Genomic DNA, 134,503 nt, shown 5'->3' with positions numbered 1-134,503 from the left:
GTTAGGAAATAATTCTGAATTTTCTTCGAATTTTTGGGAGGTTGGAACGTTAGACTCGTGTCAATTTATATCTTTTGGTAAATTTAATTTCAGCTTTTATTCTCCGAAAACTTACCAAGCAAATGTCGCAACGACTCAAACGAACAGGCGTCCATTAGTACGATACCGCGTAATATCTGCGATTCAACGTCTTCTCGCGAAGGAGAAAAGTTCCATTTCAACTTTATGACGCAATAACCCGCGATTCCGCTTCGCAGCTCTGAAATTAATTACGATCTTCGTTTTTTCGAGGACAACGATCCTCCGTAATATCCTGGAATCGTCGGACAGAGAAAAATTTAATCGAAACGAATGGATCTCGGTGGAGGAACACGTCCGTTGGCATGCAGTCGCGATATTCGAAGCGCTGAAACGGTGCTATTAATGGAGCAGACAAAACCGGGACAGCTCATCGTGATAAACATTTACGAGTACAAAGTCGCTGGCGTCTCGTATCCTCGAAATGCATTATAGTAGCATTTATTTGGCCGTTACACTTCTTTACGGCTTGTTGGACAAGCTTCCTTGGGCGTACCCATGAAATCTGGACTATTGAAGGCGTATCGTGGTCGTTGTATCCGAGAAGGGGCCACATAACACAAGGGTTCGAACGGATAGGCCGTGGCACTACCAGCAAAATGGTCATTCGTATTGTCTCAAATGCTTTTCAATGTTGACCGTAGCTGGAGGTAGGAAAAATGTTGGTACGATGTAAGAGAATTTCCAAATAAAACAAATGGTAAAATATCGCCGTGTAATATCAGGCTGTGCTGAATCTCGCCTATTACATTGTCGAGTTTCTTTTACCTTTTGGTTATTTAACATTCGTTGCAGCGTATTCGAACTATTGCCGTCGTTGTACAGGATGTTTCAAAGCAGACAGCTTAGAACGTTTCACTTGGCGATCGGAGTGCTTGGCGACACCATGAATTTTTCGCGTTTCCTTATCTTCGCGAAAGTTTCTTCGCCGGAACTAAGAGGATCTTGGAAGTAGAGATCGGCGACGATGGCGGGAGCGGTATGGTACGACGCGTACTATGCGTGAAACTTGGGGTTTATTAATACAACGTCTGTTGCAATGTCTCGGTCCATTTAATTCTATATTTATCGCGGTCGCGTTTAGTAGGTACGCGAAGATAACGACTAATCTGTGGAAAGGATCAGTCAAGGCAAGCCGGAGGGTCCATTGCGATCGCGAACCGGCTATCTTCCCACGGTGTGTTGGCCAGAGGTACGTTGGAAAGAAGCGAGTCGAGGCGGTGTGAGCGCAGCCTTGCAAGGACAAGGACGCCATTTTAGATGTAAGCGCGCAAACAATTATTATTACCCGGAGAGCCCAGGGTGTGGCGGCTTCGGTGTTTCTGTCTGAAGACAAAGCTGCCACGGCTACACGGAGGCAGAAAGGCGAGAGGGAATTAGAGGGACGGAGAGAGGGAGAGAGAGAGGGAGAGAGAGTAAATACGTTGGAGAGTGGCATGATGATGCAGAATGCGCGATTAAGCATTTTTACGGGCGTCAAGGTCAGGAACGAAGAATCGTAATAGAGTGCAACAATTATTTCATGCTTTTGTCCCTTGAGCCGTGCGCTCTGCACCGAATGCACCTGTACTCGCAACGGTTACGCTCGAACGACGCTCACATTTTCCAGCGTGTTCTAGAGGATTTGATGGACCGCGATTCCGGATTTAGGCTTTTCCGCCATGTAATCGAGTTATCGATAGTCGAGCAATTTGAGATTCAAGAAATAGGAAGATGGCACGCTTCGTTTTATCATCTATCGTTTCATCTATCACGTATCTTAGACTTCCTGCTTTTTCCATGTCTTTCTCTATATTTATCTTCTTTCTATCAAACAAAAGATACCGCTCGTTTACATTTTCTTAAACGCAAACTTTAATTACCTTCAATTTGTTTTAATACTTACCGTGTAAGTTATAACCTCGTTCGGCTAACATTATATTCCGTTTATTCGCAAATACCACTGGTTCTATCGATTTATCGCTAATTAGTCGATGGCTAGGCTGGCTGTGTTCCATTCAAACGGAAAACACGCATCGGAGCGCCATGTTTAAGGGCAACGTTATTCGGTCACCGGTGTCAACGATCCGATATCGTGCGGATCGATCTGTTCACGATTCACGCCGAGAATGGCACGGCCGCCAATTAGGACGCACGCGCTTCGCATTTTTCATTCGGCGTTTTCATATGAAATAAATGTGCTAACTAACCAATTACAGCGGGACGGGCCACAGGACCGGCTGTTCTGCTCATTAGTGTCACGGTAAAGTGGCGACCGCACCTTTGCGCACCGCACGAATACGATGACGATGACGGTCCACTGCTCTCCCGGCCATCGATAAATTCGATCCTCGTCCGCGAAGAGATTGCACGCCAGATATTCGTTCGGTCGCGTTCGCGTACAATGCTTTAGATACCAACAGGCGCAAAGTGGTTCGATCGAATAATTGATATTTATTATGCGACTCGTTTCCCACCAATACGTATGCCGTTCCCCACACTTTCGGCTCTGATTTTTCCTTTTTAACATCCGTCGAACTTGTACCACGGAGTCAGTCTTCTGCTACTTTTCTCAAACCAGCGAGAAACTGAAATTTCCAACTAAAATTAGCATCGTAAATTATCAAGCAAGAACAGGTTCGGTACTTTGACCGCTGCATCGCCATTTAACATACTAATACGAAAAAGGTAGATATCGAGCAACACTTTTACGATCGACGAGAAACGTACTGGTTTCGTTTTCAGTAGCAATTTACGCGTAGCTATGTGTACTTACAACGTTGTTAGCATATTGTACTCGATGTTGTTCACCACGTAATAATGTTTATAAGTACAGCGATTTTAAGTAATGACTAAATACGATGATCGGAAGGTTCCTACATTACGAGTTTATTTTCCGGCTACCTGTCAGAAATTATACGGTCATTTTCTCTGATTGGTCGAACGTAAGAAATGAGCGTAATCGAAGCGCAGGAATTTGTTCCTCGGGTTAACTCCGCCGTACTGGGAATTCCATCCCTGCGATGCTCATCGGCTCCATACCGAGAACTTCTTCGGTTTAATTGGACCTTGTGCCAGACCATATCGATTTTTCTTCTTGGATTTCGTTTAGAAAGAAAAAAACCGCGAACAGGCTGATGAGAAAGGAACGATCGGTCGATGAAAGAGATTCGTATTGGGGGTTTTCATAGGAAATATTGTTATCGCATCGATTTTGATTTCGTTGTGTATATTTGTTGGCAGTGAAGTAGAAATAAACGCAAAGGATTCGTCGTAGACAAAAAACAGAAGCTTTCTTCTGGATCGTTCGTAGCCATTACTACTCATGTACCTTGCTTACCTGCAGATGTAATTGCAAGGTACTTGGTATTTTTATCGTCTCCACCGCCACTTTAACCGAACCAACACTCTTCATCTTATTGTTGTCTGGTGTTCTCGCTTTTATGACGAAAAAAAGGAACGTCGGGTAGGTACGGCCACTTTTAAGAATTTCAAATGGGAATGGACAAAGGACAATATATACATATGACCGAGGTCGCGTGTTTTTCATCGTCTGCGCTGTCAATTGGTCGCAGTTGCTTGAAAACAATTTGAATTCCATCAACAGGCGTATTTACGTTTCGTAAATTAGATTGCTGCCGCGTACCGCTATCTTCAAACTAACTTTTAGATCGCTTTTTTCCGGATTCTCTGTTCGTTCTAACTTCTTTTCGTTGGTTTTAAATTCGCTTCAAATTTCCCTACTTTGAAATTGGCGCTAGTTAAATGTATCATATTTGGAAAAATATGGGCAGTGGTTCGTTTTTTGGTATTTCGGTCGCAGTTGTCCTTACGATATCTCGCTATAATTTCGATCGTAACGAAAAATATCTATAGAAATTTTGTTTTAAATTCGAGGAGACTTATTAAAAGAAAACGGTGCCGTGTACAAGTCGTGAAGCCGATAAGACGAACCGGTATGGTAGCGCGAGCGCTATCGTTCAAAGCCGCCGCATAAAGCAGGTTACGTTGGACAGGTCGTTGCGCTCATAAAAACGCTTTCGATCTGTACAACAGGACGTTTCATTGCGAAAAATTTCGTTTCTACGCGCCCACGAGGACAGGGGCGGGTCTCGCTGTACGACGTGGGTATACGCGTCCGGATGAAATTTCTCTAAATCGATGAACAAGACGACACGATATCATCGTCTCTTTGCCCGATTCCTCAAATTAGCATCCTCGAAATTTTTCTCAAGAATAAAATATTATACGCTCATAGAGAAGCGGCAAGCATACCGTAAAGTATGATGCAACGAGTTACCGCAACGTGTGCCGTAATAGATCCTAATACGACAAGCATGCAGAGGATTTAACAGTTTACAGATTGCAACGTTGTATTGACGCATATGGTTGACGCTTGAACATGTTTCATAATGAAATATATGGATAGGACTGATGAAGTTGAACGAATTTCTAACGAATGCATCGTTTTTCTTAAAATCCGACGACTTTCATAGTTATATTTAAAAAGAAGAAGAAAAGAATGATTACCATTTGCAAACGCGAAAGCGACAATGTTTCAAATGTAAAATTTCACTCCTGGGACCAGCAACTACAGCTTCTTTTGGTGTTGTTTTACGCTTCAAACTTCAGACGCCACATCAGGGAACTGGGATTAGCTGCCACGCTGTCTTATTGAGAAAGATGACGTTCGAATGCACGATGCCACGCAGTGTTTTGAATTAGCATAAAGCCATGGAAGCACACGTCGGGACATGCCAATTCAAGCACCGGAATTGCCACGTCCAAGCGATATTTTTGTTCCTCGTCTAATTAACATTCAGTCGACGTCGGCTGCCTCCTCGTGCTACTTGCAACAGATTATTTTTGCATGTCACACGATTCCAGTAGCGTGCTACCTAAGAAAGATGCTGTCGTTCAAAGGGTAGTGGAAAAACGATGCGAGAAACTTCCTTTAGAAATAGCGCACGGAAAATATTGTCAAGTTACAGAACTCTTTTAAACCTCTCAGTTTTCTTTTCTACTATTTCTCATAATTTGCTTCCATAATTTCGCACAATCGAGGGGATCGCGTTTCTAAGACGATCCGGAAGGAATAAATCGTTATAAAAAGAACGAAAAGATTTTTTCAGAAGTAGCACACGGAACTTGCAGCAGCGAGTTTTCATAAGCTGGTTGGTTATTTGTTGTACGCGCTAGACGTATACGGTCATATTTCTCTTGGCAAAAAGTAATTGATTTACATTTGCAAGCCTCTTATCAAAGATCGTACGAAAGAATTACAACGGTGTTGATCGGATTGCGAGTTATCGATTCGACGCTGACAATTTCGTAGCAGGAAGTAAATCGGTGGTTCTGCTAACAGCAAACCGAGACAGGAATATCAATCAGTCAGTGGCATCCACATTGAATGCTAGTTTCGCCGAATCAATTATAAAATTGCCATATCGTATATACATATATAGCGTTTCGATAACGGTATATTTACAGTGAATCACACAAGAATGTCTTTATTTCATAAATTATCATTAAACTTTGTCGTCACATTTTTATACCATACTGAACGGAGAAAAAAAAAGGAAATATTTTCGTCGCTAAAATTTTTCCATGGATTCGAATTAAAAAAAATTCTCTTACATACACACGTATGTACGTGAGAATTTCTTTAGATCGAAACGCAAGTCTAAATATCTTTATGGTTAGATGGTCGTTTCATTTCTTCGAATTCTTATCAAATTTTCTCTGTCGCTTCTATAATTTAGGCATATCGTAATATTACGACCGACTAAGCACACAATTTACTGAATATGCAAAGCGTTTTACGAGTGCGTGCCTATTATACAATGCCGCTACAATGTAACATTTTGTAACGAATGCTATTCTAACGTATCATAGTCTCTATGCAGGCAGTTGGTTATTGAGAAGTAACTTACACCTTTGGAAATATGTATTTTATTTCCCTCGGAACGATAAGATCTTTCTTTCGTTGTTACGACTAGATTGTGTCGTAGGGAAGGTCCCCCTTAGCTACCCGTATTCATTGATTGTATCAATCAGAACGTATAGAATATAAAATATACGTAGAAGCAACGATCCATATTACGTGTTCCTTTCTTGCCGCATGGAAAGAATAAGACGGACGATAAATTTGAATTCATAGTCGCTTTGAAAAACTTTTAGCGTGATAAATTGTAACAGCCAGTTTCTCTAAAGTCACTTTAACCAGATTTAATCTCCGCATACCCCAAATAACTACAATTTATCCTCAGCCCTATCGAGTTTTATTACTCGTAAAGGATCTCTGAGTAATCGGTTATCGTCTTCTTTATAGATTCTTTTTCATATTATATTGAAGATAATAATTATTTTCACGAGCGAAATCCCAATACGACTATAACGAAGAATTTAACGTAATTCAGAAGATGGAAAAAGAATTGCAAATAAGAAAAATAGTTATTTATTACCGCGGGGCTATTACGGCCTGAGAAATCATTTTTATGAACCGAATACGTTTTCCAGTCAATGTGTAAACACGTTACATGCGCCTCTCTACCTTGGTTCTTCATCTTGAATTATGCGTTCAATTCATCTTCACTTTTCGCGCATAAATTTCTGCGATATGGTCGGGATCCTCAGACATACTATATGCTGCTGCATCTGATTTATCGTTAGCGCCAGTATTTCGCATAATATCTGTGGAAGTGCCATGAAATATCGCGGCTAGCCCATGTAAAAACCATCCTACCTTTAAAGTACAACATTTTTCTTGATTTGACTTCATGAGTTGGTAATATAATGATCAATTTCTTGGTGAAATCATTTATTTTTCTTATACATATAAGACAGGTAAGAATTCGTGGAACAGCCGAGAGAAAATCGATCCTATAAATAAGTCGAGGAATATAGGAATATAACGTTAGAAAGAAAAAAAAAAAAAGAAAAAGAAAAGAAAAAAATGTACGAGAAGAGAAACTCGTTAGCTCTTATCTTATGCCTTTCGATTAAGCAGGTATGTCTCTTACCGACTGACCCACATTGTTAAAAGTCTGGTATCGAAACACGCGGCTGTCGTCTTAATTAGACCGCCTCGTTTTTCCCCGTCGCGTGCAAGGAATCCTTTCAAACCTAAATTGGAACACGTCGTGCGCGGCAAGTTGCGCCGTGTGTTATCCAGATAAGATCCATGTAATGAGTTTATATATTTTGGTTTTTCTCTTTGGTCTTCGATCTTCCTCTGATATGATAACGTGTCATGCGTGATTTCATAAGACTAGTCATAAAAAATCTCATCTCATGCAGCCGATGCTTTTTGTACATAGGTAAACGATCCTATTAAAGCGTTTAAAGTGATATTCTTGAAATAAGTTGGAGAAAATTATACCGACCTTTTTAGTCATGTTTCGTTAATGGCTATTAAATACCGCACTCGGGAAAATAAATGTACGATAGCAGAGTGATTATCATCTTTGTATAGTTTTGGTAATAGATCGAGATAGCCTCGGTATAGCAATTTTACGTTTACTCCGCGTATTTCTTTCCACTGATCCGCGCGTGTATCCGTAGTTATTTAACAAAAATAGAAATAAAAGAGGAAGGAAAAAAAAACAAAAGACGAGATGAAGTAAAAGGCATAGAAGAAACAATTTCCTCGCGATCGACTCGCAGAACTTTGTCGATACGAGCGCGAGCCAGAGAATACGCGCGCTTCGGTGGTGGGAGTAGCGGCGTTCGCGAGATTCGGGTAGCGTGGATCCTGCGTATGGGCGGCGATGAACTTTTCAAGGTTGCCGGTCGATGACGACGACACGAAGGACCCGAAGACGCCGCTGACTCGACGAAACTTTCCTCCCCGCTTACGTCACACACGACGCTACATGCACGTCAGGTGGCAACGACACCTCGCGATGCAGCTGCAGCCCTCGGGGATTTTGCGCCAGGCGTGGGTTAACCAGTTTTTACCAGGGTGGGGGTGGATACGAGAGGGCGGGAGGAGGGGAGGGAACGAAGTCGGCGAGGCGGCTGGGTATCCGGGCCAGCCGAAATCGACGATGAAAGTACAAACGAGAACGAAACTGGTTCCTCCGATATTTTGATACGTAAGAGCTGTTTCGACACCGCATACGCAATCGGCGAACTTGAATCTGCGGGTGTCGTCCGGTTGATGTAACGAACGCGTCGATCGACTGGACCAACTGGAAATTTCGTAGGTCAACGTTTTTACGACATGGAAACGCTTCTTCTCGCGGTAAAAAGAGCAAACTGCGGACACACGGATTTTGGTGAGACTGGCGAAGGTTGGTAATTTGGTGTGTTTGTTGGTGAAATTAGTAGGTTCGTAGGTACTCGGAACGTGTTGGAATGTAGTTGACAAATTTTTTAGTACTGTTATGAAATTATCGGAGTGCTTATAGCGCGTGCTTGTTTACTTTTCTTATAACGTTGTACGAGAAACAGCGTGTTTTAGCCACACTTTTACGGAGGTCATTATCCCTTTAGCTATTTTTGTTGTAGTTCTTTCTCCTCTAAGAACATCCTGTACACTGCTTAATTTTACATTCATTTGTTTGATTAAAGAAATTCTTGCCCATCTTTTCTTCGGATAATGCTGCAAAAAGTACATTAGCGAGTAGTCGGCGGTTTTAAGGGACAAACGTGATGTGGCAAAAGCTTTCGTTTCAAGGACAGCAGTTTTTGTTCCATTATGCTCGTAGTACGATGCGTAAGAGCGATTGGGAGGAAAGAAAAACGAGTGGAAAATGGTAATTATATTTAAATAACGTTATCTCCGGGAAGAAACATCGTTTCGGAGGCAAATAACTCGTAGCTCGACGAATACTTTCCATATATAAATTATATCTATCAATCTTATAACAAAATCGTTGCATATGGTAATTTTGAATTATCGTACAGGTACGGTACTCTTGTTATCTCGGTTATTTAATTCCTAGCCGCGAATCCGATAGAAACGCGTTTCTCCAATTAGTTCGAAGCTCGCATTATCTTCCCTTCTATAGCCAGTAGAAGTCAAACATTTCATACCACCCTGTGTATGATTCCTGTCTGCTTACGTCCATATACCCAACCTTTTGCAAATTGCTCGTATCTTACGTCGGATTGACGAGCAAGAAAAACCTCCAACCGTCCCCAAACTTACGAACGATCACAGAGCGTGTATCGAGGTTCTCCTCTGCCAATCAGCGAACCCCCAGAAAGAAAGCAATACTTTCCGGTTGCCTCGTTATCGACCTTCCCGAGACCACCTCCTGAAACTTCTTTTCTCAACGGGAAGAGGAGGGGGGAAAAACGAAAGGATAAAAAGAGTCGTATCATTTGTAGACGTGACAGTGCAAACCAGTTTCCCATAAAATTCACCGGACACGTCCGAAAGATGCATCCACCAGCCATCGAACAGGCAGATAGCTCGTGACGCTCGGGCATTGGGAATAGTCGAGATCGTAGGGTCAACCGAGAGAACGAAGATCCTCCGCTCATCAGCATCGGATTATTATTGCTCGGTCTGACCATTCGTGTACGGCGCTCGGTATACATACTGTATACGCACACTTTGCACGTGCACACACACACGCTCGCGCGCGCGCGCACACGCCCACACACACACACACACACGTATTTCGTACATAGTCCCTAGGGATACGTATTCACTTAGGTTTGGTTAGCAGGCGATTCGTTCGGCTAATGTAACTCGAGCGACACGCCGAGTAATAACTTTATTCGGATACCCTATCGACCCGAGTAATCGCACGGTAAATGTTGCTTGCCTTTTTTCCTAGTCATAAACATCGTCGTTTATGACACTGCTCGTACACGTCGGCGTACACGTGGTGCCGCGCCATACCGTGTTCTTTCATGGTCGTTCATTTGAAGTCATCGTAATTAGCGAGCACCGGCTCGTTCTTTGATATTAAGATTTATGGAGCACGGATTAACCTGTTCCACGGATTCCGTAGACCAGCGGCCTTGGTCGCGGAAGAACGTTTCTCGACCTGGTTTGCACGCGACCTTTTGCCAGGGATTAAGCAAGGGATTAAGCAAGCGTCTCGAACAACTCACAAAAGCGTGAAGTTCCTGTTTACGGTTCTCTCGATAAATTTCGATTTTCCTGGATATTCCCGCGCTCTCTACCATAGGAATATTCAGTAGAGCATAACAAACAAAGAAAAAGGAACTAGAAAAAAAGACAAACGTATAAGAAGAGACAGAAATAGAGCAAATGAAAAAAGCATAGGTGTCCGTAGAAGTGAGTAGTCCCGGGGAATTATCGCTAACGAGCTTATCGATTAATGTCGATCATCGGTTCTCCATCCGGATGCATTACCTTACAACATTAATTCCCCTTTTTTTACGGATGTCTCCTATACGATAAAGCTGCTTATTATCGCCGCATCGGTCTCAATCATAAAAGTCAGCGTTAAGATGTGCAAAAGGAACACACGGCGTGTAAGAACAGTGTGTGCATCGTCTCGCTGGAGCTCGGCCATCTTAATACAACTATAAACGTATACACGATGTAACTATCCCCGCTGTTTACATGTCGGCTATCACAAACGCACAGGAATCATTAACGAGACATGTTTCAGAATTTCCCAACAGCGGGATTTTTCGTTTGCTCGCGACCGTCTCAGCGCGAGCAACAAGACGACTTATCGTTGAATAATAAGCGACAGCCATTCTGAAACGCGGCTGCTTAAGCATCCTTTCATTATCTCGTCCTATCTAATTAAAAGAAAACGTAGCAGCGGCGAATAATTCATCGCTTATCGAGATTAGACGTACCGCGGAATTAGGAACAAATTATTGCATGCCGGATCGCATTCGTTCATCCTGTGCGCGCGGCTAATTGAGGCGCGAATGTGCCAACGAGTTTGAAAAAGTCGATAATGCGAACGAGCTTGTTAGCGGATTCGTACATGGATCGTGGACGTCGTGTTCTCGAAGAGAAGGCGAATCGAGAACGGAGCTTCATTTCGTTAATTATGAAAATATTTTAATTTCAGTACCTTATTCCAAATTGCTTTCGTAGTAGCTTGACTTTCGGACAACTATCAACGACACTTTCTTTTCACGGTCCCGCATTGTTCGCGCATATCGTCAGGATGACGCATACGAAAAATGATTTTACAAATGGAGCTTCAACATCGTTTCTGTAAAATACGAAAGCGATATCGTCTCTCGTACGGTGAACCATAGGACGCGGGAAAGATACAGCCAACGGTGAGTCCACTTTCGGCAAACAGTACTTCAAACAACATTAAAAAGCCGGCACTTACATCTTCAAAATTTTATATCCTTCAACCAACAACTACCAGCCCATTGGGTTTTTTAGCTCACGCAAATTTTAACCAACCGCACTTGGGCTAATTAGCCATGCGCGGCAAACGGCCCAACAAAAACCTCCCGGACGCCCACAAAAAGCCGGTTACTTAGGTCGTGCGTTTCTTTTTTCCTCGAAAGAACGGACAGGGACGTAATCCCCGACGAGTGGGAATTATAAGAAACAGAAAGAGAAAACGAGGATGCCGAGGAAGAGGGAACGGTTTAGCGCAACGATCTTGGAGGCGCACGGGCACGTGAGAATTAACCAGCATTTGCATTGTAATACGCGTCGGGTAATCACTATGATTGCGGTGGGCGTAGCCAATCCTTAACTTTAATAGCTTGGGTTGCCCAAAAGCCCCGTGTCGCCCCGGGTACGCGTGCATGTGCGGCGTGAAACTTTTATCGTTTCACCGAGTCGTAATTTTTGCGGGTGCACGGTTACGTACGTGGTCCTTAAGGGAGTCGAGGTATAATAAGCGCCATGCTGCCTTTTCCACGGCCTTTATTTTCGACTCATCGACACCGGCGTACACAGAGAACGGGAGGTCCCTTGGTCCAGCGTGCTCTACGATATCGTACCGCAGGTCTTTCGAACGTACACTTTCAGATTTATACGCGTAAAGTCGACAATCGCAGTGTCAGATAAAATGTCGAATCGGAATAGGCAAGCGCGCTTCTGTTCGTAACACGAAAACACTGGTTCCGATCGAACGAGTGTTTAATTGGTTTTAGCTAAAACCTCGTTGGTTAAACTCGATGGACATGCGTCGATGTCGAGTTCTATTCAATGCTCCGTCCTTCTTCTCGTTTCGTTTCTCGCGCGATCTTCGTTCAAGAAACGTGCCATTATGGAAAATCACTCTCGGTAGAAAGGACGTGGTCGGAGAAGAAACCTCGTACGTGTGTCGTGCAATCTGGCACGATGTTCCCCGAAGATGCCAGCCAACACGGTTGATCTGCTTAGCCGTACGACAGATCGTTGGAGCACGATTACAAGCGACTCGGCTTTGGCACGACTCTGAGAAAGCTGCCAGGTTCCCGTCGTCGAACGTGTGGTCCAGCGTGCCGCGTGACTCGACACACGTGTGCCACACGCTCTCTCGCGGTACACTGTTCGTCGTTGATTGAACGTCGTCGATCCCTGGCCGCTGTTACGAGCCACAGACTCGTAACGGTCTGCAAACTATGTTTTTGTGCCGTCCGCATCCTAGCGAGAGGGATCATCGTTTCTTTAGACCGCGGAACACGCTCCTCTCGGATGACGAGACGTTTTACGTTTTTCGTTGACGTGACTCATTGTCAGGTGAACGGTACAACGCTCGGATCGCCGTGTCCTGCGCGCGCGGCCGCACTACACGTCGCTTCGCACTTCGGATCCACTGCCAAGGGCTCCGCGTTTCTCCGCGGATAGTTCGTACGCTTTTACGACGCAATGCGACACGACGATCTCGCTTTTCTCGAAAAATCTGCCTATTGATCGTCACTTCGAATCGATCGATATTCCCTTTGATTTATTCATATTCGCTTAGAGTTAGCAGATAATTTGTTACACGGCGTAGGTGATAATTCGACCGACGGTGAACGAGTCAAGTTCCGTTTCTTTATACCGTGAATTCGAACAATTCAACGAGAGACGCCCACGCTCGTTCTTTTTAATAAACTCGTTCGAAATATCGCGTACATACATCAAACTCGTATCTATGCTTCGATCTCGGTAAACAAGCGCTGATAAAAAATTACGACCTCGAAATTACTGTTTTCCGAGATATCGCACGGCCTTTCTTCAATTATTTCTACTCAACGTTGGGGGGCGGCGAGAGCGCGGGCACCTTAACCTTTATGTTTAACCCCCGATACTTACGCCGATTTTGCCACATTGTATATAATTTGTGAACACTGTAATTTGTTAACGTCCGTTCGCCGTCGACGATAGAACGTCGCCTCTTTCGGTGTCCTGCGATGATACGTAACCAATTTAGACTCTATCGTGGTATTTCATCCGCGCGAATTTCCAAGTATCGACGATCGCGGAGAAAAGTTAACGCGGGAAATTACAGAACGTCGCGATACGACGAAGAGTATCGGATTTCCTATATCGTTCCTTTTTCGCAGTAAATCGACATTCTTAAGAGTTTCGTAGATGACCTGGTAGCGTTAAATTGGAATTCTCGTCGAACTGTGGCAAATTATTCCTACCGTTGCCGTCGATCTAGTTCGTTAATTTGAACAAAACTGTCCACAATTTAATATTCGCGAAGCTTCTTCCATTTGTTGTATCTGATCATCCGTTTAAACGTATCGAGACAATCGCGATGGTTCTGCCCACGCCGCATAAACATTCGACGAATGTTCGCACCTTGGTACTTCGAAGGTCTGCCATTATCTTTTCAACCTACTACTACTGCTCGTTTTCTACGCTGGAACGATCTAAACGAAATGAATACTTTTACCGACGAATTTTATACCGACCACTTAGATTACCGTTTCGACAATCCCTCAAACAATCAAGGTATGCAGCATGTCGGCGTTGCCGTGAAAAAATAACCAAAGATCCGCGATACACCGTTGAGGCAGCGAGCCGAGCGATTTCGAGGCTATAATTTTCCCTGGTCGCTAGTTCAGCCAGGTCACGGTCGATCTACCGATCGTCCGCTTCGCTGCTAAACAACGATTTAAAACAATTCAATTCATCGACAAGCGATTAAGCTCCGTCTCCTTTAAGCTTCCACGATACCAGCTTGGAATATACGTACCCATTCGCTCGTGATTTATTCCACGGGAGATCATATGTCGCTATTATCGTGGTGTTCGGAATTAACGCCGATGAATGGCAGATCGTTAGGCACGTCGAATCAAAGGAAAACCGGGATCAGGTTGCGTTGAAAATTTCCACTATTTCCGATTACCGTTTAATCCTTTCGTCCGATATACGTTTAACGAACGCACGAAACGCGTAACTCAATTTCCTTGGCTGGGAATCTGATCGATACGGACGATTCGTACAGTGGTTGGGTTAAATCCGCGTGATTCGGTGGATCGTTCACGATTGTCTCTGGTGTGTACAGACGGATAGAGAAGGTAGAGGAAGGTATCTCTTGTCGGAAGTAGACATTGATGGTCGATAGTTAGCGTCTGGAGATGCGGACCATGTCGACGAGGAGACTGCTACGGAACTGCGTGCCGCGGCCATGGAATCGTTCGAGATCGGAGATCACGCGAGCGTCGGAAAAGGACGAGAATCCAAAGGCAGAGGACCGAGAAAGAGAGAGAGAGAGAGAGAGAACGAACCGCGAACCTCGACGAGCTCCGAGCATGTCGCCACTAACTTGTATTAATGTTGCCGATCAATTTTAATGGACGTGCTCGCATCAGCGCCGCGCGTGCATTTGCATGCGTATACAGGGTGTTTCTTGCTTAATGCGCGTTTCTAGCCGCAGCTTGGCACACGTGGTATTATTATGGCCGATCGTTGATAAGTCATCGGTTTAGAAGTCGCCGTAGATTGCCTTTAATCCGAGAGATAAATGAAGTTGGGATACGGCTGAGAAGATTTGTATCGAGTTGGTTTTACGAGTATGTATATAAACTTTGGCACAGGATATATCCCACGTGTGTAACGGTATTTCCGATTGTTCAGACCGATTCGGCTGTTATTTTACCTCGCTTATTCATTTGTATTCTTCGCTCTTGCCATTTTATAACAATTACGGTTGTTTACTTCCTCTGGCGAATCTAATTCGTCAAACGAATCTTCGGTTTCGCGCGATATGTACGATATACAGCGCAGTAACGTTTCAAAAAGCTCGTGTTTGACGAACTGCAGTCAAGCACGTGTAATTACCAAGTAGATTAACCTCTTTGGCCTGCCACGGCTAAAGTGTTTTTGATAAACACACGTTTCAAACAGTATTGTCGAACGATCATAGCTTCCTCTTCATCGATCGCTCGTTTACTCTGAAAAGGAATCATCCTGATGCGTTCGAGCCATCTGAATGGTATTTGAACCCCTGCCCCCTCCCCGTCTCCGTCAGCGGATCAGCCTCAATGAAAAGTTAATAGCTAGTTGCGATTCAATTACGTTTAACTGCTTATTTATAGTTCAATTACGTCTAATTGGCTATTTACTATCGAAGAAAGTGTCTGAAACGACTGCTTTTAGCTCCGAGTAAAAATTCGGATATGCTTTCTCATGGGTCGGCGGGATGATCGAGAGCCTGTGGCTGCTTCCACCTTTTTTTTTCAACCGCAACCTTTGGCTTTGCACGGTGCCGGGGCATTCTGATGTTAATAGCGAACGTTTCGTATTAGTAAATGAGTTTTAAATGATGCTGCGAGTGATAATCGAGCGGATATAGGCCTCGGGTGAGTCGCGTAGACCAAGAAATTCACTTACAGAGTCTCGAGCGTTTTAGACGAACGCTCGCTACGATTAGTTCTGCAAACGTTGCAGTGCTATTAAGATACAGTTTAGTTTAAGCGTCCGAGTGAATTATTCGAACAACGTATGGCTATACGACGATATGTTATGTTCGACGATATAAATAATTTTTAAACAATTAAGCCATCGAACGGAACAGTTTCTCGTTTTATTGCTTCCTCGAATAAAGATTTCCCACGCTTGATCAACGCGAAATATCACGGAGACGACTACATGACAATAATTAACGCTAGGAAATCGCGTTGCGTTCGCCGTGTCGGCCATGATAGCTCATCAAAGGCGTAACCGGGAACTTCTGTTCCGGAATTAGTTGCCTAGTTTGTCACGGGATAAAAGGAGGATAAGCGGGAAGGAGTCGCCGGGATAGTCATGCTAGTTCTTCGAAGCGAGCTTTTCTTCCTCGAATTAATCGTCTGTTGAATCGAGACCGAGAAAAACAGGTGTAACGCATCTAGTCAATTTTCCAGCGTGAGAAACCGGTTGATAAAAATGGCGAACGTGAACTGGATTCACGATATGGATGCTTTGCTATTTATTAGACCGATCGTCGTTCGCTCGGTTTTTCTTCGCGTTTCAATTTATTCACTTAAGCGGAGGAAGGCAGTGATTAGGAAATTATATGTGCATGATTTTCCTTTCTAGCTTGAATAATCAATAGTCGTTTAATACGATAATCACGAACATTGGATCGTAGGTATCAAATGCGAATGAATGTCTTGTCTATTAATTTTGAATGATACATACGTACGTAAGAGGATTAGGATTACCAGATTGAAGCAGGCTCTCGTACCATAGGAAACGAACGTTTCTTTATTGAATCGTTACCCGTTTTACGATTCGTACGATAACGAAGGCGCATCGACTCATCGGAATACTCGCGTATAGAAGCGAGCTTTGCCTCGACAAATTCGTATAAATTCTTTTTTACAATTTTTCTCTGTATTCGGCGTTTGTCCCATTACTCGACCAAAGTCAGCCAAAGCTACCGAAGCTTCATCCAACAGCAGAAGAAGCGATATCTCGGTACTTGTCGAGGTGGTAATTGTACCGACCAATTGCACGTTCTTCCCTCGCGCCAATTTGTCAACGAGTGCCTTACGCATGGCTTACGCACGGCTCACGCACTCACCAACACGAACCCGGTTCTGTCGCGTTTTGTAACGAGATTGATCGAGCCCATCTCATTAAGGACAAAAAGCCGGTTCGTAGGAAACGGACCAAGGCCTGGATTGACCGATCATAAATGTCCGCGGGCCGGTCGTTTTGGCGGACGAGCATGGTAAGAAACGGTGGCTAACGCGCAAGAACGTAAGAGAATAATGACAGGCAACATCGTTGGCGAGGCGAGTTGCTACCGTGATCGTAATTGACGTGCGCACACTGTTTCGCGAGAGTTGCGCTGCGCCGCTTTGGCTTTGGCAGCGCGGCCAAAGAAACGACCCCCGCCATCCCTGCTGCTCGCTCCTTTTCTTTCTCTGCTCTTGCACAGAGAGTAGTCGTAAAAAAGGCTGTATACTTTCGCAGAGTCCACGAGGCGATATATAAATTACACGTCTGGACCCGGGAGCCCCCCGAGGAACTAACGGTACCGTGAACAGGGGCTCCGATCTTAGCCTGCTTCTCTCTACTCTTCTCTTCTCTTCTGCTCTCTTCTCTTTTCCTCCCTTCTCTGTTCTTCTTTTCCGCTCTTCATCGCGCTTTGCTCTCTTTTCGTTTCTCGCGACAGCGAAAAGGGAAGAAAATCTGTTTACTCGGGTAACCCCTTCCGTGGCATGGCAGCGAGTCTGGCGAGTGCAGAGTCGTCCGGTTGATCGGCAGCGAAGATTACACGGAGTTACGTCAGCATCCTATTGGTACGCGCATAGGTACACGAAGCGGTCGATCAAAGGCACCCGTGCGCGGATTCGTTTAATGGCCAATCTCGCTTTCAGCCTTAACTCGTCGCGTTTTCGAATGTGCCTTTTAGCTGCGCCCGTGCGACCAACGATCGGCCCGTCGCGTCACGTTCGCCAGAAATGGTACTTGCGCCGGCCGTTTTTTGCTCCTGGCCCGCGGCACGGGATGCATATTGCATCGATGCGCGCTCGGGAAACCACGTGTTCGGGGAACCTCGTTACCATTCTATTTACGTAATTCCATATTTTGAAAGAATCAAGCACGCGTGTCCGAATGCTTCTCTGATTCGTTACGATGTCTCTTAAAGTTAGCTTGTAAATTTTCATCCGTCCATTCATCCGTTCATCGAAGGATTAAATCAGCGGGGAACATTGCCTCGCCACACGATCTTTCAACGTACGTACGAATACATTAATTTGCAATTGGAAAAATGCCAGTCTCGTAGAGATTCCGATGCGACGTTAACAGGCACGACAAAGGAAAGAACTGTTTTCTATAGATACGTTGGGGCATGAGCCGAGCGACTGTTTCGATTAAAAGCACCGTTCGACGCCCGACCATCTTTATTGATTCCCATAAAATTTAACGACGTTGACCAATGCTCCTCTCGAAGTGATTGACTCAATTATCCGCGACGAGGACGCTGTCACGAAATCCATTCGAATTCGTCGCGTGCAGACCGCTATCCGCGAACATGTGTACGTGACCAGAGGGTTTTAAACCCTCGAGCAAACGGCCCGAAGACTCTGCACCGGCGTTGACCTTCGTTAATCAGAGTTCTATGCTTCCTGGTGATAAATAACGTCGCCTGCCAAGTGGGCACGGAAGACGCGACGCTTATTTGTATACAGGCTGTAGCCCCTCGTTATACGTTGCTCGCGCAGCCATCGGGTATATGTAACACCGGCTAAAGGTACGAGGCGTACAGAAGAACGTAGACGGCGCCAGCAGACCAAGAGAAAGAAGATCTACCCGATATCTACGATTTCTTGAAAATTTACAATTTCCCAACTGAAGAATTTAATTCCACGTTACACCGTTCAACTCTTTCACGGTCTTTGCTTCTTTTTTCTTCGTCTGATCGCGTTCGAACTTCTTTTCTTTTCTTTTGTAACTAAAAACCGTGTACGACGAATTACGGCGATTATATAACAGCTACGTATAGACGATACAGTGGAAGTCAGGATTGGCCACTAACAACGCTTCTTCGGCTATGATTCACGGTTGTCTACGTACAAAACATCCTTTCGATAAAGTTTAATCGTTATTCATCTCTCCGCGACTTTGCCATCCATAACCGCTTCGAGTCGCAAGACCGGAAATGAGTAATCCTGGAAGTTAGCGAGATCACGCGAATCCATCGTAGACGATCCGAAATTTCCCAATAGGATTTATTCGATCTTTTCGCGCTCGTCGAAGACAAATGTGTCCTGGCAACTGTTGGAAACGCGCGCAGCGCGAATCCTGCGTGAGATAGGTTACACCCACGACGTTGGGGCAGCTTTCACATTTCTCATGGAGCTAGGCACCAGTCACTTTTGTTTCGTCAGCTGACTCCTTTCATCGGGCTGATGACTCGTGCGAATCGACCAACCATTTACGCAACTTTCGAGGGAACCACGTCGTAGAAGAAACCGGCTGTCGTTATCATTGCTCCGATTGCCAGCCATTGTTTCGGCAGACAACGGTGTTGCGTCGTTCTCCGCGCTAATTATGCTCCGGTTTATTAACATTACTCCGTTGAGTAATAACGGCGAGCTGTTTACTGTTAAAGGAGCGTAAGCGTGTCGGTGAAATTGATCTATCGACGAAATGGAAATACGCTGGAATACCATTTACAGAATATCGAGGCTGCATCTTGCGATGTAAACAACTCGGCAGAAACCTGGCGTTAGGCGAAGCGAACCGGCCGTTACAGAAAAAAAAAAAAAAAAAGAAAACAGACATCGGTTCGCTCGCTCGGGTTGTTCTTAACAGATTTATAGCACAGGATATGGAATTCTTTTCTTTTAAGAATTTCATTTTCTCCTGTACCGATTGATTAAGCATAAAAAATAGACGACACGGTTGCTGTCGCGTGTCGTGAAACTTTCCTGATTCATCCGGCGAGACTCTTCGCATCTTCTTTCGACGTGATAATTTCTGTCGTGACTCAACTTACTCGTTCGTATTTTTAACCAGCTCTTATTGAATATTGCTGCTTGTAAAGTCGAAAACGTTTGAACATCGCTTAATATCTATTTTACTCCGTCTACTGTTGAAAAACACGATACTTCCTCGAAAAACACGGAAATTACATCTCGGAGCAAACCGGTCGCATAATTTTCCGTGTCATTACCAACTAGCTCCGCGTCAATCCTCTACTCCATCCGCTACACTCTGTTCCCGTTCCCCGGATCAACGAGCCGCCGCCGTTAATTCCGAATCGAACATAAAATCGGGAAAGTGGCGACTGACAGAAGCGGTAGCGCGCAAAACCTTGTACTTGGTTCGTCATCACGCCCGTTATCTCGATCGACGCGGTGTCGTTCGTAACGCAACGACAGTTCGTAACGCGTTTTCGCCGCTTAAATTTGCTGACATTACCGATTTACCGCCGTGCAACGGAACGCTGCTTTACGACGCACAGGTAAAGAGTCTCGACAGACTCGTTCGTTTGCGCTTTTACGCTTTACGTTTTTCGTTCGTCACGTTCGAGATATTGCGCACGCTTTTTCCGCACAGCACTTTGTTAGCCGTCGTCGACAAGATTTTGTATTATTTCTTTCGTTCGTCATCGCGGCTTGTCCATAGTTGTGTCTTCTAAGATAGTTTACTGCTGCACAGCATTTCGTTTCCTCGTTTCTACTTGCCCCCCTCGTTCCTTCGTACTCAAACGCTCGTCAGAAGAGCCACAAGTGGCCGATGAATCAACCGGGCGAAGGATCCCGCTTTCCGTATCGTGGTTTCCCATTGCTTGGGGACGGTCGTATAGGAAAACGCAGCTGTGTCAACTGCGTAACGTAGCGGTAACGATACTGCGAAGGGAACGCGAACAATGAGACGATTCGCGGTAACAGGTCGATAATAAACGCACCTCCATTTTTGTTGGCGATTTAGTCGACCGTCTGATCGCGACAAATTTTATTTCACGTGCGTCGTATTCCGTGATATGGACGTCGTTGAAACTTTGGAAGAGCGCGAGAGGCGATTCGCGAAATTCCATCTGTCTAACACGGAATTCGTTCGCGTCAAATGTTTGATGAATTTGTTTAAGGAGTTGAAGATAGAGTGTCCATACGTAGCATTGGCAGGACCATAGTCGAGCGTCGTCGAACGATGTCTGCTCGACTTTCCTAGCATCGTACGCCCGACTAACGTCGTATTATCGCTATTAGCGTAATACGTATCCCACGCCCAGGAAAACCGCCGGCGCATTCTGCACCGTGTCGCGTATCTCGACCACGAACTCGCTCGAAACACTCGATTTACCGTTCGCTCGGAGCCGTGTTTCGCCGGCGTAGATCCAGGATAGCCACGGTTTTCCCGTGCTAATTCCACCGTATAATCTCTCGTCGCAATCTGGTATCCGATAACTATCTGATAAGCCACCCCATCCCTGCCATTCCCTCCATCCCCCTCTACCAGCCATTATCTCGCGTGGATCTTATCATTATGCCGATGAACGCAAATTTATTATAATAGGTCGTCTGGTGATCGTAACTTTGTGGATCCTTAGGCTCCTCCACCACCGTCAAATCGATCGTTTATTCATCGGCCAGATCGATCGTGCAACGCGGTTCAAACGACGTTCCTGTGTATCAATCGTATCGTCCAGGCGTCGATTGTTACGAGATAATGGCCTGGTACGTGACCGATCTCTGACGCGTAATAAACGACGAGGAAGCGACGAGTTAATCCTACGAAGCGATATCCGAAGGGCTGCGAACGGTTGTTTTCGTGGCGTGTCCGAGATATTCAGGTTTCGATCGATGTGGAGCAAGGTCTTTGCTTCCGTCGATAAAGCGCGTTAAATCGCTGTGCATCGGTTTTATCGTTGCTCGTAAATATACGTAGTTCCGTTATAAATGTCGAGGACGAGAAGGAAATTGACTTGGAAGCAAACGCGTCAAACTAATTTTAATTTCAAACGTATGGAGCGCAGTGGAAGCAGCGCGGAAGAACGGGCAAGGTAAAAAGATAGAGAAACCGGTGACGACAGACTCGCGGAGTTTTCCCTTCCGCTGGCAATTCCGCAAAGAAGAAAGTAACAGTACCCGCTCCGCGGCGTTCGCCGGGGACCGCATAAATCTCCAGGTTGCAAATTGTCCGGTCCAGAGATAGAACGCGTCGCGTAGAAGGAGCTACGCGCTGCGCGCGCAAGAATAACAGCTAACAGGAAACGTTGTACGTGGTCTGTTGTATCTGTTGTGTGTACGCGTTTGTAGTCGGCTATGGTAGTCCCGTTTGTGTTGCCGGATACTTGCGCCACCGCCAAGAGATTCTACGTTCTACGGACGGAACTCCGAGCTGCGAGACTTAATCTCTCTTTCTCTAGCTGCTGGTATCTATGCGAGATGAACTCCACGGATGAACGTATATGGCGCACGGTAATTGTCTCCGTAGGTGCTGCAGGTATTAGTCGAGAGTCGAGGGAACTGCTCGATGTAGAAGTTGCAGAGTCGGGTTTTAAGGCTTCCCTGTTCGTTCTCTTGCTCGATATTGACGCCGCGACGAATCGATATTGCACGTTTAAAATTAATTGGTTGTTCCAGATCAGTTTTCCGACTGTGCTCCACGTTACGTACTTCTTTGCTTGTATTTCAGTTCGATGCACCCTAATGTATATGTATATGTACTGTGTAAAATTCCAGAGGTTACGATCATTTTTCTAACAATTGTCAATGCATTCCCTAATAACTTGAAATTACACAGGCTAATCTTAAATCTGTTATTGTCGGTGTTCATTGTTCGTACAGCGCTACCATAATTATACGAATAATATACTCGATAACCGAGAATTATACGTTCTACGTGCGAGAATAAACATTGCTTCGAGTGTACGTTTAAACGAAGCTATTAAAACTAGAAAGAAAGAAAGAAAGCTCGCCTTCGGAGTGACAATATCGCGGCAGCTCCTTATATCGAGCTTGATATTTTCTTATTTTTATCTTTAGATCCGATGATGCGATAAACGGTGTAAATGATAGTGCACGTCGCAAGAAGTATGCACGGGGGTAGTTTAAACCGGATACTGCTTATTGCTGGTGGACATCGGTACAGTCGTGATATTCGATCTTGGTATTTAGTGTTATTATTCGATGATATATTTGATGGGAACAATAGTTGGGTAGGAACTCGCAAAGAGAGCCATTCCGACGGTGATACCGATGACATAAACTTGCTTAAAGCTTCGCAATACGTTCTCGCCAGAAGATAAACTTCTTTCGCTTTTATATACACGCAAATTAGTAACAAAGTATCTCACGAATCTCGATTTAACAGGATGGCTACGTTTTTGAAAGCTACCTGCGAGTTTGCGCAAAGCCAAGCAACAGAATTCTGCGTGGTAAAGCGCGTGACCTCCGAAACGAAGAAATTGCTACGTAATTTCCATTACGTTTGGCGTGCCTCTAAACACGGAAGTCTCTTACGGTTTAATCTACTTTTACGAGTGCTCGCGATTAAAATTAGTTATAATCATCGTCGTTATAATCTCTCGATTCGCGCTACTCTTAGCAACTCGTAATTCTAAGCCGTTACACGCGGCTGAAAAAGCCACGAAACGAATCGAGATAGTTGGTGGCGGATGAACCTCGACGCTCGTCGACTTATTCTTTAATTAGTTCGCTTTGATGTGTTCGAAAGACAGCTCGAATCTTACGCTTATCGTCGTGATTACCTATAAAGCAACGATACCAGTGGAGAGTTCATTTTGAAAAAAGAAAGCAATACTTGACGATCGCGTCGTAAATTTCGTTAGCATCGACGATTATCCACGCTACGCCTGTTCCATCCTGAGAAAGTACAAAGAACGAAAGACAGATCATTAGGTGGAATATTACGCCTCGTCGCTCTCTCCGCTCAGTTTCAATTCCTTTCTCTCGCGGTACCCGTACCGTATCGATATCACCAATAACTTAGCAACACCTTATCCCTGACCATTACCAGCACCTCTACAAATATTTGCAACGCTCAATAACCCACCCACTTCCCCCAACTCTCTGTTAACCAACTAAGAAGCTCGGTGTTCGATCGCGGGATGAAGTGTTGCTTTCGTGAATGAAGCAGTTTACGCCGGACACGATATCGCTTACAGCGACAATTTAGCGCCGCTAGTTAGAATTATGCGCGAAACCGAATACTCGCGCTCATATTACGCGATCGCGCGATTTATAGTCTGGCGGTGGAGGATCCGCGATCGTCCTCCTACTACCCCTCTATCCGTGGCTTGTCGCGTCCATCCATCGGCCGCGAATTAAGTTTCCCGGCAATACGAGACGTGTGCAACACTCAAGGTCGTAATTTCATCGTACCTTTCCACTCTATTACGGGGATTCTCATGAACTCTAACTGGACTTTCCGTTGGCTCGTTCATCGATCATCTCGCGTACGATCGCCACGATATCCGTTTCTTGTTCGTTCCAGCGTCGTTCCTTTATTCCGTTGCTCGTAGGATCAGAAACCGCTGGAAAACGCGGCATTTCGAGTCGAGTTACCGATTACGCGCGAAACGTGGGCGAATCACTTTCCCCACGCGCGATTCAGCGCGATCAGCCGCTTTGACTCGCATCGACGGACCAGCCATAAGTCGGCAATTAAATACGAGATAGTCTGGATGCGTGAAAGATCTCCTTCCGAGACCCGTGTGTCGGTTAATTTTATTGAGTCGTTGGTTCGACGTTCTGCGAGAAAGAGTGGCGTGTTTAGTGGCGTGTACACGCGAGCGCAACCGAGTTTCAGGGTTGCAGGACTATTCCGTGTTAACGAACGTGCGAGGGATATCTTCTGCGAATTAATTAATCAGATGCGTCGATTGATCGATGACCGCCACGCCGCGTGTCAGTTACGCGCGCTCAAGATTTCCTCTCTAGAAGTGGATCTCTGGTAAAAATAACCGCGCACTTGCGTGCAGCTTGACGAGATTATAAGGTTGTTGAGATTATTCAGGTTCCCGACGTGCGTAGAAGCGAAGATACGAATTTATCGAGATAAGTAGGAAGTTTCTTGTCACGGCGATATCCACGCGAAGGGAATCGGCTGTACGAAAGAAATTAATACGCCAGTATACCTATTCTTGCAAAGAAAAAGACCCCTTATTTCGATAAATTATTAGAACGTGTAAATTTATTCGACTTTGCTCTTTGTACGAGAAATCGTTTCTCGTTGGTCGATCCAAGGTTTCTGCGTAGAAATTATCGTAACCCGAGTGAATCTTTCTTCGTTCGTGAACTGAATTTTCACTACGTTCGATTTCGATGTTTCTATTTAAATCAACCGGTGCGTAGGTACGTGATTTTTCGTACGCCCGCGCCTTTTTCTAAGCAAATTCAACGATAGTCACGCGTGCACATTTTTTGATCAGTGAACCGCTTTTTTCGCGCATGTTATTCCATTCGACTACAAATTGGCTGATACGCGTCTTTCTCCTGTAAAACGAGAGAAAGTAAGGTTACCGTGTCACGTTTACGACACGACGGCGTTATCGTTGAATATTAAATTTCCGCGTACTTTCTTAAGAGCGCCAATGGAATTTTCGCTACTATTGTTTTATATTACCGGACTCGAGTAAATAAATAGCGAGTGTCGTAAAATAATTTGATGCTCTAAAATTCTAATTTCGATACTTGGCCAATTATATTTTTTACGAGTATACTTGACAGACCCAGGTCACATGCACGCCGAATACACGTTCGTCTACGTTGTCCAACTTGGTGGACGTCGTGTCAGTACTGCCAAAGCAACAGTTGGCCCAATTTTTCGCGACAGGTAATCGTGCAACGAGTCACAGAATGGGAGAATGGCACGGCTGCTTCCGTGTCTTCTCGTTTATCATTCTCTGGAATACAGTTAGAATAATAACGACGTCGAAAAACGACAAGCGAAAGAGAAAGGTTGACAAATTACGGTAAACCTACGTAACTAAAGTATAACGATCAGTACGTGTACAGGAGGCTATTAAAAGAGTAACTTGGAATTCTTAGAATAACTTAGAATAAAACGTTATCGGACATCGGCTAAAAGGCACACGGTTAAAGCAAACGGAATTTCTATATCGCGTCGTTCGCCATTCGTTAGAAGCGACGCATCGAATCCTTCGAATTAACGCGGTTTCGAACATTTCTCGTCTTCGATGCTCTTGTGCCTCGTTGAGCAACGTGCCACTTCTCCTTATAATTGAACCACCAAGACTTAACCGAGGACCAACGACACCTTAAACGAGTATAACGTTTACACTAAACTAAACATTGTAGAACCTGTGTTATCGTCAATCGAAACGCCTCTCGGCAAGCAACATCGTGCGAGACGAGTTCATACCGACTCAAGTTGCAACATAATCGCAATGGCAAAAACGCCCCGGCCAGCCTACCTGTCCAAGCAACTCCACTTGCGCGAGCACGAACGTATACCCGTACACTACCTATCAAAAGTATCAAGACGCTTGATCATTTTTGACACAGTGTAATTTAATTGCGAAATTACAGATGGAACGAGTTGCGACGATTTTTCGTCTATATTATCGTTATAACCATGGATATTATGCCAGCCTGTAGAATATTATCGTACGATAATATTTATCCTCAACGGTTAATACGTAATATCGAAAATCGTGTCGCGTAGGCGTTAAAATTTATGAAGTTGTTTTATTATTTGAAAGGTTCTTTATCGACACGTTACGAGTTACAAGGGAAACGAAAAAAATTCCCAACCGATAGAACCGACTGCTGCGATTAATTCGAGTAGCGATATTTAAAAGCAGCAGGTGGGAATAATATTAATGCGATTAAAGCGTAATCGCTGCAACACGATTTACACGGCTGCCCGGTGACTTCACGATTATTGTTTATCCGTTTTTCACTCGCGCTGTATCTTTGTAACTAAGTACCATCTCGCGCGCCAACATATTTCTTTACTCACATTCCTTCAAACCCAATTTGGTAATCTCGCAACATGGAACATATTGGCGAAGTTGGCGCGAAAAACTGCGGAGTACCTTGTAAAGGCTTAACCAAAAGAAACGAACGTTTCATACGTTACGACCTGATACAAATGAAGCAAAGCGTGCGGATACTTGCGGGCAATATCGCAAGCGCGTAGAAACCACCGTACCCATGGTTTATCCCGCGGAAGAAACTTTTCCAACTCTTCCACGAGAAAGTTAGAATCCTCTCCCGTATTCTTGGCATTCTCGAGGATATGTCATTGTCACCAAGCATTAACGAACGCGTGCTATCTTGGCGTGTAATGCTCGCGACTCTGCAGTCACTTTTATTTCTATTAAGATCGTTATAAATCAGCTTTGCTCCGCGATACGCGCCTAACCGCACGTACACGAGACATTCTTGACGGTATGTCACTGTCGTGCAACATTATGATCCCAATGCGTCCTGGCTAGAACGCGTCATGCGCTCTGCGCTTTTGCAACCTAAGCAGCGGCTGCGTTGTACCTGCGCACGCAATGCGCTTCCAGTTCTACGTGTCTTCTTTTATTCTCGCGTTCTGGATAGCCGAAGGAAATCGAATCGCGCGATTGAAGCCGGGAAACGCTTCTGGTTGCACCGTGTCCTTAATTTGGACTCGCGTGCCATTTCAAAGGATCAGTCTCTCAGTTACAATTTCTCTCTAATTTGCCGATAAAAATGATTCGATTCTTACGTGATAAACGCTATTCAACAACGAATCCGCTCGTGACGTATCGCTCGTAAGAAGAAGAATCTCGCGTTGCTAGTCGAACAGCGAACAATTCACCATCGAAGCCCACGTTTCCACCCATTCGCGTTCCACACGGCGACTCATCATCCTTCGAATTATACCACGAGTATACAGAAAGGTTCACGGTATGTTGTCGCGTTCGATGGCGGATAGTCGCCGGAAGAAAGACGAGTATCTGATATGGGAATCGGCGTCGTGTGAACGCGGACAGGTCGCGTACGTGTACTTACGCGCGACAAAGCCGCATACGAAACGAGCCACATGCGGCGCATTGTAGTCCGATGCAAATCGCGCAACAACAGGGACCAGGCAGCGTCCCTCGCGCGGGCAAATAGGAAATGGAACTTTCTTGTTCTCAAGCGTGCCTCGCTCGTTTTCCGTGATTGCACCGAGATAGGACGAATAAACGCCAAACGAAGAAACGAACCAGCCGGTAGAGCCCGGTTTGTCCGTGGTCGCGCTCGATGCTCGCCATCGAAATATGGATTTCCGCGTAAATAGGAAAAAACGTCGTAAGCGAAAATTCCTTACGTAAGACGAGGTTGACACGTGTCCGAAGGTGTTGAATAGCGTAGATGGTATCTGGTGGCTGATTAGGCATGCCGTTGCTGGGAACCATGTGCCACGCGAGAGTTTCACTTTTCTTTAACAACGACTACCGATTGTCGCGTGAACAAACGTCGGTTTCTTTTCTTAGGAAAATGTGGTAAGCACGTTTTTGCGAATGTATTGAAAGATCCGCGGATACGTGCGTAGGTATGCAGAGAATCGTCGCGTTTCATTGTTGCATCGTTTCGCATTCAAAGAGTGGAGCGCAGGTCGTGTTGAAATAGGAAGGTGGACGGAGTCTGCTTGCATGTACGAATCGACACGATTAGAATTTGATACGCGAAAAGCTGGAAGGTGGCTTAACCATACGCCTCTCGGACGATCTGCTTTTCACGTCTACTATGCCGTACGAAGATTTAGAATCGTCTCGCGTGAAATAATTCTCACCTGAAGGTATAATCTAACCGTTTCGCGTTACGAAATCCAAATAATTATGAATCGAGTGTTTAGCAGCGAGCAAATGATCCAATTGGTCTAATAATCGCGACGTTTGCTCTTTCTCATAACGTTGATTCGTGCGATCGAGTTTAATCCTAGATCAGGGCGCAATAAATATACTTTTTATCCTGCGTGCAATGTTTGCCTTGTTTGATGTTCGAACGAAAACGAACGTGAGAATCGTAACTAATTGTACATTGTGCAAACGCGACGGAAGAAGGCCGTGCATGAAAAGTTAACGGCCTTGTAACGAAAGATTAACTTACCGGAACATTTTGCAAAATACAATTACAAGACTTCTAGCATGTAGAATTGCTATCTTTTTCCTTTTTCGCTTTCGATCTTGCGCAAGCTGCGATTACGAAATTTAGTCGTAGAATGTTTTCCTTCGTGACCTTGCATGGCATCGAGTGGAAAATCAACGGCTATTAATTCGATTTTCCCTTTTGTTTTTTTATCACGTATCGAATATAACCGCGAAATTTATAATAATCGCTGATCAACGTCTCTTTCGTTCTATTTATATAACTTCGTGCCGCTCTTGAGAGACTATTTTGTATTGTATTTTCAAGCTGTATTTAATAAAGATACAACGACCTATCCGTACGTTTCTCTATTCTTATGTAATTATATTCACGATCTTTCACGCTGATTTCTAAACATCCCATTAATCAACGTCCCTGTCAAAACACAAAGGGAAACTTAACAAATACACGACGCGTATTGACCTGTAACCGCGAGCGAGGCAAAAGTCGCCCTCCGCTTAACAAGCCATAAATGGAATCGATTCCGCTGAAACCGCAATTGGAACGATCGTAAATGAAGCGTCGCTGTTTTCTCTTTAGCTATTACCATATTATTCAGCTTTGCGAAAGCGTTTACCAAAGAAAAGGGGCATCGTAGGAAATTATCGCATTTGAAATTGCTACCCTTAAAGTCTCCGCCAGTATTTTGCAAAGGATTCGCGTAAGAGAAGAAATTACCGTTGTTACGATATAAATAAGTTAGAAACGTTCGCCGACATACCGGTTCTGACATTGTCTTGTAACTCATACGGTTGGCGATACATCGATCGGGAACAGTATCGTACGGTATTTTTAAACATCGTCCCAACCAACGCTCTCTTCTCGTGCGCACAACGAAATCATGCTCCGCCAGTTCTTTAGTCTCGTTAACCGTTAATGTCAAAGAAGAATAATGGTCGATGATTTCGCCATTTCATCAGATTCATCCTCGCTTATCAGCCTCCAGTGGTTCCATCGCATACGTAACTACGTGTACAATAACTTTTCCCTTGCATCTAGCAACCCACATCGGTCCACCGTTCATTTTTCCTATCACACATCGTGGGAACGTCTAATCCTGGCAAAGATTTCCGTAAACAAAATCGATGATCCTTTCACCGGTCCACAATTTCCAAGTAACGATGATTGCCGAGCCGTCGCGTTCTATCGGAAGGGAGGACTCGGTTGTTGCACGCGGACTCTCACTTTCCTCGATGGTAGCCAGCCTTGGTCCTCGCACAGCGAGAGGGCTGGTTCGGCTCTCGAGCAGATTTACGAAGCTTTCTCTCGGTGGCGATCGAATAACGATCGGCGAGGCTCTCGTTTGCTTTTATTCCTGCGTCGATATGATAGCCTCTCCTGTCTCGCTGACGCGGACGCCGCGCCGCGGCCGGAGAGGAAGGTCCGCAAGGACGGGTCCTCTCCTCGGTATCGCGAGGTAGCATCCTCTCTCGAGTAAACGCGACCGAGCCGCTATCAGCGTGTACTGTGACGTGATACATGACGCGGGCCGCGATAATAATCGTCGAAAGGCATTCGAAGCCCTCGCGCGATGTTCCGTGCGACTGGCCACGGGGGAAAAATGCCACGCCGGACCAACGACTCGTTGTCGACGCTGTTCATCCGCATAATCTGGCCCCTCGATAACCTATGACCGTGTAATTTATCGACAGTTGCTAGCCGGCGTCGCCGCGCCAACCTGTGTACGCTTGTGTACGCGTCTACCTCTTTTTGTCAGCCGCAGCCAATTTTTCTTTCCTTCTTTTTTCTTCTTTCGAAAGTTTCGCGCGTTTACACGTGTATCCTGCTCGCCGGGCATTTATTTCCAACGTCTCACTTAGGCTGCCTATTCGCTATCGACCGGTGACAATTGCTCGTTGGTCAGCTGTTCGTTCGGATACCCGACGATTTAGACGTAAGCTGGTATGCGGTCACAGATGAATTCGAAATCGCTTAATAAATTCACCTAGGATCGTAGAAAATATAAAGACCGTTTACGGTCCGCTGAATCCGCCGCTGGTCACTGATACGCCATTGATACGATTATTGTCGGCGAATTTCTCATTTCGCGCCAACCGTGACTTATCTGCTGCGTAACCTCGGCTTTCTGCATCGAGATCCATTGTAGAACGTATATTGACTAATTCTACGACTCGATACGCTTTATTTATCGATAGAATTTCAGATTTGTTTAAAAGTTTAGAGTCTAAAGGATTGGCTGACGTTCCTGAACTTATTCCTTGCGTTTCAATTTGATGTACGAGCATCGATAGGTCTCGAATTGGACTCGATACGACTCGGTTGCCAGATAGAGCCGGAGCTCGATCGATTATTTCCTTGTTATGGATATACGCGTATAGTTTGATAGTCTTTTTTATTGGGCGACTCACTCTGTAGATACATACGCAACACGTAACGCGAACATCGAAAGTATTAAATTATTCGCAGAAAAATCCTACTTGTAACGCATACGGTAGAGACAGCTTTAACTCATTTTAATTATCACCCAACTGATCATATATGTATAATTGTATGCAGTGTGCATCTTCATTTGTTTTTATCACCTTCTCGGTTCTCAAACATCGTAGTTTAATTGTATCTAATTAACACCATATTCTACGACTTGATTACGAGGAGCCTTCCTCCTCTATTAACCAACATTTTCGCAATCACCTTCCATCCAACGAAAAAGTTAATTAGTAAATTTTCAATTTACGGCCACATATCGAAAATCGTGCGAGCTTCGAATCAAATCGAACTAAATCGTCACCTTCGTCCGATGTAATACCAGAAAGAAATTCCGCCGGAGATGAAACGAACGAAACCTAACGATTCACCGTGTTGATGTACTTACTCGAAAAAGTCTATATTCCCAAGTTACTCTTTTATTCGCGGATTTACATAAAAACACCGTTCGAATCGACGCCTTTGTTCAGCGAACAGAAAAAAGATGGTTAATACGCTCTTTCCCATCGAAGCTAACAAACTGTAATTTTTTTTCTTTCCTACCCAGAACACGAGCACGGCCTTTCTCATTCATAATCGTCCAGCAGGTCGTTATCGTTCGGTCAGCCAGTCCGTCTGGCGTTTCTTTTTTTGCTCGGATTCGTCGCGGCCCGATGTATTCAGATGAGTTTTGCTCGACCTTGAAACCGTAAGGTCATCGAACTACTGGATATGAGCACACGGGTCCAGCAGGGATACTTTGAAGTCTGAACAGCGTCGTGTCTCACCTCGCCTCGCCTCATCTCGCATCACCTAACCTGAACTTGCCTCGGTGGTCCCATGCCAGTTAGTTGGTGGCTGCACATATACGCTCCATGGTACTGCTATGAGTTTCTCGACCCTTCGATGCTTTCATTGGACATTGAACCGAAATGGACTCTTGCCCCTTCGATTATCGCTGTTGAGTCCGTAGCTTCCACTCACCGCCCTATCGCTAACCTGCCTTTCTTTCGCTAAATATATAATATCATTAATTAGTTCTAAGTGATATCTCGGCCGTAGTCTCGGTTACTTAATATAATTTATTGTAACTTTAATATTTAGGAGTTTCGAATCGACTGGAAAAGTATTCGGCACGTAGAAGCAAGCAGTCGATAGCTGTTGTATATTTCTTCTCGCGAAATAATCCCGATTAATCGCGATATTGCTTTTTTTTTGCACTCGAAGAACGATATTCCTAATTAGCTTTCAGAATAGCGACAGTTTAAAAAGCTAATTTCGAATCTCATCGGTTAATTTGGTTCCCCTTAAATTGAGGGCGAGATATGGAGGGAACGTCATTTGGTATCCGAAGCCAAAATACCTTTCGCGTTTCGGTATTCCATTGCACAATACGGCTTAACAAGCTTTCAAAAGATCATCAAACACGAATACGACACCGAGAAACACAATTCGACTGCCAGTCATCGAAACGATCGCTTTCGCCTTCGTCAAGGCTGCGGATGAGTTGCAACACCGTTGCCGGCTTAACGATTCTGTAAGGCTACCGCTATTTGTCGAATTAAATCACGTTAATCTATTCGTGATTCTGAGATCGAATTGCGGCACGGTAGTCGGGGATCCAGCAGCAGATCCTTAGATCCGTTGGAACACTCGTTAAGAACATTCCGCGAGTGGCCTAGGCTGTTCTGCCCCTTCGACCAGCCAGCCGGGATACGATCTGGTAGTTAGACGGTAGTTCGAGCGCGATCTCGCACAATGCAGCCGTGATTTGTCGACTTTGGATGAGATCGATGTGCTCGTACTTAGGTGCAGTCAACCGGTTACGTTCTCTACGTGTAAAACGATTTAAAAAATCCGCGCCCGCTAATTAAAGGCAAAGAGAAAGAAGAAGAGGAAGAAGAGGAAGAAGAGGGAGAGAGAGAGAGAGAGAGAAAGGGTAGTACAACGCCTGCGGTATGAGCTATTTCCAGACGAGGAATAAGACAACTTTTCTGAGCGCTGTTTGTTCTCGTTGGTGGTTTTTTGTTTGTACTAGCCGTGCGCGTTTGCTCGTTAAAGTCGGATCGCTCTTTGATTAGTTTCATTCGCACGAATTAACGTTTTTCGATTTCTCTAAGCGACAACAATGTCACACCGTGAATTATTTTCCAACTGTTGGAAGTTGGGTGAACATTGTCTGTTTCAGTCCTTTTTCAATCTTTTTAGGCTCCTACGCAGATTAGAAACCAGTCCTTTCAATGTGGGCGCTCCGGAAACAGTTTATACGGTAACAGAAACCAACTACCACTCGTTAGCTCCCTATTAAACGCCAATAAAGAAGCAAATAAAATACATGTAAATTCTTGGGACGGCGCTGTGAACAAGCGAAACAACAGCCTCTTTGTAACGGAGAAATTTTGCAAATATTTTACGCGACAAGAAAAACTAACTGTTATTCGACGCTCATCTATTAAATGGCGATAAAGAAGCAAATAAAAATGCCGTATAATCTCTTCGACACCTACTTCGAACGATACCTACGTCCCGGCGAGTAAATCAGCCTTTTGCTACGTAGAAGCTTCAGAAATGTGTTAACGACGATAAAAACTGTCCACGAGCGATCGTTTCTCTCAAGATCGTTCTATTAAACGTCGACTGAGAAACGGCGGGAAAAACGTTGAATTCCATTAACACCCACTTTGAGCTGCAACGAGTAACAGTGCAGCGCGGAGCTACTAAAATAGTCGCGACGAAAGAAAAATTTTTCGCAAACCGTCCACACGGTAACAGGCAGTCCAGATCTTATCTGCCAAAGTTACAGCCGAACGCCCAAGTGCTTCGTTCCACGCGATCAAAGGAAAACCCACGGAACAGTAGTTTGACAAGGATATCACAATGGCCGCGCGATTTGTCGGCTTACTATCGGCCCGACACGCCTAAGAGCGTCCGGCAGAAACTCGTGAAAAGGCACGAGTTCTCGTCGTGCCAGCGGCCAGCAGCTGACTCGCGTCGCCGTGGACACAATTGCCGACCGATAACATGGTTCGCCGTAGGTTCGAGGGAATCGAACGATACCTACGCGTTTCCTCGCAAATAAGTTAGCGAGTATTTTCACCGATCTCTGTCGCGCGTGTGCGAGAATGCTTGGTTAGTTCCATTACGGTCATAAATAGGAAGCTTGTTCTATGAAAAGCAAAAATCGTCAGGATCCTACTTGTTTCAAAGCTCCTTCGCATACGGAATCAAAGTATCGTACACTCGGTGTCTCGCCGGTATTGTTCGTCACGAACGAAGCAACGCAGGGGAAATCGCATTTAGCCAGAGGCTAATAAAATATTTGGGAATACGTATTTATTGGGATATAATTCGGGCAGCCAGTCAATCCGATAAATAATTGGAAGGTGGTCGGGCATTGCTCGTAGCTCGATCGGCAGAGCCGGATGGCTTCGCAGATCGCGTAGCTGACTGTGAAGTTGGAGCCGGTTTCGCGCATTGCTACCGTACTAAAATATTGTTCGCCGTGGGTGGCTTTATGGGCTTTGCTGATGTAAGGCCCTTTCCGATTCCTTCTCTTGTCAGATACAAACTTATTGATAGTTGCATGGTTGTAGTCTACCGGTCGGTATCTGGCTGGTATGGCACGCTATCGCCAGCCCCGGCTACGACCGTGATACAACATCGGTCGACGGGGAGGAAGGGTGTCGTGGCGAGATAGAACGGGGCTGTGCGGCCTCTGCACGCCACCACCATGCCAAACTGAATTTATACCCTCGATGCTGGCACCTACTCGTCCTTCGAACATCCTGACGCAGCTTTCCTCTCCAGTCACAGCTAGAAGCGCTAGCCGTGCACTCTTCGCTAGTATTTCGTTCGTATATCGACTAAGTAAGTTGTTAGCCTCGCTCGTTGCAACAACGCTAATGGAAATTTATGTTTCTAAATTTTGCGTAAAGTATTCTTAAATTATATAGTAAATTTAACTTGTTCTTTGCTATTTAATTTAAAGGTTGCCTGTATAGTCTGTACATTGTCCCTGTAGGGGGCCTGCTAGGCTTTGCAACCCCGGGGCTTCGAGCAAGTACAGTCGACGCTGTTAAAAAACCTCAATTCTGAAGTGCAATCTAAAATAGCACAGGCACGATGTATTGCAAACGATGGCTATTGAAGCGTATAATCTTATATCCACGTCTGTAGGGAAGGAAAGACAATTATTTCTCTATTCTACAGAGTTAGCGTTAACGAGTTAAGAAACTTGTGTAGAAAGTGAACATGTAAGCCGTAAATGTTCTTAATTAATAGGATTGCTATCGTCTGCAGATGCAGGAAGGATTGTTAGTAGATAGCGTTTAGAGTATCTTTACGTGGAAGGAACTTTAATTTCGTTCGAAAGTATATAAAATATCTCTCAAGATCCCCTTAAACCGTTTGCTCTATATTAACAACTTCAATAAGTAACGCGTACGAGGTCTTCGTTCGGCATGAAAATTGTCGATTATCTTGTTTCGAATCTTAACTAGCATCTCTCGGGGAATTCCTCTACAAATCGTACCTACCCCCCCTTCTAAATCTCACCGATCGCTGTTATAAAATTTCTAGCCCAGATGAGAATTGCGAAATTACGTTTATTCGCTACTCGAATGTGCTTTCGCGGCATTTCTTATCCGAAAGGACAAAAAGAAAAAAGGCATTAGACCGCTAATGAACATTCCTATTAATCCCAAGATAAAACGGAATGTAAACGAGTGCTCGGCGAATGAACGACATTAATTTTGCCGAACAAATGACGCTAATTTCACCAGCATTTGCAGTTTCAACCGGTAGCCCCACATAAACGTACGAACCTCGTTTCGCCACTATTCATCATAAGAGACAAATTACCCCGTCCCGCCCTCGGTTAAATGCCCTGTCCACGAAGAAAAAGAGACTGAGGTTCACTGAAAAGGTCCGCTGCCTCTGAATAAATTCGCCGCAAACTCGATTACAGTAATCATCCGCGTCCACGTAGTTAGAACTCCTAAAATAGCTGCGCTGCCGCCGTTTCGCTACAAACAGGGAATTCACCTGGCTGACCGCTTGCGCGTCCTGTTTACGAACGAGCTTGACGAACGTCGCTAAATTTACATAGCTTCGTTAAATCCGCTGATTCAAGGTACATACACGCATCGCCGTGAACACGAGGTAGCTAGCGAAGCGCATAAAAGCGATATTCTGATCGACGAGCAACGATGTAGAACCTTGGTTCGCACGATTTAAGCTTTTACGTTTTTCAACATTTTCAGGTAGTTCTTTATCGGGTAAATTATAGGTCGAAAACGATTAACAGCGATGGATAACCATTACGCGATAGATGATCGCGGTATGCAAGTTTGTTTCGACTTAAAAAGAAAAACACGCGAAAGCCACTGACAGGGCGAAAGTTTGCCTCGACGTGAAAATGAAAATACATAAAAGCCAATGACAAGTATTTCCCCTAATGAAAGCTAATGCAAATCGCTAAAGCTCTCGTCTGACAAACAAGTCTTTAGGTATGTAGAGCTATAACTTACCACTGATAATGCTACTATTCAAGCTCGTGTACTCACATCCATCGTAAACCCGATCACAACAAACGCAACAAATCGGAGTCCAGGAAGGACCGCAAGGGACTGCAGTAACGATAAGGGAACCGTTCGTCTCTGTAGATCGATCGAAATTAATTAGAGTAAACGATTGATTCGTGTATCCTGGATGCGCATCGACGCGTCGGACCGACTGGTACAGACGAGCGAACGCAACGAAGCAACGGACAGTTCCGTGATGAGCGAATCACGCGGCTGAGGGAACGTGACAAGCGATATTTGTTTTATACAGCGCGCCACATGATAAACGAGCGCGCGCGATTAGGCAAAAGGAATAGATCCCGGGTGCGCGCGCATGCGTCCTTTTTTACGACTACGCCCGTATTTTCGCCGCGCGTTATTTATGATCGGCCATTACGCGATGCCGCGATAGAGTTTCTTAAATAATTTATACTCCGCACCATCGTTCTATTCGTTTACCGCGGCGTCTCGGGCTCGTGCTGGATGCGCCGCTTCTAGGAAATTTCATTTTTTCGATCGTGTCGGATTAATCGACTCGCTGACCTAACCTTATCCGCGTACGATGTGGAACGAGGTGAAATTCCTACGGTGACTCGTTACGAGTAGCCTCATAGACCCGGTCAACAAGGGCAGGCAGCAATTTTATGCGTGCTATCTATCCCCCTTGCCTGCAATTACACGATATCGATCGGCCGATTGAAAAAATTATGCTGCAGCTAACGAGGATGATAGGACTACGGACAATTAAGATTGACAAGGTTTGAGGTAAACGTGTATATTAAAATCTTCCCAGGTTGTACTCTATTTCGGATACGTTATCGAATTATCGACGGAGTAACCGCCTACGAATAACTTGTTTCGGATTGTTAGATCTGGAACATCGTATCGACCAAAATACTTAGTTTAGCTTTGGTTAAATCTCGTTTCAGGGTCGGCGTATCTTAATTTATAAAGCGCTCCAGGCTATTTGAGCATCGTACAACGTAAAACATGAAAACCAATCAACCATTCGTAGCATCGTCTTGTTTGCTTCTTTAAATTTTTCCATACACCTATAATGAACAATTAACCGTTTTTACCCAATACGCCTCGTTGATATCTTTTTTTGACTATAAGAAAGGCAAACGTCTTGAAGTTAGGAACGGATGTGCAACTCGACCATTGAGAAAACATTATTAAGTATCGCCTGTGGTCGAAGTTTAAATCCCTCCTTGGCGAACTGGCAATTAACTTTTTCTATTATACACAACCTGGCGTTCTTGCTGGGCGTGCAACCTGGTCATAGAACGAAGCTTTGTCCACGTGTACATACACAGGCAAAGAATACCTGGCAGACTCGCTAAAAATTCTTACCCAGATATCGTTCTTAGGTTATTCGAGCTTTCGGATCGTTGTTATAATCGGTAAAAAATCCTGCCAAGCTAATTTTTAATTCCACAGATCAAACAGTTTCCTAACTCCTTTGATTCGATTTAGTTGGAATTTATTATTACGGTTCGCGGCTGAAGAATATTAAACGTTAAAGGGTCGTTTGATCGTAAAGTGACTTGCCACTTTAACACGAACAGGCTAGACGTTTCATCGCACGTACAAAAGATCATTAATTACGTAGGAGATCGTAATCCTAGATAAAGTACCCCTTTTTCGGCGTCTTAATTTGGCCAATCCGACGCGTAGCGAACAATTCTATTATCGAACGAATCATCCTTCGGTAGAGGTGCAACGAGGCAAGGAAGAGACAGGTACATACATACGGAGATGATTCGCTACAACTTTAGGCCAAAGAACTAATTACAAATTAGTTACGGTTTTTTACCATGGCAACCTTTGACTTAATTTAATAGTAATAGCTATAGCGTAACTTGGTTTCACTTCCGTGCGTTGCGAGGTTGTACCCAATGCCGCTGAACAATCGACGATGTCTCTTCATTTATTCCTTTGACTATAATTTCAATCAACGCTCAACGTTTCTGTAATGTTTTATTCAGAATGTTGCATCTAAGATCCAGAGGCTCTGAATTCCGCATATGTTAGAAACCGCCGCTTCTTCCTTGTGAATCTATCGCGAAGGCCCGTTGTTTCGATGTACAGTTTGCTCGTCCCTGCTGTTTCGTACGCCACACTGGCAAGTCCGTTGCTTACGATCAATTACATATGTCGAGCGTCGTTGCTCTATCGATGAACCTGATTCCGTTCCCCTAACCGTTGTTCTGACTGATTCGGTTTTGTGTAATTGATAATGTAATGACCAAAACCTCTGTCAGTTCACAAGCCTTCTGGAATATAGAAACTAAACCGAGATTCACTAAGATTCGTTTTTCGCTGAAAAATAGCTTCTGTCTGATTAATAATCTTACTTATTAATTGGTTTACCATAAAACCTTCTCGCTGAAATAGCGAGAGAAGCCAATCCCGAACTTTTTTTACTTTTCGTTTCAATTTGATTATTTTGGCTACTACGCCGATGAGATTACCATGACGAGACTAATCTCGCAGGCGGAGAGCTCGTCAATCATGGCCTGGCATTCCAGAAATCGCTTGAGCGGCTGCATGGTTTATTCGATATTAATCGTAGGAAACGCGGTGGGCCGATAATCCCGAACCGTTCTCCACCACGGCACCGGACCCCACGTACAAACGAGTCAATTAACCTTAATTGCCGCATAATCATTTTAACCGTGCCCCGGCACGACTCATCTCTTTATGTACTAGCGTACGCGTGCACGCTAATTACTTCGCGACGCAGCGGCGAGTAACGATAATTTCAGTAGGCGCGACGTCGCGGTTCATCCACGAGAACACGAGGCCGAGGGTAGTCTATCGGGGGCCGCGTTTACGACCTCTATGCACGGTTTACAATTTACAGGTACGCTTCGCCGCTTTAAAGCCGCCTATATACGGAGATAGTCATATCCGTAAATTATCGGCAAAGATCAGAACGTCGAATAATCGATTAAAAATATTTCTATAGCTTCGAGAACATGTGTCTACCGTTTCTACGTTATTTTACATCGATTAAACGATAATGGATTAAAACGAAACTCTATTTCGATTTTTAATATCAGTTCACGAGTCACCGAAAGCAAACGCATCGATCGTCGATCGACGAATGGTAGGACGAAGGCACGCAGCTTGCGAATCTCGTTCAGGAGTTGATCGAAAATCGACATAGTTTGGCATTTCACGAGATCTCGTCTCATACTAGTTCACATAGTACCCTTCTGCTACTTCCATCGCAGCCGTCCCGAATTTCCACAGCGCAGCGGTCCGAATTCCTCAGACGACTAGAATTCTCGACAGAGTAGTCGGCCTTTCCTTTTTCAAATGACCGTGCTTCCACGAAAGTGGAAATGTTGCCAGCCGGTGGCTCACCGTTCCACTTTCTAACGATTTATCGAGCCGAGCAACGATTCTCGTAATAAGCCTGGCTCTTGGCTCGCCTTTAGCGGATCGATCGCGTAATTTCGCATTGTCGTTTCGTAGCCGTCGTCCTCCATTGGATTTTCACATCGATCTTGGGAAATGCGTATTTTCTTCTGCGTATGGACGCTACGTCGCAGAATCTGGTATCGATAGAGGCGTAATCTATAGCCGCATCCTATCGAAATTCATCAAGCCGCTACAGTCGGATCGTCCTAAAATAAATCAATGTACAGGCGTAAGTTTTTACTTCGAAATTGATTACGCTTCTTGCTGCGTAAAAGTCTTGCAGCGTCTAGGAAACCAACGTTTCGCCAAGATTGTCGGTAAATCTTGCGAGCAGCGCGAGGAATTTTTCCTTGCCGTTTCATGCGCACCGACTAGCGCACACCTTCTCGCCCAGAGTATTAGTTACTGTCGCAGAAATTAACGACGAATATATATGTACATCGTATATCAAACACGGCGTCGCGAGACGAAGAGGACACGCAGCTATAACCGGGAATCTTTTGCTTTAATTATGATTAACTCGGTGTTAGATTAACAAGTAGCCTATCCATTCGATTCGCGGTACGGTCGTGAAACGTACATTATCTGTTCCACCCTGAATTAAGATTTCTTATCAGCGACTAGACACGTGCAAATATCGTGCATGTTCGGCGTACTCGATTAGATACGGCGCTTAGGTGTCTGTTGCAACTTCTCAGTTGGTACGCACGTACGATACGCTTTAGTTAGAAGCGTCTACGGAAACGCAACAAATTTCCGGCAAGAGAACATTTAGCTAGCTATCGACGATTTTATCGAATAACTTTCCCGTTATTCTTTTCTTGTTACACGGTAATGTCCAAATAATGGAAGTCACTGACCCACCGTTTGCCAGGCGGCGGCGGGTTCGTGGATTAAAGCGACTGGACAGTTACTTGGCCAAGTTCAATTATACTTCATTACGTTCGATCGACGCTGCGGTCTTCATCAACGGGGCTTTATCGGGTCGTTAGCGACGTTGCGCTCGATGTCCCACACCGATTGAACGCGCGTCCCGTGGATCCCTTTAACGGTGCAACGTCGTTTTTACGGTACCCACGGGGCAAGAACGTTTATCCAGTATGGGTCAATTGACGGATCCGAGACCAATCGCCTAAGTGCGTCCTTCCGCGGTTCTGATCTGGTAGTAATCGTCGATGGTTCAACCGGACAGTTAAACGTTGCTACAAGGAAGCTTCCTTCGATTAGTAATAATCGCGTGTATCGCTTGTTAACCGAGACGGTATTACGAACTCTGGCTCGATGAACATTCTTAGGTAATAACCACGTGCAAATGACGGCGAATCTTTTGATCCGAGCAATTTTGATAATTACGAACCTCTAACAGACTTTAAATTTATTTCTTTTTATATATCTTTCGGATTTCATATATCTTTTAGTTCGCAAGCGCATAAAGTTACGTATATATTATTGGTATTTAGAATATCGTAATTTTTATGAATTGCTCGATCAATAATGTCTATTTGTATCCCTGTCGATTCCGTGGGTTTCCTAACGCCGATCTTTTTGTCGTTTAACGCGCCGTGTCATAAACTCGCGATATACATACGCAGCTGGAGCCAACGGTTCGGAGGAATGGCAATTCCCGAGTCTAATATTCCGCGCATTAGGATCTATTCTACTGGATCATTCGCGACCCAGTGGGTGGACGTAACGCAGAACTGAATTCGCTAAAAAGCTGAATAACGTAGAATACTGTCGTCGGTGATTTGTGACAATTATTTCTAGAGAATTTCGCGATCACATCTGGAACGCGCAACTTGTCACGCGTTACGTAACGTAAAATGTGGCTGAACCATTCGAACTTAGATTTTTCAAAGCAACTCGAGCGTTGGAAAATATCGAAAAGCTAATCGGACCAGCATCTGATTCGAATGTGTATTAATTGGCAATTACTCGAAGCGAGTAAACTTCGACAATACCGTAATAAAAATCGGTGGATTCGAGGTTCAGTTAAAAGTTATACATCGTCGTGAGAACGAGATTGCAATATAAATATCTCACGGCAAGTTGCTTATTTCCAAACGCTGTTCCATGTTAAGTAGTTTTTCAATTTTATCAAATGTTTCTTCGCATGGGCGATAACGATCGCGACGATGCTGCAACGCGAAATGAATCCTGGGAACGTTTAACACTAGGAAAGTGATCTATTTAGTTAACAATCGGCAGTATAATTCACTGAGAATGTTTCTTGTACGATTTGGTAGAAACGCACCACTGATCGGTATACGAATCTCTGAGAAAGAAGATCGTTATTGGAAAAAAAAAGTCGCATATCTAATAAACTCGATCGTCTCTTCCAATCAGATTAGATCGACATCAAAAAGTTACAACAGAATTCCTCTCGTAAATTCCAATCGACGTATCGCTCGCAAATCCCCAACGACACCTCTATTAACTCTACTTGCCGTATAATCGTACTTGACAACATCGCGGGTCGTTCATCTCGTCCTCGATCTTCTCCAACAAATACAAATAGATGCAGGTAGACTCAAATTCGCACCATACTCACGAACCTCGCTGTGATTCGCCTGCAAAGAAATCGCAGCGAAGTAAGCTGCACCTCTAAACTTGAGAAAAGTATGCTTCCTCACAAAAGCGACTATCGAGATTCGAAGATATGGAAGCGCAACACGGACTTGGATGGATCTACTAAAAAATTTCAAACGTGAATCCTCTCCCGACAAGTACACGCACGAGCGCATACGAATACGCTGCAACACTCTCGAATACGCGCGCTACGGAATACAATCGGAGCTTGCAGCACAAGGAACAAATCCGATAACCCGTTCATCTTGCGTGCCGCAAAGCTCTTCTACATCGTGTCACGTTCGATCGAAGGAAACGTTCTGCAGTTATCTGCGGGCGATGGAGGGGGCGCGAGCCAGCACGAATAAGGTTGCAGGTGTCGGCAGTATCAGACGGCAGACCACATAGTTACGGAGCTCCATTAAAAGTCTAGGAAGATATTACGTCATCGAGCGGTAGGTCATCCTCCTATTATAGTGGAATTTCGCTGGCGAGATTGGTGGCAAGCTGAGATCCTAACCAGTCCTCCGTGACCGTTCACCGTGTTTATTAACCTCGGGCACTTTGTCACGGTCTCCACGTTGACGACCAATCTCGTCGTTCGTTTCTGCCTTCGTTTTTGCATCTAGAGCCGTACGACTGTGTTGCACTCTATTGTGCGAGCGTACCTCAACACATACACCGAGTAGCCGAGGTTGAGCAAGATCAACGCGCCTCGTACGTTGTGTATATGTATAGGTAGAGCGTATGTACGTATTCGAGCATCGAGTCGCTTTTGCCACTCGTGAAATCGATATTTTACGTATCGGAAGTTGAATTTGCATCCGAGTGAGATGTCTGATTTTCAAGAAGACGGACGATTCTGGTTTTGAATTTCGTAGAGCATCGCGTTAACGCGAGTGAAAGTTTCTCGGTGAAAATTCACTGTTCCCATTTTTCTCGTTGAAGCGTGACGATTTGAATTTTACCGCGTTGCGGAATTCCCGACGAAATGTCCCGGAAAGAGTTGGCGTTCCGTGTAAATCATGGTGGTCGGTTGCGTTTGCGAGTCATTGAAGGAGAAACCGAGGCAATAAACGCGGTTCTGTCGATGCCGTTCCGCCGAGCACGGGTGAATGGTAGCCTTTTCCTTCCTGATGTTCCTGATATTTCTCGATAGGAAAATAGATATTATGGTATAAAAGCGAAAATTATATACAAGATACGCGTTCTAATTACGCTCTGTTACGTTTCTCGTATCAATTATCGTCTTGGAGCAGAGTATGCGAGTAATTAGAGATGCGATCTATGAGATGATGTAATAAGGGATAGCTGATAAAGGAAATCAATTAGAAATGCCAAATAAATTTTATTCCGCGAAGTAATTGATTTCAGGTACCGGAATGAAATTCAATTCGGAGAATAGAAAGCTAATGATCTATAATCGATAATGTCGTTTTATCGGTGGATACGTTGAACGCAATCGGCGATTAGAACGAGGAAATTTATCGATCAAAAAGAAAAGAGAAACAAAAGAAAAACAGTTGTAGACGCAAGTAGAGAGTGCCGTGAAACTGTTACTCGCATCATTGATCGTTGCAATCTGTTAATAGGTAGTCGAGCGAGGTAGTCGAACCATCCTGCCGCTTCGACTCCGAATCCCTGAATGTCGTGTTGCATCCCCGGCGTCCTTGAATCCTTTTTACTTCCAGGTTTCGGGCGTTCGCCCGGTCGTTCGCATTTCGCCGTCTCCACGTTCCTTCCGATCAGATAAAAATGTTATGCATTCAACGCATGCCTATCTGTCGGCCATGCCGGCGATGCTCTCGAGCACGGCGCGCCGCGACGCGACGTCGAGAGAGCGTTCCCGTAGGAATCCTCGATCGGTCCGCCGCGCCGCCGTTGTCGGAGCAAAAGAGTCTGACGGAAAAGGGTGGGAGGGAGGGAGGAAGGAAGGAAGGAAGGAAGGGTGAGAGAGCGCGATCGGCGCGTGTGTAACCGCGTATTCGCCCGTTGGAGGCAGCATCGGCGAGAGAGGCGACTTCTCGAGGTCGTCGATGGACCTCTCAGTCCTTCGGCGGACGATTTATCAGAGCCGAAAGATCAGGCCAGGTGAGCAACACACGCGCGATCATAGACACGAACACGTATCGCGTGGATAACGCTGTACTTCGTACACGATGGCTTAACAACGCAATTTATCAACGGCCGCTTTCATCCGGCCGATTCTACGTAGCAATTAACGTGTCCACTGCGGGAACATCGTATTTTAAAGGTTTACGGCCCTGACACGCCCATACAAAATTCACTAGCCTCACGCACCTTCTCCTCTGCACGCCATGATTTTTCTGCTTTCGGCGAGATTTACGAGTGGACTACGCGCGATGACAGCGATCGCCCGGTGTCCGATGCGCGATCGGCTCGATTCTACGCCCGATTCCGATTTCCAAACGATCGGGACGTCGGTGCTGGATACACGCGCGCACATTTTCGCCTTCTCCTACGAAACGTCATCGTTCGGCTGGGATTAGATAACGTCGTCGTACGTAATCGGGTCGTGGTAGCGTTCCAAGCGATTCGCAGATTGGATAGGGTGCGCGTTCGTCGATGATACGCGAGAATGTTATTCGAGGGGCGTTCCATTCTCCCTGGCTACGCAAGTGTACGTGATTTCGAAGTTCGAGTTTCATGCTGCATGAGTTATCGTCGACGAAGGAACGTTGTTCGGTCGATTCGCTAAAAATTTCGAGGTATTAAGCGTACCGTGTTCATTTTCTTCTTAACGCTCTGTGCAAATGGGAAATTGTTTAATCGATTCGAGCGGTATTTTTGTCCGTTCGAATTTAACAAATAAATCTCGTAATCGTACGCTGTGCGAGGTACGAAGCGAAAGATCTTCGTTTTGTTTCATATAAAATACGGTCACTTTTCTTACAGAATAATTTGACCGTGACTCAGCTTGTTTATTTATCGGAACGGATATAGCTGTATCGAATATCGCGCGATAATCGATTACCTTGATTAAAACCACAACCCTGTCGATGAAAATGGAAATTGAATCGCAAATTATAAACGTTAGATAGCCTTGAGATCGGGCGCGTTATTCCGCGCAAAATTTACCTTTCGCGTATTCGCCTGATTACCTAAGGATAGAACTCGAAGAGAATTTTGTCGCGGCGCAGGAAAAACGTGCTTTCACCCGGTATCTCCTCGTGCAAACCACCGACGACAGTTTCGCTGTCTATTGGCATCAGCAGATCAAAGCGGCACTTAAGGTTAATCGTGGAACGCTTTTTCGTGGCAATGGTGCCGGACGATGTTCGCCGATAACTCCGATGCCATTGAATCGAGCAAGGTCTGGTCCGGAGAGCTTGGATACTTGGCTTCGTGCCGGACTCCAAGCTCGATCCTTTCTTCCAGTTTAGGAACGCCGGCCATTAAGCGGTACGTGCGAGAGGAAACATACTTTAGACATTAACATCGTGGTCGTTGGACTACGCGCACTATTCTCCTAATGGCATGCTCGGTTTAAGAGACAATGTGCACGCCTCATCCGAGCGAAACTTTATCAATGGCGTTCCTGTGAATAGGAAACTTCTTTCCGCAATCTCTCAACGCGTTCGTCATTCGCTTAATCGTTAAATTACAAGATTTATTTGCTGGATGTCCTCGCGAAATCTAGGTTTCGCGAACGCTCAAGATTTAGTTCAGCAGCGGCTGCTCTTTGCGTTTAGGGGTGTACGTTTGTGTGTACAGCTTCTCGGGAGTCCCAAAGTCCTCGTTGTTTCAGTTCTACGTGCGTATTTATAGAGTTTCTTATCGCGATCGAAAGCTAGATTCGTTTAAGTAAAATTATCTAACGCGGCGTGTGATTAATCTTCTCTCATAGGTGTTTACTGTATTTTCGCGTCGTTTGCGATACTCGAAATGCATATAAAGCAGGTTATTTTAAGAGCTAAGGTAAGCTTCGAGCAGCGAACCAGTCAAATTTAAATAACTTTATAATTAATTTCTCGATGTATGGTTGATACCGGTTGTTTGTTTCGTCTCTTCGTATCTTCTACTTCGTTAAGATCCGATATCTCGAACATCCTACGATCAAGGGACCTCTTGCTCCGGTGAGACACTCCGCTAATCTTCTCCGGTAGTTCAACAAATTTGAAATCTCCGAAAATTATAATTAAACATGGTCGTCATTTACGATCGACAACTTCGGAAGCAGGAAAGATAAGAAACCTGTTTCGTCAAACCGAAACGATCTCCGGTGCCAGTTCCCGTTCGATTCTCGCATCGCGCGCCGTTCCGTTGATCTGGTCTGACGAAGGCGAAGGGAGCGATTCGGCAAGAATGTTAACGAATCGCGGAATCCCGGAGGCAGATGTATAACGGGGTGGTGTCGGTCGTTCGGAGAGTCACAGATGGGCGCTGCCCTGGCCATCGGTGCGGCGCGGCGCGGCGCGGCGTGGTGTTCGAACGTAGACGGGGCGCGCGGTCCGTGGTCTGCGAAGTCGAAGGGTCATCGAACTCGTGTTCGAATGTTCGGCGAGAGAGCACCGGCTGCACAGGAGTACCGGGAACCGAGAACAAAGTACCAAGTATCCATTCACCGTACGAACCATCGAGCGTCGTCCGGGGGCCCCCTTACCCGATAAGGGCGATCAGCCCCCACCTTCGCCGAGGCCACGTTGCAGCCCGTGAGCGTCTCGTCCCACAAACGAGCAGACGGAAATCGCCAACTGGACGTTCTGGCTAATGATGCTGGCCGCTCTCTGCTTACGAGCCGTGGCTACGTAGTACGTATACGCCACTGGCCACGTTCTTCCCTATCCCTGCTTATCCCTTACTTTGTTTGTCGATCCCTTGCGTTCTGTTCGAGTCAACGACCCGAGTATCGGCTACTTTTCGTCGTAGCGATGCACGTTGGCACTGACGAGCCTCTCCAGCGGTCTCGTTGACGTTGCATCGCAACTTGCCGTACGTTTGACCCTTTAGCTCTTAACCCCCTTCTAGCTGGACGCTAGCGTACGCGCTTATTAGGAATGCACAGGTATCCGTATGCGTTTCGTTAGAAATCGTAAAGTATCAGAGTGTAACGAAAGAACTCCGTGCGTTAACTAGCTTCGCGCTTAAAATAGAAGTAAAATAGTTATTCGTTCGTTAAACGGAACCAGCGCGATGCATCCGCTACACAGGAATGTTACTCTGGAAAAGAAATTCTAATTCAAAGCATCTAATTACCGTTCGCGTCAAAGGACACGTTGACACCGTCGTGTAGAGAGAAATCGGCGTCGACTGCGTGGGATGAGCGAAAGTGTATGCATTTGGCAAAAAGGTCAATCGAATCGAAACCTTGCAACCGCGAACAAGCTACAACGAAGCCGAGGCTTGGTAAAAATCGAACATGCTGCTTGTTCTCAACCCTCTTTTCATAACTGGCGCGCAAATGTCGCGAAGGGAAATCGCAAACAAGCGGCGTATCTAGCCGAACAGTGAGCAGTACGAGCAAAGCGTATCGCGTGTTAACATACAAAACGTCGAGGCTCGTCTCGGATAGCAGGAGGGAAGCGGTTTTCGCTTGGAAAGGGAGCAAAGGGGAGCGAAGGAAGGAAATCAGAAGCTGGACGTCGCGGCTAATGATGCTGCACGGCCGTCCAAGTAGTACAGTAGTAGACTCTATTCTTTATTCGTACTTTATTTGCTTGTGCTCTCCCACGTGCAGCCGCGATTCACTCGCGTGTCGTGGACGTCGCCCGTTAGCTCTTCCGTCGTGTAGCTTTTTGCCGGCCGGCCGCGCGGCTAATTTATGTACTTATGAGAGAACGAAGGGAGAGAAAGAGACGAAATACCGTCCGGCTGGGTTCTCGTGGTTGGCTAGCCGCTCGTTCGAATAACGACGGCCCGTTCGTCGCGTAATTTACGCGTTTTTGCCCGACCGGAATGCGGTCCCGCCACACCGATAGACTGAATTTGTGGCTGTTTAAACGCAGCTCGCCTCCTCCCGTGACATAGTTCTTTCCACGGTCGAGAATCGACAGAGAAACTCGAATTCCCACGCAGCCACCGTGTTTCCAGTACTCGAGAATCGTATCGGCGGTCCCGACACCACCACCTGTGGAAAATAAAGTTATTATTTATGGGACACACGGCCGTTTAACGAGCCACGCGAATGTGTCCCAGTAATAGCGGTGCACGATATACATAATTAGCATAACCAGACGCCGGGAAACTTGGTTAGTTCGAAGGACGCGTAGCGAGCGTACCTGCGTGTCCTCCTCCGCGATAAAGCCTCGTCCGGAGGATCGCGCGCCGCGTCCTGGCGCGATATGGATCATTATACCAGATCCTGTGATAGCGCTCGCTCGTACTTCCAGCTACTTAACGGTGGACGAGTTTACGCGGAAAATCTGGCCTCTGTCTGCTAGGTCGCCTTACGCACGCGCCATCTTTTTCGTTAGATCTCTTGCTTGACGTAACTGCCGGGACGAGCATCGCGCATCGCGTAACAGAAGTTTCGGACCTCCGCAAGGTCGGCGAGTCGCCAGATTCGATCGCGCTGTAATTTTAAACGATCGAGCGATCAAATCTCAAGGCAATTAAACTTCGTAAGCAACGGTAAATTCTTCGTTACTAACTACGAATTATTTCTATTCGTTCGATCGTATCCCAAAAGTAAGAAAAGTAAGAAAATTTTCGCGTTCTAATCGGGAAAAGGTTATCCTAAATCGTTTGATCGAAGCTCCGACTCTCAGACGTCCATCTATCATTAACGAAACGCGTCTGTGGGTAAAGTCGAGCACCGCCTATCGTAGTTTTTCATCGTAGAATATCATCTTGGATGCCTTTCATTCGTCAAAGGCTCGGTAAATAACCGTGGCCGGTAATTGCCAGTGGTCGGGACGTTTGCTCGTGTTATCGTCTGTTATCGATTGATAACACGTCGCCCGCCAGTAAGTAACTGTAACTTGATGGATTGTGCTTCATGGATCACGCGGTTTGCAACGCGATCGACCCCGGGCGATCTTGGACAGGATGTTCCCATGCCGGCTGTCGTTTCACCTGTTCCTTTTCGCTCGTTCGCGAAGAAATCAGCGTTAAGTTACGTGCATGCTTGAATACGCGACCTACGGACGCCGTGAACTGGGATACGTGTCTGCTTTGTAAAATATTAATCACGCGTGAAAATGGGTTTCACGGAAAATGTATAATTCCTTCGTGTTCCTGCATCTTGATCGTACCTGGTACGTCTTTTCAGGCTAACGGTTAACGGGTATTTGTTTGCGATTAAGTTATGCGAATCACGGCTAATATAACTTTATAGGATGCAGGTAATGCTTGGCGCAGAAATTATAAAACGAATTAACAAAAACTTATATTACTAACGGCAAATTTACGAGCACGCACGCGTTTAATTTCCCACCGACCACGACCAAAGTATCGCGTCTCACTTTGCAACAGTATTCCATCAATCACACGCGCGAACGTACACCGTCTACGAGCCTTGTCCCGTTCCGCTGACGTCGAGTCTCAAAAATAGGTTTACAATGGTTTGATCGATTGCGACTTTTAGGCAGACACGTTATCTTATGGCATCTACTCGATCGGCTCGAGTGGATCGTTTTATGCAACAGAAATAGACGGTCGAGAAGGCCTATTATATCGTGACACGTTATGTATCATTCCAAGCGCTGCCCTGCCGTCAGAGGTCTGTTCAGGTCTCGTGGTAAAGAACGATGGGAAAACGTGTATGCTTGATACATGATCTTCCGATCGTGAATCCTCGATCCGTCGACAGGTTACTGGTCAGTAGTACGTCGTGCAGGATATCGACTGTGTCGAAGCTTGTCCGAGTAGTGTGATAAAAAAGCTTGTTACCTTGCTCGTCCTTGTGGCTCAAATTGATTATACTTAGACGCGAACGCGTTTCGATACGCGTGTACTTTTAAGACAGAAACCAGACGTCGAATACTTTAAATTTTTCTCATCGGTTTCTCGTCTGTGATACGCTGTATATTTCTATCGTTACTTCCCGAGTTCCGAACAATTCTCGTATTACGCCAATATCTTTAGAAGCTATCAAGAAATATAAATTTCACATCCTCGAACAAATCCACCTACCTCGTACAACTGCATTATTCGCTGAAAAGACAATACCCAGAGTGGAGAGCCTTCCACGAAAGTATTCGAGTATCCGTGTGGACGACTAAATTCTCTTCTGGACAAGAGTTTCTGTATAAGAAAAGCGCAGCAGGCGGTCCGATTACAATAGCAGTTCCTGCTGGTGTCAAGTTGATTAGCCCCAGCCGTGAGTTTAAAGGCACGTGTCCTCTCCGATGGTGACCGTTATGTGGACGTGACCTATGTCGTCGTCTATAGTGGAGCCTAGGATCAATGAGTGGTCGTTTCTTAGAAGTTAAGATTATGCCCATGGCTATGCACAATGTTCCACTCCTAACGGTCCGCCTGCGCACCAGTGACCTGAACACGAACCGCGCAAACTTCGCCCTGCCGCATTGTTCTTCGCCCAAGCCGACGAGACTGGCTACCTGTTTCCTTCTTTTAATTGTTCCCTAATAGACGTAATTTATCGACCGTTCTCTCGATAATGATAGATCGCAGCTCGTTCCCAGCAAATTACCCGAAGACTAGGATATTCCAACTTTCTTTTCGACGATGATTTATCAAGTTCCAACGTTGCGTAAATTTTTTGACGTCTCGATGGCTTCGTAATTGAAAGAACTTGCACGCCGTATAGTTCGATCCTCAGCAAAGAACGTCGTCCGTCTAGTAACGGAAAGAGAAGAAGCGAGAATGGAATTGGAAATGCTCGATATTTATGTCCACGTCGCGTCGTTCATCTTCCAAAGAGACCATAGTTTAAATCGAAGACGACATCTCGGACAAGCCGTTTTAATTCCAACGTGTCGCGGGATTAGAAAAGTCCCGAGACAACTTGATCCCCGCATTCCCTCGTGCAGGGATGTTTTCGTCGTTTCTCTTTCGTCTCCCATCCGTTCGATCTGACACGAGCAGGACGACGAGAATCGCGACGTCTTCGTCGCACGAATTCCTTGCTTGTCGCTCGTTCGTTTAATTTGGCCCGCTTGGTAGACGAACTCGGGCTGATCCGGCTTTCTTCCATGCCAAAGTGCTAGTTTCTGGCTTCTTAGATTCGCCGATTGAGATAAAACGATAAGTCGAAACGAAGTCTCGCGAGGCCTTCTTCGTCCACGAAGGGCGGGCTATTCGGGGCGAATAATCGTATTTGGCGTGGCCAAATCGTCGTGACCGACCGACAGTCTGTTAACAAGTTCCAGTTAATCCTCTCGTTCGAACGAAAATGCGAGGAATAAAATATCGTCCGGGTATGTGAGTTTGGCTGACGGAACTCGTGGCGATAATGCAGCAAAGACGCTCCATTGATAGAGAAACGTTGTAAAATAGTCACAGATAGACAAAGTCGTGGACATCTATTGCCATGGTTATCGCGAGGAAAGGAATTTCTCGAGACGCGTCTGTAAAATTCTGCTGTTCTCGTTGCATCTTGCAGGACCTACAGCGTCATCCGCAGACAGAAGAACTCAATCTCGCCGCGTCCAACGGCGCTCGAATGATACACGAAGTTTTCCATCGAAGTAATTCCGTTCATTACATCCACGGCGCTCATCACGCGCTGATGATGATACCCTATCCGGTCGGCGCGAGGAGCACGAGAGATAGTTAGCCGCTTGTAACGACGACGGGGTGATAAATTTTCGCGTGTCGGCTAACAAGACCGCTCCGGAACAGGCCTCGAAAATTGCATAGCCTTTCTTAGAAATTCACCGCGGGTCCTTGCCGCGGTTTAGCCTATAGCCGGCCTGTACAGATCCAGACGAAACCCACGTAGGCGTCTAGGGACAACGTCCTGGCTTTCAGGGTGCGTTCACCCGCTCGGCCGCTCGGCCGCTCGCCAACCTTTCATCCGAAATCCTTGAAAGGGGGGCTGGAGGAGCAGCCGGTGACAAGGGTACAGGATCTCTCTGTGTGTAGATCGCGGGGATCATTGCGAGAAGAGGGCATCGCGCCCACGTTCGACAAACCGGACCTGTCCGATGCTCTTCTTTTCTACACGCGTCTGCCCATGATGGCCGCGTTTCTCATTCGACGCTCTGGCTACCTGCTCCTTTTCACCGGCCCCTCGGCCCGATTAATAGCGAAACCAGCCGTTGCCCACTTTTCATCTCGATAAACGATCGTTAGCTTGCCACGTATTGTATCCTCTGTGGCGATGTCGGATCTCTCCGCTTGGTCGAGGTCGAAGATCTTAATGGCAGAGACTCATCGGACAGCCAGGCTAATCCTGTCGCCGGTACCAAGCTTTTGCCAAGCTTTTGGTCCAAGAGAAATTCCTTTTCGTGGGAGCGCGTGCATGCACGCCTCAGTACTCGTAGGTGAGCGAGGCGACTGGTCGCGTATATGGACATACAGGGCAAGGCGAGCGCGATGCGGCACGCGTTGGCATTCTGAATCGCGCCGCTGTTTTCCGGTCTGCGCCTCCGCCGGTTCCGTTAGCCACGTTGTGCGATTGTGCTAATGGGTCAAATTGCGTCTGTCATCTAACGAGCCGCGAGCACGTGGGTGGCGTGCCAGGCATCTGGATCGAGACGCTAGTTCGTCGTGCATGACGATCTCGTCTAGATTTTTTCCAGTCGAATCTCGAATTAAGGAAAATTGTGAATCGCTTGGGTAGCTGAAGATTTTACACGATAACGATGATTTTGAGAACGTTCAACGATCAAAGAGAAGAGAATTGTACGGGATGCTCATCTTCTTATTACCTACGAGTAAAATTGTACTCCAATTATTGGATCTTATTCTACAGTCGATGAGATTCCATCGGTCCAAGGTTGTCTCTCGAGTAAACCATCCCCTAGATATAGCCGCAACGACTATAGCGACTGAAACTTACTCAATTGCGGCAAATTTTTTGCGATTGTAGAACGGATCTGCGATTCTACGGTTCTGCTGACTCGAAAGGGAGAGAGACTGGGCTTCGTGCATCAAGATCGGATCGATTCTCAAGAACGAGAAAGTAATGGCCCATGAAAATTCACGAGCCACGCTGCACGGAGCGATAGGCTGCGTGGTAAGTGGCTAATCGTGATCATGAATAAACATTATCGTGGAAATTGTGACATCTACGCGATGATACTTGCAGTTACCTCATCCTCGTTCGCCTGTCTTTCCGTCCTTCTTTGCCATTCTTTCGAAACGCGTCGAGCTAGGTTAATTAATTCCAGCCGGAGTGTTAATAATTAAGCCACCGATGTAAAACCGAGAGCAGTGCGAAATAATAGCACCTTTCCTCCTTCGAGAGAAGATAATGCGACATCTGTATACAATTTATACACCTGGAACAACGTTTTGAAGATTTGAATCTTTTTAAAGTTCGTGCAACGTACAGCGCTGTTTTAATATCCGATACGCGTTGAAAGCGTCGATCAGGAAGCTCGTTAGCGATCGTAAAAATGAACGTTTCATATCGTAGTTGCTTATAAAAAATTGACAAAGGAATTTAGATACAACGCTGGATACGACTTCTTCTCTCGAATATTATCAACGTACCTACTGTTTGTAATAAAAAAAAAAAAGAAAAAAAAACGAAGAAAAGAAAGAGAAGGAAAAAGTGAGGAGGGTAGTCGTGGACGAAACCGAAAGAAACGCAGAGGTCAGAGAGAAGCCGCGTAGCTATCCGCGTTCTTTATCCGGCCAGGTGAAATTCGACGGCGAAAAAGAGTGGTAACGCAGACGTGGAAGGTGCAGTCGCAGTGAAACGACCGGTAGGTAGGCTGTAAAAGGTAAACCCGTCGTACCGGCACCGTTCGTGGTCCGCGGGCATTCCAGGCGACGCCAACGTGCCCTCCTCCTCCTCCTCCTCCTCCTCCGCCTCCTCCACCTTGTCTTTCTTCTCCTTCTTCTTTTCTCTCTGGCTTGGCCACCTTCTTCGCTGCCCCTCCACGCCACCCCAACGAACCTCTCCCATCTTTGCCTCGCAATAATGCAACTGCATGCAGTTGCGTTATCGACAAACCATAGCTGGACTACTGTGCCGCAGGAGAGAGTAATACCACCGATACTGTTACGTAAAACTCTGCAGAAATTTTAATTTTCACCGTCCGATGCGGACTTTTGCCCCTTTCACGATGGCCAGTGATCGTCGAGGGTTTCATCCGTGTTCAGCCGAATCCGAAGACGATAGGACAAAGCGAGCTTCGACGTATCGCCGACGATTCTCTTGCACCGATCGATATTTCAGGCGATACCGTACAAATTTGCGATTAAGCACAAGGTATATTCGAAGAAAGGTACGGATAGGAAAGGTTTCGTGCCACATCTTCGACTGTACAACTGTTTCCCGTAAAGACGTCTCGTAAATCATTCGTAAGAACTCGTGATGAATTGGAAAATGTATGCAAATTTTAATAGCCTATAGTCACTGCTATGGAGTTAAACGAAAATTTATGTGAGTTGTTAATTAACCGTATGAATAAATGCAATTCGTTTGCGAATGTTGAAACGCAATCAGAATATTCTACACGTACAAATTGTAAATCCAGTAAATTACCAATTATCCGCCTTACTAGGTAAATGATTCATTGTTAGTCCAATTAACCGACGATGTAATGGTAGATAGCGTGTATAGCGAGGTAAACGTGTGCTCGTGTCATTAGTCGGACATTCAAAGCTCGTATCGTATAACGAATAAGTTAACATCAAGCTTCGTGTACATATTTTTCAATTAAAACCTTTCGCAGCTTTCGTGCCTTTTCAAAAAGTGAATCTTCGTCGCTTTTAACAACTTGCCGGTTAACATCGACGTAACAAATTTCTCGGATTTCTTCTACCCGTGTACTACAATCAGAAACTTTGACAACAGTTCTAAGATGGGATTTAAACGCTTAACAACGATAAAACCTACATATATCACGGAATAAACATGAGATTTCATACTCGGAATTTCCAGCGCCGTTTGTCGAGACTACAAAGAGTTTGTCACGACGATGAATTACAAAAGGCTCGATCACGGACGTACCGATGCTTTCGTGACCCACTGTATACAGGGTGGATTAGCAGCGTAACGCTGCTAGGACAGCAGAGATAAGTAGATTCGTTCAATTGCTTCGTAGACAGAACGTACCGAGTTACCGGCAACTGATTTTCTAGCACTACTTGCTATGCATTGAACGACCTCGTATACGACAGGGTGTCGTCCGATCGAGCTTCTGCCGCTGTTGCACATCCACCGTTCTTCCATCCGTTGGAATTTAATTACATACGTGGTGCACGAGCAGAAGGGAAGCGCAACGAATTAAGTTTTGCGCGCAAACGAATTAATATAGCGATATCGCCCGGCTGAAACAGACTGTAGCCTGTTAACCGTAATTAACACTTTTCCTACGAGGCTTTCCGCGAATCCGTCAGTCCATCGCTGAAACCTTTTTCTTACACGGTGTTCGAAGAAAGATGCAAGACTTTGTGGTTCTATAGCATTTGAATTTTATCGAAGATACATCCGTAAGGATGTTTCACGCGTACGATTTACCCGTCCACGAGAAGTAACATGGCTGAATTGGGATAACAAGCGATAAGATTCCAAATAAAGATTTCCGAAGAGAGACGACGAAGGAAAATTATACGCGTCAAAGTGGAAATCGCTGGTGAGATTTGCCCGATGATACCGTTCTCGCTCTCTCGGTTCGGACGCGATCGCTCGACGACGCGTTATTTGTCACCGGTGGAAATCGCGGCGGCTCTCTCGCCGGCGGCGCGCGATCCTCGCAATAGCCGACTCGGAGAAAAGAGTTTCGCGTATATCGTGACAGATTGTACGGGTAGGACGCGACTAATTGAGTCGTCTCGTCACCCCCTTCAACCCATTCCCTCCTTTTTCCCTCGCGTTCCTTCCACCAGCTTCGCCTTTCACGCTATTGATGACTGTTCGTTTAATCTCGTTCCATTCTGCGTCCCCGCATAAAGACCGCTCGTCCATCATAGCGAGATTATGATAGGAGGCTGCTTCAATGAAGACATTACGCGTACGATGGCTCGGGGATTCATCTTGGCTTATATACGAGCGAGCGCGATTGTGCCGACCAGAGTCGCCTTGAGACGCAATCTGCGAATCGGCCAGCGATTTTTTTCGCCAACGATGAATCGAACCGGCAGCCTGCGGCCTTTCGAATCGCCTCTGAAGAAAGATAAAGCGTTCTCAGGGGTGGAATTGCACGCGGTTTTCATCTTAAGGCCTCTAGATCGTTTCGAGTTTTGTTCGAGTTGCAGTTTTCTTTCGTGCGCTGTAACCTTTTCAACGACCTTCTTCTGTCCGTGATATCTCGCTATCCTAAGAGAGTAACTTGCAACTTGATGCTTTTCAAGGAGATGGAAGCTTGAAACTATGGACGCGCAGTAACGTGCACCTATACGTTGCGCCAGACTATTAATAATTTGATTGAGCCGATAGTACACTAGTACATTAGTACATTAGTACACGTATAATTTCTTTTAATTTGCCGCGTGCATACATACCTGTATCGTATTACATCCTTCGTTTCTTCTAAACACTTGTAAACGTCCGTTCCTTGATATCCCGTACCTCCTGTATAATGTTCGATATTTCCATATTCCGTATGTCTCCCACGTTTTACAGAAGCATCCTTCAGGGATTTAACACTTTATAACGTTGCATGTAAATTCATGAATTGAAATTCTAATCCTTACGACAGATCTCTACAGTGGACGTTTCTTCGGACAACGCCTCGACATATTGTACCTTCATCTCTATATGTAAATTAGCTACCTGCCCGTGGCGATAAATTTTCGATCTTCGTGTTCCGTAATTCCGACACTGTTTATAACAATTTAATACCTTTTAGTAGAAAAGGAAGTAAGAAATTTTGGACTGAAAAGGGTGGTACGTGACACACTTTCGCCCCGGACGATTTTATTAAATGCTACGCGTCCAAATCCACGCACGTTCCATCCTTCGTTGTTATTCGTCTCGAGTAGAGGCTAGCGCGAAACAACGATGGAAATTTTCTCGAGATATCTTACGTCGATATCGATCGTTTTAGAAAATATCTATAGTTATAGTTCGTTCACCTATGTACTGTGTATTCTAAATCCCACGTAACTCTTACCTACGTCATCGATGGAAACATCTCCTTGGTAAAATCTGAGATCATCCGGAACGGCATACAAAAGAGAATTCCCCTTCGCGTACTATTTCAAAAACCTTTTCAATCTTTTCAGCTCTTTCAAATCGCTCTCACGAATCAGATAACGCTACGTCGAACGTTTCACCCCTTATAGTTCGTGGAATGGCACCCGAACAATGTTGTTCCTTGCCTCCTTACGATTCTTTGTTTGTTTAAGCAACGACGAGAGAGGTATCAGGATGTCTTTTGACAGCTATTCGTTCAGTTCAAGGCTGCCTATTGCGTCGTTTCACGCGCGATCGTATCTACGAAAGAAATTCGAAAGAAAGTGTTCCACTTGTCGATAATAATATCGATGAACGTTCCATCACCGTGTCTAGGTTGCATGGTAAATATAACCTGAATACGCAGGACAGGAGAAAGCCATAATAATATTGTCTTTCGTCGGTTGGCTATGCAACGAGGTGTCTTTAACTCGATCAATGACTGTCGATGAGCGTTGAAAGTAACCAAAGGGAACTTTACTACCGTCCCGGCATTTTACGGATCGGTTGAGAAGGAGATGAAGCGAAGGAGTGAATTTTATGGGCCTGGCGGGATCAACGTTTTGAATTGCTAAATTGCCGCGTATTCGCGCGGTCTTCCTTGCCGGTTTTTTCCCCCACCGGACCTCGTAACGAAGAGATCCGAACGAATTATACGAATGGGCGAGTGGTAACGATCGTTCGAATACGGACAAGAGATACGAAATCCCAGTTGCAGAATATATTTTGGCAATTTTGTTTCTCCAGACAGCGTACTCGAGGTTCACCGTGTTTTCACGAACAATGTAACGCGTTGTTTTCCAATGTTTCTGGTATTGCCACCTGCTCGTGATAAATAAGCAAAAGGGGAGTAGAGTCCCTTCCTGCGTTGGAAAGCTGCATTTGTCATAAAGAAATATAAAGTCTAATTAACGCTGCACTTGCCTTCAATTATTACACCATTCAGTGGTATTTTACATGAATTTAGACTTTGAAATATCGAGCGTACGAATGAATAATGCTTTGGAAAATAACTACTATGGTTAATACTTTAGGGACCTATGTAGGCTGATCGTGTAACAAAATATAGGGTTCTAACGAGACTTTAACGATGAGACTTCTGTTTACGAGCAGCCTAATGCTTTCTCTGCGTATCTTAATTACATAGATTTGGTAAGGAGCGCTAATAGTGGATTTTATTAGTAACGGTGTTAATGGATCGTAATTATAGACAACGATCATCTTGAATCCATCTTACGGTTAAATCTTATATTATTTACTGGGAACAATCAATTTGTAAATTAAAAAATCGTCTACTAAAACTATTACTTTCTGGACACACATTTATCTAGACTGCTTCATTTCTCTCCATCACGTGCTACCAACTCTAATTTCTATGCCATTATTCTTCGCTGCTGCTATTAATTTACTTACCCCGTTGAAGACCCGCGGTAATATACGCGATCCTGACAATTAATCGTAAATACAGCGTCAAGTACGTATCTAATCGCTCGATGTAATCTCGAAATATCATCCTCGTCGAACGATAAGTATAAAATGCAACTTTCGATATTATATTCTCTCCTCGTAAGGCTCTAAAGCGAAACATAAAGGTTTCGTATTTTTCCTGTTTTTTCTTTTCTTTCTTTCTCTCTCTCTCTCTCTTTTTACATCAATAACAGCTTCGCGCTAAACTGTAAAATTTATTTCAGAGCGATTTTCGCTTCGTTGGTGCTGGTTGTTCCCTGGCAAAGGTAAAATTTGGAAGAATCCGAAGAATCGTTGGCGCGCGGAGACGCGAAAAAGAAAGAAGGAGGATCCACGGAATGGATGGCCGAAAACTATTCTACCGTGAGGGATGACAACTAGCCGAGCTTAGACGAAGGCTCAACAAGGGTGAAACGCCGAGAGGACGCTGCAGGGCGAAAGGGTAGGCGGATTATTTGCATTTTAATTTGCATATTAAAACACGGCTCGTCGATCAGGCGAGCAGGGCTACGAAATATGATAGGTTGCTCTCCGTGGTCGTCGCATTAACGTTGTAAAGGTGAGTTACACGACCGCAAGGCAACCCGACGGCCATGAGATCGTTCACGCATGCCGATCTTGAAATATGCACCCGTGGACCAAGATTACCGGACCCTGATAGCTCCGTTGTCTCGATCGATCCACCAGCCTATCGCGTCCTTGCGATTCACTGTTTGCACAGAACCGAGGCAACGAGGAGGAAGGAGCATCGTGAATACCGAGGATAGTCGAGTTTACGTTTACTCGTTACTCGCCATTTCGTCGATTTTTCCTCGAGATCGGCTACTATCGATCGAAGAAATCCAGAATAGGCAGGAAAATCAGCTGGGGTGTTAAAGTATTTGTGTCGTGGTAACCGGAATACAAAATTCGACAGATCCCTGGAAAGTTCCTCAACTCGAAGATCCATAGGTTAGTCGAGAGATTCAAGTTAATCGTATCGATTCTTTGGAGCAAATTTTTTCTTATTTTTTCGATTGTTTTAGGAACGAGCGATAAAGAAAAGAGCCGGCTAAAAGTAGAAATAAAATACAGGAAATTTGTAGATCTCACGGTAGGATGGACAATGGGAATAGTTTTGCGCGTGTTGATTAACTCTCGATCAGATGCTACTTTAGATCTCCGTCATTATGTTTTTCGCTAAACAACAAATCGACGATAGTATCCAGCTGTTGGAGGACGAACGGTAGCCAGTTTGTCCGAGTTTCACGTTCGCCGGCTGATATGTGCAGCGAATGGTAATTATAGAAATCCGTGTACTCATGTCCGGTACCTGTTGTCTCGCTTCTTTGATTAACTATTCTGAAATGTGGACGCACGTGTAACGCGCCAATTGAATTGTTCGTTCCGCTTTTATTCATCCTGCTTGGTCGTTGAACGATTGATTGCCCTCGTAAGTAATTAGAAATATGTTTCGCAATGGGAAACGGATGAAGCGAGTGCACGGACTGCGCGGATTAGAAGTGATAGATCGATCTGACGTGAAATTGAGTATTGATTACGGAGCGATAGCGGCTAAAGATGAAAATGAAATAAAGATTTTAAAGTCACGGTTGAAGACTGGAAAATTGACGTAACAATTAGTATTTCCTGTAGTATTAACGTTCGAATAGCGTAATGCGAAGACTGCTACGTCTCGTTCTTAAACGACAAGGACATCTTAATTTCGAAAGTATCGAAAACTAAGAAACCGTAACGTCAGTACTTGAACGGTCACGGCACTGGAACTTCGAAACGAGGCATATCGTTTATAAATTCGATTCGTTTTATTAAAAGAATGTAAGCTATCGTCGGATTATCGGTATAAAATTGAACGAGCTTTCAAAATATGCTACGACAAAGTGCGAAAAATCGATGGAAAGTGTATCGCGATCATCTCGAAGACCTCTCTTCACCGTACTACGCGACGTAAAACGAATCTCGTTCGGTAGCAGGAAAATAATTTACGGTGATCGCGTTACGCGGATCATGCCGCGTAATGAATTCTCAAAGGAAAAGTTTCACGATACATCGCATAAATGTTTATACGAAGACTATAGGTGACCGTTGTCCATTTAATGATTTATCCAAAATTCAGTAACACGATACTCGTATCGGTTACCAATCATTGGCAGTGTTCGATTGATGGAACGAAAGGCTGGACAACAACGCGTATCTCATTGGACGCAGACTCAGAGACCACCGTAGAGTTCAGTCGGCATGGTCAAGGAAAACACCTCGGGATCCCTATAGTTGTTCGCTATTATCGTTGTTTCGAGCCGTTAATATTAATGGACATAAACGCGTATCGCTGCGCTGGTCGGTGGAAACGATCTGAAAGAGAAAGAGAAAGAGGGAGAAAGAGAACGATCGACAGAGAGAGAAAGAGAGAGAGAGAGAGATGAGCATTCGTGGCTCTCCCTGTTAGTTGTAATTGAACGGACGCAGCTGTGCGCTCTACGTGCTCGTAAAACATTAATGACCTATAGCCGCTGACGATCGTTTCACGTTATATTATTCCTCAAAGTCAGAGCCAGCCGGCGTGTTTATCTCTGCATTTTCAATTTTCTTGATCGTGGGTGAACCGGCTGCTGCGCGGACGGGATGAAAGCGTATGTAATGACGACAGTTGTATCCGAGAGATTGTGCTCTCGAGAAACGGGACTCTTGTTAAAACGCGTTGTATAGAACGAAGAGAGGAGCTCCCCTGCGGGAATTGCGCGTCTGAAACGCTTTTGGTTTCCAGTTTTAACTGAGCACGATGGATCAAAGGAGATCTGCACTAGCTGGATAAATAACACGCGTAAGAGATTTTCACGACTTTGTATTATCGGGTATAATAATTAGTTCGGAAGCGAAACTAACGAGCAATTGAATTTGCAGGTCCTTCTTTTATCCATCTAATCTAAATTCAACCGAAACCATTTATATTATTACTCGTTTAAACGTCAAAGAACACGTCTATCGAACGACGATCATCGTTATACGACGCGTCGTTTAATTAAGAGCCAACAGCACTGACAAAACGTGCTCTTCTTTCATTTATTCGGGCATTCCGTGTTACGCGAAACGCCACGAAGAATCCGCGTTCGTAGACACAGAAACCATCAGGAAGGGAGAAGATTATGCCTGTTAGGGATTTTCGAGCGTGACAGGATCCTGTTCCTCGTGGACTTTTTCGTTCGTATTCCTGGCATACGTGGCTTCCTACTTTCCTCGAAGCGTTTTTTACATTCGCCTAACCACACGTTTAAAGGCAACGGTCGGTCGTGCGAACCCACGAAACTCCCCCTCGTCGTTCTTCCACGAACAGGCAACCAGTCACTCTGTATAATGGGGTTAGTAGACGAATCCTCGCCCATCGTCTACTCCGACCGATTTCGACGACCTAGACCTTCCTAAGACGTTGCTAATTTTCTTTTCCCGGAACGTTCAGGCTCCTTCACGATCCGCCGAAGAACTGTTCGTCAGCGGAATTTATTCTTCGACGATTTCGTTGCTCGATACGATCGTCGCGAAGAAAATTGTTGGAAGCAAGAAGCAGGCTGGTCTGGACTTGGATTTTCTGCCCGTTTTCGAGCTAATGCTCTCTACTGGGAATTTCGACGATATGGAGCATCCGATGCGGGTCAGGATCCGTAGGATTTTTCTCGAATGAACAACTCACGAAGATCTTATCCGGCGATTATTGGACGCAATTGATGACGCGGCGCGTCGTGATTGCTACGTGCGACGAGAATAGATTTTCAGAGATATTAGTCGGAATAGAATTTTCAATTTCTTTTCTACGAGCAGATCTCGAATTATATTACATTAAATCGTGCGGATGAAACGTTATTGCCAAGCGTAACAAATGGTTTTGCTTCTGTCGCAAAAGAGTCGCGCGCAAATGATATATCCTGGTTGGATGTACCATAAATCAACAGACATGCTCTATTATGATAGGAACGAAAGGCTAATGACACGTAATTGAAACCGGATATAGTAAAAAATTACTCTCTTCATCAGTAACGCTATTATTACGTATTTTTCACGGTTTTTCTAGTCCACGTACCTTTACAACATTATCTATTCAAAATTATCCCTAATTAACGTGCAACTTTCAAAGCTAATCAGATACGACTGTTCTCCACATGATTTATTTCTTTCAACGGAAAACTTTATTTTCAAAGGAAAATTGCGGTAATAACGATTAATCGATAGATTTCGCCGTGTACCGCGGATGTTAAAGCATTCGATCAGTTTACTCGTACGTGTAGCGAGAAGTCGGAACGTTTCGGATGCCGTTGTAATCGGTGACAGGTATTATCTCACTCTCTACGACTAAAAATAGAAGATCACACGTGTTAACTGGAAATCAGTGTATTTTAAAATAATAACTATACAGTAAGAAAATTACAAATCGTTTCTCGTGAGCGCTCGCAATTAGTACGCGAAGTATGAACAAATGTACAAAACGCTGGTCGTCGTCGCAACCATCGTCATACGCCGAAACGTTACCAACAGCTGTACAAAAATGTTCGCAACGCCTCTCATCCTTTTTCTCTTCTTCAAGCGTCAAAACGATTCGTTTCTAAAATATAAACGTCGCAAGATAAGTCGTCCGCACGCATCCATGTAAGAAGGAACTATTTCTTCCGTAACTTTGTTATCTTTCGCTCCGTCCACCGCAGTCCTTTTCGAATCGAAACATAGATCACAACCGACGAAATCATCGAACCTCACCGGTGACGCGCACGCGAAACACCGTGTCGATCGTGGAATACGGGTCATCGGTCGCTTCTAATAATATCGATCGGTCACAGCACAGATTCCTCGGTGTACCGGAAGTGGCACGGCGTCCCGACCAGACCCGCTACATCCGCTGCGCACACGTGGGACCGCAATTACGCGATCATTTTCCCCGGTCAACAGCCTTGTAAATCTTCCGTCCGGTTCCCCGTGGAGGACGCCGCCGCTCTCTGGCCGCGGAAAAAGGGGAGAAAAAGACGCCGGGAGGATAATTTCTTGGGCAAATGGCGTTGTAAATTCCGCCGGTGCGCCGCAGCGGCGTTTCTGCCCCAACGGTTCTCCGGTCCGACCCAGGAAGTGGCACGTTATCCCCGTCAATGGACTACCAACGACTGCGCTCGATGCGTGTCCATGGTTAATGTCCGCCGTGTGTTAATGAATGTGTCGACGAGTCCTGGCGATCGAGAATCCGCGCGACCATCCTAACGATTCGTCGCGAATCGCGATCCAACCTGCTCGATACAATTAGAACGTCGCTCGCTCGGCTCGTTGGAGATCGATCGATTTAGGCATCGGTCGCGGTAGAAATTGAAATTTTATGCGTTCCGTTGTGATTGGAAATCTCGTGATGTGCCTGCCGGCTGTTGTTAGTCGTTTAGCGACTATCGTCGATCGATTTTTACCAGGTGCATCGGAGACTCTGATCCTGTTTACATGTCGAGCTTTTCGATAGATCGTTCCGTTCAAGAACAGGTTGTTTATCTCGCAGGAGGGAAATTATAATTAGCAGGATGTTCCTCTGCACTATTCCTCTTTTAGTTTCGTTTTTTACGCAATGAAAACTCGACAGTGACTTTCGATTTAGTAGTTTTAAGATCGATCCAGAGATTACAGATAGATCGATGAACCGATACACGCGTTCGTTATATCCTAGAATGCGGCCAGAATCAAACAAGTATTTTATTATTTCTCGATATTTGTACCTACCTCGTTTCTCTTTAGCGCTTCTCGATATCAAAATTCTACGCTAAGCAATTCCTTTCTCGATTCGGTACGAGCGAACGCTCGATTATTTCGAGCAGCGTGAACCATCGACACCAGAAATTGCATTCCCATCACGTCGAACCGTAAATGTCTCTTAGTCACTGGTCGTACACGATTTCTTTTTCTCGATCGCGCGATATCTCGTTCGAATCGTTGACGATCAGCAGACGGTGTTGTAAATTCCTTCCTCCTCGTCACCGGCGTTCAAATCGGACACTTCGGATTGAGGCAACGCCAGCTTTACGTAACCTCTGTCTTTCTCTCTGGTCCCGTTCTTCCCTCCTGGAGGCGGAGGAGGAGGAGGTTTCTCTTCCGGAGAACTAACGTTCGTAGGCTCGCAAATCTCCGCATAGATCTCCTCTGTCTTCGATGGCGGCGTTGATGGTAATGGAGTTAAACTGTCCCTGACCTTGGAATACGGAGGATCGAGGTCCTGTTGAGTCTGAACCTCCAACACACTGGTAGAAACCGATCGTTGAACTTGCTGTCTCGAGGATGGGGATGCTTGCAGTAGATTCGTTTCTGACTCGAGGCTGGCGTATCTCTCGGACCTCATGCCGATTTCCGGCCGAACAGCGAACGTGAACGAGGCCGATTTCTTGGCTGGATTCCTGCTTCTGCCACCCTGAGCTATCCTCGAGATCCGGTCGAGGAAGCTGTGGTTGTTGCTACTCGCTCGACTGTTGCTACGATCCCTGATGGTCGTTCGTTTAATGTGCTCCAGCCCCTCCTTTAGACTCTGAAGAATCGGTTTCGCTTCTGGCTTGGATTTGATCTCCTTCAGATGCAGTTCTTTTAATTGGCCGCCGCTGCAGGGCGGCTTCGGGGGCGCCACGCGTGGTTCCGTTGCTCTCTGGTCGAGCGCTCTTCTGCAATTTCGAACGAAAATTCACCATGATATGAATCGTCGAAGATATTTGCGACAGAGACGAGAGAAAGAACGATACAAAGCAAAGAGACGATCCTTGTTGGATCCTTGTCAGGTGGATTTTTACCTGCAAGCCGAAAGTAACCGTTGCATCTTTGGCGACGCCAGTAACCGTGCTTCGGAAGGGCAGCCTAATCGCGCCCTTTTCACTCGGGGCGCCGTTGGCCCTGTGGCAACGAGTTCGAGTAGCTCGGGGACCGTGGAATTTGGTACAGGCCTCTCGGGCATTAGAGGTACCGCGCATCCTAACACTATGGGACCCCTCGTTGCACCTTCCAGCTGCATCAGTCCGCTGTAATCTCGTGGCAGTGGTATCGGCAAGGGTCCGGCAACCAGCCGTACCTATCGATGGAAATTTCCGAACTCGATCGTTATTAGGCGTCGCAAGCTTTGCGATTCTTGCGACGATCGAACGAAACTCGCTATCCACTTTTTCCAAGAAAATATTTTGCTTGAGCTTACCCTAAGGGGAAGATCCCTTCTGGCAAGCTGATGAACCCTGTAGAGCACGGCGTCGCTTCCGGTGTCGAGGCTTCCGCTTTGACAAGTCGCGTAGAATTCTCCTCTGGCGGAAAGCGGCGCGAACAACTCGTGGCCGTGAGAATCCAGGCACTGCGCGTACTGATCTCGTTCCGACGACCTTGAACTCTTGCCCTCCGGGACACCACTAACGACACCGGAAATACCACTGGAAACCGGTGCCCTCCGCGTGTCTTGGAAAACCGCGGCCAGTCGCAGAACTTCCCCGGCGCGTACCGTCGTTTTTGTATAGTGAGCCCTCAGGTTACCGTTCTCTGAAACGGAAATTATCATTCTGCTCTGAATCGTTATTACGTCCCAAGCCTGTGATAATGATGATCTATTTAGAGTTTAGCCTACGACTCGAGTTTAACCCGTTATTAGAGTTCAGCTTACCACGGTTTCCTTAGAGCCTAGACGATCTGTTCCTCTGACAAAGGAAACATTTTTAACGAAATATCGTTTCTTTTCGCGCTTATAAATTCCGCGAGAGATCAGTGGAACAACGAAAGATATATTTACAGGGTTAATTAATTTCCAGTAACTGTAACGATAGATCTCTATGGCCCGGTACTTTCGCGTACCGCTATCTTATCACGAACATCGTGTTCTCTAATAACCGCGAAAGTCGTCGTGTTAGAAATTCTAACACGTAGCTTTACTCGCGGTTTACAACAAAGTAGCTTCCACTTCGTTATTCCAATTACTTAACTTGCCTCTACCCACGCTATCATTAACAAACCAGCTTCCACCTTGCTTCTTACTCTTCTATCCATCCAGTCTATTCCAGTACTCTGTCTAATGAATCTCTTCCTAGGCTAACCAACCGAGCTAATAATAGTATTAACGCCAGAACCCCGGCGACGTACGATTTTCTCCATTTTGTGCACCTCTTTTTCAACAAATATTACTATCATCGTATTTGTCGTTTTTTCGTCCACTAACATCCAGCAATTTTCCTCGCTAATTTTATAACCGATTAACCATTCTCTGCTAAAACGTCCAGTATACCATAGAGATGTACCTTACGCGTTATCTTCAAGACCAGACTTGCTCGTCGTTCCGTATACGTTCGTGTCCCAGGACGAACAACGCCGATTTAACGCGTCGTATACCAGCTACCTTTCACAGACGATTCATAATCCGATGAAAAATCGGACCGCGACCTCCGCGCGACGAAATCACTTGCTCCCTTGCTTCGTAAAGGAAGTAGGGGTGCGGATTGATTTGGGTTAAAAGAGGCTGGCAGTTTCGCGGGATTTCACTCGGTTTGAACGTGGAATATCGCGAGAGTCGACGAGCAGGAGAGAACTGGCGATAGAATATGGCGCGACCATAATCGTTATGGTGCATAATGGCACGAGGGCCGTGCGTATCGTAAGAACCCCAGCGGCTTTCACCGGGCCGCGTGCCTATTACGTTACGTGCTCCTCGCCTATGTTTAAACGCACGAACAACCGCGCCGGCCACTCGCATTAACAGACACATTGACATTCGTGTCACGGCCAGTCGCTGCACCCAAGGGAATAATCCTTCGCGCGGACCGTGCGTGAGTGCACGCGCCGTGTTTGTGTGCACGCACCGGACCCCGATGCATTGTCACGTCCTAGACGAGAGACTCGATAGGGACAATCCTGACTTCGACACGGTTTCACGCTCGTAGCCCGTGAAGGAAGACCGTGGGCTTCTCACACGGATCCGTCCGTGATCGTGTTCCGTGTTGCCGATGGTATCGGTGTTGGAGGATGGTCGTAGCGTTATGATGAATGTATTAAGTCCTTAGGGTTACCGCGAAGGTTTTGTGCAAAGAGGGTTTTTCGAATTCTTCTACGGAACTGTATTTCTTACGCTAGAATCTTGATTGCTCGAACGTTGCTTGTGGGGGAACGCCGATTACCCGACCGCTGGATATGCGAGGGAGAGATTATAGGAACGCGGAACGAATCACGCGTTTATTTATTATTATATGTATTTTATAGCACTGTCAATGCTACGACATTAGATCGTTCCATGGTAAATGTTACCTTTTTATATATAAGTTTTCGTACGAAAAGACGGTGGATCGGTAGTTGGAAAACAGCGTTTACAGGATACTACGTGTTAAGTATTTTTCGATTTTCTATTAATTCGCGCGTAAAAACTTAATCGAAAACGGTATAAGCTTGTCTATGGAACAACCTTTATTGGTTTGCCTGCTAAGTTCCATACGTTAGGGACGTTATTCACCATTAAAATAATCATCCGACAGCGAAACCTTTCCAGTATACACTACCATTAATTCTCTACGACGCGGACTTTTCGTTTTCCTTTTAGCAAACGAAAGTACGGACGATAATGACTTCATAAACGAGTGGTTTCCTCATAAATTTCTCGGCTACTTTTCTTCCCTAGATACCGCTACATCGCGTTAAGGTCATCTATTTGGATTCGAAGAAAAAGGCTTTGGTGTTTTACCGCGCCGATACGACCAACGGAAGTCGTAATTAACGAAACAGCTGATTCATTGGAAACGGCGTAACACGTGAATATACCATATGCGATCGGTGGCTGCCGGCTAACGCGTTCGTTTTCGCCGGCAACTTGGCGAAATTGTACGCGCGATCATCGCATTTGAAAACTTCTATAATATCATAAACGAGCAACTATTACAAACGCGCATTATCATTATGTTATATTATCATGCATTCGCGTTGTAGCACTCCTCGTACATAGTTTTACTTCAACTACGTTACGATCGTAACGAGCGAACGAACGAAACGTTTCCTGCTCAGCCGTGCAATTACGTGTCATTTACAAAGTAACTGTACAAGTGGATTAAACATTATTAAAACTTACCCATTTTCGAGTGTGTCAGCGTGTAAGCTCTCAGAGGTTTGGCAAGCAGAAACGCCGGAACACCGGCTCGAACTAATGCTCCCACTCTTCGGTACACCCTGGCACTTCCGGTACCACTGTTGTTCGACACAACGGAGAACCAGCCTGCAACCAACACAGATCTTCTCGTAAACTCCATCCGATTTTTCTTTCTTACGATAATTTTCTTTTTAGGCGATTTTTTCGCCTAACTTTATCAACGTGTGCGGAATCTTCGCGTAACGTGCGTCTAACATTTAGTTCATGGAGCGCAAATGCGTGGCTAAAGGCACGATGCAGATGCGTATTTCTTAAGCCAACGTCTATTTCAAACTGCTCGAAGGATATTTTCTACGATCCTGGGGGCAGATACGATATCGTAATAAAGCTCGAGATGGCTAGAACGATCAAAAGGCCTAGCCTGCCACAAATGCGTGGAAAATGTATCGAGTAATATCCAAGGATCGAGAGCTATAAATTTTCGATCGTTCGTAATCGATGGTAATTTGCATTAGGTCGAGTAATTTTATAACTCTGCGTGTACGATATATCTATTACGCTTATTACTACGAGAAACTCAGTCGTCGCACTCGCTTGGCATAGTAATTTTCGCTTTCTCGTGCAAGGCAGGACACGCAAGCGATGGCATCTGTGTCAGAGGCCCCGGTGCACCGTCGTTCCACAGTGCTCGTTTCGTCGAACAGCGGTTCGTTAACGCGTTCGCGCGGTTCATTCTGAAACGGACGTGACAAACGTTACCGTTGCACCGTGGAAATGGCCGTTCCACTTGCCGATGAAAAACTAGCCTTTCGTAAAGTCGCGTCTGTGCCGTCGAAAGAGTTATCTTCGATCGACGCCCGATAACTTTTCGCGAAATCGCAACGTAAACTTGACCCGTTTTATTCAGCGATGTCATTCGTCTTACCCAGTCAAACGATAGGTTTCTTCGCCCACTGAGATCGATCGTTCGGCCATCTCGAGCAAAGAGTTAAACGATACAACCGCACGACCCAGCAACGTTGGAAAAATCGGCGATAGATCATGCCGCGCGAGGTTCCAGGCTTAAATTAATAATTTATCGACGATTTGCAGAATATACGCGCGATTCTTCCGATAATTTATAGTCGAATGTAAAAACATCCGCCGGTTGTCCCGGCTTCACGTACAATGGAGGCGTATAAATCGCTGAATCGATTTGCAAGCGGTTTACATCGTATTTCCGCCATCTTGAATTGATTTACAGCTGGTACTAATGCGCGAGTTCCAATGATTGTTTCGTCCTTTCCGCGAAACGTCCTTTCCACGAATGTATTAACGTGGGTGTTTTATCGTCGATACAGCACGTTCGGTTTTATGAGCAACTCGGAATTTATCGTCGATAGGCCACGACTGTCAGGTTAGATTAAATTACAATCTCGTTTCCCAAAGACAAAGAGGCTGCTCCACGCTTAACGCCGCGTAATAAATTCAACCCCAGGAACTTCTAATTACTTTCTTACGTTCTTCCATTCCGACCAATTTTCACGTTGTTCCTCGTTCATCGGTTTTCCAACCTTCGTCGCGATAAACGATCTTACCATCGTAGATCCGTTTCACGTTTACGAAAATAAGGAAACAATCGCTAACAACTACGTGGAGTAAATCTTCGAAGGATTCTCGTCAAATTTTGGTCAAGTTGCTTCGATGGATTTATAGTTGGGATAGTAGTGGCAACTAGGCGATATTTCAAGCCGCGATCCGTTACTCAAACACGATACATCCAGATAAGTAAAGAGCCACCGTACGATGATATACATTTTAATGCATCGCCGTTGCAGTTCGTTCTATTACAGCTAGCTGGTACTGTTCCGTCATTAATATTCGATTAACCTGTGTCCCGCGAACAATGCAGTCGAGTCGTGGCTCTTTCACGATGTTTCGGCTCGTGGACCAACAGCTAGGCTGTCTCGCGAGTCTTCTTTTTTCTTTCTGTTTTTAACTTCCCTCGGATCCGACTGCGATGCCGAGGAAAGTACGGTTGTATGGAAATTGGGTCTGGGACTGTGGAAACGGTAACAGCGCTGATCGTTAAAGTCTGTTAGCGGGATGAAATAAAAAAACGGATAACGATAGTCGAAAAAAGAAAAAGGAAATTTAGCGACTGTACGCCGAGCTGTGAACTCCTAAAATCGATGCTCTAGCAGATATATTTCGTTTACTAAGCAACCGTGCAATTGCGTAAATTAACCTATTTAAATGTTACAACAAGAACGTACGAAAGCTACCCAATTTCTAATCAACGTATTACCTCACACGGATTGCACGCAAAATTGCGTCAAAAGTAATGGCCGAAATATGTATCGGGTGGCCCCTGAAGCTACCATACCGGTTGGATCAAAGGTACCGGTCAATTACGGTCTGACAAAAAAATTGACGTAGCTTTCTTTTTACCGCGGAGTTTTATACAGCGAAGACAGACAACGTACTCACACGCGCGTAACGTCACCTCCAGATAGTATCGTTTAATCTTTCGCACGTACTTACCCACGCACACGCGGCACTCGTATGTAAAGTACGTACACAAGCAATTACATCGGCAAAAATTACGCAAGGAGGAACGGAGCCGTATGCTAATCGTTCGTTGCGAGAAATGAAAAAGAAATCAGGCTATACGGATACTCATTAGGCCCGTGAACATTGCCAAATACATACCGATCCAGATTATTCAGATTCAGATCACTCTCATTATCTCGGAGGTCAGGGCAAGCTGGAAGTAAGAATGAATTCCAGTCGACGACTTTCACGTTGCGTAACGAGTCTTCTCTCCTTTTCTCTCGTTGGCGCGTTCTCTCGCTCCCGTGCACGTGGACACGCGTGAACGCACTGGCCCGGTGTGTGCATCAGCACGTAATTGATGCTGCTTTACGAGCAAATGAATTTAGCTACCAAATGAGGCGATGCTATTTGCCAGTCTTTTTTCTTTTAGCGTCGAGTAATACCCGCCCGGTAAAAAGCGAAACTGAAAGAGATAAGACAGCTGTGGATGGACGATGGAATAGGTGTTACGCACTTTTTTCCAGCAAATTGCGCGAACAAGAAGGCGAGCAAGTTTTTATCCGGCGAATGCAAGCGCCCATCGCGACTAAAAATTCTACGATATTTCAATTGCAAAGGGTTAAACCAATTAACTACGATCTACCTTCTCGAATTCTCTTTCAACAGATCAAAACGCGTATCAAAGCTACGTTATCTAGGATTCTCGAGCCGTCAACCCCGCTGTACGTACAGTACCGAATTTCAATCTTCCTTTCAAATTACTTCCAGCCACGTCGTTCGCAATCCGACTTGTCCAAATCGTCCAACAAAATCCCTGCACTTGCACCGCAGCCCGTCCGACTTTATTTTCAAATTACCCGACGCAAGATTTCACTCTCGACGCGTCAGCCATATTCCATGGTCCATATTCCATCCACGCTGACGCGTTCAATTTGTCTTGGGGCCCGTTTCCCCCTGTGCCGCCTGCTAAATTTCCACGGACGTGATGAGATATAAATGGTAGGTGTCAACGTGCCACGGTGTATGACCGATCCCTGACCATCGCATCGTCTCAACGCGTTGTTGCGCAAGCCGGCCTTCGCCCGCCGGTACGGTCGCTCGTCTTTTCGTCGATTTTCCATGCAAATATCCTCCTACTTCTTCTCCTGTTCCTCAGAAGTCCCTATCCAAGGGATCGACGATAAATAACGATCACCGTGGGCAAATTGCTGCCTCTTCATGATCGTCGTACTTTTTCCCCGGTGTTACGCGACTGTTCGTGCTGCTCGTTACATGCACGCGTGATCATTCGGGATTAATGGGTTTTTGCAAATGGATCGTACTGGACCATGCAATTTCTCAGCGGTTAGCGTCGGCAGGCCGTTTCAAGGAATTGCGCGTTCCTTCCCCCTCCCCCTATTTTTCCCTGCTTTATTTCTTTATCTCTTTGGATAAACGAGATAAATCGTTGTGACGCAACGATCGCTAAATGTTGAGAAATTTTCCATATTTGTATTCGGAGTGTGTTGCAATCGTCCCTCGAATAGAGCGCAGACGATTAAGACTGAATTGTTTCTCGCTTATTCAGCTTGCCAGGCCAAGTTTCTTCTTGCGGATTTTGTTCAAAAAATATGTTCGCTCGCCGTCCTGTGTCAAAAGACGCGCGTCTTGTTGTCGTACGCGTAACTGGATTTATTGAAAAGGTCTAAACTTTCGAGAGAGTTCGTTCCTGTGGGTAACGTACGTTGTGCCGGACGTGATTAATACATGGACATTTGTTATCTCGTACCTTTACGATTAGCTAGAAAGTCGAAGCTTTAGAAAAGCTATATTTAGGCGCAGTGAAAAATGTTCGCAAATATATTACTACTATTTTTATCGTCTGTATTGTATTTATCGATATATTTGTTACAATCACGAACGACCGAAAGACTGGAACTTCGTTTCCGCAATTAGTTGCCATTAATATAGAATCTACGTTATTTCCATTTCTATTGTCTTAATCAATTACCACTGATATATCGATATTTCTTATCCTGCATAACGATTACTAATCGAAACGTCGGGACGCGAAAGAAGTTCTTGCCAACGATTTTATTTCTCTGTTAGATTTCTACGAGCTAACAGAGCCGAGTCAATAGTACGTGCACACGTACTTAAACTTAGACGATAAGGATACTTCGGCGTAACCAGAACTTTCCAGGTCGCGCCTTTTCGTTAAGAAACACTTTCTTGGTAGCCGATGTTCCCAGGGTCCACATAATCAGCGCGATATTACCGCGAATCTGATAAACGCATTACGTTATACACGAAGGAAGCTTCCGTGACTGCACTTTCCAGCCGAGCTCTATTCCAACGAACGGAGGAATTCAAACGGTATTGTAAGGACGCTCGTTCCCTCGTTCCCAAACCCGCTGACTCGGATGAGACTCGTCGCACGTAACATCGCCGCGTGAAAGGCAATTTTTCAGCATATCGCTCCGCGAGAGACTAGGAAGTCGAGGGATCCGCGTGTTCCAGGAAGATGCGCTATTAACGCGCTCCACTCTGTATACGTACGTTATTCGCGCAGCTATCGAGATCGACGATTCGTTGACAGCCTCGTGCCGTAACAATCCTGTTATTTGCTTCGGCGGAATGAATCCATTAGCGAGGATGGACAAAATTGTTAATCGGATCGAACATCGATAGATGCGTGTACCGATTAGAATAATATCGGAGCAGCTGTCGTTAACGGTAGATGCCACGGTATAAAACGATAGAAATTTCCTTGGAAAATGGTAGCGCGTAATTGAACGTGGTCGACCAAATATAGAAATATAGAAAACACTCAAAGTGCGGCGTCCCACTTTCCAAAATAGAAACTTCCATTGCTTTTTGTTATCCATTAATCGGCGGACGTGTAAAGACCGAATCTTAGATTTCACGGTAATAGGATCGCGCTGTTTGCGCTACTATGTGGGTACAGGCGAGTTTTCAACCGTGTTAATGGCAAACAAAAATGCCGATTTAATTCGCATTCCGTAAACAATTGTTGACATTTACGTTGGCTTTAAGGTGCGCTTTCTAACGCGGCTTTTTCGCAACCCGTGAACTCGCGCTCGTTTTAGAAAATTATTACGTGGTTTTGCAGTTATGTAAACAATGCGCAGAACGCCTGTTCGTTGGGAAAAGTAGCGATGAAAATTCTGCTCGTAAAACGGTGAAAAGCGTAGCTCGTCGAATATTTGACACGCGAGAGATTCGTTGAACGCGTTCGTGGATAGCGCGAAAGAAACCTGGACGCTGTTTTATCGCAACGTGTTAACTTAAAATTTAGAGTAACCTTATCCGCGTAATGAAATAACATCGTTACGTTCGGCAACATGATATTTGACGTGTAATAGTCTTTTATTTCGCGCATAACCTGAAACGGAAGCAATCACGTTGTATGACTGTCTGAAATTGACTTTCGTACGTTCAAATTTTCTCGAAGTACTTAGTTGCCGATTAAGATCATCCTTCTATTCTCTTTCCTTGATAAAAGATCAGCGGAATAATTGGCCAATACGGATATATCTGGGTGCCCCGTCAGGCATTCTAATTGATTCGAAGAGTACTCGTGAATACCGTAACCGTCCATCTCAAACTAGTTGTCAACAGTACTCTGAATAATTTTAACGTTGCTCTGCAACTTTTTATACGTCATACTGCAGATAAATACAGATATCACGTAACGTCGCTTGTACTTATTTCGCTTTTAGAAGAAACGCAGTTGTACGTTCCACTTTTCCAGCGAGCTGCTCGATTACCCGTTCTGCAATTATCGTCAGCGTATATCATCGAGCTTTTCATCATGCAAACAACGGTTCGCTGGTATCCAACGTTCCGCACACTCTGTAATAGCGCGCGTGCAATATCCGTTGACGAGCTCCGTGTTGCTCCGTTACAACGATTTACAATTAAAAGCGAATTAATCAATCCGAAGGCGAGCCGGTCCGGCCCCGGCATACGTTTACGCGCAATCTCAACCGCATTCAGCGATTCCTCTCACTCGTATATCTTTGCCATGGTTTCCGTCATTTTAAACTCCCGCCTGAATAGTTCCACACCGTAATAATCACCGGCTGAAATAGTTGGCTCGTTTTTCAAGCGTAACACACCGGGCCGCGACAGTTATGCACACGGAAGACACCGTTCAAGGTGGAACGAGTTCCTGTTAGCGATGGGAACGACACCCTCGCGATAGTTTCGCGGAAAACGTTCCACCGCTTTTTCAACGTGGCTGATTATTCGTTCCATTCGCGTACGTCGCGCCGTCGTGCGTGTCCGATAGCCGACACCTCGGCCAACGTATCCGTATCGAGCCTCCTTATACACTGGCTGCAGCAAGCCGTCCATTCTACGATTCTACGGTCGCTTCGATTCGCCGGTCGATGTTTTTCCGTCAGCTGGTTCTTGGAATTTCGTTTAGTGTTCCTTTTCAGCTAGCTACTGGCAGGCTGCTATGGTTTAATTGTAATTTATTTGCGGGTTGTCTCGAACGTTGCGAGCGTGGTATGCGCGTAAGGATACGGTACAGGTTTTTGGTTCTTCGAGTTTCGTTCAGCGTGCGTTTCTTCAGGGTGGTTGCTTTGGTATGCTACGAACGTAATTTACTTTTCGGTTATTTCGAACGTCGGAACGAGATACGCGCGCCGATTCAGCGAATCTTTTGGCTCCTTCGAGTTCCATTTATTTTATTTCCTCGAACAAGCAAAGAGACACGCTAACGTTTTGGCGTATGGCTGTCGTCAAGTATTTGCTTCTCGACCGTTGTTAGAATTAGTTCCATCGCTAGTTCCTGTTAATCGCTGTAACATATCCCTGAACAAAATGGGTGACACACGATCGCCACGTGTATCCTTGTTAATCCGGCATACGATCTGTACCACGGTCGTTCACACCTGGTTATTTAACGCTATAATTCACCACGCTCTGCGTAACAATTTGCAACTGAATCGATACGATCGTTTTTCATCTTCTCGTCAGCTCGACCGTGATCAATGGCGACTTTTGTTCAATGAAAAGAAATCGTCGTGACGTATTATTTCTAGCATTGGCAACGAAGCGTTTCGATACCTTCGATCCTCTAAGGAAGGACCTTTGTTCAATTTCAAATTGCCATCTTGATTCGTATCGCATAACGTACGCGTGACGCGATTAATCTATCAAATCGTTCGGCCGCGATTTAAATTTTATTCAAAATAAACAAATGTTCATTACGATCGGTCGGTTTCTCGCGGTAACGCGCTTCCATTGTCTTCGGTGCGTTACGACTATTACAAGTAACAGGTTACAAGTACCATCGGAAGTTCCATCAACCTCTCCTATTCAAACGTCCTATTATCTTAACAGTATACATTTTCTTGCATTACTCCGGTATGAGATTGCCATTAAACGGATTAACATTTCACGCGTAACAACGTCAAAGAGGAAATTTGTGATGGTAACAGTTAGCATATAAAACGTCGAGAGACGTTGTGTAAGTCGGACAATCGCAAGAGTACCGCGAGAGACCGTGAAACGAGTGACAGTTCGAAAGCATATTCGTATTCTAAAACGTTCATAGCATTGGGAAAGAACTGTTAAATACCTTGATTACAATCGCAAGGATTAATTTACAAATTAAGACGTCGAATGTAATAGATTTGTAATCGCGGTACAACGCGAAACAGAGTCTGTACAACCATTTACAAGTCTGCATCGCCTTTCCTCGCTACTCGTATGAAAAAAAAAAAAAAAAAAAAAAAAAGAAAAAGAGAAGAAGAAAAAGGAGAAACGGTATCTTGGACACCACCTTATCGTATTGCAAAGCAGCACAGGCGACAAATTTTGCAATCTGACGCGCGTAAGTAACATTGACGCGGGCCACGGTCGCTGGCCGATCATTAATCAAACTCACGATCAGTCTGTTCTAACAAATATCGAATTATATATCGCGTACGTAGGTAGTATCTCGACTTTCTATCTTGGGGGATCGTTGCACAGCGTCCCCGGACCGATACGTTCACGATCCTCGTAAATTCACTCGTAAACCGTACGTTGTAGGCTGAGACGAAAAATTAAATCGATCCCTCGCCCATAGCCTCGGGTTAGGATCGTTGCTTATGCAACCGTGCCGCGTCGATACTTTCGAGAATACGGGGGCCCGGTGAAGCACACCGATTCAGTTAAATGCTTTCTCTCCTTTCCAACCTCCTTGGGATTACGACCTTGTCCCGGCTCTCTTGTCCAGCCACTCTCGATTTCTTCCGGGCTGGCCAGCCACCAGCCCCTACCGCCGACTAATCTGCTGCGTTTTTCGCTTCTTTTTTCTCTTCTGTTCACGCCCGTTTCGAAACCGATTACCGATTTATCCGAACGGATCCGCTCGGTGATATTTCGTGCTTTGTTGCGCAACTATTCCTCGCGTTCCGATCGATTTGCCAAGCACCAAAGTAGAATGGACTCGTGCTGTTTATTCCGCGCTCTGACATTTTCGAATTGCGCTTCGTTTTGCGCGTAATTGCGGATGCGGCAATAGCAAATAGCCACGGGATTGGGTTCCATTCTCCTATACACGACTCCTGCGTGATTTTTCAGTAATTTCAACGACATTTAAATCGAGGCATCAAATTTTTCGGTTACTTTTTTGCCATATGGATAGCGTGCTTAGGATCGTTATCGCGTTGCAAGATAAACGGCTTTCCAATTGGTCGTTGCCGAGACGGCGTTGCATTCTGCTGCAGAATTTGCAAGTATCATCCAGTTGTTAATTTTCCATAAATACGAACCAAATCTCCCATACCCAGAAACCATTACAGATAATGATAAAATAATCACTGAGACCATTACCGACTCTCCAGCGTCTCTTGCCTGTGGCTTCAAATGTGTTTTCTCGTATCTCTCTTCTTTGCATCCTCGTGCATACCGGCGTGTGTTATTACCAAAAATTTCGAGTTTCGATTCATCCGTCTATGCAACATCTGTTTTCAATCTACCGCCTGCGTTAATGACGATTCTCAGCAGATACGAGCTTTTTCTGTTCCCCTCATCTTCCCATGGTAATGGTTTCCTGATAGCGATGCTTTTTTTCCACAGCTCAAATTGTAGGCGCTCTAACAGCATGCCGAACATCTCGTTTGACGAAGATCTTGTTTCGATCAACGATCTCGTCTCTCTCTCTCTCTTTTTTTTGTTCTTTCTTTCTTTCTTCAATAGAACCGAAAGATGAATCGCCGGAGATTGAAAATATTCGCAAAGACAGATAGAATGTTAAACGAGCGTCCGAGACGCAGATGGAGACGCGGACGCGATTTGACTTTTTCGAGGAATGCGAGCGCGCGCGAGAACGTTTCCCTCGAGTTGCAACATTCTCTAGCCTTGAAATCGTAACTCCAACGATTCTCAGAGTCGCTCCGTTGCCCGGTGATCGCAAGGTTGTGCCAGTAATCAGGATATACCACGATCCTTTCGAGCAAACCGGTCACGAGGACCCGCGAGGTGCATCGTCGTGTTGCAACGTCAGAAGGGTGCACGCGGCTGCACATTCTTTCGAAAGGGAACAAAGTGCGCCGGTTAGGCGCTAACAATACCCACGGACATGCCAGACGTTCTATTAGCCGCGTTGGCAATCGGTAACGATTGTCAGCGAAAGCACCGTCCTCGTCGGTTCTTTCCGAACGCTGTTTCGCTCGCTGCGTACGCCTACTCGATGTACGAGAAAAAGTCGAGAAGCAGAGGAATTAGTCGGGACCTTGGGCAGACGAAATTTCCGAAAAGTGCTAATCCGCGTGTTCGATGTATTTTTCTATTGAAAAAAAAAAAAAAAAAAATCATCGCCTTTTCGCTCGTATCATCGCTGCTTCGATATTACGCGCTGTATAATAACAGTAAACAACATTCATCTATTCTACTATTTCGTTTTACGCGACACGCCCATCAGCCTAAACGCCACCATAAATCAAACACCGCTACAACTTGTTCTTGCACGAACTGCGGAATCCTTTATTACACGAAAAGTAAGATTCGAACAGCCGCTAACCGCGTATCTTTAATTACAGGCTGTCCCTTAAACAGTCGCTAGGAGGAAGAAACATACGGTATCACTCGACGCGTTGTCGATTTCACGATGGAACGCCTCGCTGACCGGCAGGTAGCTAGTAATCTCGAGTTCGAGCGTTTCTCTCCGTCTTTGTCCGTTCCTTTCTCCGTCGTGCTCGGTGTAGTATCTCTTGAAAAAAAAAAGTCGATCAACCCGTGAGGCAGGGATCGCGAGGGAATCAAAAAGCCACGTAACGAACAACGCAACCTGTAATTAACGCGCACAGGGCTTGCAAGGCTCGGCATTATCGTTCAGCCACTAGCTGGACCGCTATTACTTCCTCTACCATCGGCTCTGTTTCCTTTACCGTAGGTCAAGGTCTTTCAGTGCACGCTACTATCGATGCAACGAGTTTAAAGACCCGCGGAGATCCAGGAAGCTGGTCGATGACGCGATACTGCAAGTCACAGTCGCGTGAAAAAGGTTGATACGACGCGTCGCTCGCTCTCGTACTGTTACGCTCGCGAGACCGCGCATTCGTCGACTTTCATCGTCGAACGCGTTTCGGTTACGCCCCATCGACGACGTTTCTTCGAGTTTCTCCTTGACAACCGGCAGAACGATCGAAATTCGAACAAACAGCTGGTTCGATATTTCTACTAAAAGAAACATCGTACAATATTCGTACGATTGGACGAGCACGCTTAAAAATCACCTGCAACGAAACGACTAGATTCTGTTCGAGCAATGCAAATAACGCTTATAACGAGATACGTAAGCGATTTAGTTGGCAAAATTGCATTTACGCGCTTACTCGCTGGAAAGTACAACATAACTTTGAATACGCAACTGGAATGGATTACACACTTTCGTCCCCTCGGACGTAAATAAATCAATGGAATAATGCAGGAAGCAATAACGTTTTCAGCAGCGCGCATTAGCCCCGGTACCACGGCGACGTCAGTGAATATGCGAACACCACGATAACCAATAGAGAATGAGCAACCGTCGAAGGTCCGCGGCTAAGCTCTTCGATGCTGAACCGAGAACGAGAACCAAGAGAGCCAGGACCGTCGCCGCTTCATTTCCATCTGGGCGAAACGGCTCTCACGAACCCCTGGTGCTGAACACGAGCACCAAGAGTGGCAACGATTTCCTATCCGGTCGTTCGGGCTCGGCCGATTCACGAACAGAATCCCATTATCGCCGCAAATTATATTATTAATTGACCAAGCAGATAGCGCGCCATTCGAAGGATCCGGGCACGGTGGCCGTAACCGCAGCGATTGCGACTCCTCGGGAACGAGTCGTTCCATCAGACATCGTCATAGGATATTTCCCTCGGTGCAGTCGAGCGAACCACCGAAAGCACCCTGCGCGCAGCCACGTGCATCCCCCTGTTGGCCGCGGCCCCCCATGAGCCAAGGGTTAAACGACTCGTTTAACCTCGGCTTCGTGGCTGTTGGCGGTGGATCACGTGGTCCACTCTCTTTTCATTCCCTCGGCTCGTCGGTTCGCCCATCTCTGTTTAGTGGACCGTGCTCGTGCAGCAGCCGTATCATCAGCGCCTCGAACATGGCCTGGCATTAGCTCGCGTGGCTATAATACTGGAAGCGAGTCCGCGAAACCGGAAGCGATTAGTCAGATTACGTGATCGGAGCCGCGCTAAGCGTGCCTCTCCCTGTCTGTCTCTCGGTGTGTACATGTGCTACCGGTAGTCACGTATACACGCTGGTCCCCCCTGGATCGTCGGCTCGTCCTGGAAGTCGCGTCCGGGGACTCGTTTCATTGGATTAAGTCAACTCGCTGGACCGGTAGCTACGAGTTTGTTCACATGGCACGATGCTGGAACGGTGATGCGTCTCGCGGCTCCTTTTGCTTCTAGCTTGGACGGAAGAGCAACGCGACGGCCTTAAACTTGGCCAGGTCTTACGTGTGCCAACGTGTCGTAGAGCTAGGCGAGGTTGAAAGTTCTCGCAAAACGGTGCGAGTAGACACGGCGTAACACGCCTGACGTTTTTACAGCGTGGCTCCGCTCTAACACGATTAGCAGAATGAGGGGAAGCTAAGCGAACATCTGGATAAAATTGAGAATCGCTCGGTCTTGGACGGGTTTTTGCGTTACGCTGTTAACAATTAGGCGTAAAAAGTTTAATAGTAGAAAATTTGCCAACAAAAAGACGCCAGTAAGTACGATTACGTTGGGATGGTGGCGCGACTAGATGATTCAGTACATAACTGTAGTTCTGAACGAACTCTGATTGTGAATGATCGAGCAACCGTGCCTGAACAAGGTGGAAATTGGCGCTGAGCAATTGGGTAGCTAAGAACGACCGATGATCGGTTTGGTACTATAGATTCGACTGGCAGAAGAATTACATAAAAACCAGTGATTAGCGACTCTTCAGCTTGTCCAAAAAAGTAGATTCGCCGTTATTCTTTGGTAACGTTCTTAGGACTAATGGACTCGGGATGGAAAGAACCTCGCCGTTCGGGCTTTGGAGAAATGTACGAACTAAGAGATTTACTTGAGAGATTTACAGCGTCGTAAAGGAATTATTAGGAGTTAAGCGATGACGTATCGACGCATTTTTACGTTTAGCAGATACGACGTCTTCGGTAGTTCGAAAGAAATTCTCTGGCAACGAAATTATTTGCTCGAACGATCGAGTTTCACGACGAGAAATTATGTCGGAAATTAATTATAATTGCTGTTTAGTCAAGGATATAGTCCAATCGAAGAAACGAGTTTTCTAATAGTTGGAGTAAATTTGCGTGTCTACTCTCTTGACACAATGGCAACTACTTGTCGAAAGGATCTGTCGTGGATAAAGTTTCGTTTAAATTTTCTACGTAAAGCTGCTTTCGTCCAATAGAGTCGAATTTAACAGTTGCTCTGGACAAGTACAAGTAAGAGTAGTAGGTGGATGAACTGTAGCTGTCGCACAGACAGTAAAGAAAGTCATCTAGTCGTATTAAATGACCTAATTAGTCGGCCGCAGTTATACCAATGCAATTGAATCAACCAGCGCAGGATGTAATGCGTTTACTGTTTAACAGCTTTTATTATCAGCGGACTAGTTCTAAAGTTCCCATACATCGATGAAAAACGTCCGATACACGCGAAACGCGATAGCAGTGAATCGTCGTAAGCCGAGTTTCTTTTATTCATATTTCGTTTGTGTATTAATTTCCTGTAATTGCGTTCAGTTCGTTGCACGTCTCTGTTCGCGTAAACTTGAAGATTGAAAGCGTTCTACTAGGTTCGAAAGTTAGTCGGACTTTATTCTTCGTACAGTTCTATTTGCGAGCGTTTTCGTGTCGCTTCCAGTAAAAGCAAATTCTTCGTTGAATTAACGCAACACCAAGCGTAATCTTTAAAGCGCGTTAAAGTTCAAGTTTTGCGGTATCCCTGATCCGTTTCTCTCATCCGTCACTGTTCAACCGCGGTCCATGCAGCTTCCTTTTCCTTGTGTGGCCTAAGTGGCCACTTTGACGGAGGCAGACCGACGGTGGCGTTCTAGAAAAGCAATCAGAGACGACTAGGAAATTACAGGATGCCAAGCGCAACGGGAGCGCAGTTGGGCTGATACGTTGCTGACCCGTTTCCCTCGATTGCCATCCAAAGAGAATTTTTCGGTTAGCGAAACTCCGCTTCTGCTTCGTTCCGGCTTTACCCACGGCTAGCGTAACATTGTTACGTGTCATTTTCTAAGGGAATGCGCGTTTCGCCGCCCGACCGACTCCACCGTGCCGTGGAAGCGCCACCTTTTTTTCTCCTTTTGTTTTTGAAGAAACGTCTGATGATTGTTTTACGGCTGCCGAGCTGTGGTTCTCTTGGGAAACTGTTCATTACCGACGCGTGAAAATTACCGGTTTCGTGTACGCTGGTCTTTATTTTTCCCTTCAAAGAAGCAGCGAATGGTGTCCTTTCTTTACTCGTTTCGTAATTTTCACTCGATATTTGCCTTGTATCCCCGTAAATCTGCAGAGAAATGCCAGGACCACTGGGAGAAACTTTGCTACTCGATTACAAGCAAGGAAACTGGTGGGCGGCCGTTATCAACACCGCAACCTTTCAATTGCAGAATATTTCGAGAAAACGTACTCTTCGGACTGAGAATCGAATGGATCGTTTAGAATTTTGTTGACAAGTGCAATTGTACGTCAATTTATTCCGGGATATAACAGATATGCTGTTGCGTTGCGAATTAAATTTCTCGCGTCAAACTGTACGTATCTATAACTGGCTGTCTATCAAATATGCTGAAAGTTCAAAATTTATCACAGTTGATATATGTGTGATCTACGGCGGCAACAGTCTATAACAAGCTTCAACGGTAGATAACAGCTAATAGCTTTACAAATCATGTAGCAACAGCTAACAATCTTATTACTCCTTTAATGCTCGCAAAGTTCGAGTCATTTCAAACTCAAATAATTCATCGTAGAAGTGTTTCGTGCCTGTGCAAATCGACCAGTCCTTACCAGCTATCTGCAACACCATTATAGGAGTAAAAACACCTGTACTATCCTACAAGCCTTAATCCTCCGAGCGCGAGCACCTTGATCCATAAATCATGAAATAACATAGATATGTAACAATTCCGAAGAATAATTTCAAACGCGTTGAAATGTGCTATGCAAATCAACGAGACCAGTTTTTAGTGAAATTGTACAGTCACGCGGTTAAATCTTACGTACGTATGTCTCGCGCATAAACTCACACCTCGAAACATCTTAGGGACTATAATCGGTGCAGGCATTCAGTCGATAAAAAGATGTACGAGTATAATCAAAATAGCTGGCAATAGATTGCATTCTAACTGCCTTCCACGAAGAAATACGTCGACGACGTACAACCAAGCTTTCGCATATTCATTTCCCAGAGAAACAATTTCGATGCGCGTAAGAAAATTAGCGTGACAGCGGTCTCATTAAACGGGCGCAGTCTTGGTAGTAGCTGGATTCGAATTTCGACCAACGAAGCCCAGAGACAGCTTGCTACCTCCGCGGGAAGCACGCGGAAATTCTCACGCCGGAGTATGAATTATTTATAAATATTGGTCGGTGAATTATTACGACTGCGCGGCGTGCAGCGTGGCTATTATAATAGAAATCCAGCCACGAGGGTGGTTATTTACGATCGAGACGTTGCGAGCGCCCGTAGGGGACTCGCTCGAAAGCACGTCATTCTTCGAGAACTGAACACCGAGAAACTCGTTCAAGACGGTGCGGGACGTGCACGTGACTCGGCGTGACGCTCGCTACGCGCGAACGCCAAACGTAACTAGAGAAGAGGAATCTCTGATAAGTCGTGGCATCTTTATGTTAATCCGCGCTTCATTGTATTTTACGATCGAAACTACTTGTTCAACGAAGCTTCGCGACTTTCTAAGCGGCTAGAGACGGTCCGCTGCTTAGGCTCGAATCGTTCGTTAAAGAAAGTTTAACAGAAGCATTTTTTTATAGATATTAGATCTTGCTTCGAAGCGAATTGGTGGTTAAGTCTGGCTCCTTTCGAATATTGTCGGATCAGACGAGTTTAGATAAGAGAGAAGCAGACAAAATCGTCGTTCGAAGTTGTTAGAGCTTAAAATTCGTAAAGTGTTATAAAATTTGTGACTATCGAAGAAGACATTTTCTGGTGAATTTTTCTGATTCAGACGATGCGAATATTAGACGAACGGAAAACCTTAGCGATTGATGCTGATACTGAACGTGAAAATGACAGTCGCGGTGCTGAAGAATGCTCCTTCGTTTTCGCAGGCCAGTGGATTGGAAACAACGTTTCGCAAAAGGTTAGAAGACTTTACGTATAACTATGGTAATTAACAACCCACAGAGCGTCGATGAAGTAACAGAATCAATTATTGGTAACTTTTTTGACTCGACAGTTTTCCAAACAAACGCGTATTCTGCCAACGCAATGAAAAATCTTATAAAACTTGCAAGACTTTGAAATGGACCGATACAACCAACAGTGAAATAGAAAAGTTTGTTGGATTGATAATTTTGACGGCACGCAAACGGGTGTTGCAATATCGTCGTGCAAGAAAGGTAGTGGACCACAGGCGTTTCTGAGTAAGCCTCGATCAATTACGCGTTAAATATATTCCCGAGAGATTGCAGCAAGCGAAACGATAAAATCGCGAAACTGCCTCCATCTGGGTCGTCTATACCATCAGGTATATAAATCGGACGATCGAATATTTCGATGAGTGGAGTACAAAGAGAAAGGGAAAGTGTTAGGATTTATCAAACAGATGACTCGAGGAAGTGACTTTCTTCGCGGATGTTTGGCAACCGTGTTGATTGATTAGTTTTGAAATAATGGAAAGTATTGCAGGAAGGAAGTAACATAGCGAAGTTTCCTACTGGCGGAAACAATCTGTTGAAACTTTCCAACGCGGCATAGAGTTCGCCGGTATCATCCATGAGAGTTTCACGAATAACAAATCGTCTCTTCCCCAATGTACTTGTAAAGTAGTACGATACGTTACGAGCAACGGAGACGCATTAAAAATTTGCCACGAAATTCACCTTGATGTCGAGAGTCAAGGTAAAACGTTTCTTTTCGCGATAGGGTTGCAACCTGATAATAGAGTCGATCTCGAACGACGAAAAGACATGTTTGCAAGAAATATTGTAATATCGCGCGTCTGTACGGAGCACGACGCTTGGAATCTCGCCAAGTCGCCCCATTTTCGTCTTGCCTTGCTATTATACAAGCCACGTAATAGACTTCGCACATAATAGTAAACATTCAGAAATAGTGGAAAACGCTATCACAGCGTATCGACGCGTCCTGTACGTGTATGCGTACTCGCTTTAAATCCTCTCCACCCTAGCAACATCGTAAAACACGCTACGCGCAACGACTTTGCGCGCTTTGAACGAGATCGCCTTTTCGACGAGACGGAAACAGCTTCTCACCAAAGAACTTATCGTCTGCCTTCAAAATGTTGCTACGTTATGAATCCGCCGATACTCGTCCGCGCCCGACTAAAACGTAGAAACGCGTTTCATTTCCATACGGACGTTCCGAATAATTTCGAAACGTCTCGACGTTTATGTTTGCCCTGACGAATCCCTTCGACTCTATGGGGAAGAAAGTCGAACGAGCCGAAGCTTTTCCATTTTGAAATTGAACACGTTCGCTGGCAACGTTTCTTGGAATGATAACACACCTACGTGGCTAAGGAACAAAGAGAGGAAGAACGCAGGGTGTCGTTTCTCACGGCGTCACCGTTCGACGATATCTTTAGAGCCGTCGCAATACCGTCCGCCTTGCCCAGACCAGAGCCTTTTGTTTTATAGCATTGCATCAGGAATCCTGAAAATTATGACTGCTGAAACGAGGCGCTTCGGAGTTCCTTACGGCCACTCAACGTCGCCGCGTTGACGAGCCTACTCCCTAGGTTCAACAACCCCTCTGTCACCATGTACAGGGTGGCTCGATCGGATAGACGGACTCGAATCCTGCGCGGTATGCAGAGAAATGCGTCGTAAATTACTCGAACCTGGAACACGCGTGTTTACTTACAGATGGTTAAGAGTTACGATTTTCGACGTAAACCTCTATAGATTTGATAGGAATAACGAGAAAACAGAAATACCAGATGCCTTAATATGAAGTTATCAGCCCTTCGCCGGCTCTTAATATTCTCGACGAGCGGCTTTTTATTTTTGATAGAGAGATCTAGATCTTTGACGCTGATCATCAATCGTGCGGTATAGTCACACCTTGAGGCACGGCGATCTATCGGCGATCTACCATTCAATGTATTCCTTCGAACGTCAGGTTCGTATCATTTCTTTATTGCGGGCCTTCACCCGCTTATCGTTCACCGAGTAATGCCAAGCTGACTCTGCTCCAATGCACGCTACGATTCTCTGCTGTGTTATTTCCCGTTGTTCCTTTTGGCAGAGACGAGAGGAAACGCGATTTCAACGCGTTAAGTTATGTTTCACAAAGCTGTGGCATGCGATATGAAGAGATGACTTGCGATATTTCCCACTAAATTGAATTTCTGCGATATTTAAAGAATTCTTCCCTTTAAATTTCAATCCAGCCTCTTGGCAAATTTAAATCGACGTTGTTGTTCGACTGAGCGATACTTTTAGTAGACCATCGTGCTACAGATTACTTTGCGATATTTTCACTACGACGTAGAAAAGAAACGAGTAGTATAATTAGTGGGCATTCATCAAGTATTTAACGCTAAAATCGTAGACGATCTTTACTTGCTGCACTCCACGAGTCTATGAAGGAAGTCTATATCGAGGAAGAGCATGGAACAACTAGTAAAATGGTTACGTACAAAGCAGCTTGCAGCAAATGCTTTTAAATGCTTGTAAATGTTTCTTTTTCTTTTTTTTCTTTTTTTTTTAGAAATGTCCGTAGAGTTTGCCTCAATCGAGCGAAAGAGAGAAAGAACGTGTAGGCGCGAGGATAAATGCCGTGGAGGATGCTTGCACGAGTCAGTTTGTAATTAGTCTTTAGTTACTCTTGTCAGGACTGAAAGAGCAGAAGAGTGAATGAGAGTTGGTTATGTCGCGTCCATACATGTCACGAATACGTATAAATACATACCAATGCATATATGTATAAATACACGTTAATATCTTTAAACGCGAATTACCAAACGTACGTTTGATAAAAAGCGGCAAAAGCTAGGATAGACACTTATCGCAGCTGATTCTAACGGATATTCGTGAAACGCAGAAACGATTTCTGAAAACACGTGTACGATCACGTGCACCGTATACCAAGAGTGTCGCAAAGTACGAATACAGATCCCAGTATTAGCATAACCACTCCCTTTTCTGGGACAAGGAAGGCGTGACCGAGGGTACAGCGAATATCGAACAAGTCAATTCTTCGATTAATCGAGCTTCTCCAACGTGATCGATGCCTAACGTGATGCGGTTCGCGCTGTCGATACGGTGTTCCGCGAATATAGAGTTCTACGGGTACACGTATAAGGTTTCTTAGGATGTATAGTACTCCGACCTACGACACTATTCTACGTTTTGTATTCTACGAGTTGTGCTTGGAAAAATAAGAAAATAATTCATCGGGAGAAAGCTGTATTTAATTATTTCGCCTGGTGAATGTTTCCTTATAAATCTCAACGTTATGCGTCGCGAGATTGAATTAACATGTACGTATCTCTGTTCGTAATACGATAAATATAAAACGAAAGAAGAGAAGTACGAAGCCTCGTGCGACTTTCGAAACATCGTCCTGGTGGTCCGAAAGATATTCCATACACGATGGTACTAGGAAGGAGCGCGTCTTATTATATTTGCAAACGAGACAATACGTCAGGGAGTTGTCAGGAAGCTATTATGGTTACAGATGGATTGGAAGTACGTGTGAAAATACAATGCTTCCTGCGCGTTTCATTCCCTCTGATTGACTCGCTAAGCAAAACTGTCCCTTAATTCTGAATAGGAAAGACAAGCTTTTTACTCTTCCTGTTGCTCGCCAGCCTCTTACAAGCAGAAAATTGTCGCAGCCACTGTGCATCTCGGAACTATAGCGTAACTTCGCAAAGATAGTTTCGTATATTCGTCCCTCGGAAAGTTACGAAGGAGCAACAGAAAAAAAAGAATACCACTAACGTACGTAATAATAATAATAATAATGATAAAGACAATCACGGTAATAGCCGTATTCTGCACGTTCGAGTTTCACGAAACGGTCGGCTAGCCGAGGCTCAAAGTTGTTGCAATTTGTTATTACTACGTAACAGCGTTATTTATAAAACGACACGTTGCCGCGGTGGACCGTCAAGACACAATTTTCCGCATTTTCTACGCGTTCCATGGGCCAGGACGACATTAAACGTTCCGCCGGAAGCAAGGTACCGTAATAGCACGTTGCGCACCGTGTGTTTGGCGCATTGATGACTTCACGGAGTATCGATAAAGCGCGGCTCTTAGGAAGCCTGGCTTTCATACCGAGCTTTCTCGAATTAAAGAATTCTGTTAACGGTAATGGATTCTGCCTGTGTTTGGTTTCACGGAATATCGCTAGACAATGGCATTGTCTTCGGCGTAAATTGAAATGCATCGTACCATACGATACATGGACGTAGGGATATTTGCAATTTTAATTCATTTATCATCGAATACATACATATCTGGTTCAACGCAAAACCATCTGTTACGATTTTTATTACTATCTTCGCGCGTTCATTATTCCTGATAATTTATCTTTAAAAGCAGCAGAGGCATTTAAGTATACTTTATAGATATATAGCTCGGTAAATTGCCAACAGTACGTAGTTAGATCTTCGTTTTCAGATTAATACATATAGTATATCACTTTGAACGAGTTATGTATAATTAGCAACTTGCAATTTTTATCGATACCTGGAGAGCGAGTCTTTTTTCGATTCACATTCTAATTTCAGTTTAATCGACAACCTTTCATCGATCGACGATCTACATTTTTTCCCCCCATCGGTAACCGGGTAATCGATACTCGTTACACGATCCCTTGAAACACGTTCGGCTTCAGAATGGATTTTCGCGTTCATTATTTCACTGGATATCAATTAAGGTACTTTTTGCTGCGCGAATTACCTGAAAATAATAGCTCACCGTAATTGACAGCGGCTAATATTTATCGTACACCTTCTGGAGCCGCGCGTTTTCAACTTTGAAGCGATTACCGAAACGCTTACGTTTAATCGCGCTACATTTATCGATCCCAATATGATAGCAACGAGAATTTTTAGCAGCGTGGAACCGGTTCACTGTCGAAGATTGAATTTTCGTACAAATTACGATACTTTTCTACGTGTAGTTTATCGTGTAATTGCACCCATGAATTTTCTCATTCTTGGGAATTGGATTTTGAAAACGTTGCACGGATTGCGTCGAATATTCCGCTGCTCTATAATTATATCTATACGAGCGTATATGCTGAAAGGATATGGGACTGACGTATTAAGAAATTTTATGAACGCCAATACCGTAAATTCTAGTTATCTTTCCAACAAATGAAGATAGTGAAACGTTTCAAATAAAGTATGGAAACGTAAAAATATATACGAAGCGGAACATTTTAGAAGATTGTGATACCCGAATGCAATTCCGCTTGCGCGATTAGTTTACAGAACATAGTTTCTTCCAATTAAGGAATCCTAGAGATAAATGCGAATTGAACGAAAGTAAATAGAATTACTAATTCGTCCAATTAACTTAATTGTACGTATAATTGTCCATATTACATACCATAAATTCGTTATTTTCATTTTAGATGCAAACTCATCTGCCTAGAAATCCATATAAAAATCTAACTTTCATTTACGTGGCTTTAGCGTGCGAAATATCAACACGATATAGATCGTCGACTGCGTTCAAAGTTTAAGTGAAAAAAAAAAAAAAAAAATAAATTATCGGAGTAAAAGGACCGAGACATAAGTCGACTCGAATCGGGCTAAATTTTCTAGCCGTGGTCGCAGCGAAAACGCAAAACCACAAATTTCGTAAGAAAGGAAACAAACCGCGTTATCTATACGAAAGAAGGAGTAAACTTAGCGGATAGACCAGGTGGAAACAAAATCAGAAGAGATTACGAAAGTGCGGTTATCTGGCCAGAACGGAGGGAAGTCGTAAAAAACGACGCGATAGGAGCAGAGAGTGGTGCAAGGTACGAATCGGGGACGAATTACGATAACGACAGGTGCAGGGCCAAGCACAGAGAGCAGAACCGTATAAAACCGTGGAGAACACGATCAGATCCGTAAAAGATTCGAACTCGAACGCAGGACGCGCGTAAAGTCGAGCCTCGAGGTGAAACTAACGAGTGATAAACAACGATAAATTCCTCCCACGTAGCCGAGCATCTTCGCGTCGCTGCCTCTCCGGGGGTAATTTCAATGATCTCCGGCTGCACCGGCTCGGCGTAAACGTGCCCACGAAGCTGATGCATAAATACCTATAAATATGACACGCCGGGGCCCGCGGTAACGTTGCATATTAAATTACATTCTTAAGCAGCAGCCGGCGCGCACCAGAGGGCTGCATCAAGTCAGCGAGTCTGATTAAACGCAACCGAGAGCCGTGCGTGCCGTGATGTCATGGCGAGAATCCTGCTACGACGATGAGAACGACAGGGACGACAACAGACGTCGAGGGTAGAACGAAAAGCGAAAGGAAAGGGAGAGACGCGTCGCGGCGCTGCGCTGCGCTGCGTTCACCTCTTTGACGACGACGTTCCTCGTCCGCTGCACGTTGCTTCGCGCAGTTTCCGTTCGCCTTGGGAGAGTCGTTGTTCGCGTCGTTGCAGAGGCCGCGGATATACCCACCACCGGAGGCTGGCGATGCTAATTATTCTGGTTCATGCGAGCAATTTGTCGAACACCGGCGAGCGTATGTATTTAATAGCCACGGGGCTCTTCGGGCCCCACGGGTATTTACATCTGTAGCGAATACCGCGGCCGTAATATGGGACGTCGGAAATTATCCCGGGATTACGGATCGAGTCCTGTTTGCTTGTGCTTCGCGTACGATCCCGTTGACATTCGCATCGAGCCACCACGTTCTCGTTAGAATTTCGAGAGAAAGCAAGATCGGTTTCTATTCGAATTCGTGGCGAAATTCTTTCATCCGCGTGCTCGAAAAATATGCTCGATTATGGTCTATTCTATAGTCTGTTCCGAAGGATGGACGCGATTATTCGGAGATAAATATCTGGAAAATATTAATATCGGAGAAAATCTTTGAAAGGAGTACGGCTCGACGAATGAACAATAGCATAGTGTGGTTCATCCTTTGCATCGCGTTCAAGGCTACGTTCACGGGAAGAAAAATCACCTTTATTAATTTACCCGAGACTCGAGCATCGTAGCTCGTAACGCGTGCTCTTTTTATATTGCTTGTCGATGCCATTTTTCCCTTTATTGCATACGCGATAAGTTTGAATATTATGGAGATGAAAAACACGTTTTACTGTTTCATCGTCTGGCAAACAGACACAAAGGAAGCGCGCGTATCGCCTGAAGAAAAACGTCGACAATTAAAAGCGGCGAGGAGGCTCACGTCGAAGGAAATGATCCTAAATTAAACGATATCATCATTGCATTCGACGTGTTCCACCGGATGGACGTTCGTTCCCAAAAAGAATACACATGCGTTCCCATTTAAATGCTAACCTTTAAAGTTTAAAATTCATACTTATGCAAATCAGATTTCTCGATGGATTCCTTCTACATGCAAAGCATCGATCACGTGTTAATTACAGGATACCGTCAAAGACACACGATCCGCAGATTCCATAAAACCAGCCTGTTTTATTTTTACCCCATAAAGCAACCGCGATCTCGCATTAAACTTTCAATTTAAATATTTCTCCTTTGGATTTTATTTTAATTGCCGCCGTTTCGTACATCGCGTACAAAGCTTCGTTCGTTCTGTCGGAGAGATTTATTAAAATACCATGGAATATTACCATGCGATACTCGGTGAAAAATTGCTCGGTATAACGAAGTTTTTCGTTGCCAGCCGGACGAACCGACGACGAAATCATCGCGACCCTTTTTGTTCCTAGTTTTCTGATTAAATTACATCCTGTTTGGCAGAAGCAGACGTCGGATGCTCTCAAGCGGTAGGCTGCATTTACAAATATTTGTCGATCCACGAAGCCAGTCGTGGCGACACCTTCGAAATTTATTCTTTCCGAGCGTAGATGATTGAAATTCACGCTTATGCAAAGTAGATTTCTCAATGGTTCCTTTCTGCACGGCGGACATCGAGCACGAGTACTAATTACAGGACACCGTCCAATAGAACGCGAAGAACCATCAACAGCTCGTTGTTCTTTTACCGCTTTAACCTTGGACGCCGTCACAAAAGCTTCTTTCAATTCGGAAAGTCACCATTTTTCACCGCGATTCTCGCGTTTATTGTTTGCGAGACCGTGAATGGTCCACGGATTCTTGCGGATTGTTCGATAGTCGAATAAACAGATGCTGGAATGTTGGTCGAATCTTTAGTCGTGTCGTTCGTGTCCGTTCTACTACGTGAGCGATCGTTTCGTTAATAATCTTTTGCTGGAAATTACTTCGCTAACTGGATACGATTTCTTCGAATAGCAGAGTTTATGGAACTATGAATTTCTAAACAGAGAGTTTGTCATCGAATAGAAGAAGTTGAAATAAATTTCACGCGACTGGCGTGACATCGGGTCACTGCTTGAATGGATTGAAAGTGTTGTGAAAACCGGAAACGATTCCGCCCCTGGAAAGCACTTCTCAATGAAAGTGCTCCTACTTTCCTCAAAATGGATCTCCCCAGTTCTCTTCGCGTGACATTCTACGGCCTTCGTACGACAATGAGTTTCTCTTTCTAGGAAAACCGCTTTCAAGGGAAACACGCGGTCGATTTACAGCGTAAAACGCTGATTTCTTTCGATTCGAATGGACTATTGAGAAATTATCGACAAACGAAACGGTGTACTTGGAAGAACGACTATGACGAAGTAACAATGGTCTACCCTTTTCTTGGTTAAATATCTTTTCCTTCGATCTCACAGCGTTCCTACGAAGAAAGAAAAATCGTCTATCTTACGCTCGCGTATTGTAACTCGAATATTTTATCCGAGAAGAAAATTCGTTTGTACCTATGAAACCGCATCTGCCTGTTCGCTGTACGAATAGCATCGACTAAAATGCCAAGTTTCCGTGATTACACGCAACACCTAACGTTTCCATGAAACGCGTTTCGTATTTACCTCGGCTCCCTTTCGAGTACGATATGCCCAACGCAATAATTTATTAGTATTCTTTGCGTATCCGGAAGAATTTATTAAAAACGCCAAGGATGGTTCTCGCCTTGGCTCGTTTAAACGTATTTCCCTGGAACGATGATAACAGAATAGTGATAACAGATATTCCGTGGCAGTAATAAATCTACATGCTCGTTGCCGGAATGAATTCACGAGCTTTCCTCGAGCGATTAAGCGTTAGCTGGCAGGGATGAGCCGCTCGTTCGCGATTTAATATCACGTATTCCCCGGCTGAAATTGGAACGATCTTCTTGCCGAGCGGAACCAGGAATCTCTGCCAGGCTCCTGTTAACCTCCAGATTGCTACTCTCTGGTAAATCTCTGCCTGGGGAACGTCTGATTTAGAAAACTCGAAATGTATGTGCACGGTGGACTGTAATCGCGGACAACTCTCGATCTCTCGCAGCGTATTCCGGTTGTAGATCACTTAGCCGTGTTAAAAAATCGCCGTTCACGATGTTTTCCTTCTTTCTCGCCTCGCAGCTCGGCTCGAGGATTGCTACGAGCGGTAGCCGTAGCAAACTACCGTGATCTCTGCGTACTACGTCGATGATTGAATTAAACCGAGGTGAAAAAGTTTCGATCGCGATAATTGCATTAAGGCGAATAGAACGCGCTTCTTGCAAGAGATCGCGATCTGTTTCCAATTTTCATTGGTTACGAGTATTTTTCACGTATCTTTCAACAGCAAAGGAAATAAAGTAACGGGAAAGTATGGAGGTTCGAGACACGTAGTACCTAAAAGGTCCATAATGCCACGCGATTGTAGCTTCTTGCTTTCGTTTCCTCTCTCTTGCGCGCAAGTGCAAGCAACGCGGCTATCGAGAGGCAACTAATGCAAAACGCGAATAAATGTTAATCAACGTTCGGAAATTTTCCGTCGAAAATGGAAACGATACAACGATATCTTAAGGAACGATATCCTTCCTAATTGCACGAGCATTAAAAATGTCGACATTTGGCTTTTAAGAAGATTCAGAGCCACGATTTCGACCGTTTAACGCCGGCCGCGTCGTTACTTTAATCTGACTCGGAAAGAAGTTAACGGAGCTATTCGATGATCGAGAAACCGATTAAAAGCGGTAAATTTGCATACCGTGATCGGGCGAGATTAAAAGATATTTCGTTGGTAAATTCTATACCTAATTTAAAACAGAATGCGTTTTAGTAAAACCGATTTAATTATCGATAAGATACATCATGGCCAGATACATATCGTATAAAGCGTTGTTCACGACTATCGTTATAGATACCATTCGTATCATATTACTAGTTCTGTGTTGTTACTTATCTAGTCGATATAGATCTACACGAAGTAATTTTAGCGTTCGAATTGGAAGCTATCCTACTTTCTGATTTTAGTTTCTTTTCTATTAATTGTAACAGCGTAAATACGTTGAAAATTAGGCATTCATCTACGATACCAATATTAAACTCGCGAATGCTGCACGCCTCTATCGAAGGAATTATTCGATCGACATAAAAATTGAACGACGAAGCTTAGAAAACGATGGAATTTCATAAGCAGCCCCGATAGCTAATCTGGCCGACGGTTCAACACCCTCTCCGCTTCCTATAAGATTCCAATGGCAGACCAGTGTTCACCTGGAAGAATCCGGCTCTTCCTCCGGAGAGCATCCCCCGGAGGGCAGAATTCGATTCCGCGGAGTCAACCAGGTGTAGACCGGCCGATGCGGGAATAAACATATTTTCTAGGCGATCGTCGGTCGAGCATCGGGCCATAAATAAAACAAGAAATTCCTCGACTTGGTCCGCCATAAATCGCGCGTCCACGGCGTTCGATGGCTCGAAGGAACCACGGAACCTCCTTCGACTAGCCTCCATCGTAAACGCTATGGTTGCGCGCGCGCGCCCGCGCCAACTCGCCGCGAATACCCTTAATAGCTTCACCGCCTGGCCGACGCTCAACTTTCGATTTCGCGGCTCCCTCGCGTTTCCGAGATTTATGCAAATCCAGGGGCGCGCGAGACTCTAACACCCGTGCTAGAAGCCGCTTGGAAATCCGCGTGCACGACGCGTTTCTGGTTGTAAATCAACGGGTTATGCCGAGGGAATCGAGCTGGCACCCACTTCCGCCCGACAACGCGCCATTTACCTCTTCTGGTATCAGCTTTCAGCTTTGATGCCCGACAAGTTATCGAAATTCCATGTTGAATGGATTTTTTGCGTTTCGTGGGAATGTTCTGTGCACGCGATGCTTGGCGGGTAATCTCGAGTTCACTGCAAGAATTTTGAAGCTAATCTCGCGAGATGTATTAAGGAATCAACGGTGGGGACGACGTTCCAGCAAAGTACAATGCGTTAAGCGAGACGAAGGATATTCGCGACGACTTGGAGCTAAAATAATGCAAGTGGATCTCGATAAACGAAGTTCTATGGCACAGAGAGTACTTTCGCTTTGGAAAAAGCAAGGAAACGGCTCGTGTAATTATACTTTTCGAAATGTTTACGAACCTGTAGATGCACGACGACTGATAAACATTATGCATCGGCATGTTTTTAAAAAAAGGCGGTCATTTCCTCTAGTCCACGCCCACGCGTAGACGACTCGCGTTCCTCGAACTTGCGCAGAAGAAGGTACGACACCGGTTTTTCTAGTAAGGGGCGCGCGCGAAATTACGCGCATAATATAAACGTTTAAGACATCGAGTCGTTCGCTCGGAGGAATCTCGACTGAAAAGCGATTCCCTCGATCGGTGCGGCACTCCCACGGTGTTTCGCGGAGTCACGAGCGCGCTTTCACGCGATATCTGCACAACCGCCCCTATAAAGATAGGCCCCTTTTCTCCCTCTCTCTCTCTCTCTCTCTCTCTCTCTCTCTCTCTCTCTTACTCTCTGCCTCCTTTAGAGTGCAACGTGGTTGAATTTCTAGGCACATAAACTTCGTCTTGGCCGCACCTGATAGACACGCCGATCTCGCTCGACTCCTTGATAACGTTTCACGCGGAACAAAGAACACGGCGCGACCAGTTTTTTTCTCTCGAGCGAAAAAGCGTGGGTACCGTGTGGAAATTCATGAACTGGAATCTTCGTGATGTAAGATCGTTTCGTGGTATTTTTCCACGCAGATATTATACTACAGCGTCCGCTGGATCGATACTTTCTTAAATATTATATTAGAGGGTAGCAAGTGCGATGCGACGTTGGATTTTTCCAACGTTCGAATTCCTCTTTCTTTCTCCGCGATTCATCGTCCCTAGCTGTTTGGTATGCGCGTAGCGAACGTGTAATTAAATCCTCAAAGTCTATCGATCTCGTTGACGCGAATCGAGAGAGCGTGCTCGTTGCTGGAACAAATACGCGAGCGAGCACGCGATGTGGCTGAAACGGGGCGGCGGCGATTCTAACGCGCTGCTCCCCGCGCCGAGATTAGACCAGTCGAGACTTCGTTAGCGACCCATTGTGAACAGATGCGATCATTATGCGTCTCGTTTGCATAAGTTCCTGCTGCGTGGGAGGGGACCGTCGGGCGAGGACGAGAAAATGGATAAGGGTAGCAGGAAACGAACGGTGCGCCAAGGTACAAGGAGGAAAGAGTTGCTGGAGCGTACACGAGTTAACGTTGGTTTCAAGCGCGATAGTTGACTTACTGCAGGAACCGCACGCGATTTACAAATTTGGAACGGTCGCGATGCGTAATTCTATAAAAGAAGCGTTTTTGCGCCGAGGGAAAACGACGACTCTCTCCGATCAAAGTTTCATTTCTCTTGATAAAACGAAGAAACGCGAAATACACCAGAAAAGGAATCAGACCGTACGAAACGAAAAGTAGGAGCAAAGAAGGTGCAAAAGAACGCGGCGAAAGAAAAGAGACAGAGACAGGAAGAGCGTTTGCAACGAAACTGTTGCACCGTTTCAACAGAATCACGGTATCGGCGTAATTTCGACCCACGCTGTACCCAGCCGCGCATATGTAATTCGCGCGTTTTCATTGAAAAAGTATCGTCAGCCGTTATGCTAATACGAGAGGCCGGGCCGTTACACGCGGCCATATGTCACTGACCACCTCCGCCGCGGCCGACCGCGGTTCCACCGTTGAATAATAGACGCCCTGTTGGTCGTTCCACGGCGACCAGGGACTACGTATTCGGGAACGAGGTTGCCACAGAGATTCGTACGTTCACCACCATTGCCGTAGACGCTAGCGGATGTACGACTCGGGACGATATTAAATTATAATTCACGGCACGCTCTGCCGCGTTACCTCATACTTTCATTCGCTATTTATAGGTTGACGCTCGGCCGTTTCTAGTTGCGATCGAGTAACGACTACGAACGATCCGCGAAACTGCATAAGCTGGTATAAGCTGTTCGGACGGGATTTGACGCAGTTGGGATAGTCGTGTACATAGTCAAAGTAGTTTCGATTTTGTCGGAGCTCGAGTCGTCTTTGCCGGCAATTTTGCCAAACAAAAAATAAGAAAAGAAAGGACGACCGATAATACGCACCATCGCGCTCGATGATTATCATTTTTTCATAATCCGTTGGAACGTGTCATGCCATCGTCCCAATCAGTATCGTAATCTCTGCTCTTTCATCGTATCTTGCGATACAGCGCAAGGCGTAAGAGATTTTTTTCATAATTCACGATTTACGATGAAACGTCGCTTGTCACGGCTGAAACTCGCCGTTCGATTGGCAAAGACGTACGGTAATTGGACTGACGCGTAACGAAACGCTTGGTCAGGATCGAGCACGGTTCAAGTCGAACGCTCCCCCAGCGTGCAACGCTCGGTTTCATTGTTAAACCGCCACTGCCACCTACTACCATCTGTTACTTTCTTTCTGTGGGCCTCGGTTAAATCACCACCGTGCCTACTACAACCTGATTACATATGTACACACTCGGCTGCGGGTAAATAAGCAAACAAATGCGCCTTCCTCTTATGTATCGCGGCGCACAGGAAATCTCGAGAATGTTGCAAGCGACGCTCGGACCGGCTTGTGTGGGGGGCTTTTTAACCCTCGAGATGGCATGACTTGATGCGTTGCGTGTCGTGGGTTCTTAATCTCGGAATTACCACAGTAGTGCCTACGAAATTGCGATACTCGGTTTCGCGTCACGATAGCTACGTTACTCCTTGCGAGCTATGGTGGGTGGCTGTATGAGTACTTACGTTAATAGGTTCCGACTTTAATTGTAAGACCTCGCGTTCGTTCGCGTTTCTCGTCACGCGATGTTACGCGCTGCGATTTGACGTATGACAATTTCGATTTGCAACAAAAATCGCTGTACCTTAACCTACGGTCGCGCCCACGGAGAAACCCAATCTACTACACGACGTTGTATCCAATCAGAACCGCATTCCTTCAGCTGGTCATCTTCTCGTGTCCGAGCGGGGTACACTCGGCGTCGCGATTATCCTTGCTTCTCAAATACTGTTCAAATAAGCGAAGACGTATACAAGAGCGGTATTGGGTACCGTTGGCACGAAAGCTCGATCGGTAAATCAAACAGCAATCTCGTGCTTCGGGGTGTACAGGCGATTCTCGAGGTCGCCCCAGTCGTTTTGCAGAAAGCTCATAAAACTCGTTAAAAAGAAACGAGATGGGAATGTAAACGTTTCCATCGATCAAAGAGGCCGTTTATTAATCGGCCACTTTCCTGGTCGCGATCTTGCGCAAGCAGCCGCCAGTGCCTTTAATCCGAGATCGAATTCCCGATAGGATTCGCGCGCACGATCGATCATCGCCGGCGACGTGATCGATATATCGACACTACGGTTGGGCTCGGTCAATTCTATGCAGTTGCGGATATCTCGCGGTCCATTAAGTGCCACCAGCACACCGGCACACCGGACTTTAATGAATTTCTGGCCGGCCACGGATATTGGCTCTCGCTTTTTCCATGCCTCGCGTTTCGACGGTTCTCCTTGACTTGATTTATCGGCCGAGGGGGGGAAAGTTCCAGCTGTCTCGAATGCCAACCGACGGCTTCGAAAATGGTACAAGACTCATTCAACTCCGTCTCCTGTTGTACCTATTATTTGCAGATTGCTCGGATAACGAAACGTTTTGTAGTGGTGGAATCTGGTTCCGAGGGAGTTACACGTCGATCGTATTATCGATAGCGCGACAGATACGATACCCGGATAATTGAACGGAATAGAAGTTAGTCGGGTGTCGAATTAACGAGCAGCGATCCAAGGCAGTTTCGCTCTCGAACATTTGGAAATTAGCGCGGAAACGTAGAATCTATGGACATCGTCGGTGAAGAAGCTGAACGATTAGCGCTTTTTAGTTTTCGCGCGTAGATCGTTCGACGTTCGAACGGCGGATCGATTAATTTGAATCCGCTGTGGCCGCTATGATCCACCGGTGGAGAAAAGGAAGAAAATTTAAGAAGCCAATCGACTCACCAGGATATCCCTCTGGAATCACGATCTCAGGCCCAACCTTCACGTCATGGCGGTAACGATGCATCAACAGGGTAGCCGTGACTCTCAGCGATCGTTGCTGCTGTTTGTACAATAATATCGGCCTTCCTCCGGCACCTTCCACCCTTACCACCCTCGGTAACGAGAATCTGTCGAGAAACTCGCGCAACGGCATGAATCCAGCTCCGGAACTCGCAGCTTCCGCGGTAGCCTCCCGGGAACTGGGCAACGAATCGTCGCCAGTTCCGGTAGCCTCGCCACTGGACAAAGTCGAAAATTCACCACTCGACGACATCGTTACGCACGGCTCGGTTTCCACGATTTCATACGCACTAGACTCGCGAGCGATTACTTCGTGTCACGGCGGATCGGCAGTTTCACCACGATAACGTGTCCGTTCTGAAAACAAAAATACGCAGGACATTAGTGTTTTTCGCTTAGAATCGGTTCTTTACGAACAACTATCGCTTGGGAAGAACGATGTTGTTTTGACAGCATTCGTCGACGAAATTATATCGATCGGTCAACGTTTAGATAACAGGCATTTCGAAAAGCCTGCCGGAGATATCCGCGGTTCAGATCTAGTTGTAACTGTATATGAAACGTATATTAACGAGCATAACCCGCATAGCAGATGTCATAATCATCTCTAATAATGAGATAACTAATCAAATAGATAATCAGCCGAGTTCGTGCAAACATGCTCTATATCTGATGTTTTAGATTTACGGTTATTTTTATTTCCTCCCGTACTTCCTGACAAACGAATTAATATACTTGATTCTGTTATCTGGCCAAGTCCGTTAAGATATCGAACAAGATTGCAAACGCGTATTCAAAGCATCTGTGAATCATTAGGAGGATGCATGTATCATAAATATCTGAACGGGACCGTAAGGCAGGGAATTACTTGTTGCGAATCTGACGAACCTTGAAAACACGACGCAAAACGTATGTACCTTCTTTTTTTTTTTTTACGGAGAACAAAGAAAAACCTTATGCCGTGATCCAGACGATATCAGAGAGACGAAGAAAAGCATGGAAGAGTCGGTTGTTCCGAAGGAATTCGTTATTCCACGAAGCGTGGCAGCCTTGACAGTGATTCGCCGGCGGCGAAGTGTGCCTCGGCTAACGAGTGATTATGCTCCTCAGGCTGGCTTGACGATGATGGTGATGATGATGAATTTATGACGATGATTATCTCTGGTGGCGTACCGCTGTGTCGCCACCGGTGTTTGTCTTTCAGACGACGAGACAGTGGCGTGAAAAAACGGCCAAGGAATGATGGAATGAGTCTGGTTCGCGGTCGTTTAAAGATTGTTCTTGCGACTGGCGTTGACACGCGACGAACAACGCTGACAAATTAGTCCTAATTGATTGGGATGGAGCTGGATTGATCGTCGGAGTTTCGAAACCACGTCTAAATCATTATACTCTGATATCTTCGAATCGCACGATCCCATACGTGCGTAAGGTATTTCTGGATGTATCGCATACCGTTTTATCCGTTTCTCGTCCTTCGAAAATTCTTCGTCCATCGGCGTTTTATCGCATCTACGTAATAACGAGTGAACCATTTCGATGGGACGAAGTTTTCGTTTTATCGAGAGGCGAAAGCTGTGGAATTATTTATAATTCGAGATAAATACGAGCGCTGAAAATTCGAAGTGATCGTTGTTTTTAAAGTAAGTAGAGCAGGTATCTCTATTTTCGCAATCCGAGGTGATTGATGGGATCCTAGAAAGATGTAGGTTGATTTTTGATCCAGTTAATGACACGATAATTTGATTACAAAATTGGATCGAGAACAAGTTAATAACGATCCACTTTCTTCCCGTTGAATGGGACACATGCGACTGTGTAAAATTTATAACTCGAATCACTGTCGGTGATTAGCGGGACGCCAATTTACATGGGCGTTCGGGGCGCTGTCGTTGGCTTCTTGCTCCATATGGTACTTCATCGACGCGTTTATGGAACTGGAATAATATCGAAATAACGACGACTACTACTTTCATCGTACGGTGGATGATTGATTACACGAACTTTGCAACTCAAGATGATCAAATTACGCAGCGAACGAAATGCTGCTTTCAATGGGAACTCAAACTATAACGCCGTTTTTATTACACACGGCTACTCACAGATGCGTCTGCGATGTTGCAGCAATGAGAGATTGGAGATTATTATCGTTGTTGTGGAAAGTACGCGAAGAATATATTCGCCAGTCATTTTACAAGAAAATAGTATTTGTGGGAGAAAGAGGTCGCCGATTAATAGCGAAAGTTTTGGATATCATAGAAGAGCGATATCAAACGCTCCACCGACGTCTACCGACATAATTATAAAGTTACGTTAACAAAAACCTGACGACAATTGCAATTTCTTTGGACCAGAAAAACCATACAAATTACCCCGCCTAGTTAGCAGTCGCTTATGACAAATGAGATTTTTGTATTCGATGACTCGATAATTTACCGTGTCAGTTTAAATCATCCCGTTATAAATCAACCCCCGAGTTTCTTGTTACTTGTTATTTGATGCTCGTCGCGCGATATTTTATCGCGGGCTTGACGCGAACACAACTCGTGGAAAGATGCGTTTTTAATCGGCAACGGATCAACGACGGGACGATATTTTCAAAATTGCTTGTATTATATTTTTTTTTTTTTTGCGTTAAATTATGATACCTGTATGACAATTATGACACATCGTAGTATAATAAATGCTAGTAATTCATTCTGCCAACCAGTTTCCCAAACTTTTCGGCGGCAACGTTATTAATCTTGCGACTTATTTTATATTTTCCATTGAAAATCTTGCACGTACATTATTCTGATAAAAGTTATAGTACGTTAATTCGTTGTCGACGCGTCGTAAAATATCTCGCATAATAATGACGCAAAAGGACGTCGAAAAATTCCACGAAATCAAGTTCCACGAACATTGATCTATTATTATTGGACTCATTTCGGACGTCTCGTGTTTTCTTAAAGCAGGTGAAAAACTACAGCATACGGTGCAATCCACCGGAGAATCGAGATCCACCAACAGAGAAATCAACTTCTTTCCCCCAGCTCATCAAATTTTATCATCCGTTAATTGATCCAAATTAGGTTGAAATAATTACTTCGATCGAGCCAATTTAAATTCCAGGGCAGCATCTTCCCTTCGATCATGTCTCGGGATACGCAAAAACGCAGTTTCTCTTAGGTGACTTGCACCTGTACCATTCTTCAGCCTTGCGCGCGCGTTCACGGCAACATTGCACTCACATCGCATACGAATGACAAGAATTAATATTCCAGCTGTGTAAGATATGATGTGCAGAGACCCCGGGCATTATCCATGGTTCCGGTCATGAATACGCATGAGCAAGCACTTTTTTCTCTTCCTTTTTCCCTGAAACCCACGAGACAATCCGCCACCGTCTTTGATCCTTTCGATTATTTGCTTCCAAGTTACTGTAACCGCCGCGTAATGGACGTTTAATTGCTCGTGACGAAAGAAATTACGATAAGCTCGAGCGCTGTGGAAACTTCACGATGTTTTAAAATGTCGACGGCGAAAGTGACGATTATCGAGATTGCTATATTATCCCGTTGATAACCTCTGCTGTTATTTAAAGAGTGTAAAAGCTAGGTGGCTCTTTGTAGAATTTGAGTTTGACATTTTCATTGTAAATATCGAGAGACGTAGTTGACTCGGACCTTTATTTAAATTTTATCGTGTCGTAATGACAAGGATATGAAGACTTATGGTTAAAAGTGCGTGCTTTATTCCGCGCGTTTCGTGATTCGGTATGCCTGCCGTGTTCGGTCAAACGTTTTGTATTCCGCCACGAGAAATGGCTTCTGCCCCCGCATACGCGATCCTTTGTTTTAAAATGTTTGATTAAATTTATTTTTTCCTTCATGAATTTTATCATCTTTCATCATACTTGCAAATCTTCGTTTCTAGTATAACACGGTGCACTTTTTATCGTCGAGGAAACTTCCATCCCTCGAATCTACACCGTCCACGAACGTAAAGTCACGAACGTGGTGTTCTTGTACGCAAATATTTCTTGGACTTTACCGTCCGACAAATTGCAAGAAGATCGAAGTTGCCATTTTCAACGTCCCTCGGCTGAATTCCAAAGTTACCATTCCTTAAGGTACGAGAGATGGCCCAAAGGTCAAAGTGGCAGTGTGCTCTCGATGTCCGTTCGGAGAAACAGGGGCTGCCGGTCGTCCTCGACGAGCAAAACTTTCGAAACGCTTTCTTTCGTTTCGCGAAGCCGTTCGGGCCGCGCGCCATTTCACTTTCGAACGCGTTCCTTTTTTGGTATCGGCCGGGACCGGTGTAATCAAGCGGCGTTTGTCATCTGTAACACGCGTAATCGCCGGTACGCGTCGCTTCATTGGGTAAAATTGCCGTGAAGCGCGAACCAGATTAATTACAAGAGGAGGTTCGTTACGCCGATAATTAAAACTCTCGCGATCGATGCGCCGTGGCGATAGCGTTTTTCGTTTTGCGTCACGGTTCTCGCGTCATCTGCTCTCACAGCTTAAAGTTTGTAGATTTAGTCCATGTTACTCATTTCTCTTGTCATACAGTCAAGAACATCGGATTGCTCGTACAAAAACCGAGTAGTCTCTAAGAAAAATTCTTTTCAAATTTTTGTCTGTTTCTAGAAGAGTAAAAATCGTACTCTTCTACAAAAATATGTACGTGAAATATAAAACTGCAATTACATTTACGGGTATCACGATACAGGTCCGTAGCCTTGTCAACGTGCGCGCGTCATGCTATTGTACTTTTGTAGGTCTCCCTCCTTATTCTACCCTTTGTCAGGCAACGCTTCATGCAATATTATTAACCTTTTTTCCACCTCGAACAATCTTCCTAGAAAGAAGGTCTACGTAGGCTACTTAGGTAACTCGAGCGGAGCGCTAACGTAGTTTCAGTGCAGCGTTTTATACACACGTTTGTCTTACTGTCTCACAGTGACTGTATCACGCCAACACCTATTTTCCTCCTACCTTGCTAATTATATTTAATTTGTTAATAAGTAAAAAAATAGCCCACGAAAAGAATCCAACGACAAAGCACGAACGGAACACGCGACGAAGGAGGACGTGGATGGAAAAGAGGCTTTCCGTAGCGAGCGCATAATGGATCGAGGCAAGTGAAAGTCCCAGATTTAGCAATTTGCCCATTAGCGGTGCACGCCGACCTGGAAACGCTCGATGCTTTCCGCGTGACGGTATTCCGCCGCGTCCCTGACGTAATTCGACTCGGTGCACGCCGCACGCGTCCGCGAGCGGTTCTACGCGCGAAACGCTCCAACGAATTTAATTAAGAGCATACAGGAAAGTCGGCAGCGTGCATCGTGCAGCGTCTTACTTTCTTACGAGTCGCAGTTGTAATTAACGAGCTTGCTCGCGCTCAGACAGCGAGAGAAGAGAAGGAAAAAAAAAATACTGTACGGTTATTTTTAGAGGCGGACCATCTGAATTTATGATCGCGATGCGTTTGGCATTGTGCAACGGAGTTCCGTGAGAACGAAACCACCGCCGCGATTGCGGCCTTTTAGCGCGTTTACCCGTCCTTTCCATCGCAATTCACCGCCAGTTTGCTCGATATCTCGACTAGTTTTTCCAATGTCTTTCGTTTCCATCAGGATTTCTTACGTTGACATTGAAATTAAAATATCGCGTCATTTTATCACTTCGAATCTTCGTGCTTTTCTCGTTCCTCTTTTTCTGTACGCGAGAGCGCGATCGTATCGATTAATTTATTAATTCAAATCATTTTAAATTATAAACTATTTAATCATGGACGAGATTGTCCCGTAACTATGGAAATTCTCTTCTCTGTGAAATCGATATTGGAACTGCCGTCAGAGTATTTCGGCAATCGGTGAAACCTTTGTGCTATCTGAGATTTTAAGAATCGGAGGAAGCGAAAGAAACGGAGTTCGAACTCGGTTATGCTTAAATTGGAACTGATGGCGGTGAATTTCTTCCGTGTAAGAATTCGGGTTATTAGAATGTAATTAGCATAGATAGCGATCGGCATTATGAAGTAGCCAGCGTGTGTAAAGTAAGTAGCCACTTTACTGATTTAAAAGCGCTAGTTTTCTCGATGGAAATCTTTCTTCGACTCGAAGGAAGAATATATACGACTAACGAAGGGGAGATCATGAAAATGTTTGATTATACCTGTTCTAATATGCCCTCTTCTAATAGCGTTGCATATATGCTGATCTTTACGCACGCATCTTTCTATAAGAAGTTGAAAAAAGATTATCGTAAAAAATTATCAAACGTTTAAATTAATCGCACACATCCACGACCAAGTTGCTTCGCGTTTTCGCTTCAGTTCGTCGAAACTCGTTCATCTTGCGTTTTTCCTCCATTTCTGTTTCCTTTAACTTTCCTTACAAGACTACGATCGAACGTAGATATTAACAAACATGACATACTTCCCTCAATTTCTTACTCAATTTCATATAACAGGCGACACACGACTACAAGAGGCAAACTATAAAACTAACAAATCGGTTAAAAAAATCATTTATATGTCGGAAACTATTAATAAAAAAATTCGTTGAACACCGAGATGGAGTGATTTATACAAATAGAATTCTTGGTGAGTTCATTGATCAACGTTTAAGCAGTAAACAATCTGTCATTCGCACAATGTTGCTAAAAAAGAATACCACGTCCATCGGTTCGGTAGAATTTTTATCACTGGAAAGATCGTGTTCTTTCTCGAACTACCCGAGACTCGCCTCGCAGCACTAGAAAATTCCAAATAAACTCGTCAACAGGCTTTGATTAAGTGTTATCCTTATAAAAGTGCAAACTTCGCTGCGCAAGCGTTTCTCATAGAAGACGAGTTAACTCGTTCTGGTTGGTTGAGAAGTTAAAAGCCGTCGTGCAACATTTTTGCCGTCGTATAAATATACACATAGCGCAGCTTGTTTACTTTTCTTTGGCAAACCACAGTAGCTAATTCTTTTTTTACCAAGTATCCCCCGTCATAATGCGAATACCTTCGATAATTTTTCTCATTTACACTGATTAATATTGCATCTTTATGTTTTCCTCCTCGAAGTTCAAGTCCTTCCATATCATATTTCAATCGTTTTTATCAATATCGAATGACAGATTGGAAATCGCGGCGGTAAAAAGCAAACACCGTTCGAATTGATATTATCGGTGAAATTTTATAAATCGCGAGTTCCCACATTATAGAAGATTGCAAATCGCACCATTTCTGTATCGTACTGTCACCAATTTTCTTCATAAACGACACTAATCTTTTGCGGCCATAAATTCCCCCGTGACTCGGTGACCATGAGCTCGTAATCTTTTCTCACCTAGTTACACCACACGATCCTTCTAGCCCCGATTTTCATACGCCAGCCATGAGAATAATAAAAAAAAAAAAAAGAAACGCTCTCACGACCGCAAGAGCAACACTAAGTTGCTCTCGGCCAATGCTTTATGTACCTCGATTCATGTCTATTATGTATTCTATCGTGAAGCGATATCAATTCGTCCGTAGATTGGTTGCACGGCGAAACAACACGAGTTGTGAAACAACACAGCGGTCGATCGATTCCGTAGCTTACCGAGGCGGATACCAAATACCATCTTTCCCATCTAGTTCCCATTGGAATCGACAGACTCGTTTGGATATTGGTACACCGCGGTAATAAAACGATCTCTGTGCATCACGTCGAAAAAAGGAGCGAACAAGGAAACCAAAGAGAAAGAAAAAAGAAAAAAGAAAGATAAGGAGAGAAGAGGAACGAAAAAAAAAAAAATTACTGGCACCTGCGTTGGGTAGCGCGGCGTACGCACCTTTCTCACTCGAGTCTCAGCCGATTCGAAAACGATATCTGCAGGTCCTTGAGATCCGGTAAACGCGTGGTATCTCTCAGGAGCCACGAGATCGAACATAGGCCCGGATCGTAGCACGCACGCGGTTCACCTGCACCGTGGAACTCGCGACGAGAACGAGCATGGCCACGAACGAAAACGATCGAGCTTTCGATCGAAAATTTTCACCTGGACAGGTATCACCGACGATCCTGCTTCGCCTCTGTCCTTCGAATCGACGAGACCGGCCAACGATCGATACCGATCGATCAACGATCGACGATCGACGACAAACTGAACGGACGATCGGTCGACTTCTCGAAGGATCGGGCGGCAGGAAGAGGGACGCGGCGGCGCGATCGATCCATCGATCGATCGAGGCTTGGAGGCGCGACGTGGAGCGGCCCGACGCTCCGGACGAGATCGTGCGACTAAAGCTCGCGCGCGTTCCGCGAGGACGCGCCGCGGACCGACCGACCGACCGAGCCACCGTACCCCCACCTTCCAACTTTGCTTTAAATAAACTGTATCGCGCAGACTCGGGGGCACACCGGCCGACTCCCGAGGATCTCCGCCGCTGCCGCCGCCGCCGCCGCCGCCTTTTCTCCACACACTCCCTTTCTATTCGACTGGCTTTCGGTCCTGCCTTCATTTTTCCGCGGCTTCAACTAGCCCGCTTCCGGTTCCGTACCAGATTTCCCGCTGCGCGACCCTTCTCTCCATGCTCTTCCAACCGATTTTCCTCTCGCTCCGACACGGTCCTAAGCATGCGTGCTTTTCTATCGCGCCACGCGATTAATGTGAAATTCTAATAGGCGGGCAATCGCTCCGCGGTGTACCGCGTTGCGTAACACGTTGATTCCGACCGCTTTTAAGGCATCTTCGTGTATTCCCATGAAGCTAAGGAGAAACGTGGTTTACGGTATACATAGACGAGAAGGATATTATTCAAAGATATTAATTTAGGAATTAATATAATCTTCGATTCTCGTATTACGAAAGGCACAGTTTGAACAATTCCCACTCATATTTCGCGTTTGATTAGGCTTAGGGTTAGGGTCAAGTTAATTAAAATACCATTAAAAGCCGATTCCTTGGAAGCTTGGAACGCGCTTCGAAGCTATCGATGCTCACCAATACTTTAATATCTATTCCTCGATCATCCACAAGGATAAGTATTCAACGTTAGCTTGATTATCGCCGAATCGATGTCGACTACCACGGTTTAATTGCAGCGTTCGCGGTCTAATAAACAACCGCGTATTATATAATCTATCCGTGTAATTAACACAGATTACTGCATCGTATTAATTTAGGATTTCGCGATGTAACCGAGAAAACTGTAACGCGTTTGTATAGCTCGCATAAATTCCTCCAGTTTAAAGAATCATTTAAATATGTTTCACTGGATGGCGCGGTATAAATTATCGATTCCATCAATACTCATCGCGTACGTTTTCTAGTTTCGAAAAAATTGGACGAGCGAACAAGTGGCAATCTTCATTGAGCGATGAAGGCCATCGGATTATTTTGTCCTTCGACGATGACGCGTTCTCAAACACTTCGAATCGCGTTGGATATGTATCGAGCGTGCTGTAAAACGATTGACTTATTAATAATAATTCGATCTGGCTAGTCGCCAGTATTTTCCGTCCCGTTGGAAAATCTATTTATGGACTTCTGCCAAGATCGTTAAATCCAATTAGGGCCTAATTGACTGCAGTTTCATTAAAAAGGGATTTTTTTCCATGTGTAATTACAGTATTATAATTCCATGCGTTACTTCTGTAATTAAATCCGAGGAAAAGTCGCGGAAGAAATATTTTCTTAGGCGGTTTTGGTATGTCGTTCTTCGTGTGAACCAGCTCGTTACTTTCCAGGTTCTCCATCTTTCCTGCATATATACTTAAACGTAGAATCTGTTTTTTATTCCTTTTATGAATTTAAAGGAGATTAAAAATTTTGTTTCCAAATTTAGCTTCAGACGTAAAGTTGCTTGTTCGCTGTTACGATTACCGCGTGACTTATGTTTGATAATTTGAATGATCGAGTTACGTGGATCCATCTTTTGCGGTATTTGTTCACGATTGTGCAACAGCTTCTCAGAGGTCGTCGTTACGTTTCGTTTTGAAAAATTTGAAAAGAACGAGGAAGTAATAATTCCATGAAACTGATTATACAATCATGCAAAGAGAAATAGGTACATACTAAACCGAGTAAGAAACGTTTTGCCAGTAAAAACAGGTATTCCGTGAGAAAGACCTTGCACGCGTTCTTACATTTCTGTTCGTTCATAACCAGATTTGCAAAAAAATCACGCAAAGGACATGCGGGTTTTTTTGCTATTTTACTGTAATTTTTCTTTAGAACACTCTTGTTCTTGACTTCTACGTTAGTCATAGTAACAGTAGAGTCGTTACTTGAAACCATTCGAAGGCAACCAGCAGATTCATCGAGTATACAACCTGCTAAGTTTTGTGATCTTTCAAATATTTTCAGTGCTCTTTTTCAATAATTTCTTTGACGCCGATATTATCCGTTTCATAGAAGAGCCGTGTTCTTTCCTCGATATCCGCTTTTCCTTCCGCGTTTCTTTCATTATGTTTGCTCTAGATTCAAATTATTTGATTCAAATTATTCAACTTTTTACTCCACTATACTTCTACCATAGTTACTTTTCTGTAATTTCATTTTGATTTAATCGCGTTGCTACATATATGATTTCACGTGTACTTCTAAACTATTGATAAATCCTGTTCGCCAGATGCTGTTCGAACATATGGTGTGCTACTTTTCTGAATTCCCGAGGAACCGCTATGCAACGCGATTCTCTGCGACATTGACCTCCGTACCCCGTTCATAAGATCGCAATATCCGTTTACGTTTCCAAGATCGTCTTGAACCCTCGCTATGTCTATGCGAACAATTAACATGAATTTACCGACGATTACTCCTTAACCTCCAACGCATCACAGGATGTCGTCGATCTTCGGACGAATCGCTGCGTTCTACGCTACTCTATACTTAACGGAGAAAGTATTGGTTTTGTGCGTGAAATTTTTAGCTGACGATTTTTTGGCCAGTTTGTTCGTAACTTACAGTTATCTACATCGTTTCGGCTTTATTTACCGTGATAGTTAATTCCGATTACGTAACGTTCAAATTTAACAGAGACTGAATTTGTCAACTAGATCTTCAACCGCTTTATGTAAATATGAATTTCTTGCCAAAATATCTTCCACCTTTGATATTTGAATAACGTTAGACACGCGTTGCGCAATCTTAAACACGTTATGCAACGTAAATTCAATCGCGAAACTTTGTTAACTACGATCTTTCATAGGAAAATAATACGTTCGTTGTTACAATACGCATGATTCTTCGATAGATTGTTGCCAAACTGATACAGCATATTGATTGGATGAAAAAATCTAGCGAATGAAAAAAGTACAAACGAACACAAGTCTAAAAATGATTTATTGAAGACGTACAAGGAGCAAAGGAGAACCATCCGTTAAGTACTGTTGTAAATGCTTCTCCATTTCATAGCTACATTATAGTTACTGATTGATGAGTAAATAACTACATATCATCGCTGTCAATTATTGGCTTGCTTGACCTTACCAAGCCTTAATAATTTATTCTTATAAGGTAAAAGATTCTATTTTTATCTTAGAAAATAGAATTGATTCTCTGTGTGTATTTGATAGCCGATAGAATAAACGTATAACGATTCTTACACATTGAATCGCGTGGCTATTTAATTTCGAAAGATCATCTCCGAATAAGTAATGATAATAAAAGATAAATTAGAAGATTGAAATGTTTCGTAATAATCAGTGTTCGGTAAAATAATTAATCATATGCCGGCCTGAAGTATTTTAAATATTCATTAGCTATCAAAATTTGTCTTCGAGCTCGTCCGATCAAGATTTAGATGAACAATAATGTCTGAGCATAGCCCGGTCGTGGTAGCAAAAACAGGTACCGTTAGCGGATTATTAATATTCATGATGTCAGCGATACGCTCGGGCATTGCGATACAAGGTTTCCTTGTACCCTATTCATCGAACGTGCCTGTTTCTCGGAAAAACGAGCAACTGCGTATCGGTATGCAAGCAATAATGCAACACGATTGATCGTTGTGCAACGTTGCACCGCTACCGATACTGTTTCCATGGTGTATTAACGTTGGTCGATGCGAAACTCGGCTCGTTCACTCGGCTTGGTCACCAATGGCCGGGATTCTGAAATTTATTTTTACCTGTCGTTACATTGAAAAACTAAATTATAGGAGACACTGTACGTAGCAATGATAGCGTAGATTCAGCGACGAAGAAAAATCGTGGTTATCGTGGCATATTCAGAAAAATGATTCGAGCAACGATAAAAGTCTGACTGTACAAAAAGCACCGTGAAATCTATAGATTCCATCGTTCAACTATCGTTAACTATATTATCCTCTAACTTAATTAGAACTAACAGCATAGTTTAACATCTTCTACTTCCTCTGCGTCTCTTCCTTTCATCCAACCTGCCAATAACTCAGCCAACTAGAATGCGTTTTTTCATCTACTTTTCTTGCCTCGCCTTCTGAAAGGAAAGGAAAGAAAAAATTCGAAAGAAATCACACGGTATACTGCCTTTCGTCGCTTCCTCCTTCAAATTCCCCCTTGATTATTTGCCCCCTTGTACAAACACACTCGCGTATACGCACATATCGTCCATTACGGTGTCGAAAACGCTTTCACGTCCCGACACCTGCTAATTACTCCGGAACGCGGAGAATATTGATGGCAGTGTTTAGACGAGAAATTGTTACTTGGCCGTCATTGTCCCCGTAATTACCGGTCGCGGAATGATTATTGACTTGCCACAACGCTGATTACAACGACGAGCAGCGGCTCTGTTCATTGTAGGGCTGGGGACGCGCCGCGCCGGCCTATTAATACGTTTCTCTTCTCTTCGAAGCGTGTTGACCGAGGTCATGGATGGAACAGAGAGAACATCAGCGCCCCTATAACGTGCATCTTCGTTTTGAATTATGCCTCATTGTGCCTCGTCTGGAATCGCGACTGGCATTGTGCTAAGGATACGTGGACGTGATTGTTTGCCTTTGACTCGAGTCACACCCTGCTAAGCATTTTTTTGCATTTTCTCTCTGTTTCTTCGCTTCTTTCCTTTTTTCCTGTTTCTCGGCTGTCTTTCAACGGAGAAACGCATTTGCCAGATACTTTATCGCTGGCGTTATCCCCCGTGATAGATTCGATCAACGCCCCATCGTTATACGCATTGTCCGGTTATGTTGTTTCGTCACGTTGTTGTTTTAGAGTGGTTGATCGACGAAGAGAGTGGATAGTAGTAGTCGATGCCAAGTATACTTGCCTTGATTTTTGTTCCGATCGTTGTCGGTGTAGGATCGTCTAGCTGTGGTTCGTTCGTTGCCGTAGCAGGTTTGTTTAGAGATTTCAAAGCGAATCGTTCGAATAAAGACGAGATTGACTTGCACGAATCGATGATAATCCGATATTTTTCCACGTTATTTTAAATCATCTCTCTTCTTCCTTCGCATTATCGTCGAAAACGCTCGGAATACTCGGAGAAGCTTTTAACTTGGACTAAGCCTCACGGCCTCGTCGCCAGTGATCTCCAGCTCACTCACGTCGATCGCCTGCAGAATCACATCGCATTAATTACCATACGCATGCCGTGTTGCGTGGTCGTTTTACCTGGTCGTTCGAGTGAAAGTTTCCGCGAATCTCTAATCTTGCGCGGCGCGGATCGTCGAGAAACGGCGTTAATCATCGACGATTCACGTCCGGTTGAACGTGCTAATGCGGACGTTATCAAAGCGTGTTAACTTGCGTGACATCCTGAGCGACGGAGCTGCCTGTCGGTTTTTCCGCGCCGCTCAAAGGAACGAGTGTCATCAAACATGCCGTACGTATTCCCCGGGTTTGTACACCGCTCACGAGTCTAGTAAGTACGCGAGTACATGCGTGTACTCTCGCACTCGCTCTCGCATACACGCGTGAACTGGCCTTAACCCAGTGGTTCTCCATCGTTGCTTCGATAAGAATTCTTCGTATCGGATCGTTCCGTCATCGAAGAAAAATCTGTACGTATTATCGACATCGTTTTCCATGAAATGAAATTGATCCGAGGAAAAATGAAGAAGGATATTCTGCGTGGAAACAGACTTAGGTATATGGAAAAGAAATTATCATCTTTCAATTTGTTATCGAAACGATCAAACTATTGTTAAATTATTGCGAAGATTTAATCAAGACAGGAAGATTAGTTTTATCGAATAGCAATAGAATATTCGCTTAATAGAGGAAGTTTAGACATCACGACGGATAGGGAAAAGATTGAGAACCGTCGCGTCAGTTCCCTGCTTAATCATTTTCTCCAAAGAAACATTCAATGTCAGTTTAATCGCGCGTTCTTGACAAACTTCCATTAGATAAAAAGTAAGAATGAAATAAAAGGAGTAATTATTATTCAGCGGTCGGAATCGTACAGCGCATCTATACGTTGGAAGCTCGATACGTAATCATCCTCTGGTAAAATTTCATATATCTTCGAACCATATCTTGCTTCGTCCGCGAATAAACAACGTTATCGATAAACCATTGATTTATAAATTTAGCGAAACGCATCTTCTCGAAATAATTTCACAACTTAATCGCTTCTATCAACTAACCAGCCGTCAAACAGCCAGGAATAATGATTTTATTCAACCGTGGGTCAATATATTTCTCGAGGAGAGCGTAGCGTAGCCATTGCTGGCACACGGAAGCATATCGTCTATCGCTGCAAGACGGATGACCTTCCGAAGGTCAGCGCCTTTGCTCTTCAACGTCGCTGGAGTTGCACGCAAAACTATTCCGTCGATAATCCTGTACGTGTAACAAATTGAATGCATTTAATTAAGTTTCGGATGGAATGGCAGCTTCGGTAGAATAATATAAGGTACGAACGCAGTAATGCAAATAATTAACAACTGTTGAGGATACAGGCCTTTATTAATGCGCCTCGAGTTCGTGCGAGCGTAGAGCGAAACACCATCGAAGCGTTTTCCTTCTTTTTCCTTAACGAACAGAACGAGCCCGAGGGAAGTTGTAAAAAGGAAGTTACATCTTTAAGATCGAAAGCCAGCTGTAAAATTGGATTTTTCTCCTATGGATGCATATCGCTGTAAAAATAGGATTATGGATCTTCGTGCCAATTCGCGTACTATCCGCATCGCTAACTCCGGTTGCAGTTATCAAAAATCACCGAAACGATCGATCGAAATCTACCTGTCAATCGACGATTTGAAAAGTTTCACTTAGTCCGAAGGATGACCAGTCATAATTCTTGGCGAACGGGATATCGATCCTGCCAGCTAACGACGTGTCATTCAGCGACAAGATCCCACGATCCTGATGCTTACGTAAATAATTGCCGTTCCAGTTCGCGTTTGTTTGTACGTCGCATTTGCACGCTTAAGCTTGATTGCATCGTGGTTGACGCGACGTTGCGGCACGCAGTCCTCCTCCATGTTAAGAGGCAATCCCGTCCAGAAGTGGTACCGCCGACCTTGTTTTGCAACAATGTTATGGATGTACCACACGTTGCACGAGGAATGCGCGATGTTAAACAGACGATGGTAATAATTTCTATGGCGCTTTATAATTTACAAACGCGAACTGAGACGCGCGAAACTTTTATTTCCTCGGATCGCAATTTGTTTCACCAGGCACAGAATTTAGCGAGCGTGTACGTTAGAGCGTACTCCTTTTCGGATTATACGAAATAGTTTGAACACTTTGAAAAATACAGCCTCGATGACACCACTTTTCCAAACTTCGGAACAGTTTCCAACCGACGTGCGAAACAAGATTGTCAGATTTACGAAAGAAATATTTTAGATATAATTTTATCGCGTTCAACGCGCGATACAGCTTTGACGCTTTAATAGCAACATCACCAGTCGACACTCGCATTCCACGTCAACCGAACCGCCATGCTATCTGTCGGTGAAACACGCGTTGACTCTTAATCAGCGGTCCCCGGTGGAAAAAAGATCGATTGGGACGCGCCACGCAGGTCATTAATCGGCCTATAAATAATCATGAATCTCTGCAAAGGGAAGCGGCTTAATGAAAATGTCAATGATGCCGCAAAAACAGAACTTGCGTTCTGCCACGGAACAACGTCATTCAGCGGTCGCACGCGGTCGCGATCGATCGGGACACGGGCGCGGTTTCTTGCCCGATTGCACGCTCTTTTTCACGGCGTTGATTTGCGCGCTGGGCATTATTCGTCATCGCGGACACCTCGCTTGACCGCACCACGGCCAAAAAAGCGAGCCATACCGCGTTTCGCCACCGGGGACGCATCGAATCGCGGTTTCGACGCTTATTTCCGCTTTGTCTCCGAGTCCAAACTTTTTCCGCCGCGATATTACCTCGCTCTTGTCCCGTTTTATCTTTGCTTTTTCCCTCCCGTCCTTGTTTCTCCCCCTTTTTTTCCCCACTTTCCTTTGCTCTTTCTTTTTGGGCATCGTTTTACTGCCTGTTTGACCTGTATAAATGAATTGAAAGCGTGGGTCTCGTTGCCTTACCTTCTTTGGTCCGTTGTGGTTTACGATGTTTTTCACATTACCATCGAATATATATTGACAGTTTGATTCGTCTGATTTTTTTAAGCTGGAACGTTAGGTATCTCGCGGAAAGGCGAAACGATTGTTCCCGGTTACTTTGGATTTCGTTTACTTTAGAAAATGCTACGCAACGTTGCCGGCCGACGCGATCAAGTTGTTCTTATTATTTTAATAGCAATAATATTGCGAAACGGAGAATATTGCGATTTATCGATTAAGAATTTTCCACACAGTTGCGTATATTTTATTCGATACAGTGTATAATTAGAGGTATTTGTATAAACACTTGCCAATTTACTCGTAACAACGACGAGACAAGCGGGAAGCGAGTTATACTCGTAGCGGTACTTCTAGTTCCCGCCACCATGGGGTTTCTAGCGTGACAACGGAACCTCAGTTTCTTACAAGTCCCATATCCAATCATAGATCCATCAGAGTAAATCATTTCCTTATAACCTTTCCTAAACATACGCATTGCCTCTTAAAACGTATCGCGATGCGTCTATAAAATAAAATTACCTTTCAAATATAGAACGAGACGTAATTTTCTCGTTTAACTTTTAATAGCTGCAAAATATTCGAATTAAGCAAATTATCGTTCTATCGTTGGTATGTTAAATCGGTTTCCATTTCCTCCGATTCTCGATTCGATCAAGAAATGGCCATCGAACGTACTAAAGAACGAATTTTACATAGACATCCCTGGTTTTCAGCCCATCATTTCCTGTAGGTACCTTACTCACGATGACCGACGATTCCTTCGCAAACAACGTCATTCCAGATCCAACTTTCTCATCGAATGCCAGAATATCGATTAACATAGTTGGAGAGCTCTGGCGAAAAAGGCGAGCTTTAGTGAGAAACAATCTCGCGTTCGAGATCTGGCTCGCGAAACGTAGAGACCGTCGCAAGAAGTAGAAGCCTCCCGGTGGTCTCCGTTTTTACGGTCTCGTACTGGTTCACCAGCTCCAACTTCGTTAGTCCAAGGCTGTAGGCGATGCGATGTATTTATTCCTAGCTCGTAAATTGCGCAACCCTTGCTGCAGCGTCGCGCCCCAGGTCCGATTATTAGTAATATTTAACAATGCAAATAGCGCTAGGTGGAAACCGCTGCCGCCACCTGATCGCCATTTAAGGGCGTACCGTCGTCGCAACGAGCCGCGGTAACCCGCAGAAATTAACGCTTTGCAACGAATAAACGTCGAAAGACAAATTTACATTGGCCTTCGTGCGCGCGCGCGCGTTCGCGCTATTACACGCTTGCACTGGCCGCTACTTTTACAAATATCGTCCACGGAGAAAGAAAAAGAGAGAGAGAGAGAGAGCGAAGCGAACATACACGCGGCCAACGAATACCAAATACGTGAGTCATCTCACAGTGTGGCTACTTTGTTTTCTGTCCTAACGCGCCCCGTAGCCTCGCAAAAAGCCTCCATCACGCTGATAAGTTACTCCAAAGTCACCTCTTTCGAGCCTCGTTTCTTTCGTTTTCTCGACACGAGGATGGAAACGAGGCGAGGTTCTCGCCTACGTCGAACAACGACGATTTCTACTATTGTCGCTGGCTTTTAACGCGACAGGTCGAGTTTCACGTAGGGGATGGTTTCGCGTTGCACGTTGCAAGTGGTCGAGTTGACGAACTTACGACCTTTCGTTTAAAATACCTTTGCAACGCGTAGTTGAATTTTTGATAGATTACGAAATGGTTTTCTCGGCTAATGATTCTCGGCAAATATCTCGTGCCGCAGCTGTCGGTAAGTTCAGAAATACGATTAATTGAGTTACGCTATGAAAAAGGAAGAGGTATGCAACAGTTCTCGTTAATCTGTTTATTTAAAATCTCTTGGAAAAAAAGTTTTACGCAATTTATCTATCTCGTCGATTTTTATAGCGAAGAAAAATACGCAGGAATAATTCGCGATACGATTCAACGTAGAACGTTTTAACATACGTCATTCTTCATGCAGAAATCCTGGTGAGCGATGTTCGATAAATACGCACGCTGAAATTTCTTTTTGACATATTAGCGAGCATAAAACGATGCAATTAATTCTTTTCGCTTACGGCCTGCCTAGCTGGACCAAGATAAATGTTCCAGAAAAGACATTGCACAACGGGTCTCGCGTGTGTATGTACCGAATATTTCTTCGCGAATAAACTTAAACTTTATTTTTCTATTTCGTTGTGACACTCGCTTGTTGGAGAAAATATTTGGAACGGCTACACCGTCTTAAGATATAGATGATATCAGCCTAAAGTCAGGAATACTTTTTTGCCTCCCTATCGTCGAAGAACAAATTTTCTTCGATTGGAAAATTGCCATTGCCGTGCAATTTTTGAAACTCTCTAAGTAAAATTATGGTTTCGAAACACGTAGCTGACAGAGGAATACAAACGGCTTCGTACTGCCGTAGTTCCATCGTATCGAAAAACACTCTGTATAATAAAAAGGCAATACAAAGTCGCCTTGCTCCTCTTAACCATTCATAAATATTAAACTCTCAATTTCTCTTATAGTCATGTTCGCGCCATCTTGGGCTTGGAGAGCCGCGGTAAATTGTGCAACACGGCGATGATGCATCGGGCGTGCATCTGGCCGTGCATGTGCATGCACGCGGCCAATCTTTGATCATTTGCCATTCTAAATTTTAAACTGTATCACACGGTGATCGAAGCTCTGCGAGTTTTCCCGAACGTTAGAAAGCCACTTCCTTCGATCGTTATTTCCACAGGCCGCGTATAAATCCTCAACGCGCTAAACTTAATGAGTTAAACTCAAGTAAAGTCGAAGATTTTCGTGCGGAGAAAGTAATAGTAATTAAGAGATAAATATAAAGGTGTGTCGGTACATGTATATCGGCCTATGCCATAAACAGTAATTACGAAAAGCGGAATCTAATAGAGTTTTAATATAGGCACCGTAAGATGAAGAAAAAGAAGGCCAATATTATTACGGTACATAGGGATAATCACACAAATTTAATCAAAGTAATAATATGTTTACTGGAAGAAATACGATAAAACAAAGACGAAGAAAATGTTGAAAGCAAGAAGGTTTCTATTAAATAAATCGGGAAAAACTTTTTCTGATTATACGTCGAAAGCAGTGGGGAAACGTGGTCTTCGTGTAAGAGTAGATCTTTAACTGAAGAAGTAATGATGATCTACATCAGTCTGTACGTGAAACTGGTAGTTACTAAGAGTTTGCTATAGATTGGCTAGATGCTAGATATTTGTAGATATTAGTATCTTGTACAGGACCATTAATATTGATTAAAACTATAATTGGATAACTAGCTAGATTAGGTTATTAGCTTCGGCAGATTATAGCTGAAGTACTTTCAACAGATAGATTAACGATAGCTCATCTTTCATAACCTAGCATCTTGCAATTTAACATTTTACTATCTCTAATACCACTTCGTATCTTTCCTTAATCACCCTAATTTTTCCATAGATTCTACCCGGTAATAACATTTAACAAACACCTACTGTGTACTCTGGTGTACCCTACGTTCGCTCGTTTTTTCCCCTCCCTTGCTCTTTAGTTAATTATATGCAAGCATATTTCACACCTCATCTATCTTCATTTGTTTCGGAAATCTTGCCCTAATGCGCCTTACAGTTAGAATTAACTTCATTTAAGGGGCTCCTAGCGTTGCACAATCCAAGCAATTAATCAAAGTCTCGTAACATCGAAATCGGTGATCTCCATTTATTCGGACGACACACGGGCCACGATCAATTGACTCGCGTCGATTAAATCCACGTATCGAAACGCGAGCCGTTGTTACTCGAACGAGAAATCGCAAGCACCGGGAAGAATTAATGGACTCTTATTAAACATATAAATTCCAATTATACGAACTATTTGTTAATCGACCAGTTCAGATAAATGGACTTCCACCGTGTTGCTTATTCATACGATAATACGGAGCGGATAATTGTTTTTCGGTTGGTTCCGTAATTGGTATCTCGCGGCAAGAATTTTAATTACCCTTTCTTCGAAAGATCGCGCGCGGCAAACGTTCCATTAACGAGCACTTGGTTCGTGGATTTTTCATAGGGGACGCGAACTTGCGACCGCAAAGCAACTCGGCTCTGTACAGTTATTCTGTCATTTCCGTGCGTTCGACGGATGCTCGAGGACGAGCGAACGTACCTCGGCCGATTACGCTTTACGAGCGAGTAACGAGCCTCCAGGCTCCTCCGTTGAACCTGAACTGGGTCACTTGGATTGTTCAGGCTGAAGGGAGACGCTGGATAACGAAGAGACCGTATTGAGAGACCACGGGCGAAGAAACAGCACGACGATTAAAATGAAATCGTTCGAACGAACGTTACCGTGCGTAAGATCAACCGCATCCAGTGAGACATTGGAAAATATAGCGTGTTAGATAACGAAAGGAGGAGAGGAAATAGCGGAAAAAGAACGCAACGCGGTCTAATAAAATACAGAAAGCTGGCAACCTTCAAATAAAAACCAGGTATCGAGGAAAGAAGAAAAGGACAGATCCGCTCCGCTCGGGAAGGTTTCTCGAACGATAAAAGCAGCGCGTGCTCGCGCTAGCGTGCGCGCGCGACCGGTGTCGATCCCGGTTAATATTACTACGGCATTGTTCGATGATTTTTTTTTCCGTCGAACGGAGATAATTCGAGGCATACCGGGTTTATGAGTGTATCGCGGGACAGCCAAGGAATGCCTCTAAATACCGGTTACAGGCCGGGCAATGCTTCCACGCGGCAAACTATTATTTCTGCTAGTGCACCGGTGGATGTAGGATTTGCGGCGCGCCGCGCCAGTCGCTCGTTCATTTGTATCTGTTGCAACGATTGCGCGCGCGTTCGCCACGTACATACGCGGCCACGAGGTGGCAGGATACGAGCAGATTTTTCACGATCGAAGCGTTTCCAGCATCGCATCGGCCGCGATCGCACGCGAGCCGCGTATTACACGCGTTCTTGCGAATCGTTCGATTTAACACGCGTGGCCAACGTGGATCGCGTGGCTCAACCCTTTAGCCACGTAATTGCTTCAACAACGAAACACCAACGTTCCACCGGAATTCAGCGTCGCGTCGGGCAAACCATCGGAACTCTTCGTTCGTCGGATCACGCTCGGATACGTACTTGCGTGTTCTTTTCTTGTTCCAGACACGTTCTTCGTTGGCTGGTGAATTCGATGGAGTTGCGCGATGTCGTGACAGGTAAAGCCTACTTACAGATCCATAGACGTTATCTATCGATATGTACGCGTAAGCGAAATGCAGAAGATAGGAAATAGTTTGAGTTCTTTTTTTTTTCTTTTTTGCAGGAAGAACAAGGAAAAGGAATTAAAGTGAATTGTAAAGAGAAAGGAAAGTGGAGGAGATAGGACCAGGTTTACTGGTAAAAGTGTGAAATTGTCGGAGGATTTTAGCGATGTAATTTATGGTGAAATAGCGTAATAGGTTTATCCGCTGACGATTTGATTATGTCTACTACGTTGATGATGGCTATTTGATGTTTATTTTCTGGTAATAACACGTTAGAATATCATCATCTGGTGCCATGAAATTTTTAATGTATGAGAAGTACATAGTCGTTGACGTACGCCGCGTATCTTTTACGACTCATATTTTACAAAGAAGCCCCCGTATGAGTATCATCAGACACTATAGTTAATATAACTGGGAAGAATGGCTTGTCGGAAGATTCAACAAACAAATTTTAACGTAATCTAAGTTACGTTGCTGAGTTACGCGAAGGCGGCAAGTCCGAGATGTGTCGTAACTCTGGTATTAGTGGACTATTAATTAGAGGCTAATCGTCCAGGATCGAGAGGAGCAACAAAAAACTAGACAGTCCAAATAATTACGTTAGCCGCGATAAATTGACTTCTATCTGGTACTCGGGCTCATCTATTTCCCGCGGAATAAACAAACGGAGAAAAAAGGCCGACAATTGCCTGACGTAAAGCGAGCAAGCTTTTTCCATGCGTCCATAAATTTCACTACTGTTAGAAACGAACGACTAGACGGACTGGTTTTCTAAATTGCTCGCTCGACTTTCCTATGAATACACTCTCGACCAAGGAGAAAGCCAATGAACTAATGAATCGTTAAATCGATTTTCTCCTTTAACCAGCCTTGCTCATCCTTGATCCGGTGTATCCTTGCTCAACCTCTTATCCGTTTCACTTGGATACGTATACGGAACCTGTACCGCTGCATCCTATTCCGCGAGTACCACCCCGACGATCGACCTTCGACCTCCGTTCGAACGAATCCATCGATCCTTACGGTCGATCGATATCTCGTGGGTAGCAAGGATAAAACGGGTACGAGTACGAGCACGAGCACGATGCACGAGCGTATAGTATTTGTCACAGCGGCGATCACACGGGCATCGACACTTTCGCAATGTGTTCCGCGTGCTCGGCGTATCTTGTGGCCAGAATACCGTGCAATCGCCGTTGATCGACGAAATATATGTACACGACCGGCGTAGCGTACCCTGCCTCGGCTTTGTTACACCTTGGGCGAAGTCGCGAGCGAGCCCGCTAAGTTACGCGTATCCGTGTCAAACGCGTCATTAAAGATTATAAGCACATCGGGTTACCGTAGAACGTGGAAAAACAGATGCAATGATAGGGGAACCTGGTATCTGGTTCTTCGGCCGGTATAATACGTATTCTCATGTTGTAACAAAATTCCACTGTTCCTACGTTATATTTCAATTTATTGGAGTTCGCTGTTTCTGCCATAAAAGCATCGGTACGCTATTGTATACAAACGTTTCACGTATACTTAGAATATCGCCGTTTCTAAGAAACCTTTCAACGTGCTCCCTGAAAAACCCGTTCATTCCGCGTGATTCGTGGGCGTGCGGACTCTCAGCCCCTATCACGCGATGTATCCACCAATCACGCGATAAACCCGTGAGAAAACATCCATCTCCTCTTTACTGTACGACCGTGCTCCATCCTCGTTCGGATCTAACCCAGCGTATATCGGCCCGTGAAAACCGATGGAGTCTAACCACAGTAATACGTATCGTTCGCCGATAAAAAAAAATTACCATAGCAAATGACGGTACGCCGACGGTAGCTTCCAGCCGGATAAGCCTTTCCAGGATGATGCGCGCGTTTTGATTCGCGGCTAGCCTTCTGCACGGACGTTAACACCTCTTATCGTGCCGCATGGCTATGATAAATGGCTTACATAACAGTCGTAATGTAGCCTCTTTATTCTGTTAGCGAGAATCGTAATAAACGGCGGGGCCGAGGCTTTGATCAACAATTACGGTCTCCCGGGGGAACGTTTCCCCGAATGCGGCTCCGCTGGTAATACGTGCATTTGCGCAGCAACCAATTACCGTTCCGGGAGTCATCCGAGAAATTGAATCTTTATCGACCCCTCGCAGTTTGCGTCGTTTCGTTCCGTCTTCGAGCCGCGACGCGATGGAATTATTGCCGAGCACGCTAGTCGAAACGCCAGGTTCGGACCGTTTTACGACACGCTCGAACCGAGTTCGAACTTGACAGCAGCTGTTTGCTGCTTCGTGCATCCAATGGGTTTACGATTATTTTTCCAAATTCAATGCTCCGTACGAAAATGCAAGGATACTGGTTGCGATCGGTAAGCGAACAGCGATGTCTCTGTCTCGTTTCAACGCTAAGTAAAAGTGGTAGCGAAGAAAAACTGGAGAAGGAGTAGCGAGTAAAGAAGTTGGTTTTGAACCGTCGCAAATATTTTTCTACGATCATTTACCTGTATTGGTAGGACGATGGGTAGATTTGCGGTCTGCGCGGGAATTTTCAACGCGACAGGTGAAATCGTTATCCGAAGAAAAGAAGGAAGGAGCAGCAGAGTCTCGTTATTCGGTAACCCGATTCTAAGGCAAGAATAACGCGCGCGAGTCATCGATTTAGCGGTCAGCCCCGTGAACAATTTCGTGCACAGTTAACGCCCGTGGCTAGGGATTCAGCCTTCGGGGTTCGTGTATCGGCGTTCGGAGGCTCGCTGGTACGAGCTGCGCGTTCAGAGCATTTGTCGCAGTTATTCGAGCCGATGCGATGGTGCAATAACGGGGCGCACGATAGTAAATCCTGATTACTATTACTGATACGAGCGCAAAAAGCTGCCCGCTGGTAATGCATACACGTTCGCCACCGCGTAAGCGAGTTACACCTACACGCAAAGAACGTTGAATACATTTGAGACGCGTGTGTTTCACCACGGGCAGATAGAGAAGCCTTTTAACGAATGTTGGAAAGTTCATTGAACCCATTATCGCTTGCCTCTACCGAGCTAAGAATCCGAACAATCGTGGCTGACAGTCGGCTGGCTGGACAACAACGGTGTTACACTTAAGAGCTGCCATCGGATAAATAACTGCGGAGATGTTCGAGTTGGTAATGGCTGTTGAGTGTATAGTGTGCATAGTGTTTTTCAGATCTTCTAATGTGCAGTAGTTTAGTTTCTTTTCTTCTTCGCCTTTTGTTTATGCTTTGCTCGGGTTAACTCTTTACGGTGACTTCTGAGCTTCGAAAAGAAACGAAGGAACTGTACGACGAGTATTGGGTCGTTTCGAGCCTCGATATTACTCGAACGAAACGTTTACACGAGTTCAATTGAATACAGTTCAAACCTACAACGAAATAAACGCATATAACGATGATTTACTTAATAATCGAATCGATCGTAGTAAAAATTAATACCGTTTCGATATCGTTTCGCAGATTCAAAGATATTTTCAGTTACCAGTAATTTTTCGGCAGCAATATGTTGGCACTCTTGCCAGCGAAATTCCATTCGAGAGTATAGAGTTCCATCCAAAATGAGCGCAATTGCAACTGCATAGGTGCACGAAATGCATAATAGTGGCATATGCAGAATCCATTGTGAAACCATCTAATTTTGCCTCATAAAATTATTTTCCTTTTGTAATCGTTTCAAAATTATAGCTTAGCTTGCTTGAAGGAGTTATCTCTAGTTGTGTGTTGAGCAATTCTTCTGGAAGATGGATAACGAGGAATTTAAGTTAATCTGGATCCTAAATGGTGTAAAATTTCTACATCTATTTTTACACGAATGCAGATTTCCTGGTTTTCACGAGAATTACACGTTTCCGTTTCAAATGAAAATAAATAGACAAAATTTAACTAGCAAAATTTATGTTATCTTTAGTCGCGTATCTTGATTTCCACTTATTTCGTTTAAAAAATAGGAAGGAATTACTTCATCGCTAAAGCATTCGTGCGATAGTATTCAGAATGTAGAGGAGTTTTAACTGGATATTAACCAGTTTATGTGGCTATCGTTCCATCTAAAGTTCGATGAAATTCAAACTCTTGCAAATTTTTGCAACTTCAAACGGAAAGAATAAAAAGGAATGGAACGGAAATAGAAAATCTTACGTTTTTCCAAATATTAATCGATCTCGTCCCGTTCCGCAGTTCGATGTTATCTGTGAAGTTTCATCGCGTGACAGAAAAGTTTAGATAATTTCTAGGAATCCCTCAAATTCAGTCTCGATATCATGCCATAGAATTTCATTTCACGCTAGGAAGCAAGAACAAAAAGGATCCAAAAGCCACACGCAATTACATACGCAATCTTCCATTCCCATCTGTTGCCGACAAAAATCTTCGGCTCGAACGAGCACGCGCAGCAAAGAAAAGAACGAAATACGTATTCTTGTGTCATAAATCATTTTCATTATTACCGCCTGGGGGATCAGCGGGAATTAGAAATTCCGTGATCGAACCCGAACAAAGATTCCACATCGATTTCCTACGTTATCTCGACGAAACTTCTCAAGTTCGAGAAAAAGTAGATTCTATACGCTCGATCGTGGTGAAAGACTTGGCCAGCGGGAGCGTGAAACGGTACTCGCATAATCAGAATTTCCCCTTCGGGACAAAAGGTCATCGAAAACTCGCGAATGTCCCGGCAGGCTCATAGATCTGTCACTGACGGTGACTGGTTCCATTATGCCTGGTTTCGAGGGCGAGAAATCCAGGTACCCATAAAACAATAACGCGGCTTTACACGCGGACGTCCGGCCATTTGAGCCGCACCAACCAAACGTTTTCACGGTAACAATCGTATTCTCACTTTCAATAAACCGCTCGGTCGTAAATAACCGGCGCAACTAGCCGCGCGCGTGTGTGTCGACCGGGAAAAAGTACGATCTTTCGCCGTGCATTTTCAGCTCGCGTACTCGCGTACTCGTAGCTGCTCGCCCGTTCCTTTCTTTGTTAGAAGCGTTCTGCGAGCTTTTATTACATTTTATTCTCTCCTCCTCTGCTTCTTGCTGGGTTGCACAAGAGATCGTGGTGAAAATGAAATTTTGTCAGGACGGCCGATCGCTAACTTTGAAACTTAGGTCGCTTAGATGCCGATTAAAGACGCTTTTACACAAAAGATCGAAACTCGAGAAAGGTGGGTTGGTACTGATCTGAGAAAACCAGTGGTTCTGTCAAGGATACCGCGTCATCGAAACAGCCGGCTGGAATTTGCGTTCATACGATACCTGTGCATCGCGGATTACGTCTTCATCGTCAAAGGTAAAAGATATCGTTCTCCTTCCCCAACGATGGAGCGTGGCAGGAAGCCTAGCCTCGCTACGAGTATAGCGATGAAATGCAGAGAATAACAAATAATCTGGCGAGTGAATTTTCATCGAACGTGATACCGCGACGTTCGAGGTTCTCGCGTTTCCTCTTCTCCTTCCCACGAGGGTGATAGCTATTGAACCCGGCGCGGATTTACAGGTATTCCAAGTGAACCACCTGTAAATCATAAATACAAGGGCGGACGTGATATTGTTGATCGTAAATCGTGCCGCGTCACTTGCACTGAAAACTTTACCTGACGAGGTAGAACTGGTTGCTTCCAGTTCGCCTTGGTTCGGCCTGCTGGTTTCGTTCCGTGGGCCTCGCAATTATCACGAAGAAATATGTGTAACGAGCATCAGTCGGAGTAATAATTTTTACGCGTTATCGATGAAGATCGTTTAAGTTTCAAATGGACTGAAATGAGGCAAGTTCTGAGGCAAAGGCGGTCGAGGCTAAAGAACATATGAAGCAAAAAACAGCGAATCGGGTTTGTACGCACAGAGAACGCGCTATATTCTTTGCACCAGGACTTAGCAAACCACCTGCGAAGTGCGTAAACGCAGGTTCTACCGTGGAAACCATAGGCAAGTAAACGCAACTATGCAAACTATGATCAGAGATCGAGATTCGACGGAACGTTTTTCGCAGCGTGACACCGAAGTCGCTTGACGCCGAAGAAGTATCCACGAGCCAGCGAGACCAATTACAGGTACAACGTTCCGCAGGTACGTATATCTGCCTCGAAAAGAAGCAAGATTTAACAGTGATAGAGGCGATAGCAGCTGGTCCGGCCTCTACGGGGAAATCAATTCCTGAGATCGGCGGTGCGAGATAACAGCGGCCGAAGCCGCCATTAGATCTTAATTAAGAAGACCGTGTGTTCTCGTTTCACCGTGGCGAATAATGCCCACGGCGCGGCGCGGCGCGGCGCAGCGCAGCGGCGTCACGTCCCAACCCCAAGGACGCGTACATCTCAATTACTATCAACGCGATTCCAGGGCTTGAAGTTTACGTCGCAGAGGAACGATCCAAGCGGTGGCCTCCAGCGATCGGCCGGAAAGAGATCGGCCTTTTCGAACTTCGCAGGAGATCCATCCGAACTGGATCTCTCACTGGGCGGAGTTGCTTATCGGGCTGATCTAAAAATTCAGGGATGTCGTCGATCTTGCTGCGTCGCCGCACCGCCGCTGTCCTGACCATCCAGAGGCTTCGCCGAAGAGAAGACAACACGCAGGAAGTCAGACGAACGCAACCGATGCAAATTGACGGGTGAGCCTTTCGATCGAGCACGTTAGGTCAGTCGGATGCTCTTCGCTGCTCTTTGATGTCACCGATTGAATACGCTTAACGGAATTTCGGGTCCGCCCGTTGCATTCTTGTTGAGAGAACATGGATCGCAACAGGCCTAATCGCCATTCCTAATCACAGTCCTGCTAAACATATTTGCATAATAAAACGTTCGAATATATATATATATATATTCGTCTAACTTTGCCACAGACATCGTATGCTATCGAGGGACACGTACTGTGTCTCTTTTTATTTGGCCTTAATTAAAATTTTTGAACCGACACCTGGATTTTTCATCGCATACTTTTGTAGCTGGTGTTAATTGTAACTCGATAATTAGAAACGTTCATAGACATGTATTTCCAACGAGATGAATGTCCGGCCCATACATAATGCCTTAATAATCAGACAGTACCTCGATTTTGCAATCGGAAATCGATGGATAGGGGACATACAGCCCGATCTTTTGGCTATCACGTTCTCCAGATATGAGGCGTTTTGTTTGTTGGAGTATTGGGAATGCCACAAAAATGGTAGATACTCTTCGACTAAACACCCTGTATAATACCAAAGGTTCGAAGCAAAAGAACTTCGCCTTTCTTAAAATGAGGTCGGTTTGGAAAGTCATTTGGAAATTCGGACAAATATTTCTTTGGCAAATTTCCTATTACGCGAATTCTAAGCGCTGTAATGTTCTAAATTCGTGGATCTCTTGTAACATTGGGACGATGCATAGCTCGGATGGCTTGTAAATAAAACACCTTCGATTTATCACGTCGAACTGTCGTACATTACATTTTAATAATTCCATGCATAAACCGAACATGATTCAAAAGGCACGCCCTGCGCGCGTTCCTACAGAAGGTGCAATTATGCTTGCGCAGCGTTGCACACTCGCGTGCAAACACACTCTGTAAGACACGGGGATACCTGGAGTATTATGCGCCTTGGTGAGCCTCTTAAATCCTGCACGACTAAGCTTAAATCAATCAGCGTAATTAACGCGCGCTTTGTACCACTAGCGCTAGAATCCGCTCGCGGTTAGTTTTGCTGGCACGCCAATTGCTTTCTTCGTCTCCGTTCCCTCTCTCCAGTATCGCATTCTTCTCTTTTTGCTGTTTAGACACTGTTCTTCCAATGATCTTTCTTGACTTTAATTAACCTGCTAAAATATTTGTTGTTCGTTGTATGATAGATGGAACAAGGATAGCTTCTATACAATGTGGCGTAGATTCGAGATAGAATTCGCGTGTTTTTGCTCTTGTAATTGAGATCCTGATTCTTTAGCGGTGTTCTTGTGTACATATAATTAGAGATAGATAGAATATCTATTATCTGTAGAACAAATTGGAATTCTTATAATGCAACGCGGACCAGACACGAACCAGACGGACTTCTGCACTCTGTCAATGAGGGAATACCAATAATGTTGGAAATGTGATAATCAAATTCCGGGAATAAATCGTTTTACCGTATTCTTGTAACAAAATTAAGTAAATGAGGCAGCCAACTATTTTACGGGAAAATAATCGTGCAGCGATTCTTGCTTTATGATTTATAAGCGTCCAGAAGGAATCAGTTTCAAATCCGATTCACGGTCACGCGTACTTGAATCACTTTTGATTTCAAAGTGGCACCTCGATTATGAAACTGGTTCTTGCGCGCGATCCTCGCGTTTCTGCAGCTCCAGAGACAATTAGTGGCGCCATATAACGGTTACGTAGCCAGAGATTCAATTGCTCTGCACAGGTACGGCTCTGGCTCGCTCGCGATTCCGATGAACGAAACTCTACCGGCAGAGATCAGATTTTATACCGGCGTTCGCTAGATTGTACGGATTCTGTTACACAATTGGTCGTAAACGTTCGTATAAAACGGCCGGGGCATCGAAATTCGAAAGAATTTTATGTGATTGTAAATTCTCTCTGTACGAGAATTCTTTTCCTAAGCTGATAATATTCGATGTCAATTGGATTTTATCGGGGCATTTAATGTCATTATATATTTTCCATCGAATACACGGAAACGACGATAAAATGATCGCACGCTGCTGCGAATAGAATATAAATTGGCTAGATGATAAACTAATCGTTCTAGTTTGCAATAACGTTATACGTAAAAGTTGAGAAACTTTTAGAGAACGGAATTATTATAACGGAGTGAAAGTTTATTGCTTCTTTCTATTTTTAACAACTCATCTATAAGTACTTGAAAAGTATGATATCTTATTTCGATAATGGAAATGAGCCTATAAATTTCGAAACACCGTCATCTGTAAAAAAAAAAAAAAAAGAAAAAACAAGTAACATATATGCACAATCGAACAGAAGTTTCGTGCGCGACAACTTTTTGTAATTTAAATTATATCCGTCTATAGATAGATGCAAATTTCAATGGCTGTATACTTTTGAATACTTTGAGTATCGAAACACGTATTCCGCTGCTATTATTCTTCGTAGCCTGTACTACTAACTTGCACATATAATTGCAAATTGCATGTATAACTTGTCTGAAATACATTGAACGTTCGCATCTCGCAGCAATAGGAACGGTGATAATTATCATAAAAATAATCCACTATAACGCTAAAAGGTCATAATGAGAACGTTGTCTCGGCTTTCACCGATCCTCCAGCCAGGAAATCCTTATGCAACTCGGTGGAATTTCATTGCAAGTTGATCCGTGTACAATGAATATACCGCGGCGTTTCATAAATTTGTCTCATCCCGTTGACTATACGCGCTCTATGCTTTCACATCGACGCTGGAAACACAGTGACGGTCGACCGTACATACCCGTACTATACACCATCGGGCAACAGATTTGTTCCGAAGTTTACGTAAGATCGCCGTTCGAACGAATTTCTTTCTTGCACGTTCCACGATCCACGAGTTTCTCTCGAGTTTTCCTGCTTTTTTATTGCTTCGTATTTTCGCTTGTTCGGCGAACATGATAATAGTTATAAGTCAGCAGGAAAAGGTCGCTCGATGTAGCTTAGTAAAAAGAGGAGAGCCTTGAAAGGAACGATATTTATGGCATTAGTGGGACCAAGTGCTCGAGGATATCATCTTTTTTTTTTCTTTTTTTTTTTTGGATCGATCGGGTAAAGCGAAGATTTTGGCTTGCGATATTTCGCGATTCTTCGAGCATGAGATTCGATTAACTCTTTGCAGCTACCGGAACAAAAAAGTGTGCCGCTGAAAGTTGAGTAAAATATGGTACCAGTTCGGTGAATTCCGTCTTCGTACAGATCGATGAGATTTTTAATTTATCGAACGCGTTTAAAGGTTAATTAATTCGACTGCGGATTGTCCTGTAGAGTAGTTATTCCGTCGATCGATGATATAACGCTTTTATGTTAATTTCTAAATCGCAGGAAGAGAAAATGGAGAAATATAATAGGTGTGAAATATAATGGGAATTTAATATTTATCGTATCGTCGCAATCTCTCGAACGAGTATAAAAAAATCTTTGCGAGATTATTCAGGCAGTCATAAAACATCGTACGAACGTACATCCTGTTTTAAATGTATACGTATATTATTATTTATAAAGAATAGTACAGGTATATGAATCTAAAGTTATTCATTTATGGCGTGGTGATTGCGCGGCGAATAATTAAGGAGATCTATTCAGGCCATCGCTGCGTATATGAGAAATAGAAAAAAAACTTCGTCTTCTATCCGTTTTCTCACAAATCTGTTACTCGCGAGAGAAACGCTGCTAACTAACAGCGTACACACCCTGTATACCAGTGATCGCCATTGTTCTTCCCCGTGACGTTACACACCAGGCTTCCGTGATAGTCCGGAAGCCGCAGAATCGCTGGATCGTCGTTCACGGTACGATCGAAGACCGCTGGAAAACGAAGCACGCCGTGAAAAAGAAAGAGGGAAACGGTAGCGCGTTCACGTTTCCACGTTTTTACAGGCGTCGGACAGGCCACGTTTCGTGCGATTCGTTTTTCTCCGGTGGCCGGCGCAAGAACATAAAACGCGGTGAGATTGCATCGGAAGGGAATCGCGCGCATAACAAACCTATGAATTCCTCGGGACGCGAGAAGTCCGAACCTTCAGCGGGGAAACGCGTCTGACAAGACAAAGGACATTGCTTCCTCATAGCGGCTGGATTCCTCTAACGGGAACGCCACTTCGCAACGTTTAACGAAGATCCTGAAAAGCTCGCGCGGAAATTATTGCTGTCTCGCGGAGGAGTTCCGTCGTTCTTCCCTCTTTGATCGCGCGTTTATATCGATATCGCTCCAAGTTGCGAAGAATAGCAAAACGTGGCAACGAGAGATTTCTTTGTAAACCAATGGCAAACGGAACTCCGCGAGGAACATCCATCGGATTAAATAATTTCTTTGACTGTAAAATTAACAGCTCGCTTTGTTTTAATGGATTAGAGTTTATGTTCGAGGTCGTGCTCCTTTCTCGAAGGTAGTGCATACTTTTTGTTCATTTTTTAGTCATCCGAGGTGTTTGCTGTATCGGTTTACTATAACGAGCAATGAAACGCTCATTATATAACGATTAATTCACCATTGTTAAAAAAATAGAAATTCATTAGTGGTG

The 134,503-nt window shown here is 44.8% G+C and overlaps 1 protein-coding gene and 1 pseudogene across 6 annotated transcripts; one reads left to right on the top strand and one right to left on the bottom strand.

Moving 5' to 3' along the window:
- The first annotated feature begins 47,331 nt into the window (after positions 1 to 47,331).
- On the top strand, positions 47,332 to 54,090 carry LOC122570252 (annotated as a pseudogene).
- Positions 54,091 to 64,022: 9,932 nt separating this feature from the next.
- LOC122570348 lies at positions 64,023 to 109,838 on the bottom strand. 6 transcript variants are annotated; one of them, XR_006317796.1, is made up of 7 exons: positions 109,368 to 109,837; positions 101,494 to 101,910; positions 69,734 to 69,877; positions 66,842 to 67,173; positions 66,447 to 66,721; positions 65,395 to 66,320; positions 64,023 to 65,337 (listed from the first exon to the last, which is right to left on the bottom strand). XR_006317796.1 is itself a non-coding variant. In XM_043732534.1 (7 exons), exons 3-7 carry the CDS (start codon positions 101,804 to 101,806, stop codon positions 65,612 to 65,614), a joined length of 1,773 nt encoding a protein of 590 aa, XP_043588469.1. In that variant the 5' UTR covers positions 101,807 to 101,910; positions 107,718 to 107,780; positions 109,341 to 109,838; the 3' UTR covers positions 64,023 to 65,611. The 6 variants fall into 6 exon arrangements, 5 of the variants coding, with proteins under 5 accessions (XP_043588469.1, XP_043588468.1, XP_043588471.1 ...); XM_043732534.1 differs by adding an exon at positions 107,718 to 107,780 and having other exon boundaries at positions 64,023 to 66,320; positions 109,341 to 109,838; XM_043732533.1 differs by adding an exon at positions 107,718 to 107,780 and having other exon boundaries at positions 64,023 to 66,320; positions 109,368 to 109,838.
- Positions 109,839 to 134,503: the final 24,665 nt, after the last annotated feature.

The sequence above is a fragment of the Bombus pyrosoma genome, linkage group LG8 (assembly GCF_014825855.1).
Source record: "Bombus pyrosoma isolate SC7728 linkage group LG8, ASM1482585v1, whole genome shotgun sequence".
NCBI lineage: Eukaryota > Metazoa > Arthropoda > Insecta > Hymenoptera > Apidae > Bombus > Bombus pyrosoma.
Note: the sequence above shows the minus strand (reverse complement) of the source record. Positions and strands in the feature narration are given on the sequence as shown.

Coding starts and splice junctions, on each gene's coding strand:
- LOC122570348 (XM_043732534.1), bottom strand. CDS start 101,806: ATGTCGTCGAGTGGTGAATTTTCGACTTTGTCCAGTGGCGAGGCTACC. Junction 67,174..69,733: donor GCTGACACACTCGAAAATGG/GTAAGTTTTAAT, acceptor TTTCCGTTTCAG/AGAACGGTAACCTGAGGGCT. Junction 66,722..66,841: donor GAAGGGATCTTCCCCTTAGG/GTAAGCTCAAGC, acceptor TTCCATCGATAG/GTACGGCTGGTTGCCGGACC.